The 104,979-nt window shown below is 37.6% G+C and overlaps 7 protein-coding genes, 1 long non-coding RNA gene and 1 pseudogene across 11 annotated transcripts; 4 read left to right on the top strand and 5 right to left on the bottom strand.

Moving 5' to 3' along the window:
- The first annotated feature begins 1,105 nt into the window (after positions 1 to 1,105).
- On the top strand, positions 1,106 to 1,813 carry LOC120426784 (elongation factor 1-alpha-like; annotated as a pseudogene).
- Positions 1,814 to 8,003: 6,190 nt separating this feature from the next.
- On the bottom strand, positions 8,004 to 15,424 carry LOC120426786 (eukaryotic translation initiation factor 3 subunit J). Its single transcript, XM_039591563.2, has 6 exons — positions 15,251 to 15,424; positions 14,898 to 14,989; positions 9,450 to 9,560; positions 9,075 to 9,378; positions 8,876 to 9,015; positions 8,004 to 8,807 (listed from the first exon to the last, which is right to left on the bottom strand). The coding sequence occupies exons 1-6, from the start codon at positions 15,264 to 15,266 to the stop codon at positions 8,745 to 8,747; spliced, it is 726 nt and encodes a 241-aa protein (XP_039447497.1). The 5' UTR covers positions 15,267 to 15,424; the 3' UTR covers positions 8,004 to 8,744.
- Positions 15,425 to 20,235: 4,811 nt separating this feature from the next.
- Positions 20,236 to 28,089, top strand: LOC120426781 (solute carrier family 12 member 8). The gene is made up of 5 exons (XM_039591555.2): positions 20,236 to 20,734; positions 20,799 to 22,269; positions 26,840 to 27,118; positions 27,178 to 27,356; positions 27,415 to 28,089. Exons 1-5 carry the CDS (start codon positions 20,694 to 20,696, stop codon positions 27,572 to 27,574), a joined length of 2,130 nt encoding a protein of 709 aa, XP_039447489.1. The 5' UTR covers positions 20,236 to 20,693; the 3' UTR covers positions 27,575 to 28,089.
- Positions 28,090 to 42,373: 14,284 nt separating this feature from the next.
- LOC120426775 (uncharacterized) lies at positions 42,374 to 42,929 on the bottom strand. The gene is made up of 2 exons (XR_005606751.2): positions 42,698 to 42,929; positions 42,374 to 42,631 (listed from the first exon to the last, which is right to left on the bottom strand). It is a non-coding gene; the product is annotated as an uncharacterized LOC120426775 (long non-coding RNA).
- Positions 42,930 to 50,319: 7,390 nt separating this feature from the next.
- LOC120426788 (protein PDF) lies at positions 50,320 to 55,442 on the bottom strand. The gene is made up of 2 exons (XM_039591565.2): positions 55,228 to 55,442; positions 50,320 to 50,840 (listed from the first exon to the last, which is right to left on the bottom strand). The coding sequence occupies exons 1-2, from the start codon at positions 55,333 to 55,335 to the stop codon at positions 50,604 to 50,606; spliced, it is 345 nt and encodes a 114-aa protein (XP_039447499.1). The 5' UTR covers positions 55,336 to 55,442; the 3' UTR covers positions 50,320 to 50,603.
- Positions 55,443 to 62,047: 6,605 nt separating this feature from the next.
- LOC120426785 (bax inhibitor 1) lies at positions 62,048 to 64,231 on the bottom strand. The gene is made up of 3 exons (XM_039591562.2): positions 63,951 to 64,231; positions 63,021 to 63,474; positions 62,048 to 62,839 (listed from the first exon to the last, which is right to left on the bottom strand). Exons 1-3 carry the CDS (start codon positions 64,010 to 64,012, stop codon positions 62,633 to 62,635), a joined length of 723 nt encoding a protein of 240 aa, XP_039447496.1. The 5' UTR covers positions 64,013 to 64,231; the 3' UTR covers positions 62,048 to 62,632.
- A 5,390-nt stretch (positions 64,232 to 69,621) lies between these two features.
- On the bottom strand, positions 69,622 to 82,126 carry LOC120426783 (cleavage and polyadenylation specificity factor subunit 6). Of its 3 annotated transcripts, none has more exons than XM_039591558.2 (7): positions 81,813 to 82,126; positions 81,039 to 81,752; positions 80,746 to 80,967; positions 80,555 to 80,615; positions 74,024 to 74,408; positions 73,660 to 73,968; positions 69,622 to 70,527 (listed from the first exon to the last, which is right to left on the bottom strand). In XM_039591558.2, the coding sequence occupies exons 1-7, from the start codon at positions 81,876 to 81,878 to the stop codon at positions 70,353 to 70,355; spliced, it is 1,932 nt and encodes a 643-aa protein (XP_039447492.1). In that variant the 5' UTR covers positions 81,879 to 82,126; the 3' UTR covers positions 69,622 to 70,352. The 3 variants fall into 3 exon arrangements, with proteins under 3 accessions (XP_039447492.1, XP_039447493.1, XP_039447494.1); XM_039591559.2 differs by having other exon boundaries at positions 80,800 to 80,967; XM_039591560.2 differs by lacking the exon at positions 80,746 to 80,967.
- Positions 82,127 to 88,689: 6,563 nt separating this feature from the next.
- On the top strand, positions 88,690 to 94,340 carry LOC120426782 (40S ribosomal protein S9). 2 transcript variants are annotated; one of them, XR_008212388.1, is made up of 5 exons: positions 88,690 to 88,838; positions 89,048 to 89,278; positions 89,478 to 89,664; positions 89,761 to 90,041; positions 94,068 to 94,190. XR_008212388.1 is itself a non-coding variant. In XM_039591556.2 (4 exons), exons 2-4 carry the CDS (start codon positions 89,056 to 89,058, stop codon positions 94,243 to 94,245), a joined length of 588 nt encoding a protein of 195 aa, XP_039447490.1. In that variant the 5' UTR covers positions 88,691 to 88,838; positions 89,048 to 89,055; the 3' UTR covers positions 94,246 to 94,340. The 2 variants fall into 2 exon arrangements, 1 of the variants encoding a protein (XP_039447490.1); XM_039591556.2 differs by lacking the exon at positions 89,761 to 90,041 and having other exon boundaries at positions 88,691 to 88,838; positions 94,068 to 94,340.
- Positions 94,341 to 97,073: 2,733 nt separating this feature from the next.
- Positions 97,074 to 104,329, top strand: LOC120426787 (transmembrane 7 superfamily member 3-like). Its single transcript, XM_039591564.2, has 3 exons — positions 97,074 to 97,326; positions 97,387 to 98,487; positions 103,637 to 104,329. The coding sequence occupies exons 1-3, from the start codon at positions 97,170 to 97,172 to the stop codon at positions 104,197 to 104,199; spliced, it is 1,821 nt and encodes a 606-aa protein (XP_039447498.1). The 5' UTR covers positions 97,074 to 97,169; the 3' UTR covers positions 104,200 to 104,329.
- The last annotated feature ends 650 nt before the right edge of the window (positions 104,330 to 104,979 follow it).

Genomic DNA, 104,979 nt, shown 5'->3' with positions numbered 1-104,979 from the left:
AAATGTTGGCGTCGAACTAGACCTGCTGCTCACCACCAGTGCGGAGAAAGTTTTACGTTTTGGACAAGTAAGCTTCCCGGGGCTGTCTCAGCACAACTTGATTTTTGCGTCGCTGGACTTTGATGTAGCAGAACCCCTTACCACTACAACCTACCGTGACTACGTCAACTTTGATGCGCAGAGTCTGAAGGACGCTGTTCTCTGCATTCCGTGGAACAGATTTTATTGCCGAATAAATGAAACGTGTCCAAAGGCTCCGTCGGTTTCTTCTCCGCGCAGCTCGAAAATCAAACCAAAAAATATTTCGTCACCAAAAATCTGCATGAAAACCTTAGGGGTTTGCAAAACAGCAACGAAAAACTGCATGAAATCTGCCTAACTGCCTGAAAATCAGCAGTTTTTCCTCACAGCTACTCGAAATCCTTGATGTTTTGTTTCAAAAACATTAGTTTTTAGGCTGGCGCGGAGAAGAACAAGATGCCCCGTCGCCGGCGAGATGGCCATTTTTCTTTGAATCGACAATACGAGTTTTCCGAACCAGAAGAGTCTGTGGACTTCTTCACGGATCAGCTCAAGACGGTACACGATGCTTACATTCCACTGAGAACCAGGTCAAATCGTAAAAAAGCCAACGCTTGGTTCACAGCGACTGTACAGCAATCCATGCTCGAACGGGATTTGGCGTACAAAGACTGGCAACACGCTACACCTGATTCCAAGGCACAGAAGCGACAACTTTACAACTTTTTGAGAAACAGAGCTAATCAAGGGGTAGGACACAGAGTAACTGAGTGACTCAATTTTACAAAATTACTCAATGTGGCTCAAAGTTACTCAATCTTCCTCATGATTTTTTTTTCACTGAGTTGCGGAATTTGTGAATAAACGTTGATCACGTTGACAGAAGAGCGTGTTTACAAATACATTAGAAATATTTTCACGCCACGATGCTGCTAAAGTTCAATCAGTCAACGAAACCGGGAACAAACTATTCCGCCCGACGACGACGTCGATTCCGCCTGTTACGGATTGTGCCGTGTTGATCGTCGCCGCCGGTACCGGTGAATTCGATACTGGTATTATCTAAATCCGGATGGCAAGGAACATGCTGGAACCGTCCACCAAGATGTACTTGTTTCAAGCAGAGGCCATCAAGCGCAAGAGAGCCAGGCTGACGGCAAGTGCAAAACGGACCCCACCGGAAAGCCCCTGCATCTGCCCCCCGGGAACGGAAACTGGTGTGAACAAGCCCGGTATCGCCATCGTCTTCGCCCCGGTCAACCTGGCCGCTGAAGTCAAGTCCGTCCGCACGAAGAAGCCCTGCTGGACAACGCCAAAAATGTGTCCGTCAAGGAACTGCGTCGTGGATACGTCGCCGGTGACTCGAAGAACTCACCGCCCAGGTCGTCGTGCTGAACCACCCCGGTCAGATCTCCAACGGATACACCCCAGTGCTGGATTGCCACACCGCTCACATTGCTTGCGAGTTCAGCGAGATCAAGGAGAAGGTCTTTCGTCTTTCCGGCAAGTCGAGATGGGCAGTGGCCCGAATCGCTGGCGGATCGGATCATGATCTTGCAGCAGGAGGTTTGAGCGGTTCCAAAAGCCAGCGAAGTGCCAGCACAAGGAAATCGTAGTCGTCACGAAAATCTCTAAGAGTTGCTGTATCATCCGGATGCATCCCTTCTAGATCTAGGAGAAGAAAATTGTCGTGGGACTGGAGGGAGGCATCTGAAGCAGTCGCTCCGATCTTTTCTGATTTTTTACCAGAGACTAAGCGAATGATGCGTTTTATATTGTGTGTTTATATATATTTATTTATTTTGCTCCAAAATCATACCTAGACCCCTGGCAGAGTGATGACATGAATCTTAGCGGTAACCTTCTGCACCTTGGCCTCGATGGCCTTCTTCTCACCCACGGTGCACTATGGGCCATCTCCATACAAACAGGCGGCCAAATTATTTTTTTTGCTTTTTAAATGTTTTTTCATACAAATTTGGGTAATTGTATGGTATTGAAATGATATACGTAGATTTTCATGAGTTTTCATGTTTTTCAATAGTTGATTGTTTATAATAAATAGTCTTTTCATACATTTGCAAGTGCAACAGAATTGCGTACCTATATATTCTATTGCAAGTTTATATTATTAAATTATGGATAAGCTAATACATCCCCACTTTAAGGACACAACCCCTCCCTTTCTTTCACCCCCCCCCCTCCCCTCCTCCCCTCCAACAAAATTTTGTTAAGCGTAATAAATTCATTTTTAGTCAAATATTTATTATTTACTGCTGTGTGTTTCTTTTTGTGAGTCCATGCCATATAACTTGAGACCCCCCCCCCAACCTTACGGGCATAAATTGCGAAAATTTTAATTGTTAAATCAAATAACAGAAAAATTGATTTTATTCTAAATATTAATTATTAAGTAGAACGATAAATTACAAACCATATTCTTACTAATCCTAATGTTCTTGTTCATGAAAATTCATTTGATTATAGAGTTTCTGACAGCTTCAGGATATGTTAAAGGTACTTTTTATGATGTTTTGTACTAACCAACATAGAACTTAAATTTGGATCAGTTTCATGGATTGATCGCAGAAATTCATCATGCTAAGTCAATATTTTGCTGAATACTTTTCTCGGTATCAAACTGAGATTCTCCAGTTTCGCTTGAGAAACTTCGGTACGAATACTTTATTTTGACTAAGGTACTCAATTTTAAATGTAGGCAACAGAAAATCGATTTTTGAAGCGACGATGCCCACGAAGTAGGTAGCAAAGCAAGTGAAATAAACGGGCGCATATGTAGATTGCAGCAAATTTTGATAAAACGTAAATGTTCAAAATGGCATATCTCCGAAAACGCAAAAAAACGCAGGCAGGAAATTTCAGCAATGTTAGATTATGATCCAATCTTTCAAGTGATCTTAGTTTCATGTTTAGCATCGGTTAGCAAAAAAAGTACTCGATTAACAAACACAAAAAAATAAGTTTTGTCAAAAAAATGCTCCAGTTATTTGATGAAAACTTCAGTTTTTGGTTTGGAAACAACATTTTATCTATTAATAGTTTCAAAGCTTTTCTTATTACCTTTCCAACGATGTATAATTGTCCTAATAAAATATTTAAAATGGCTGAGCTATGTTAAAATTAAACAATCAGCCTTTTTTACAAAAAACGCTAGATTTTTACTCCTTTTTTTGACTTTCAGCTTGCGTATCTCCGTAATGAACAAACTTAGAGCTTTGAAAATTTGGATTTTTCTTAGTTAGAATGTTTACTTTCGAGAAAAAAATACCAAACAATATTTGGAGAAGGTCACTTTTTTGAAACTTGGCCACCCAATGTACCATAGTGCGGTGGCGGCTACCTTTTTTGTGGCGTACTTTTTTGCGGCAGCCTATGTTGCTCCGGCAGTTCCCTTCTTCTTGTGGACAGCAGCACCAGTGTCACTGGCGGTTTCTTTTTCAGCACCTTGCTGACAATCTCCAGGTTGCGTTTCTTCTCGCCCGGCAGCGCGCTTTTGCTTCCTTCACGCCGATTTCGCGGTCCTTCGTTGGTTAGCTTCTCCTGGAACTCTCCGGTGGACGCCTTGGCGACGTTGGCAGCAGTCGCCAGCTCTCATCCGGGCGATTTCGTTCATGGCATACCTGTCAATGCCCAAATATCGCTTCGTCCTTGTTGGGTTCCGCATTCTGGGGCACCTCTACCACCCAATCCTTCTCCTTTTCGGCCTTGAACCGCTGGTAGCTGTAAGTGGGAACCGATTTGTCCAACACCCCGTCGTACCATCTCGTCGCGGGCTCTTTTTCTGCTTTTGCAAAACCTCGTTAACGATGTCCATTTTGCCACGTTTTGAACGAAATTACTTGGAACCATCGGCACCGGTGGCACTCTCTTTGGAAACGGCTTCTTGGCGGCGGCCTAAGTGTTCTTGGCCTTGGCGGTGGCAATAGCAGCCAATTTTAGCTAAAGCCGCCGTCGGAGCCTATTTGCCAGCAGCGGCACCGTTTCCGGTAGCAGCAGCATTCATCCCTTTTTGGCCGGTTCGGTATTTGGGGCAGTGGCCAAGCCTTCTTGCCTCCCTCAACACTTTTCTGGCAGCCGGAAAAATTTACGCTCCCGCTGTTTTTGTGTTTTAAAGTTGTCAGTGTCAGCGTTGAAATGTCAATGTCAAAATTTGTTACGTCGTTTGTGAAAATCATGGTGAAGATTGAGAAACTCTGAAAAACGTGCGTGGCTCAATGTTACTCAATTCTATTCAAATTTTCTCAAAATCACTCACTGTCCTACCCCTTGGAGCTAATGCTCTTGTGAAACGTGCTAAGGAGCAACATCTTAACGGCTTTCTGAGCAACACCAACTCGAACACTTTGTGGAAACGAGTACGTAGTCTTGGGATCGGAAAGGAGAAAGCACAGCATGTTTGCGAATTCGATCCTGACCAAATAAATCAAATGTTTCTATCCAACTTCACGGTAAACAGCACCGGCGATGGTTTCTCCAGACGAAGGCTACCCACACCGTTTAACTTCTCGTTCCGACCCGTGCAGTACTGGGAAGTGGTGAATGCCATTTACGACATTGGTTCGAATGCAGCCGGTTTAGACGGGCTACCCATAAACTTCCTGAAAATCGTTCTTCCTTTGGTTTTCCGCCACATCACCCACATGTTTAACATGCTGATCGAAAAATCAGTCTTTCCCACCCGTTGGAAACATGCAAAGATCTTGCCTTTGAAGAAGAAACAAAACCTGAACAACATCACGAACCTACGTCCAATCTCTATTCTGTGTGCGATCTCCAAGGCGTTTGAAAAGCTGCTTGTTCGACAAATGACCCAATTCATCGACGAAAACCGTTTGCTGTCCGAGCACCAAGCAGGTTTCCGGAAAGGCCAAAGCATCAAAACGGCAATACTTCGTGTCCACGACGATCTTAGCTCTACAGTAGACAAAAAAGGAGCTGCTATTCTGGTGCTACTGGATTTCTCGAAGGCGTTCGACACCATCCCCCACGACAAGCTCTGTGAAAAACTCCAAAACCAGTTCTTCTTTTCGGACCCCGCTCTGTTGCTGCTCAAGTCGTACCTGATTGACAGAAAACAAACGGTTTTCTGTGGCGACCAATCCTCTAGCTGTGGCGAGGTTACCTCAGGTGTCCCTCAAGGCTCTATTTTCGGACCCTTACTTTTTTGCTGTCATATAAATGACCTCCCAACCGAGCTCAAACACTGTTCCATCCAGATGTATGCCGACGATGTTCAACTGTATGCTAAAGGTTTTGGCCCATGCGTACGGGAGCTGTCCAGAATGGTGAACGCCGATCTCCAGCGAGTTTCCGAGTGGTCCCAACGAAATGGTCTTCTCGTAAACCCCACCAAAAGCAAAGCAGTGTTCGTCCGAAGACAAAATCGGAGAATTGCTGCTCAACCTTTGCAAGACATCGAGATGGATGGCATGCGAATCGAATGGGCTGATAAAGTTATCAATCTGGGTTTCGTGTTCCAAAACGACCTGAAATGGGATGGCCTGGTGGCGCAACAGTGCGGGAAGATATACGCTGGTTTGCGCTCCCTGTACAGCTGTGTGCCAACCGCGCCTGTTTCAACTAAACTAAAGCTGTTCAAGACATTAATCCTGTCCCACTTTTTATTCGGAGACTCGTTCCTGCTTAATCCAAGCGCAAGCTGCTTCAATCGTCTTCGAGTTGCTCTCAACTGTTGTGTACGCTATGTATACGACCTGAACCGCTACGCCCACGTGAGTCATCTGCAGAAGAACCTGATTGGATGCCCCATACAGAACTTGTACGCGTATCGTTGCTGCGTTTTCCTGAGAAGGCTGATGGCGTCCCAGTTTCCACCTGTACTGTATCAAAAGCTTATCCCGTGCCGAGGTCGCCGTCTGCAGAACCTTGTGATTCCAAGAAACAGCACGCAGACCTACGCAAATTCCCTTTTCGTGAGAGGTGTGGCTTACTGGAATTCATTACCCGTGGCAGTAAAATGTTCGACATCGGAAGTGATCTTTAAGAGAGGCTGCCTTGAATTTTTTAACCAGCTTTAACTTTGCCTGAGGAAACCGCAAAAAAGTCAAACCACTGTCGCGCCCGGAGGTCCCGGGGCCCCCCTAACCACAAGCCAAAGGAAGAGTGGAATAGGGACAACCCCCCGGCTCCTCCGGGGTGCCTGGAAGACACGACGCAAACTGGAGAATCCACTGAGGCGCTCGGGAGACCTGGGGCCCCCCTAACCACACGTTACAGGAATAGTGGAATAGGGAATACCCCCCGGGCTCCCGAGTGCCCCTGGAAGAGGTCGTATAAAGGGGCAAACCCCCTATCCCCTCGGACGAACCCTGGACGACGCTGAGAAATACAACCCATGACGACTACAAGGAAGATTACACGTGCCTGAGGACTAATCCGTCTAGTGAAATCTTAGTTTTGAAATTTTAGTTTTTAATGTAGTTTTTCATTTAGGTTATCAAATTTTATGTAAAGAACCAATGTAACATCGAAAGCAGTAATTTTAAAAGGTGGAAACCTTACACTGCTAGAAATAATAAACAAACAAACAAACAAACAAAAAAACCTTGAAAAATGGAAGCACTAATTATTTTGAATCAGATTAGAAACATAAACAATTAGTCTTTGAACAATAACCGAAAGTTTAAAAATATTAATAATTCAGTGTTTTTTGTAAATTGACAAAAGTATAGTTTTTGAAACTTCGTTTCAACTGGAAATGACAAAAAGTTAAAAATAACTGAATTTTAAATTTTATTCTTCATTTTAAAACATGATTACTGTTATTATTTTTTCAAAGAATTCAGAAAATATCTAGGAATACATAAAAAAATGTTTTTACTAAGTTTCCTTTTAAATTTTTATTGATTTTTTGAATGAATGTTGATTTATCTAGTTGTCAGTATTTAACTGCCTTAATTTTATTTTATTTTTTCAATGAAAAAAAAAACAGTTGGATAATATTTTATGTTTTTCCACTTATTTATGTTAAATGATTGGAAGAACAAATTCTTTAGACATATTTGGAATAACTTATACCAACGTTGGTTAGATTTATTTTTTTGCAAATTCAATATTTTTCAAATAAGTTCAAGGGAATTATGTGGATAGAAAAAATAAGTGGCATAATGAATTTAGTTTAACAATTAATAATATTTTCCACACAATCTTTTTGGAATCTTTTTTCAAATATTCAATCAATGTGATAAAATGAAACAGAATCATACGTTTATGCTAGCCATAATCGTTAAAATTAGGCTCAATTTTTATATTAGTTTTTCATTAACCTTGTTGTTGATTTAAGTTAGTTTAAAAACAAGAGGAAATGTTTGATAAACAAAAATTAAAAAAAAATTTGATTCATAAAAAATATAATGAAAATCTGTGTCAAATACATCCACTGTTTGTAGGATTTTTAATGTCTTAGAAAACCTTTTCATTCTCAAAAAGATTGAAATAGTGAAAGGAACCCTAAATTCAAAGTAAGTTACTAAAGAAGAATTGAGTGAAATTAATTTGAAAATTGTACAAAATATTACAAAATTATTCAAGAATAAGATTTTTTTTTCAAGCGGGTATGCTTGGGATTCCCGACTTTTCCCGACTTTTTGACAAAAAATCACAAATTCCCGACTTTTTCCCGATTTTTGGCGGATTTTGGCGAATTCCCAACTTTTTCCCGATTTCCCGACTTGAGTGGCCACTCTGCAGTTTGGCAAATTGACAGCTTTGCTTGTTTGCTTGCATTTGTTTGCAGAAACGTCAGCCTACATACATTTGGCTTTGTTTGCGAGTTTGTTTGCCATAGTCTAATAGCTTCTTCAGTTGCAAGCTTCCAAACATCCGCGATAGTTGGCCGTTTTGTTTCCTTCGCAATTTGCACACTTCACCTTCACCTAAGTGTGATTTTAAGAATCAATTTGAGGGTTTTTCTTTCTCCAGCGTAAAAACAAAAACACAAATTGCCTAGTTCCAGCGCGACGAACAGTACTTTTTATTTGTTACCTCCTATTTACAAGCATATCGTCATGCCATAATGAGTCGTCTCTCTTTCTCTCTCGAGCGCGCCAGGGTGGCGACACGCGCACTCAAATTCCGTCGCCGTCGTTTAATTTTGTTTTTTTTTTGTGTGTAATCTGTAACGCTTGATTTGTTGACTTCTCTATTTATCTTTTGAATTGTTTTTTATTCTTTTCGCTACTAAGTTGCGAACTTTTATTTCGCACCATTCTTTTCGTTTTTTTGCTAACCAAACTCAAACTAAACAAATAAAAAAAATTAACCGTTTATGATCTATTGCTGACAATTTGCTGCTCTTTTTTTCGCCGTTGGTAATCTTAGCTGGTGATCAGGCAGGACGCGGGTAGTTGGATTATGTTCAAACTTCACTGAATTATTATATATTTCTAGAAAATTGGATAAAAACACTGTGGCTGCTAACTAAGAACTATAAATCGTTGCGTATCAATTCAAGGAATATTAATAAGCATATTGGGAGACGCAAAAATGTGCACAAATTGAACGGATGATGATGACCTACCAATAATAACAACAGTCTACACGGGGTACTTTGCATTTTGATTGGTTATACGTAAAACAGTAAATTCCTGTGTTTTTTTTGTGTGTATGTTTCACAAAGTTCTTGCAAGTATCATTGGAACGGGACCTGGTTTCGTGTTCAACCCATTTGCAAACAACGAATGTTACATAAAATCGTCGTACTCGTCAAAGTCGTCATACTTGGGCTGGTATTCATCAAAGTTTTGCTGAAAAAGGAATAATCATAGGTTAGTCAACCATCAAAAAGAGAATAGTAATTGTTTAGCAAACTCACATTTTCACCGTCGAGCTTTAGCCGGGCCTTAACTTTACCGCCTTTACTCTTCTTGGGCTTGTCACCCTTTTCCAACTTTTGCTTCTCCAGATAGAGGTTGTCTAAAATTCCTTTCACTTTCCGAATGTTGTTGGACGGCACTGAAAAAAAAATCTTGGTCAACAAATAATCTCACTTCCTAAAAAGTCCCAAAACTCACAGCCGGCAAACAGTTTCGTGACCAGATCTTCCAGAAAGTCCGCATACTCGGGGTCGCTCTTGTAGCTGGACAGCTTCTTGACGATGGCGTCCGACAGCTCGACAAAGTCCTCCTTCGTGTTGGGCGTCATGCCGTCGATTCCGCCGGCCAGCGTCGTCACGCCGAACGTGTCCAGGGCGTTCTTCAGGTCGGACTCTTCCTGCAGCTTCTGTAGCCGCAGCTTCTCGGCCAGCTTCTGTTCGGGGGTCATGTTTTCCGCTTCCTTTTCGAGCCGCCTCCGTTCGGCTTCCTCATGTTTTTGTTTCTTGAAAATTAGTGTTGAACATTAATAAAATAAACATATGGAAAGCCTCAAACATATGGAAAGCCTCTTACCTCTTTTTCAACAATCTTTTGCTGCAACGTTTTCTTCGGCTTCGCCTTGGGAGTTTCCACCTTTTCCTCGTCTTTCTTTTCCTCTAGCTCGTCTTCATCCTCCCAGCTGTCCTGTTTTCGTCAGAGCAAAACGGGTTTCATAACAATTGTTTTAGTAAACGTTACAATTAAAAAAGTATAAGCATGTTATTCATCGGTTTCCCATGATCCCCTAAACGTTTTCCATCCCTCTTTCGCTCCACCAATTCACTTCAGAGAATCATCTATGCGGTTAACCTAACGCAGTAGGTCTGGCCTGGCTGAACAAAGCTTCCGGACGCAAACGCTTGACAACAATCATTAAACGGTAAACGGTAGATCGGGGTTCAAATCCCGGCTCGGATCAACACAACTGGTGATCGTATCTCTTCAGGATTCGATTGCTTAGTAAAGGGCAGGTAGTGTATCGCCACAAACTGGACCTTATCAAGACACCTTAGGAAGACAACCTATGGAATGTTAACATTACCCTAAACATGTTAACAATAAGTTGATCAATAAAACTGTCACTGAATCCGCAGTTTTAAATGCCGGCCCCGATACTCTTCACGGGTGTTCACCTCAGGAACAGAGAAAGAAAAAAACATCATTTTTCTGCCTGATGGGATCGAAAATTTAAAGATAGCCTGAGGACCGCTTCTGATTCTTGTCCATGTTTAGGCGGGGCCAGACAATGCCCAATGACCTTGGAATGTGACCGCCAGGCCTGCAAAAAGTTTCCAACCCAGCGTACACATGAAGCAAACCAAAATGTCTGTTCACTGCTAGCATGTGACTGCAAGCCTACTGTATCTATTCAACCACTGCCGCCTGACTTGTGCCGGTCGGCTGCTGGAGAATGAGAGACGTGAAAAATTGAGCTACACTCACTCAATTCGTGTCATATGACTGACTCGTAAAATCCTCTTTAAACACTATTTTGACTATTTTCAAACAATTGAATGGTTGTTAACTGTGCAAAACACTTAAAACAACCATAACTTATGTTCAAAATTACATTCCCACGCATAAATACAAACTTTTTGTGTAAAAATTTGTTTCTTTATGTGTGTGCGTGCAACTTCGAATGAGCGTTGGTCGACTACTGCCTCGCATTGCAGCTGCTCAATGAGCTAGGGCACTCACGACTGCGCCGGGTTTGTTTATGTCACGGTTTTGCGGTTCCGTGACTAGATCTGAAAAATTCGTGTCAGCGTCGCCGATTTTCGCGTCATGACCCCTGACATTTTCAGCACTAGTGACCGCCAATTTCTTTGCCGTTCTGAAATGGGTCATTGAAAGCAGCGCGAAGGCTACCGTAACCTTTTGTCCGGGACTGCGAGGAGCTGTAACAGCGTGAACCAAGCCTGGTGTATGTTATACTTTCTCATAATTTCGTTGCCGGCCTGCGAATATAAGATTTGTTTAACATTCACAAATCTCATATCTTTGGTAGGTAAATGATTCGGTCCTATTTGTATCCAACGTCAACATTAGCTGTACAATGGAATAACATGCCCTTACTCTTCAGAGCTTTTAGACTATGGCAAACAAACAAACAAACTCGCACTTTTTTGCCAAATTTGCACACTTGATTGCGGCAGACTTGCAAACAAAGGCAGGCTGACGTTTCTGCAAACAAATGCAGGCAAACTGCCAAACTGTCAAAAAAAATGGTTTGTTTGCGAGTTGGTTTGTTTGTTTGTCGTAGTATGATAACTCCTTTACTTTCAAATAAATTCAATACTAACAACTTTCCACTTGAGCAATCGCTTCCAAAACCGGAAATGGATATTTCTATTTATTTATTTTTTTATTTGGCTCAAACTTTGTGGGTGCCTTCCCTATGACCAAAGAAGCCATTTTGTGTCATTGCTTCACCCATACAATACTCCATACAATTTTTGCAGATGTCCAAACAAAAATGGTACGTAAATATTTGAAAATTTGTAACTTTTCAATGATTTTTTTTATTGATTTGGTGCCTTGGGCAAAGTTGTAGGTATTGCTGAGGACTGTTCAGAAGCAATAGGTACACAACAAAAAACTTTTTTCAGATTTATTATTAACTTTTTTTTTTACAAAAACTAAATTTTCCAAAATTGGTATTTTTTGATTTTTGAAATTTTTTGATATGTTTAGGGGAACAAAACCCGCAACTTTTGAGCCGTAGAGAAGTATGGTCAAAAGTTTTATCGATTGAAAAATGAGGTACTTTATTAAATAATCTGTAAAGTACTTTTCGATTGCCCATTTAAATTCGCAATTGAGCAACTCTCTACGAAATCGGCCGATTTCGACCATTTTTATTTTTTGTATTTTTTGATTTGGCTCAAACTTTATGAGGGCCTTCCCTATGACCAAATCTTGACTTTTTTTTGATAAGGTCCTATAAACAAATGTAAACATTGAGTGTATCCCTTTCACACCTAATGTCAAAGTCCATCGGAGTAAGCGGGAGACACTCAATGTTTACATTTGTTTATAGGACCTTATCAAAAAAAAGTCAAGAAATAAGCTATTTTGTGTCATTGGTTCATACATACAAGTCTCCATACAATTTTGGCTGCTGTCCATACAAAAATGGTACGTGAATATTCAAACAACTGTAACTTTAGAGTAAATTTTCTGATCAATTTGGTGTCTTCGGCAAAGTTGTAGGTATTGTCGAGGACTAAAAAAATAGGTACACGGAAAAAATATTTGCAGATTTTTTAATAAACTAGCATTTTAAATAGGCGTAATAATCAATGTTTTGCCCTTTTAAAATGTTAGTCTTGATTTAAAAATTTACAAAACATTTTTTTCGAAAAGATCGGAAAATTTTACGAATGTTTCATGTTTTAACATTGAAAATCGGACCATTAGTTGCTGAGATATCGACATTAGAAAATGGTGGGTTGTTTAGGTGAAACTTAGAAGACTTCAATTTTCGTTTTTCTTTTCCTTAAAGTGGCTGTTTCTCAGCAACCGGATGTCCAATCTTCAATGTCTCTTAGACAATTTTATAGCAAATTTTCTGAACTTCAAAAAAAAAAAATGTTTTTAGAAATGGTCACTCATGGTCACTATTTTAAAAAATAGAAAAACTGCAAATATTTAGCTAAAATCAAACTTTTGGTGGCTATATCTTGAAAACAGAGCCCTTTATCAAAAAATCTGTAAAGTACTTTTCGATTGTAAATTCAATTTTACATAAAAAAATTACGTCAAATTCGTTTTTGCATGAAATTTTGTTTTTTTTTTTCCAAAAATCACTATTTTTTCAAAAATTCATAACTCGGCGGCAGATTTTTTGACCATGTTTCAATCTCGAAAATAAAAAAATACGTATTTTGGGAAATTGAGTTTTTGTGAAAAAAAAGTTTATAAAAAAAACATTTTTTTTCCTTGTACCTATTTTTTTCTTAATAGTCCTCAACAATACCTACAACTTTGCCAGAAAATTCACTCAAAAGTTACAGCTGTTTGAATATTCACGTACCATTTTTGTATGGACAGCAGCCAAAATTGTATGGAGACTTGTATGGGTGAACCAATGACACAAAATAGCTTATTTGGTCATAGGGAAGGCCCCCACAAAGTTTGAGCAAAATAAAAAAATACAAATAAAATCCATTTCCGGTTTTGGTAGAGAATTGCTCAATTCGCAATTCGCAATTTTCAGTGTAAGAACGAGCCTTGACCGATCTTATGCACTAGCTTCCCGATGAACACGCACTGCCCTTATACCTACATCTCACCCTTGCTCTGAGTCAGTACGAGCAACGCGCTAGAACACGCTTTGAGTGTTCGTGCCAGGCATCCACTGGCATTTTTAGTTTGCCAGAACTACGGATGTAGTTAGTTGCGCTCCTTCCAGGATGTTCCTTACCTGGACGTCAACCGAAGAGCACGCAACAAGATCAGTGCCATTGCATGCCCTTAGGTATCAATCCTTGGCCTGCATCAATATTAAAAAAATAATAACAAAAGTGTTTTTCGTGTACCTATTTTTTCTGAACAGTCCTCATCAATGCCTACAACTTTGATAAGAAAATTCCTTCAAAAGTTACAGACTTTCGAATATTTACTTATCATTTTTGTATGGACAGCAGCCAAAGTTGTATGGAGATTTGTATGGGTGAACCAATGATACAAAATGGCTTGTTTGGTAAAGGGAAGGCCCTCACAAAGTTTGAGCCAATTAAAAAAACAAATACAAAAAAAATGAGAAATGAGATTTCCAAAAAAGTGTCCACATGGTTTATGGATGGTCCCCTACATCAAAACTGTTATTGAGCTTTGAAGTTTCCCAATTATTTAGACATGGAATAATAAATGTTATTCTGTCTCAGGTAAATAAATTTAGGGGTTTTTTTAATGTCCTATAAGTTATTGTGTTTTATATGTTTATAAGACCTTTTAAAAAAACTCTAGAAATGCAACTATATCGACAATTGGACGAGCCTGTTAATTTTTTTTTTTTTAGAATGAAAGTGTCCGTGTAGAAATGGTCAAAAACTGCCCAAAACCTCTGTTTTTTCAACTTCTTATTTCACAATAGCTATTGACCATTGGTGTGAAAAGAATAATGATGAATATAAAGAAAGACAAGAAGATAAACAAAAAGGCAGTAGGGGAACTAGACCCTTTCTCAGCCTATTTCTATTATCGGCCTATCAGCACTTTGATCATGAATTACAGCTTTAATAAAGTGTTTTTTGATTGTTCCAAAGTAATAAATAGCTCAAACAAAAGTGAGCAAGCAACTCTCCATTGTTGGTGTGCCTGAAAATGTTGATTAAATAGCGGAAAATTGCAAAAGTGATGAGAATTGGTCGAACGGCTTAGACTGATTAAAATGGGTATATTTCCCCTATGTCAATGCGGATGGATCGATTATACAGATGGTAGAAAGAACAAAAAAAAAAAAGAACAGAAAATCAGGAATAAGAAATAGTCAATGCGGATGAAGAGCAAATTAAGCTCAATATCTCATCAAAAAGACTACTTGAAAAATTGCTGAACATTATAGATGCGAGAAAGTCAATGCGGCAGGAGATAAAATTAGATCACCCATCACAAGGACATCAATGTAGAAAAATATTCAACACACCAGAGGAAATTCTCATATGTTTTGCAGGTTTAGGACTCGCTCCTGACTCCATCCAATTTGCTGGTTTTCAGAAAGTTTCGAGCTGAAACTTGCAATAGATCGCACAAAGGACCAGGGAGTTGTTAAGTGGATGGTATGATTTTTGAAAGTTGGCTGAATTTTAATTGATTGCATTTTCGCACCTTTCTAGCAACACTGCTTGGTTGCAACCAACAAACACAACAAAAACAACTTTAGCACGCTTGTGGTGGCTGTCACACGAAACCCCTCCAAAAAAGAAACGAAACGAATGGGAAGGGAACCGCCAGAAAACGCATGGACACTCCACGTACCTTGACCTCCTCCTCCTCGTCCTCGCCGTCCCATTTGTTGGCATCTGGTTTCTTGGCCGGAAGTGGAACCTCTTCCTTTTCGCCGTGTTGCTCTGAAAAGTGGCGAAACAAAAAAAGAAATCGTGACGTCAGAGTTTATTGTGAAACGGCGCGCGCGGCTCAGTGACCGTCATCGGGGCATTTTCGAGGACACGCATTGGGGCAAGTGACTGACGACAATCACTTTTGCTCTCCCTTCCCCCACTGCTTGGTCCTTGCCAGCTGGCAACTAAAAAGAAAGCCAAATTCGAGTGCTGATTCGAGTCAGATTTTTTCAGCGGCCGATTTGATGCCTCAAACCCGCTCGCACTTACCCCAATCCTCCTCCATCGTGGGCACAGGAACCTGCTGCACGGTTTAGCAACGAATTGGCCACGAATCGGGCGCGTTAATCCGCGGAATTTTCTCGATAATCACACGCGCGGCGCGGACACACACCGATGGCGAAAAAAGACGTCGTGGTAACCTTTTCTTCTTCAAGCATGCACTTCTCTTTTACCTGTCAAACGCGGTTGACATTCGCGCGTGCCGCTGTAAATATACACGGATATTGGAAAAGGGCATAAATTGATAAATTTTAAGTACGCTGGAACCCTGGTGGTTTGACAACTTCAAATTAAAAATTGATGTTCACGCAAAATCCATACAGGTAGGCAGTCTTCCCCGAACATGGTACAGTTCTGCACCCGAGCACAAGTTCTCAGTGCGCGTGAACCTCAAACACGCTTCGTCGCTATGTTCGAGTTCTCGCCGAACGCTGCACCAAACGCGCACCCGGTGTAAACTTGATGTACAAAACCTCAGGTTTAAACGGCGTTCAAACGTAGATGATCGGATAGTTTGAATGTAGTAGTGTTAGATGTTTCATACATACAGCAGTCGCTGCTATCTTGCTGTTGCTAAAGTAATCTTTAGATAGGGTCTACATTCTGATATGGATAAGTGTATTTATATTCTCTTAATATTTTAAAAAGAATACTTGAAGGACAATTTTCAGGCACTCCATATTTTTCCAACCATTGTCAAATGTTTTGATAAATAAAATTAGGGACTGTCACTAAATACCGTAGTATCGTTATGTCTTGCTATTTCCATATATACATGTTTATATATATTTAATGACACACATTCGATTTTCGGCAGGGGGAATATGGGCCATCTTAGTTAACATAAAATTGTATGGCCCAATCTCACCCCTCAGGCCCAATTTCTGCAGGGGTGACGGTATTCGTATATAATTTAATATGAAATATTGCCCACACGTAATTTGAATCCGACCCCTATTCTCAGCAGCCCGGGAACAAGTGAACATCTCCAATACAAACAGAGCGTACCTGTTTTGTGGGTGTGTGGGTCTAAGTTGGCGGCCTATAGGCCACCGACACCGACAGACGGCAATGAGGGCCTCGTCGAAGCTCGACCATTCAATACGTAACTCAAAATGCGTATGGGGAACTTTTTTTCGTGACGGCTTTCGCGGTACGCTCCCTCAAACTGTTCTGGGATAATATTTGAACATGGCGTATCTCTAAACAAGTTTTTCAAGAAAATGATTCTATAATGCTTATTTTGTCGTTTTAAGCCGAAACAAGGCAAAAACTATATTAATTGAAACAATTTGCCATTTTCAAATATTTGGCCAGATGATATTATATACGCGTATACGATATCATCTAGTCAAATATTTGAAAATGGCAAATTGTTTAAATTAATATAGTTTTTGGCTTGTTTCGGCTTAAAACGACAAAATAAGCATTATAGAATCATTTTCTTGAAAAACTTGTTTAGAGATACGCCATGTTCAAATACTATTCCAGAACAGTTGGAGGGAGCGTGCCGCGTAAGCCGTCACGAAAAAAAAGTTCCCCATACGAATTTTGAGTTACGCATTGAATGGTCGAGCTCCGACGAGGCCCTCATTGCCGTCTGTCGGTGTATACGTGCAACTTAGAGAAGGGCTGTGTATTGGTAACACCAATATTTTCGGCAACGACGAAGTTGAATTCTCGAAGTTTACACCCGGGGTTTAAACTCGAAGTGCATGCACGGCGTGTAAACCTGAGGTGCTGTTCAGACGTGTTCGTGTACATGGAGGCATGTTCGCGTGCGAGTTCATAGGTTCGAGTTTACACACGACGATGGTGTTCGTTTGTGTACAAAAACCGGGCGCACGCAGACTGAACGCGGTGCAGGGAACACTGCAGGTAGGTAACACAGATCTTTGTAATATTTGACACAGATCGCCCGAAACCGGAAGTACACAGAATCTGTGTAAAAGCAAAGAACGGAGATATACAGGAACAGTGTCAAGAAAGGTTGCGCATACTTTTCAAGAAAAGTTGACAGTTCGGTTTGAGCGTGTTGGACACACGTGCGCGCTTGAGATTCGTCGGAGAAAAAGATTAAAATGTTCGAAAATGCAGAATGCTTAGATGAAAAAATAATACCAGAATTCAAAAACCGAAGAGTTAAAAAAATTAAAAACTGAAAAAAGAATGAAAAAAATATATTTTTCTGAGTACACTCAACCCCCGGTGGTTGGTCACTTTTTCGTTTGACACTTTTTTAGTTTGTACCCCGTTGGTTGGTCAAAGTCAAACTAAAAAGTGACGAAATGTCACTTTTTACACGGCGCTCACGAACACTATCAAAACAAACGTTTGGTAGTGTGTGTGAACTCCGTGTAAAAGGGGTGTCAAACTAAAAAGTGACCCCGTTCGTTTGACAACAGTTGGTGTCAAACCATCGGGGTTTGAGTGTACAATAACTTTGCTCCCATCCAATGAACTTTGGCTATTGGGGGGAGAACCTGGTGGGTTCTGCTCCTGAAGGCTCTGTTCCCCTCTTCGAGGAGGCAGACCTTCGTTCTTCCGTCAGCCTTTTCGTCCAGTCCAACGGCTCGACGACACAACATGTCAGTGAGGTAATATCGGAAAGGTAAGAGACCCGCCTCGACACAGGCAGTGTCAGTAGGTGTAGAAGGCAGGAGACCACAAGCGGTTCGAATCGATTTGCTGTAGAGAAGCCCGAGGGCATCAATGGCGTTGTCTAGGTTGGTTTCAAAGAGTTCAAGTCCATATGTTAAATGACTCCAGGGATGCCAGGTCGGAATTTCAAAAGTCTGGACAACTGCGAGAAAAAAGTCTGTGCATGTCTGTGCACATACTTTGACCTAAACTCGAGCATCAACAATCGTCTCAAAAAAATTTGATGAGCGGGGGGGGGGAAGTATTGTCAAAACCATCGTGACTTTCAAAAATCGATTTTTCGCTCCGTTTATGGAAAATCTGTGTATATCTGTGTCAGATTTAAAAAGTCTGTGTTTGTCTGTGCATCACCAAATGTCTGGACACAACTTCAAAAGTCTGTGAAACACAGACAAATCTGTGTACCTGGCATCCCTGAATGACTCCAGACTATGGCAGCTGCTGCTTTGAGTAGTACATTTCTGTTGTTGGTTCGATGGGGTCCAGCCATCGCTTTGATCATATTGAGTCTAGTTTTGCAGTTTTCTTTGACGTCTTTGAAGTGGTCCCGGAAGCATAGACTACGGTCTACTCGTACCCCCAGAATTCTCACGGTCTGCTTGACGGGGATGCTACCCGAAGTAGTTACTACGGGATCAAAGTTAATTCGATGTTTGCTGTTGAAAAAATGGCAAATAATGCTTTTGGATGGGGACAGGTCAAAACCGATGTTTTTGATCCAGCTATCTACGGCAATAACTGCGGAACGCAGGCGGCGTCGTAGCCTTTTCTGGGTCGGTCCGGTTGCAACAAGGAGTATATCATCGGCGTAGCAAAAGTTGTTTTGTCATGCGACTTCTAGCTGTTTTTTTACTGACCGCTCGATATTCAGCCAACATATTTCACAGGGACAGTGTCAGCTCGAGTTAGCTCTAGCTCAGTCAACTCAATCGGATTTCTGAAACGGAATTCGATTGCGTGTACGTACCGGTTGTTGCGTTTGAAACGGAATACGTAAATGATTCGAATGGAGCATTTCCATTCGAGCAGTTTTTGCTTTTTTCTACAATGTATTCCTTATGGGAGGACTGTCATTTCTACCACTCGAATCGGGTATTTCATTGAATTCTATTGGGAGCGTTCTTTTATTACGTAACGCAAAAAAACGGATTTTTAGACCACCTCCCCCCCCCCCCTAAATCGTAACAAAATTTCTATACAAATTTTCAAAAAAAATTAACGGCCTCCTACCCGCCTCCCCCTCATCTGCGTTACGTAATAAAATAACGCTCCCATTTCAGAATTTCGATTGAGTTGACTGGGGGTACCAGATAAGTTTTTTAGATGGCCAAAGTCAGAAAAAGTAAATCAAAGGGGTGGTGCCAGAACAAAGTGACAGTAAGCTCGGCCGTCACCAAAACCTTACTAGCCCACGCAGTTGTATTCGTCAGTAGCACCTGTCTGAAATTAGTCCATGCGTTAGTGTTTGTGAGTAGCCCCTGTCGAAATTTTCTGGTGTTTAGTATTGTTGGTTATGGCTGCCTTAACATAACCTGAAGTAAACTGAACTTGAAACCACAGAGAACAGCATTGAAAAACGTGTGTAAAAATTCAAACCAAAATATGTTGAAAAGAGCTAGGGTGTGCACCATCCGCCTAGATAGCGCCACTTCCAAAATCATGATGGTCTACAGTAGCAGAACGTTGGACCATCTAATCACTGCATAAAACATTCCGTACGAACGACATCAGACCAATGTCTGACTGCCCTTCATCAGAGGGTTGCAATTTTACGCGCCAAAGAAGGTAAACAAAACGAAATCGGACATAACATGTGTAAAGGGACTATTTTAAGTTTTCGCTTGAAAAATCATTTTTGAATGAATTTTCTGTTATGTTTTCGTTAATGTTAATGCATTTTTGCATTATTTTTAGTCAACTGGAATTATACAGAAGTGAATTTTCTATTTAAACGAGGTTAACATTTATTTTCTTTCGAAATTATTGAGCCTTTTTCATAGTTAAGTCAAGTATTCTCAGTCGCGACGGTGGCGCCGCCAAGCGTATCCTGCACACTCTTATTTCTTTGATGCAAGATTGTATGCAACGCATTTTTTTAATGCAACAGTGTTTACACACAAGTTAGAGCCTAGATCTGTTCTCTGTGTTGAAACTGAACAATAATCTGTGTAATTTTTTTACACAGATCTGTGTTATCTGGATTTTGCGTGTAGAACCGATGTGGGTATCCGCTATAAACAAACCGCTTGGCTCACACTCTACCGTCAGCGCCCCAAACTCTGGTATATTTACCTTCACCGTTGCTTCGCTGTCGCTCCCATCTGTCACTCGGCGTAAAAAGTTTATCGTCAACGCATCAGCAAAATCGGTCCGTCGTCGGTTTCGTTGTTTTCCCAATCAATTTGCTGGCTCGTCGCCTTAAACCACGTAATCAAATCGAACCCCCTAATTAATCGCGAAATTGGCTTTTAGTGCGGCGGTGTGATAACGCGATTGATTGCGAAAAGGGTAGAAAACGGTGTTTTGTGGAGTTGGAAAAATAAGTAACATGACATCACATTCCTGATGCTGCTGATGATGATGACGATGACGGCGGGTGATGAATGATTGAAATCGGGAACAGAGTTTTCTCTTTTGTTTACGTTCTGCGTGAGATTTAAAAGTAGCTGCTGCTTAAAAGTGCGGAGTTGTAAATCGCGATTTAGTGACGTGTAACAATAACAGAAAAAAGCAAACAGGATTGGGGTGAAAGGAGTGCCAGCTGGCAAAGATGCCCGATAGTTTAAGCAGGAACAACCTGGACTGGTCCAGGTACGAAGAAGCACTTCTTCCTCGGGGAAGGTGACCCAATTAATCGAGAGTGTCTTTTTTGCAGGTACGGACTGGGCAGCGATGACTCATCGCCGACGGAACGAGCCCGGGCTCGTGGCAATTCCGGCGGTTTTGTGGATTTGGGCAACGAGTACGATTACGGTGCCGGAGGGCATCACGCGTCCGGAAGGGATGAGATATTCGCCGAAGACCAGGGCGACAAGCCTTGGTGGCGGAGTAACTTCTTTATATCGCAACCGGTGCTTTTCGGGACGTGGGACGGCGTGTTTACGTCCTGTTTGATCAACATCTTCGGTGTGATTGTGTTTCTGCGTTCTGGTTGGATTGTGGCCGAAGCTGGCATCATGCATGCCGTCCTGATCATCTTTTGTGCCGTATCGATCGCGCTCGTTTCCGTCCTGTCCGCGGTAGGGATCTGCGAACGGTGTCGGGTTGAGTCCGGTGGAGTTTACTTCCTAATTGCGCACACGCTGGGATCCCGGTTTGGCGGTTCCCTCGGGCTATTGTACTGCTTTGGCCAGGCCGTCGGATGTGCGTTGAACGTGCTCGGTTTCGGTGAATCGATGGCCGGCCTTGTGGGAATGGAAAACAACAAGTGGGCCATCCGACTGTTTGCCATCGCAGCGGTTCTCCTGCTCGGAGTCATCAACGTGGCTGGAGTAAAGTGGGTCGTCAAGCTGCAGTTTGCCCTGCTGATCATCCTGCTCATTTCCGCCCTCAACTTCATGGTGGGAAGCTTCACCGGCGAAGATCCCGAAAATGGCTTCGACGGCTGGGGACAAGGCAACATGGCACTAAACCTGTGGCCAAACTACAGTCCGGAAACCACCTGGTTCACCGTGTTCGGAGTGTTTTTCCCTACCATCACGGGAATCCTGTCCGGAATCAACATGAGCGGTGACCTGCGCGCCCCATCCACAGACATCCCGAACGGAACGCTCGCTGCCCTCAGCACCTCGACCTTTCTCTACATGGTGTTCATCCTGTTCCTTGGAGCGACCTGCCAGCGAACTCACCTCCTCACCGACTTCATGATCGCCGTCCGCGTTTCCGCCATCCCATTCCTGCTCCTCGCCGGCATCTACGTCTCCAGCATGTCCTCCTGCCTAGGCGCCATGTACGGAACTCCCCGCGTCCTCCAAAGCATCGCCAACGAAAACGTCATCCCCGGCATCGGCAAACTCGGCATGGGCCGCGGCCCCAACAAAGTCCCGCTGTACGCGATGGCCGTCGTCGCGACCGTAACCACAGCCTTCATCCTCGTCGGAGACATCAACAAACTGGCCCCGATCGTCACGATGCCGTTCCTGCTGACGTACGCATGCATAGATTACTCGTACTTTGCGCTGGCGCAAACCTTCGACATTCAAAATACCCGCGAGGAGCGCTTCCGGATACAGGCGCAGAGTCCGCTGTACGAGACGCGGAACTACGGCGCGGCCGGCGGAGACTACCACGACAACAACGATCTGGACCAGCTGTTTCCGGAGCGAACGCGCCACAAGAATCTGTCGGTGAGTGTTTAACAAAATTATTATTAATTATTATTTAAATATTTTTCTTGTGAGCGATGCCAAGTTCCAAGCTCCCTTAAACCACTGCAGTTGCATGAATTTTCACAATTCCATGTTTCTGTTTTCCTTCCACGGTGTATTTGTCCGAGAACATTAAGATAACAAATTCGGCAAGTCTGGTTTTTGGCATCATGGAAGAAGGGTTCTTTCCCAACATTTTGCGCGGTTCGGCGAAATATTCCGTCGGGGGGTCTAGAGCAACTTTATTTTTTTAAGATTTTTTTTTTTCGATTATATACGACGTCTTTAGAAAAGTTGCTGAAATCGATGGATACATGACTATAAATCATATATTTGATCAATGTTTGACCTCCAACTAAATTTGTCCAAAACAAATTTACCAGATTTCTAGCTTTCTTTGAAATAACCCTAAAATCCAAGCTTGAAACCCCAATACGACCGAACATGTTTTTTTTATTTGTGCGATTTATCATGAAAATACAGCAACATATTGCCCGGAAACAAATTTGAGCATAAAACTCTGCTTTTTCATTAAAAACTATATAAAACCCACCAGGTTCCCAAAATATGTTTTTCAATACTCTGTCAAATTGATATTTTGAAACATATTGGAATCAATCACATAGTAGAGAACAGTTTTCTGAATAATTTCCCTAAAAAAAGTATTTATTTTGGTTCAATATGAGCAGAAATATGCCCAATTCGGTGAGATAAAAAGCGACTTTCTCAAAAATTTCTGGATATTTCGAAATTATCTTGGCACCCGTAAAGCAACTCGTTTTTTAGAGAAAAACGCTCACAAAATTAGACAGTTCGGTTTGAGCTTAAATTGTCTCTTACTCAGTATAATCATAAAATATCTTCACGAAACTTTCAGCAGTGATTGAAAATCATCTTTTTAGTGGATTAAATACATTTTCTGTAATATGAAATTGTGTGATTTTCTATGTGTAGGTATGTTACCCCTTAACCTGCAAAACATCAAAATTACGCCGTATTTCCGTAAGCTTCCAAACAACAAGTAAAGTTATTGAGAAAATCTGATTAATATATTTTAATAAAAAATAATTCTCACAACAGTTTTTTTTTTCAGCATGAAAAGTTGAACCAATAGTTTCTGAGATATCGTGAGTTGAAAAATTAAGGCTAGTTAGAACACAGAAAAAACTATTTTTTCATAAAATTTAACCTTTAAAAAAGCCAAACCTGGGTGTAGGTTTTTTCCCCTAAAAGAGCACCTAGCTAGCAAAATCTAAACTTAGATATATGTACCTTAAGGCTTATTAATTGATCTCAGCTGAAAAGACCTCCAAATCTCTGAATTGCAAATGTGTAACATCCAAGAGCACACCTGTTTTAAGTTTTCTAATGAAACAAAAATTGAAAATTAAACTTTTGGGGCAATGACTGTCAATGATGGTTCTGAATTCAGGGTCCAGAAATAGTAAATTGAGATGAAAAAATAATCACTATATGTAAAATGCATCTTTAAACAACACAAAGAAAACCTTTTTTTGATTCAAACATTCTGAATCAAGATTTGAATGTTTTTCTAAAAAAAAACATGGCCGCCGAATGGCCGATTGGGGATGATGCCTTCCAGAGCCTTAAGAGCATGTATAGAGGGTGACGATTCTCGAGATTTTGAATTTCCCGGGAATCGAGATTTGAATTTGGCCATTTCCCGGGAATTCCCGGGACCCGGGAGTTTTTTTTAGTATGCCAATACAATTTAAAAAGGAAAGGTCATAAATTTGTTTCTTTTCAATGAATTCAGTTACAATTCATTCAGTTTATTTAAGTAGCCTCATTATTTCAAGGAACTATTTCAACCTTTAGATTTTTTTTTATTAATCTGCAAATACAAGATCGTTTTTTGCGGCTTTAGGGACTCAAAATTGTAGTTTAAAATGTTTACGAGTCTTAATTCGCACAGAAAGATTTTTCAAAAGTTGCACAAGCTTGTTGCATGAACTTGTTATAAGATTTTTGTGAAGTAAAAAAATAGCAAATATATTATTTCCCAGTATCGGGATTTTTGCAATATGACACATAACAACTCAAAACAATAATTTGAAATGGATTTTTTTTCTTTTTTAAGGTAAACTGAAAATATTCATTGAAAAATATTTACATTTATCAGGAAAACCCGAATGTTCACAATTGGTGAACCTCAACAAAGATTTAGGCAATCTTTACAAATTGCCAGAGAGTTTCTTCCAAAATATATTCTAATATTGAGGTTGATGCGAAACACCAAATGACTTATTGACATCAAAAATGAAATTGCTATGCTTGAGAGAGGATATGGAAATTGAACTTTTTGAAAAGGGCTTTCCCTATTACAAATAATTAAACAAAAACTTTAAAATTCATTTCTGGGATATACCTAACTGCTAAGTATGCTTTAAGGTAAATTTGAGGGTTTACATGTATTGGGCTTGTCTCAATTATAGTTATTGGAACATTCGACAAGTTAACATCGAATGTTTTAAACCATTTCGAATTTTTCGAATGTTTTTCTGATTAGTTTATAAAATTTTACTTCGATATTTTAATAAGTATAAAATTTCCCGGGACTCTCGTCCAAATTTCCCGGGAATCAAGAGCTCCAAAAATGGTCGATTTCCCGGGAATTCCCGCTCGTCACCCTCTAAGCATGTATCTCAGCACCCAGCAGTCCGATCAACAAAGCTGTTAATACATAGCTTTAAATTGGTGCATGCACTTTATTGAAAAGTTGAAGTCATTATCGATATTTTAAGAATTACATATTTTGCACCAACGAGTAATCGGCTCATCCACCAACCTTTAGATCTTGAAGATCCTCTGTAAATACTTTTAGCTCTCCTAAAAAAATCCACTTTTTCATATTTTAATTATAAATTTAGTCATTGTTAGGAAAACTAATGAATGAATGAATAATTTTCATACCCGCCGGCGGCTTGGTCTAGTACACAGGTGTTCGCTTGATCAAACAGTTCGTCATCTTATGTTCAGTAATCTATACACCCTCGTACTATTTCAAAACTTCCTATCAGAATTAAAACCCATTTTTGAAAAAGTACACTAGAAATAATAATTCTGCCGAAGAGACTTGCTTGTTCATTCCATGTTTAGCTATTTTCACTTGATTTGAGCAAAAAACGGATTATATACTATCTTAAGGTGGTTGCGACCTTCCTCTCATCGACGCCGTCGTGCTATCATGTCGTACGTTGCTTTCTGCAGTTCCGAGAAAAACGCGTTTTAATGTTTGACCTTGAATAAACAAAAACGAGAGCACGCAATCTAAACAATAACAAACACGTTTTGTTTGGTTGACCGTTCTGTGCATTGCCCCGAAGTTTGGTTGAATTTGGCTGTCGGAGATATAATTGAAAATGTTTACGCTAGTTGAGCATGTACGTGTGTCAAACGCGTTCTGACCTCAAAACCCTTTGGCCAGGTATCGCACTTGCAGCAATTTTCAGGGTGTGACAAGATAGCACGACAAGATTGAAACTTCTTCCATATGAAAAGTGACAAAAATGCACGGAGTGTTTTTAGTTTTTATTGAATATCTGAGGATTGAAATCGAATTTTGGGAATCTGTAAAAGTCGAAAGGTGAGGCATTGTGAGCTGCACAAAATGGCGTTCTTGACTCAACTTGGCCCAAAATGCACGTACGACAAGTTAGCACGACGGCGACGACATATAGTTTATTTTAAATAACAATGTCCACAAATGCTACAAAATTCATATACTGTTAACATTAGATAGAGTTGTCAAATCCTCAATTTATTGGAGTCCTTGGAAAAGTTTTTTGATTTCGCATCCATGGGTAGCATAATTTTATGATTCGAAGATCATTTTCATCAAAAAATATAACATCTGGGTACTTTTCAAAAATATACAACATTGTCCGTTTTGGTTTCATTCGAACCGTTTTGGGGTCCCATGGCAATTGAAAGCTATTAAATTTAGTTAAGTACTGCAACATTTTTGCTTGAAAAAGATTTTGGCGAAAGTCCCTATCAAATGTTAGATTTTGCTGAGGCCGGATCTCAGATATTTCGCTGAAAATTATATCCAAATCCGTCATGCATCACACACACATTTTTTCTCTTATTCCATGTAATAATTACACGCAGAAACATGTAGGTCATCTGTATGGAAAACCTACATTATCGAAAAGACGATGTTCTTATTTATTGATGTGAATCCTAACTGTCATTCAAAGGGGTCTGTTGACCAACGTAGATTTTATGTGTGCTTGGTTTGATTCCAGTAATTTTGCAATACTTTTTCGTGAGCACAAAAACTGCACATTCAGTTGTGTAAAATTCCCTTGTCTCACGAGGTGATGTGCATGCTTTTACATGCGATTTTACCTTCGGATTTTGTGATAGTCTCTCAAAGCAACAGTAATAATGTGCCAAAACAAAATGGATTTCTTTTTGTTTTGCATAGATGGTAGATTCTTATGGTAAGCATAAAAAGGTTCCGGTTGTAAATCTTGTTTGTAGTAATGTTTTAATATTTAATTTGTTTTTATTTTTTTTACAGACCCCCACCAACTCCCCACTGCACGTGCCTGCTACCGGGGGCGGTGCCCGCACCGCTGCCAATGGCGGTGTGACTCCCATGGCCAACGGCGGAATGTCCAACAGTACGTCCATCAACAGCGAGGTCGTGTTCCGGGACGGCACCAACAGCAACTCGCAACTGGACGATCCGGTCGCGGCCGCCGACGACGAGCCGATCGCGCCCATCCGGCCGCCGATCCACTCCAAGACCAAGAACTGGTACTCGGGCTTTTGCAACCGGTGGGCTTCGCTGATGGGGGTGAGATCTTTATGAGTCAGTTTGTTGAGATTTGAAGAAGTAAATTCGTTTGATTTTAGGCGGGGATTAAAATCTTCGTGATGCTGCTCGTGAACTGGGTGTTTGCGCTGATTTGTATGGGCACGGTGTTCGTCGTGTGGTTCTACGTCGGGACGGCCAATCCGGCCGTGAAACCGGGACTGGCGCACGAGTTTCGGTTTTTCGTATGGCTCAAGAATGCCGTTTTCCGGTGCTTTGGGTAAGTTCGGGTTTGGGGGAAGTTGCTTAAATTTATTTAAAACAATCTTAAATTTTAGAAAACGAGTCCACGACTACGAGCAGGTCGTGGTGACGCCGTCCTGCCCCAACGTTCCGCTGGCCTCGGCCCAGCTCAACGAGGAGAACGAAGACTTTGCCTCGCGGCGTCGCTACCATCAGTCGGCGGTCGTTCACGGTCACTACGTGGACGATGTGTAAACGGTGGCCAAACGAGAGGGAGAGAGAGAAATGGAGATACTTACACACACAAACACAACCAACAACACTCTGAGAACAATACTTCTTTTGTGGATTAGATAGAATTTGTAGTAGTGCGCGCGGCTCTAGGAAGAAACAATATTTGTAAATCTATACAAAGTCCGTTCGTCAGAAGAAGAAGAAGAAGAAGAAGAAGACCAGCACCACCCAAAACGTGAACTGATATAGTCTGAGCGACGTGGTCAAACCGTAACTATTTTGTATAATCAAAACCAACATTTAAGAAAAAGAAGAAACGCAGCATATAGTGACGAAAACCCATTTATAGGAAATTACGCGCAATCTTTAAGCAATAAGTGTGAGATGAATCGAGAAATTGGCGAAATCCTCAAAGTCAAGTCTTTAAAAAAACGTGTTTTTATTTTAATTCTGCTATTGTAAATAATATGTTCTAACTCTTATTTATAACACAAAAAAAAAAAAAACTAAAGACGTCGTTTATTTATATTCAACCAGTGTATGCAAGGAAATGAAACAAATGTACCGGAAGCAACTTCAAACAAGAGATTCGCTGCTAAATCGTATTTTTAATTCTTGTTCAAAGCTCGGACCTCGACCTCACGGGGAGCTCGAGGAGCTGCAATTGCATATCTGTGTCTAGTACTACTAGGTGTAGCAATTTAAGCTTAGTAAAAAAAAGATGTAACACACACACACAATGTCGCCTAGCATTTTATACTGATATGTTTTAAATTACTGTAAAGGAAAGCAATTTCGTCATTAGTTTGTTTTTCCTTATTTATAAACGAAAATGAACTTAGTTGTAATGTGCTTTTCTGTGACTGGAAAGAGTCATTCCTGTTTTTTTTGCGATAAAATCACTAATAAAATTACGTTCTTATACAATCAAACAAAGTGTTTTCTTTTTCCTTAACCCACAATCTTTTCCCTTAATCGAAAGATTCTCCTGATAACAGTCTTCTACCATTCTTTGAAAAAATAATAATATTTTTATTATTTTATTTTATTTTTGTTGTTGAGGTACGTTTTTGGCCAAAAATGACCTTTCGAAAAATCATTTTTCTAATATTTTTGTTGAAATTGCTCGAAAACTATCCAAATGTTTTAAAATCTCTACTTCAAACATTGTAGCATGTCAATACGATTCCCTCGAACAAGAAACACTGTTGGATGACTTGTTTTTACCATATCGTTGTATTTGAGCTTAATTTTACTATCATTTGACCCAATGTCACAACCTCTAAGGGGTGAGATTGGGTCAATTTTCAAACTTTTGGCATTTTAGGTAGTGTCCACCATATTTTGGGAAAATGTTAGTAAACTATCTAAGAACAAATCTACGTTGAAAGATTTTCGATGTTATTTAAATTGTTTTTGTTATTAAGAAATTACGAGAGGTGTATCGTTTTTTACCCATAGTCACCCCCACTGACGGTACATCGAAAAGAAAAACTAAATAAATATAAATTAAATTAATGGAAATTTGAGTACTTTCACAAATACGGTAATTTGTGAAAATTTTAATATTTCACTCAAAAAACAGTGAAAATGCAGGCAAAATTTCAAATAATTTGATACCCATATTGCAAATTATGAAAATTTGAGTACTTAAAAAATATGGTGTTTTGTGACAATTCTAGTATTTAACAAAAAAATAATAAAACTGAAACAGCATACCAAATTTCGTTTGGTACCCATGATGCAAATTATAAAAATATGATTATACAAAAAAAAAGCAATTTGGTGAAAACTTTAGTACTTTCGAAAAAATACTAGAACAGTGAAAAATCATACTAAATTTCGCTTCGTTTTATACCCATCCACAAACCACGTGGCACGTGGACATTTTTTTTGGAAATCTCAACGTGTCCACGTGGTTTATGAATGGTCCCTTTGAATCTTACCATATTTTAAAAACTAAAAAACTCGAAGAGAAGGAAATTCAATATAATTTGATTGGAATGTTTTGAGTTGATTTTTTTTTTATTTCTACGTTTAAAGATTGAGTTGATTTTTTTTTTAATTCCAAATCAGGGGTGACCAAAGTATGACCCGCGGGTCGAACGTGGCTCGCGAGGTGATTTTTTTTCTCGGAAATTATAATTTCGTTTAAATTTTTATCAAAAATTTCTGGAAATTATTTATAAAACGTCCAAATTTGATAAAAGTAGAAAACTGTAAAAACAGCAAAAACATAGATATTGCATACATTTAAGAGCACCATTTTCTTATTTTGCACTTAAAACCCTTGCACCTCGGGATTCAAACTCATGACATTTCGTCAGACCATTGTGAAATTTTTTATTAAAATTGGAGGAATAATGGTTGAAAATATCCATTTGTAACGATTTATCCATTTATTGTTGCACTTTAGGCCGTTGCAAATATTTTTTAAGTTTATGGAGCCCCCATAAACTAAAAAAAAAATTTTTTTTTCGTAAAGCAAAAATTTTATGTGGCAAATGGGCAGTATTCATGATTGCTGAGAGTCGCAGGACTCTCGCCCTTTGCTATTAGTAAGTATCCAGCAAAGCAAAGGGTATAGCATGCATTTGATACTGTCAACTCCCATTCGGCTGTGTTCTCGTCGCTGTCATGTTGTAAACTGGAGCCGAGGGAGGTCCTGTTGTGAATTCTAGGCAGAATTCGCCATCACCCAAGACACGAAGGCACGAAGGATAAACCATGTCTTGGGGGGTGAAAGGATGATAGGATTTAGTGATAATACCACAATTTTAATATTTGTCTTTCTCTCTTATTTCAGAGTTCTAAGTGTTGCAGAAGCCTTCCGCTCTACATAATGGAGCCTTCCTTCTATCATTTCCTGTATTTTGAAAAAGGTGATGCGCCGAATGTGGACATATAGTTTATCACATTTACTCCATACGGTGTGAACGTGACATGCTGTATGTTTGCTCTTGGTGCATTGGCTATTTTCAAAACAAGCTAGATTTTTCCTATTATTTTAAGATAAAATTTAGTAAAATCTATCCATCTATTTATTTTGCTATTGCTATAACTTGTCCCTTACCTCACAAACTTTAACTACTCTATTCTTCAATCTTGAAATCGCAATACATTATTGTAGAAATGTAACTGCTGAAAAAATTGGTAAGAAATTTGGGCATAACTGTTATTAATATGATTAAAGGTACGTTCAATCTGTTTTATTATATATATTAACTATTCTAGTTTGCTTGTCCTGTCCCATATTTCACAACTTCAGTTGTTTTCTTGTAAACTTCTCGTTACAAGTTGGTAGTTCTGTCTAGTTGCAAAATAAGGTTTCTGTATTCTTTCTTTCTGTGTTAGTCTGTTATTCAATGTTCGATTTTATTTTACATTGTACTTATCCCATTTTTTCTCTTTTTCTCTTTCATGCACCTTGCGAGCATACGATGACCGAAAAAGTCATTGTCGAGATGGATCTTCTACGGTCTTAGACGTCAACAGACAGAGCAAAAGAAAAAAAAAGTCATTGTATCAGCCAACACATGTGTATTTTTCACAAAGCCGCGAAACAGAACAAGTATTTTTATAAGTGCGTGAATAACAATCGGTCGTTGAAGCTCAAAAAATGTGAGAACAATATCGCGCCGTGGTTCAGTGATAATAAGGCGTAGAATGTAGACGACGATTCCGCATGAAGAATATAGCGGAAATTATGTGTTAATTGCACAATGGATGAAGGTTTGAAGTTGACACTATCAAAAAGGAATGGTAAGATGCAATAGTAATATTGCTAGGTTTGATAGTGTCAAAAGGTAAGATCAAGGAATGAGGATTATATGAAACGATATTGTCATAATTATTGTATTCACTGAAATATCTATCCGCTTTCTACCCCCAATGTGTCCTGCACTGGGGGTGCCTGGGGTAACTTCGAGTTGACCTGGGCCGCCCGAGGAATTATGTCGTAGGTGGCTCGTGTACCGGTTCACACACCTCTCCTCGCGGCAAGGTTTTCCGTAGGTCTACACTCGAACATGCAACATAGGACAGCATGAATCTTCAGCTGAAGCCGGACGAATGTATTCCGAAATTACAGAATTACAGAAATAAAATCTCAGAATCCTGTTAATTAACATCGTCCATTTTTTATATGTTATGTAAAATTGTCGGAGCAATCCATTAAAAATATTTTCAGTTATGGGATCTTTGCTCCAGACTAAAAAAAAAAAAATTTAATGGAAATAGACGAGCAATCGACTGAAAGCTATTTAAAATGCATTTCCTTTGTTGCAAACTATGTTTAGCCTGACTGTTGAAAAATATTTTGTTTTTAAATTCCGATGCACAGTATCGCAAAAAAAAATATCCAAAACAGGGATTTTTTTTTTAACTTACGATTGAAAATCAAGCGTACTGGTGTGTAATGCATTTTACAACACTTTTTTCATTGAAATGTTGAATCCGTGGCCTGCAATTTAAGTTTTTAATAATTTATAGAATTTCCCTTTTTTAGAATTTCTGATTTTTTTTTTTGGAGTTTATATTTTTATAGCTCAATTTTAAATTTTTAAATATTTTTTTAATCTCAAAATTTTTACAATCCTAAATATTGCAATATATGAATTTTAAAGTTTTAATATTATTATTTTTTGAATTTTGATTTTTAAATATTTGTAGCGTTGTAAAATAAGAAATAAAGTTGGCTTTAACGTGAACATGAGAATTTTTTGAAGTTGGTTTTTGCATTTTTGAATTGTAAAATTTTCAAGATTTGTAATTATAAATTTTGCTTTAACTTGAAAATTTTAGAATTTTGATTTTATTTTTATTTTTTTGAGCTCATTGTCCAACACATGATTACACAATTTTGGAAATTATAAACGCATAATGAAAATCGAAACCGTTTGGACCTGCAGCAACGAAAACGATCCCAGTTTTGAATTGGCCATCCACCAGTAAATCTCACCTTGCTCCGAGATCATCATGAAGCTTTCAATATTCGTTGCCTTCGCCGTCCTCGCCCTGATAGCAGGAGTATCGTCTTCCCAACCAAATTGTGAGTTTTGTTTAATTAATTTGATAGATTTTTTAAATTTATCATTCGGTTCTATCAAACTTTTCGGTCCGAGTACCATGGAGAATCTACCGTGTGGTATCTGCGACGCGGAGAAAACTTGTGCAACCAAAGATCGACTTTGCCCCATAATTGGCTACCCCTCGGGCTGTGGCTGTCCCTACGACAAGGTGCTGAACAGTGACAATGTGTGTGTTTATGATTCCGAGTGTTAGTGTATTTTTTTTTGTTTTACTTAACTACTAAATACCTAATAAAAATATTTATTTTCAAAAATCGTTGTCAAAATTATTTGTTATTATAGTAATAAAAACAAATGTAAATTTGAGCTCGCTCATGTTCTAAATTAAAAAAAAGGTTTTTTTTTGAAAATAAAATGGTGAGTATTTCTAAACTTTTTTTTATAAGGTCCTATAAACAAATGTAAACATTGAATTTAATCCTATCACATCTTATGCCAATGTCCATCGGAGTAAGCGGGATACACTCAATGTTTACATTTGTTTATAGGGTCTTATAAAAAAAAAGTGTAGACATATTATTTCAAAACCTACTACCTACTTTGTGGCAGTGCGTGGCATCAAAAGTTATGTGGTTTATTTTCTTTGTGAATATCATCCATTTATAGACGCAAACTATCTCTGGTCAATAACATCATCTTTCGTTATCTCCATCAAAATGCTTAATCAGTAGAGTCACTTCACAGTTTGAACTCATCGTTGTACCATAATGAAAGTGCAACTGGAATCGAATCTGCATAAAACGGACCTGCAGCAAAGGAATCAATGCCAGTTTGGAATTCTTTCTGCACCAGCTAATTACATATCGCTTCAAGATAATCATGAAGTTCTTCACATTTATTGCATTTGTCGTCATCGCATTGGTGGCTGGTGCATATTCGAAGCCTTCTCGAGATTGTAAGTTTTGATTAATGATATTACTTTCAAATATTTGCATTTTTTTCTTAAAAAAAAACAGGTCCCGCTGGCATGGTGTTTCAACCATGTGGTTATTGCCAAAAGGAGCGAACATGTGAAACCAAAGATCGTCGTTGCCCTATGATTTGTTTCCCGCGATGTGGCTGTACCAGCGGTCAAGTTCTAAATAGTAACAATGTCTGTGTTTTTGGTAACGAATGTTAATAAAAGACGGAAAAATGTTTTAACTCAACTAAAAAAAAAAACAATATTTCTTTCAAAAGCTTAGAGACCATCCATAAATTACGTGGACACTTTTTTTTTTGAAATCTCAACACCCCCCACACAAAAAATCCTTTATGTATGGAGCGTGGACAATCGCCAAACCACACCCCCCCTAAAGTGTCTACGTGGTTTATGGATGACCCCTTAGCAAGGATAATCATGATAGGCGATGTGTGATGAACGAGCAATCGTTAGGGCAACTTTTTAAATTCTTCACGGTACATCTGATCGAGGAGTGCATAATTGGCAAAGGGAGCGCGTGGTCGTAAAAATATTCGGAGTGAAAAGTGATTTTTTTTTTTGTGTGTGCCTTTTGTTTCGCATTTTTGTCGTGTATTGTGTGCTGCGAGGAGAAGATTGCCCTCTGAAAATGCAGCGTCATCAGTGCATAATTGGCAAAGGGAGCGTGTGGTCGTAAACATATTCGGAGTGAAAAGCGATTTTTTTTTTTTTTGTGTTTGCCTTTTGTTTTGCATTTTTGTCGTGTATTGTGTGCTGCGAGGAGAAGATTGCCCTCTGAAAATGCAGCGTTATCAGTGCATAATTGACAAAGGGAGCGCGTGGTCGTAAAAAAATATTCGGAGTGAAAAGTGATTTTTTTTTGGTGTTTGCCTTTTGTTTCGCATTTTTGTCGTGTATTGTGTGCTGCGAGGAGAAGATTGCCCTCTGAAAATGCAGCGTCATCAGTGCATAATTGGCAAAGGGAGCGCGTGGTCGTAAAAAATATTCGGAGTGAAAAGTGATTTCTTTTGTGCCCTTCTTTCTAAGCCCTTCCTATATCATCGTTGATCGGAAGGCACGGCGTCGGGTGGATTGTGTTTAAATTTTTCGAATAAGGTTTTATTTTTTGCCATTTCTATATAATGAATGAAAGACGCACTGACAATTTGGATCGTTGAGTTAATAGTGGAGCAAAATAACTGTGTGTGAGTGAGTTTTTGTGTTAACCAGAAAGACCTTCCCATAGCATCGTTGCTCGGAAGGCTCGCCGACGGGTCTGTTATGAAAGTCCTCCCCATAGCGTCGTAGCTCGGGAGGCATCGAAAAGCCAATACCTTATCCTACTAACCCAAAAAAATATTAATCACGTGATGCTTGAAGGTGATGCTGTGGATTCAACGGTCTCAAGCGGTATCAACAAGTATATAGCGAAAAACTATGTGCTTGATGAGTCTGCAACTTCAACTATCGGACTAACATTCCTCCCTTTCGTTGAACTGCAGGCTTCTTGGGAGGGCGCCGGTATTGACTAATAAAGTAGGGATCTTCAGAGGTTAAACAGTGAACGGATGGTTGGCTCCCACTGATCATTTTTGATTCATTGTTTAACTTCAGCTGATCTGTCAATAACGGAGTAGCAGCTCATTGGCAGTCAACCATGCTCATGCTCATGCTCTTCACGGTACATCTGATCGAGGACAAATTTGTTTCAGGAGCTCGGTTATGGCCTGGACTATGATGTTGAGAAGAAAATGTAGACTAATGGGTTGTTACCTTTTCTAAAGTTTTTTTTTTTTGCATACGGTTTATGTCTCTTGACTCCTTAAATCGAACCAAAGTGGGGGGGGGGGGGGGGGGGGCGATTTCATGAAAATTCAAAATATTTTGCAACTAAGCAGTTCTCTAGGATTTCGGTCATTCGATTTTTTTTGTATTTTTTAATCCGACTGAAACTTTTTTGGTGCCTTCGGTATGCCCAAAGAAGCCATTTTGCATCATTAGTTTGTCCATATAATTTTCCATACAAATTTGGCAGCTGTCCATACAAAAATGATGTATGAAAATTCAAAAATCTGTATCTTTTGAAGGAATTTTTTGATCGATTTGGTGTCTTCGGCAAAGTTGTAGGTATGGATACGGACTACACTGGAAAAAAATGATACACGGTAAAAAAAAAATTGGTGATTTTTTATTTAACTTTTTATCACTAAAACTCAATTTGCAAAAACACACTTTTTTTTTTATATATGTTTTAGAGGACATAAAATGCCAACTTTTCAGAAATTTCCAGGTTGTGCAAAAAATCATTGAGTGAGTTATGAATTTTTGAATCAATACTGATTTTTTCAAAAAATCGAAATATTGGTCGCAAAAATTTTTCAACTTCATTTTTCGATGTAAAATTAAATTTGCAATCAAAAAGTACTTTAGTGAAATTTTGATAAAGTGCACCGTTTTCAAGTTAAATCCATATTTAGGTGACTTTTTTGAAAATAGTCGCAGTTTTTCATTTTTTTTAATTAGTGCACATGTTTGCACACTTTTAGAAAAAATATTTTTGAAAAGCTGAGAAAATTTTCTATATTTTGCTTCTTGGGACTTTGTTGATACGACCTTTAGTTACTGAGATACTGCAATGCAAAGGTTTAAAAACTGGAAAATTGATGTTTTTCAAGTCTCATCCAAAAAAAAGTTAAATAAAAAATCACCAATTTTTTTTTACCGTGTATCATTTTTTTCCAGTGTAGTCCGTATCCATACCTACAACTTTGCCCAAGACACCAAATCGATCAAAAAATTCCTTCAAAAGATACAGATTTTTGAATTTTCAAACATCATTTTTGTATGGACAGCTGCCAAATTTGTATGGAAAATTATATGGACAAACTAATGATGCAAAATGGCTTCTTTGGGCATACCTAAGGCTACCAACTCTTGCTGAGCAAAAATCCGTACACTTTGCCGATATGAAAGCATGGTATAACAAAAACTGTCAAGGAATTATTTATATAAATTAAATTAAATAAATTTGAGAATTAAAAATATAAAACTGTGTCATTTTTACTGCTAACAAATTTCACAAAATGCTATCAGAGTGCTTATGACTTGCACGTTTAAAAGTATTCATAAAATAAACCGTGATTGGAATCAAAACATTGTGTCCTTAATTTTTTGTTAAAAGTTTAAAAGTTTACGAAATGTCAAGTTTGTTTTAACGAATAATATCGTTCTCAGTGTTTTTACGAACACATTTCCAAAAAAATCTATTGAAGAGGTCCTATAACATGTGAAACACAACAGTTTATAGGACCTTTAAAAAAACTCTAGATTTGTTAATTAAAATGTTCAAAGGTTTTCACAAGTTTTAGATGGCCTTTGGATCTTTTAATGGATAAATATATTAAGTGAGGAATTTCTAAAAGAACAATTCCAGATTTTTAAAGGTCCTATCAACATATAAAAGACAATAGTTTATAGGACCTTTTAAAAAGAACTCTAGACTTATTGATAATCATGTTTGAATTAAGGAAAACCCGGAAAACTCTCCCTTTTTTAATCAAACTCACAGTTAAATAAAAATAAAAATGTCTATCTAACAAAAGCTTTGACCAAATAAAAAAAGCAATTCAATGTTTAAAAAGTTGTTAAAATTCCGTACAAATCCGAATTATGCGAAAAATTCCCTACAAAAATTCCGGCATGTTAAAAATCCGCGAAGAGGGTCGAAAATCCGTATGACAAGGAAAAAATCCGTACAGTTGGTAGCCTTAGGCATACCGAAGGCACCAAAAAAGTTTCAGTCGGATTAAAAAATACAAAAATTAAAATTGAAGAAAATAGACCGATTTCGTAGAGAATCACTCAACTACCTCAAACATGACGCGAATGACCCATAGGGTTAAAGTTCCCCTAATAAAATCAACAACAACAACAACAACCTCAAACATGCCAAATATGGTTTAACCCTCTACAACCAATCCCCGCTTCTAGGCTGGGATCTAAATAAAACGGCAAAAAATATTTTTTCAACCAATTTTTTATGTTTAAAAAGCATTGGATAGAAGAACTCTTAAAATTTTAGGAAATTCTAAGGTTGGAACTGTGACTTATTTCATGTTTGCATTTCCTCTATAATATTTGAAAATAAGGATGCAGTAATTTTTGTAGTGTACCAGACTATGCATCTAACCATTTCTTTACAATTTCAATGTTGATGGTATCGTTCTATAGTAGAAAATGTGAAAAACAAGCAAAAAATGTATAAAGGGACTGTAAAAACACTAAAAAACGAGATAGGCAAAAGGTAATGTTATGAGGTGGTAGGGTAAGCCAAATACTATCAGAAAAAATCCTAAAAACAATATAAATGCGAATTAAAATAATAAAAATGAAACAAGAAAATATAAAACAAGAGAAGAAATGTTTTTTTTTTTTGCAGAGCAAAATTTGCTCAAAATTACCTTCTGAACACGGGAAAAATAAAAAATAAATTGGGCACTAGAGGGTTAGTTGATTAGACTTTTGTTTTCATTGAAATTTTAAAGTTTTTAAAAAAAAAATTTTTTGCCGCTTGATTTTTCGGACCAATTTCGAAGGGGGAACTTTAAAAAATATTTGGAACCAAACTTTCAGCATGGATGAAAATTTGGCAGGATGTAGGGCTCGACAAATGCATTTTTTTCGGATATTAACACAATTTGAAAATTTCCCCTTTTTAAAAAAACCGTCTTAGGGGCCATCCCTAAACCACGTGGGGGGTTCGGCGATTGTCCACGCTCCATATATAAAAGATTTTTTTTGTATGGACTTTTTTTTAAAAAGGTTCTATTAGCTATTTTCTTTCATATGTTTATAGGACTTATTCAAAAAAAAATTCTATTGTTCACGAGAGAGGGGTGAGTTAAATTTCCGAAAAAGTGTCCACGTGGTTTAGAAATAATTTTTTAATCTTTAAATATTTAAAATTTTATATTTTTAGACTCTTAAATATTTTAATCTGTGAATTTTTAAGTTTTAATTTTTTTGATGAATTTTGATTTTTCAATATTTGTAGCGTAGTAAAAGAAATGAGAAAAGAAAAATGAAGTTGGCTTTCACGTGAACATGTTGTTGATGATTTTATTTGGGGAACTTTAACCCTATGGGCCATTCGCTCCCGTTGGTAAAATTAACGTGAACATAATAATTTTAAAGTTTTTGAAGTTTGTTTTTGCATTTTTGAACTGTAAAATATTCATGATTTGTAATTATAAATTATGATTTGATTTGAAAATTTTAGAATTAAGATTTTTTTTTAATTTTATATTTTTTATTTGAACTCATTGTCCAACACATGATTACACAAACTTTGGAAATTATAAACGCATAATGAAAATCGAAACCGTTTGGACCTGCAGCAACGAAAACGATCCCAATTTTGAAATGGCCATCCATCAGTAAATCTCACCTTGCTCCGAGTTCATCATGAAGCTTTCAATATTCGTTGCCTTCGCCGTCCTCGCCCTGATAGCAGGAGTATCGTCTTCCCAACCAAATTGTGAGTTTTGTTTAATTAATTTGATAGATTTTTTAAATTTATCATTCGGTTCTATCAAACTTTTCGGTCCGAGTACCATGGAGAATCTACCGTGTGGTGTCTGCGACGCGGAGAGAACTTGTGGAACCAAAGATCGTCTTTGCCCCATAATTTGCTACCCCTCGCGCTGTGGTTGTCCCTACGACAAGGTGCTGAACAGTGACAATGTGTGTGTTTATGAATCTGAGTGTTAGTTTGAAAAATATTCTAAAACCGCTTGGAATCAATACAAAAACTGATTCGATCCGGTGAGTATTATCTTCAAACGATAGGTTTTTGTCCATAGATTAAGATGCACTATCAATATTGGACCAAAACCTAAGTTTTTGGACTCTCCCAGGCGGATTTATGTCGAAAAAATCGCATTATTTCGAAACTTTTTTCAGAAATGCTCATTTAATTTAGGGTAGCCTATTTTCCCCAGTAAAACCAGTACATGCAGCTTGTAGGAAATTTCATGGCGAACATTTTTCCCTCTGAGAAAATGCAATTTCGACACGAAGTGGAACGATAACCGAGAAAAGTATGACCGAACTTGCAAGCAATTTGAATTGCAGCGAATTAATCACGCAAATAACATTCCAAAAGGGTGTAACTAAAAAACATCACTGTTTACACGAAATTTGATTTCAGATTCAGATTCAGCGGCCAAAATTACTATAAGAAAGCATACCCTGACCTTTGAGATATATGCTTGCAACATCGTGTAATTGGTAGACCTTGCTTCTGAATTCTGAGAAATTTTGAAAATTGGGTACTAAAGCCCTATGTCAATTTTTATGTACAACGGTAAAAAACACGATTAAAAACCATTTCTGATCACTTTTTTTCATTTTAATGCAAAAAAAAATATTGACAAGACAACATTTTTTCGATGGATCAACTATGGTCCCCTTGGAACGAGCTGTCAAGTAGGAGCTTTTCTGTCAAGAAGGACCGCGAGGATAATTTTTCAAAATTGATTTAAAAATCAATTTTAAACTCTTTGTGGTCGTACAAAGGGTCATTGTACTCAGAAAAATAAGCTTTATCGCTGTAAACAATAATATCAGCAATCTAAGCTTCATTTTAGGACCCAATTGTCGCTTTTTTTCTCACTAAAACTCAAATATCTCGGCTTTGGAGTGTCGAAATTGCATTTTCTCAGAGGGAAAAATGTTCGCCATGAAATTTCCTACAAGCTGCATGTATTGGTTTTACTAGGAAAAACAGGCTACCCTAAATTAAATGAGCATTTCTGAAAAAAGTTTCGAAAAAATGCGATTTTTTCGACATAAATCCGCCTGGGAGAGTCCAAAAACTTAGGTTTTGGTCCAATATTGATAGTGCATCTTAATCGATGGACAAAAACCTATCGTTTGAAGATAATACTCACCAGATCGAATCAGTTTTTGTATTGATTCCAAGCGATTTTAGAAAATTTGTTCAAAAAAGTGACTTTTCCGTAAATCGACTAGTGGTGCGAGAAAGTATTTTATTATTTTTTCTTGTCTAAGAAAACATTGTTCCTAACATCATAATCTATCATTTAAGAAGTGAGCACCTGAAATTCCTCGACATGACCTCAAAATGGGACAGGCTAATGTCCAACTTACACGGACGCCCAAGCCTCCACTGAAATAAAAAAAAAGTACCAAATTCCTAAATGTTCCTGTTCATCAAAAGCAAATCTTTGGATGTTCATCAAGAGGAAAAAATCGATGGGAGCATGGTTCTCTTCTCTCACGCACGAAAGATCGGTAAGAGGAATCTAAAAAAAATCATCATCTTGATTATTCGGCGGAACATCTTTTTCAAATAAATAATTTTAAGTGGTGCTGACAAGTTAATTTACAAAAAAAAAAAAATCATCAGCAGATTGATTTCCTAGGAGAATTTCGGGAGCGATTTTCTTTTGCGTGATTCGCCTCCTCTCTCTTTCGATAATGAAGAAAGTCCGCAAGCGAAATTGATTGTTTTGCAAATTTCAAGTTTTTCAGGATATTTCAGGAATAAATTTAATTATTTTGTTGATTCCTGAAATATGTCAGCCAAAACTTGTTTCTTCTTTTACATTTTTGGGCCCTTCTAGACAGTTGTAGAGCTTGTCAAAATTAACATTTTTATTCTTGAAAAATGAATTTTGGTCAATTCTATCAAAAGTTATGGGCAAAAAACGATTTAAAAATGCTTATTTTCAATTTGAGATTGAATAAGTTAAACAAAAAAAAACCTCCGAGATATTTTCAGCAAATGTACTCTAGAATGTGTACTTTTAGATGCTTCTAAGAGCGAGGTCAAACTCCACCACCTTTTCGAGTTATTCACATTTCAAAATGGCGTCTTTTTCGTCGTGTTTTGGCTATAACTTTCGTTTAAAATGTCCGATTTTTGCTCTATTGAAAGATAAATGTGTGTTTTGATAAGCTCTACAAATATCTAGAAGACACCAACTCGCTACGACACAAGCCTGAGTTGATAAATTCAAAAAACTAATTTTTTCATAAACACTTCAACCTAAATTACAAAAATGGCTCTAGAAACTTCCCGTTTGAAGATAGAGCTTTGTGCTCTTCAGCAAAGTTGCTCAGAATGGTGTTGCCTACAACTTTTCTGAAGACACCAAAGCGCTATCCCGTCATCCCGCCAAAATAAAAATTATGAACCACCCTAAAATTTGGACCACCCTAATGTCCACCATACCAAAAAATGCCTCAATTTGTCCCGAAGACACCAAAGCTCTAAATCTTAACGTGTGGCCGCTATCAATTTTGTCACGCTAGATTTCGGTTTCGGACCACTGTGCAGTGATGGTTTACATAAAAACTAAATTTATGGGATTCGCTAGACCCTATTACTTACTTAAATACTTAACGGAAACAAAACGATCAAAAAGAACCCACACTACTCTTTAAATAAATGTTTATAAATCTTGAGATTCGAACTCACGACCATTGGTGTTGTGACGATTGAAATTTTCGCTGTAAAGTTTATGAATTTGATCTATGAATTCCAGTTTATAAAATAACTTTTGACCGAAAAATCGAGTGGCTTTTGCCTTAATTTGTACACAATATAATTTTTTTAATGGTTGATTTAATTGCGTTTAATTAGCTCGGCTGAATTATAAAAGACAACAAGCCTGACTGCTTTCTAACTTTAGAAACATAGGTTGAAATAGTGATATATTAATCCGGGTAAAATTTAATAATAGTGTTTTTATATGTGTCTTCGAATATTGAATTTCCGAATTTCTTCGTTATTAAAAAAAACTGTTCTGAGTGAATATCAATTTATTTCACAGTAATTAGAAATTTCTCAATTTTTCATTACGCTTGCAACGTTTAAACATTTTTCCGTTTTCTATTAACATTGGTCAATATAAACACATTCATTGTTTCTATTAAGAACTTTATCGTAGGGGCAACTGCAGCGTGCGGGAAAGCAAACTATAGGGCAAGGACGACCTTTGGTTTCACAAGTTCGCTCCTCTTGGCAAATACCACATGGATGATACTCCATGCCGGCTGGACCTGAATGTTTTTTTTTTAATTTAATTAATTGAATTTTACAAAATAATGACCATAATCAAAACTTACAATCTCGAGAAGGCTTCGAATATACACCAGCCACCAATGCGATGACGACAAATGCAATAAATATGAAGAACTTCATGATAATCTCGAGGCGATGTGCGATTTTCTGGTGCAGAAACAATTCCAAACTGGCATTGATTCCTTTGCTGCGGGTCCGTTTTATGCAGATTCGATTCCAGGTGCATTTTCATTATATAAAACGTTAACATAATACTGTGTACGACGATGAGTTCAAAACTCGGTTCAAACTGCAAAGTGATACTACTGATTAAGCATTTGGATAGAGATAACGAAAGATGATGTTATTGACCAGAGATAGTACACATCACTGCCGTTAAGAGGAAATAACTTTTTATGAAATTAATATTGCATGACATGTCGGCACACCTCTCCAAAAAGAAAAAAATAATAATAATTTTAGTAATTTTGCTCAAAGCAAGATATTGCCAAAAATGAGTCCATTCCTTAGCATCTCCGTTCGGGTGGCACGCGTTAGGTAAGTTTGTTTATTAAGTTCAGTCTAGTGGTTATAAAACCGACATTTGATTTGGCAGCTTGTTTATTATCGTCATTATCGTTATTATCGTGTGTCTCTGTTGAAAAGTATTCCTTAAAAGAGAACATAACATAACAAAAATAAAAAAACTAATTTTCCTTATTTAGTAATCGGGTTTTTTGGATTATTTAATAAGGAAAGGAGGCAAAATTCCTAGAATTTAGGAATTTGGTACTTTTTTTTTATTTCAGTGTCCCAAAAAAGTTGGAACGGTAACTTCAACTCGCTGGATCTCGGGCATAATTCAACCAATCGGGACGATTCTTGTTTCCAGAGATTTGTAAGAATGTCTAGATGATCCTAAAATTTTGCAGAACTTGATTTGAACAAATCTTTAATTTCTGCGACCGAATACATCGTTCCAACTTTTTCAAAACGACTGCCTCCGCGGAATTTTTGGCGATTTTTTTACACGCGAAAAAAAAAGTTGGAACGATGTTTTTGATCGCAAAAATTACAGATTTGATCAAATTGAGTTCTGCAAAATTCTAGAATCATCTAGACATCATAACAAATCACTGGAAAAAAGAGTCGTCTTGATTACAGTCCAGACTCGATTATCCGAAGGCCTCGGAAAAATTTCACTTCGGATAATCGAAACTTCGGATAATCGAATCACGGAAAAAAATTTTTTTGGCTGTCTTATTTTTGATTGTCGAGCTTAAGTATGACCCCTAAACTACGCTAAAGTGATTTACATTTTTTTTAATCGAAGATGGCGGCCAATATGGCGGTGACGAAATATTGAAAAAATGCATTTTATTATTTAAGAGCGTGTCCACGAGCAAAGCATACCCATCTCGCATCGACCTCACCAATCTGCCTAAAATTTCCAGGGGTTGTTTGTACATATAAAACTAGCATCTGGCCAAAATATGAGCACTCTAGGTCAACGGGAAGTCGGTCAAATCGGGACACAAAGTTTGAAGGTTCAAAAACGTCAAAAATCTTAAAAAGGCTATAACTTAGGCAAAATTCAATTTATTTTCAAAATTCAAAATGCATCTGAAAGGGCTTAAAAAATGCAACAAAATGCAGGGAGAAATGTGTCTATTTAATATGTTAAACTGCCTTACCCAAAGCGTTCTCTGTCTCAGATGGTAGTCCCGGATGTCCCCTACAAGCTGCAGGTCGAACCGAGTTGATATCTGGATGGAACACTTTTTCATTTGAGTTTGAAAATTATGCTATTTTTTCACTAAAATGCCAATTACTCCCTTTAGTTTTAACCAATTGGGATGCTCTATCCTGCATTTTGTTGCATTTTTTAAGCCCTTTCAGATGCATTTTGAATTTTGAAAATAAATTTAATTTTGCCTAAGTTATAGCCTTTTTAAGATTTTTGACGTTTTTGAACCTTCAAACTTTGTGTCCCGATTTGACCCACTTCCCGTTGACCTAGAGTGCTCATATTTTGGCCAGATGCTAGTTTTATATGTACAAACAACCCCTGAAAATTTTAGGCAGATTGGTGAGGTCCAAACGACGTCCCATACAAAGGGGTATGCCCTGTTCGTGGACTCGCTCTTAAAAAGCAATCAACTATTCAAATTTGACTAAAATGGGGTCGCAGAACTCGAATTTGATGTTTAAAACAAAAAAAAGAAAAAAACGAAAAAAAACATTTTTTTGTTCGTGATTCGATTATCCGAAGTCCTATACAAACCTTCGGACAATCGAACTTCAGATAATCGAAACTTCGGATAAACGAGGCTTCGGCTAATCGAGTCTACGGTTTTCAACAGATGTGCGGAGTGTATAGAGGAGAGAACTTGTGCAACTTCAAATCAAATTTGTATCTTCAAGTGCTATCCCCCGCGCTGTGGCTGTCTCCGCAACAAAATTCTAAACAGTGACAATGTTTGTGTTTCTAAGCGTTACCATTAAAAAAAACTTGAAATTTGCAAAACAATCAATTTCGCTTGCGGACTTTCTTCATTATCGAAAGAGAGAGGAGGCGAATCACGCAAAAGAAAATCGCTCCCGAAATTCTCCTAGGAAATCAGTCTGCTGATGATTTTTTTTTTATAAATTAACTTGTCAGCACCACTTAAAATTATTTATTTCACTTTGTTTACACACATTGCCCATCTACAAAATGTGACAGGTCATTTTTCGACGTGTAACGTTACACTTGTAGTGTAGTAGTGAAAAAGATGTTCCGCCGAATAATCAAGATAATGATTTTTTTAGATTCCTCTAACCGATCTTTCGTGCGCGAGAGAAGAGAACCATGCTCCCTTCGGATTTTTTCTCTTGATGAACATCCAAAGATTTGCTTTTGATGATGACTATTGCATCGAACAGAACACTTTTCACAAGCAGAGTTGTGTCTTTTATTACCTGTAGACGTCATGATAAGGCTCGACCACCATTGCAAACCTTGTTGTAAATTTGCTTAAAAAAGAAGATTGGACCAAATTTTTGCTGAGATATAATCTCGGATAGAAAAACAAGCAAAAAAAAGTTTATTTGAGTGTCAACTAATAGGGGAAATGTGCCCATATCCGTCACACTAAGCTTATCGATCTAAACTCGTCACATTTGCAGTTTGTTATTTGAGCTATTGATTACTTTGAATTAGTCAAAAACATTTTATGAGAGTTGTAATTCATGATGAAAGTTTTGATAAGCTGATAATAGGATTGTGCCGAGAAAGATTATATTTCCTCTAGCATCCAATATTCATTTAAGATATCTGGGATTTAACTAATGTTCCATTTTATGACTTTGAAGATCGTTGCTAAGATATTCTTACCTGAATATTGGACGAGTTATAAAAAACAAAGTAATATTTATAAAAAAAAAATCATCTGACCTCGTCTAACCGAATTCTATACATTTATTTTATTTATCTCTAATAAAATTACATTCCAATTAAAAAATTCTGGAAAAAAGCATGCTTGGGAAATAAAATACTTGGAACCAAGCTACTTCGCTTAAGATTGGTTCACCGTCAAAAAATGATGAATTTTAGAAAAAATTGTGATTTTTGAAAAAAATCGAAATTTACATAAAACTTATTTTTTTATGTAAAATTAAATTTGCAATCAAAAAGTACGAAAAGTACCTTTTTGATAAAGTACCCCGTTTCCAAGATATAGTATTGATTTTTTCTATCTTTTTTAAAGGTTGCGGACACAAACACTAAAAGAAGCAAACATTTTTTTAATCCTTCAGAAAAAAATAATTCCACTTTTAAAATGCTGAACCCGTCAGCAATATTTTTTTCATTTTTCTCTCAAGAAACTAAAACGAATGTTCATTGATTTTGAGTTCAGAACAATTGGGTACTACAATTAAGCTTAAATTTGTTATATTATTATTCACAACGATAAAGTTTTTTTTTCTGAGTACAGTGACCCTTTGTACAACAGCTATGGATTTAAAATGGATTTTTGAATCAATTTTAAAAAATTAACCTTGCGACCCTTCTTGAAAATTAACCTTGCGACCCTTCTTGAAAAGGTCCTACTTGACAGCTCGTTCCAAGGGGACCATAGTTGATCCATCGAAAAAATGTTGTCTTTTCAATTATTTTTTTTTGCATTAAAATGAAAAAAAGTATTCATAGATGATTTTTAATCGTGTTTTTACCGTTGTACATAAAACTTTACGTAGAGCTTTTTTAGAGAGAAATTTTGAATGTATTATCACTTGATAATGTTTTGCGTTACATCACCAAAATTTTCACAAAGTATCGCAATTTTTTAAGCTACTAAGATTTCCATAATTTGCAATATGGGTTTACAAAATTTGAATGTATGTTTGAAGTAGAGGTGGGCAAAACCGCTCTTTTTTAAGAGCCGCTCATTTTCGTTCGCGCATTAAAAAGAGCCGCTCTTTTGAAAGGCTCTTTCGCTCTTTTTCAAAATTTGGATGAAAAGGTTTTTTTTAAGAATCGTGTGATTTTATAAGTTTTTTCTCATTGGAATTTTATAAGTTATTTGGTAAAAAAAATAAAACTGAAAACGAAAAGATGCCCTTGAAAAACAAACTCGAACCTTAACATTCGAGTAATTGGATGGCATCTAAACTTAAATCTAGGATGCTGGAAAAAATGCTATTAATTTTAAAATTGGGTTTATTTCTGCAAGAATTGAACTAATGCTGAAAATATGCTGTGAACTCTTTTCTACATTCTGATTTAATCGATAAAGTCTATAAACGCTAAAGTTTAATCGGACCAAAGCACTTATTTTTTTTTTCAAAATTTCTTAACTATTCAGTAGATTTTTGGTAATATTTTGCAAATTATGCAATTTGAAATGCTCAAATTTCTATTCCGGTAATACTGTAATGTAGAATCAGTTGCACAATGAAAATTTTTTTTAAATTTTATTTAGAAAATCAGTTACTTTTGGGATTAATTTTAATAAGCATTGAAATATTTAAAATTACATTTTCAATTCTCAAAAACAAATGTAATACTATTTTTTTGTAAATTCAATAAATTATATTTATAACAAAAATCATGCCATCTTGAAACGGTTCTTTCAAAATACCGGAGTTTAAAAAAAGAACCGCGGTTCTTTTTTTTTGTGAGCCACGGTTCATTCGCTCTTTTCAGTGAACTGCTCTTTTTTGCCCACCTCTAGTTTGAAGCATGCAAATTTCGCTTTGTTTTATACCCATATTGCATATTTAGAAAATTTGAGAATTTCCGAAAAAATACTGTATTATGTGAAAATTGTAGTATTTTCCAAAAATACTCTAACAAGCTAAAAAAGGATACAAATTTTCGCTCCGTTTGGTACCCATATTGCAAATTATGCCAATTTGAGTACTTTCGAAAAAATACGGTATTTTGTGAACAATTTTGAGTATCTATTAGGATGTAACAAAAATGACTTTTTGGCGGGCATTCAAGGGTTTGTTCCGGTGGGCATACTAAGCCCAAATCCAAAATATGAGCTTGATTGGACGTAACAGGAGCTGGCGCTCCGCCATTCAATTTTAAATAAGATTTAACCCGTAAAAAAAGATTTTTTCAAAAATGTCACTTTTTGAGGCACTTTGGCCATTGAAGCGATTACCAAAAACATCACTGGCGTGTAGGCTAGGTCCTTGCGCATCTTTTGATATATATAACATTGAAATTTGGAGCAACCTGGAGCTCGGTACAGACCATCAAAGTTTGGCATTTTTTCGAAAAATCGGTCCCGGCAAAAAAGATATGCGTCGCGCCTCGCGAGGCCCTAGACGCCATTTGATTTTGCCGGGCCCGATTTTTCGAAAAAATGCCAAACTTTGATGGTCTGTACCGAGCTCCAGGTTGCTCCAAATTTCAATGTTATATATATCAAAAGATGCGCAAGGATCTGGCCTACACGCTAATGATGTTGAAAATAAACGCTTCAGTTGCCAAAATGCCTCAAAAAGTGACATTTTTGAAAAAATCTTTTTTTACGGGTTAAATCCCATTTAAAATTGAAGGGCGGAGCGCCAGCTCCTGTTACGTCCAATCGAGCTCATATTTTGGATTTGGGCTCAATACGCCCACCGGAAAAAACCCTTGAATGCCCGCCAAAAAGTCATTTTTGTTACACTCTAGTATCTATACTTTGAAACTAACTAAATTCTCAAAAAACTATATTCTAGTAAATGCATTGAAAAATTGAACATGATATGGTTGGATTAAGTCGATTTTAGAAAGATTTTAAAAATGATTTATCGTCCATTATCGTAGAATTATCGAAATAACGTTAACGATAGATTATCGTTAACAACCTTGGATGATACCAAACGTGCAATCTTCGAATATTTTTCATTTACCGAAGTCCCAGAGAGTTGGGTCCTAAAATGAAGCTTAGATTGCTGATATTATTTTTTTCATCGTTAAAGCTTATTTTTCTGAGTACGATGACCCTTTGTTCGACCACAGAGAGTTTAAAATGGCTTTTTAAATCAATTTTGAAAAATTAACCTCGCGGTCCTTCTTGACAGAAAATTCCTATACCTGACAGCTCGTTCCAAGGGGACCATAGTTGATCCATCGAAAAAATGTTGTTTTGTCAATTTTTTTTTTTTTGCAATAAAATGAAAAAAAAAAAAAGATCAGAAATGGTTTTTAATCGTGTTTTTTACCGTTGTACATAAAAATTTACATAGGGCTTTAGTACCCAATTGCTCAAATGAATTTCAGGACAGTAAAGAAGCAAACAAAAAGGTTTTAAGCCACAGAGGTTTTAGTGTGTAAAGTGCGATTACTTCAGTTATCGCCAACCCAAATGCTTAATCAGTGTTAATCACTTTACTGTTTATACTAACCGTCCTACGAAACTAGATCAGTTGTTGGATGACTTCGTTTACATAAACTTACGCACGTGTGACCAAAATTAGGGACGTATAAAATGAGTTTCCTGAGATGAAATCGTTGTCAGTGTTAAATAACCACCAGAAAGGAAATAGGTACCTCACTTGTTGCTTCTAAGTTCAAAATGAAGCACTTCATCTTCCTGGCATTAGTCGTCACCGTTGCCCTGATAGCTGATGTTTCTTCTAAACCTTCGCGGCCAAATTGTAAGTATTTAATTTTTATTAAGGCGACAAAGTAAAGGGTGGTTAAAATTTTCGACTTTAAATAAACTTGCAGGTCCCGACAGTCTGGTATTCTCACCGTGTGGTGTGTGCCAGGAGGAGCGAACGTGTGAAACCAAGCATACGATTTGCCCAATTATATGCTTTCCCGCACGCTGTGGCTGCCCCAATGGAAAGGTCCTGAACAGAGAACATATTTGCGTTGCTCATTCTGAGTGTTGAAATAAGCTATGATTAAAGATTTGGAGGTTTACTTATTTCGTGAAAAATAAATGAATTGAAAAAAAGCAAACGAAATAGTTTCTCGTAATTTCGTAGCCGGCCTGTGGAAAACTGTATTGGTTAAACATACACTTTAAAAAATATACGCACTTCCAGTACAGAAATAGCCAAAGTGATTTAAAATAAGCTGCAAAAGTATAAATAAAATCACAAGTTTATTTAGATGGCGCGTGGGCAGAGATGAACAACGTGATCGAAACAATAAAACCTAGAATCATTTGCCCACTCATAAACAAAAACAACACCATTATTCAACCAAAGTATCTTTATTTAAACATTCTTCATCTTTCTTAAACATCAATATGGATTTGCGTGCATCATTCTTTTCTTGACGTCACTCTTATCTAATGCAGAAGAACTAACGAACGAACGAACGAAAATTGTCAGTGGCATTCTCGGGCAGGGTGGTATTGTATTGGACACGTGGTTTTGCGCGAATTTGAGATCATAATTTGATTTTTATTTTTAATTTGAGAGCTTCAGTGCACTCCCTGCTGAAAATTCCTGCAGCAGCACAACCTATGAACCACCCTATTTGCCGGCGTTGTTCATGTCCTTGGGCAGACTGAGCAGTGAGTTGATCAGCTCGGAGTTCCGTTTGCTGTACGGATTGTGGGACATGGTGGCCGCGGGACCGCCGGCGCTTTCCGTCTGGTAGCTCGGGTAGAAGCACGGCCGACACGGCGGCAGGCTGTAGATGTCGTTGGACGCGACCAGCGACGAGGCCGATTGGTTCGCGAGCCATTCCGCGAGCTGCCGGATGTAGGCCTGGAAGAAGAAGTCGAACATGAATAAATGATTTTTTTCGTATTTAAAGAAATAATTCTAGTGTTTTTTTAAAAGCTTCAATAAACATATGAAACACAATAGCTTACAGGAAATCTTAAAAAACACTAAAATTACAGGTTAGTCAGATTATCACAAAAAAAAATCTAATTTCCAAGTCTCTTTGTCTCTTTGTGTTGTAAGATCTTCAAGCTATATAACTCATCGAACAGGCCTTTCAAATATCTTTCTAAAAAAAATATGTGAGTGGCTTTCTAACAGAAAACACCTTCCAAGATATTACTTATAACAGTTTTTTTTGCTTGTTTAAAACGTCAGCTGTCATTTTTTTATTGAGCTTTAAAAAAAATAGTGCAGACTACTGAATTTTACTAGATGTTGATGAGGCGCATGTAATTCATTTTTTGCAGGTTTTCATATGAATTCTATGCAATGAAATCCAGAAACAGGATTGACGTTTCGAAACAACAAATAGTTTTATTTTTTCTTTCAAAATCTCACACAAACATTTACAAATGACTATGACTCTCCGGGGTCCAGAAATAGTAAATTTAAATGAAAACTTAGCTGGGGTGGACGAAAAGTAGCGAGGGTCCACCGATGCATCATATTTTCTCAATAAAATGTAAAAAATAAAATTCCACAAATTTATTTCCAGAGCTTGCATTGCAACTTTCTTTTGTTTGCGTGAGTTGAAATTCAAAACAGGTTTTGTTAATTTATTGAAATTGATTTTTGCATCAGTTGACCCCTTGACCAATTCGGTTTGTCATTGTTGGGCTGCAGTCCTTTTAATGAACGCCCAGTTACCGAACAAGTACTGTACATCCAGTTTCAAATCGGGATAAATGTTAAGCAGGCATTACAATACGAAAAACAAACAAACAAACGAGGTTGCCAAACTTGTTTGCGCCAAACTCGCAAATAACTCAAAATGTATGAAGGCTGACGTTTCTGTAAACAAATGCAGGCAAACAAACAAAGCAGGCAAACTGACAAACTGTCAAAAAGTGCGAGTTTGTTTGTTTTTCATAGTCTAATACCTGCTTTATTAAAACCAGCAAATCGACGCCAACATTTCAAAAAGCATCATGTACAAACCATGCGTTTTGAGAAAAACGCATTTGAATGTTGAGCATCCATTTTCAATTCCCATTTTAATATAAAAGCAAAATAAGATGTTCTAATAATAACAAACGATGAAAAACGTTGCTTTTATTGATACTTGTTCATCCAAATTCAATAAAACATTATTTCCGTAATTTTATTTGAGTTAAACAAACATAACACCTTTTGAAATCACCAACGTCGATATCACCCTGCTGTCATTGAGGGGGGCGCTTTGTTATGATTCGTTTTTCTTCGCCGAATGTACATGGCGCTTTGTTCATGATGCTTTTTTTTCGTCACGAGGTTTATGCAGTCTTTTGTTTGACAGATTGATAGGGCTATATAAACAGGGACTGCTTATGGCAGAGATTTTGTTTATGTTACTTTATTTAAAATCATTATTAAACAGACTTAACTGAAGTAACTTTTGCTCATTTTTGGTGGAGAGGTAGCTTTTTAGGAGTACTTTCAGAATATGCAATAACCCAGAAAGTGTCAAAATGTACATGATGCCTTTTGAAATGTTACCGTCGAAATGTCTGAAGTTAACCTCTCAGCCTGCATAAAGTTCGTGTTAAAGGATTATTGTTATAAAAAAATGTAATCATATTTTTATGCAAATGTTTGTTGATAGTTTATTTATTAAAAAAAAAAATGGCAAAACTAAAAAAAATGACCTAAATAAAGTCCCTGCAATAATAGTTTAATTTAAATTAATGTAAAGATTCCATATTTATCAATATTTTACTAAATCATTAATTTTTACTGTAATTAAATGTTTAAAAGTAAAGTTGTTGAAGAAAAATTATAAAAGGAAACGAATTTAAATGCCAATTTAAATCATATTTTTTATGCATTTTAAACGAGAAGTATCACATAGTGCTCCAACATAAATTCAGCAATGCTGCTGTGTGTGTGTGGTCCAATCCAATACCCGCTGGCCGGCAGCGAAATTATGGGAAAGTATAATTTGTATCAGGCTTTGTTTATGCTGATACAGCTTATCTCAGTCCCGGGTATTAGGTGGTGATAGCCCTCGCGCTGCTTCCAATGACCCATTTCAGAATGACAGAGCTCCTTGCGGTCCAATTCCGAGGTCATTGGGCATTGTCTGGCCCCGCCTAAACATAGAAGCAAGAATCAGAAGGAATCTCGATCTATCTTTAAACTTCCAATCCCATAATGCAAAACAGGGATTAGCGCGTATTTAATAATGATCAGAAAGTATGCAACAATTGAAAGATTCAGTTTGGATAGATCTCACCAATTTTCTGAAACATCCTTTAGTGTCGTCGCTTTAGTCCTTTTTGCAGCGTCGGTCTTCCAGCTGCGGGTCCTCAATCACGAGCAGTTTGAGCTTTCTCATGCTGCTTCGGAATACATCCTGTCGTCCTAGTCATCTTGTGGTAAACAAGACCACGAACAAAAACTGGATCGACCACAAAACATACAATTTTTACCCTAAAACAAAATTATCGCGGCACGCGCAAACCGTTGGAAAAGTCTGTGACAAAACATAACCGATTGCTAAATCTGATTTACAGATTCCTCTATCGTTTATTTGGCAACCCGGCTCGAAAGCTCTCCTGCAACAACCGCCCGAGCCCGCGAGCTTTTTGACAGCTCCCGTGGGAACAAAAGAAAACGAACGTCGCTACGTGGGACCGCGCGAAAGCTCCCGTAGATGAAAAAAAAACAAAAACAAATCTTTGCGGGCCGGTACACAAAACTGTCTTTTTTCGACGAAATTCAAGGGAAATCCTTAGAACTCGATATTCTTCCACTACAACGCGTTGTTATTAATCATTATCATCACTTTTATACATATTTTATGGACCGAAACACGCAAAAAATACAAAAAGACGCGGAGTAAAAATAATGTCCGAACACTCACGAGCAGTGCTATCAGTGCTCCCAACATAAATTCAGCAATGCTGCTGCTTCCAAAATATTAAATTTCTAAAAAAACACTTTGTCACATTTAATGAGAAAGGTTCTTAATAGTCAGAACCCGATGCCTGCAGTTCTCGTTACAGTTTATATGGAATTCCAATAAGAATGTAACAGAAAAATTAGGCTTCGGGTCCAACCTGTTAATAGTTTAAATCGATAATACAATTTTTTAGTTGAAAATTTAGAAAAAAAATATCCCTTAATTTTTTGGAAAATTATAAGGAGGGGACAAAAACTAAAATAAAATTTCAGTGACCTAATTTAACAAAAACATGTTGAAAGACAAACAAATCGTTGCGATAAGAATATCAAAATCAAATAATTGAACATTTTGACATAGAAACATATAATTTTGAATTATGCAAAGGATTAAAATTGTCAAGAAATTTTTTGTTAGATTTTGTTAAAGAGTTAAAGAGACAAGACAACATTTTTTTCGATGGATCAACTATGGTCCCCTTGGAAAGAGCTGTCAAGAAGGACCTTTTCTGTCAAGAAGGACCGCGAGGTTAATTTTTCAAAATTTATTGAAAATCCATTTTAAACTCTTTGTGATCGTACAATGGGTCATTGTGCTCAGAAAAATAAGCTTTATCGCTGTAAACAATAACATCAGCAATCTAAGCTTCACTTCTGGACCCAATTGGGTACTAAAGCCCTATGTCAATTTTTATGTACAACGGTAAAAAACACGATTAAAACCCATTTCTAATCACTTTTTTTTATTTTAACGCAAAAAATTTGTTTTGACAAGACAACATTTTTTCGATGGATCAACTATGGTCCCCTTGGAACGAGCTGTCAAGTAGGACCGCGAGGTTAATTTTTCAAAATTGATTTAAAAATCCATTTTAAACTCTTTGTGGTCGTACAAAGGGTCATTGTACTCAGAAAAATAAGCTTTATCGCTGTAAACAATAATATCAGCAATCTAAGCTTCATTTTAGGACCCAATTGCTGAATTGTACGGATATACTTAGCCAAAATTTCCAAGCGGAGCTTTAAATTACAAAATAAGTTTTAATCCGTTAAGGTTATTGTTAACTGATTATTTCTGTGATTTTTTCTAACATGAGGAGCGTGTAGCAGGTTTTATCAGATATTCAGTTGAATGAAACACTTTTTTGACTAATTCGTCTAAATTATTAGTCATATGAAATATTATCCAATCGATTGTTTCATTTGGCTTGGCCTGAACCAAAATTTAACGAATATAACAGTCTTCACACGCAGGAAATAAAAAAAAATATTCCTAGAACTTCCAATATATTCATCACTCATTTACACACTGCACTACAAAACTCACTTCCTTATCCACTGCCAGCCTGTTTTCGTCGTCGTAGGATGGCATCGCGATGCTCACTCGCAGACACAGACAGAACAGCACGAAGCAGATTCCACTGACGTTGACCATTCTGTTTATTCTTTGCTGGAAGCAATAAAACTGAGAATAATCCTCGGTAGAGCTAGTCCTGTGAGTGTTGGTAATCCTTGGCGTGATGAAGCACTGATGAATTTCCTCCAACATTCGCGACATTTTATACCAAAAAGAGTGATACTCTATAGAAGAACCTGCCCCACACGGCTGGTGACCCCCCACGTGGCCATCGGGGCGCCGTTTACGACCGTTGTGCGTCGTCACATCCCTTCATCGCATTGTCAATTACAGGTGTACGACGAATGCAAACGGAGAAGGAATGGAGAAAAGAAATTAATTTAGTTTTGTGATTATCCCAGCAAACATTTAAGGGATCGAACGAAACCACGGTGCTGCTGCTCTAATTTAGAGAACTGATTGTTTGTTACGACGAGTGTATACCGAGCGGTAATATCGAACTTGATATCCGAGCAGAAAATGTGACCAACACGTTTCTAATTAAATGCAATGCCTGTGTAAGACAGGTTGTTTAACAAAACAAGAGTTTAGCGTTGCAGACGACATATCGCGCCCTTTAAAGAGTTTCATGTCCTTCATGGATCTTTCTGGAAGTATCTTGCTTTTGTAATAAAAGCATGGGAGGATGGATCAACCCAAATATCTGTTCAATACTTGAAGTTTATAGGAAGATGGAGTTGATGGATGTGTCAAAGGGGGGTCCCTCGTAAAAATAACATCGAAGCAGTCATAAAATTACGCAAACCAACTTCATTCATAAATTCCATTCATTGACGTAATTATGACAGTATTTTCAGCGATTTAACGATCATCCAGTTACGCATGTGTTTTATGCTAGATTTGTTCAGTGAAAACAAATTTCTGAGGATAATTGAATTAACTCTGTACAAATCTACACATTTTTTAAGGAATCTTGAAAAAAAATGTATAAAAATGATTGCATAATTGTAGTTCCAATAATGATTAATCTAAATACCGTAAACCGGGGTGACTTTGATAGGATTTCAATTTGATTTTGGAATATTTTCCAACAGGTAAGGGTTTTCTCAAGATTATTTCTTTTAAAACATGTACTGGGGTAGGCCACACAAAATCCATGCACTTTTTTGGTGAAAAAGATTTTTCAATATTGTTTAGAAAAATCGTTACTTTAAAAATTCTTAGTTTAAATTCCGGGGTGACTTTGATAGTCATAGTTTTTCTTGTTAAAATCATATTTAAGATGTTAAAACTTTATTTGTACGTTAAATGTACCATCACTAAAGAAGCTGATATAGTTTTTAAGAAAATAATCAATGCTTATATTTAGTTAACTAAGTTTATAATCTTTTTAACAAAATACAAATAAATTTTCAGGTAAAATGTTTAAAAGTCGGAATTTTGCCTGAAATTTGTTAAAACTAGTTTTGTTTACAAAATTATCGATTTATATTGCATTTTATACTGAATTCGAAGAACGAATCATGAGTTTTCACATTTTACGTGAAATTTGTTCAACTGAAATTGCCTATAAATTTGGAGATTTTTTTTATTGTGTTTCAAAAACACATATTATTTATTTTTTACAAACTTATTTAACCTTCTCCTAGTGGAAAATTGTCCAAAGAATCCGAAAATGCATTCCGTTTTCCGTTTCAAAATCATGTTCATTGAGAAAATCATTTCACTTAGAGAAGTTTGAAATAATGACTTTTTAAACTTTTCAAAATTTTATGAAAAGTTTTTCTTGGGGTACTTTGAACACTTCTCTACCACGGTCAGTTTGATTCTAAACCATTCCGTACGTTTTTTAATTGTACTCTTCATTTTGCGAAAAAATCGCAAACCTATCAAAGTCACCCCGGCTATCAAAGTCACCCCGTTTTACGGTACAACGTTATCAAGTCATAACCATCTCTAAGTACAATTTTCAAAAGCAGTCTTTACTTTTTTAAATTTTAAAATTATTGCTCATATTCGAAAAAATATTTTTAAAATATTTTTAAATAGCTGAAAGATTTTAAACAATTTTCTTTTTTCAACATTGTTGATCCGATCCGTTGATTTCGTTTTTGATCCGACCGTATATTGCTGAGTTAAGGCCTTTCAAAGAATGAAAATGAGGAATAATACATACAGTCGTGCATACAGTCCAGACTCGATTATTCAAAGTCCCCAGACGATAATCACTTCGGAGAATCGAATCTTCGGATAGTCGAATCACGAAAAAATGTTTTTTTTTCATTGTCTTATTTTGGGTCATTGAGCTCAAATATGTTTCTAAAAATGCTCTGAAGTGATTTGGAAATTCAAAATTCATGATGACAGTTACCGCCATGATTAAATATTGAGAAAATGCATTTTTCAATTGGGTCGCAGACCTCAAATTTTTTTTGTTGAAAATGAGAAAATAACACAATAAAAAGATGATTCGATTATCCGACATTCGATACAAACCTTCGGATAATCAGCATTTGCCTTTACGCCCAGCAAAACTTATCAGTGTTGCCAAGCTCAAAACATACGTTGCCAGATCGATTTAGCCAGCTTAGACCAGTCTCCCTATTTAGGGTCTCTAATTAGCCCTCATTTGATTTTGTTTTAAATCAACAATATCTTGAACACTTATGATCTAATTTTTAATGTAAAAAAAAAAACATTACTTAATCCACCGTAGGGTGGTTGATGCCTGCGTCACAATAACATAGTTTTGTTTTTAGCAAAAAAAAAATGTTCAACCTACAAATTATAGGGTTAGCAGATCTTCAATCTAATAGTATCATTTGAAAGGCCTTTCAATTATCCAATAAACGTTGGATCGCATTACAGTCCAGACTCGATTATCCGAAGGCCTCGCGAAAAATTCACTTCGGATAATCGAATCACGAAAAAAAATTTTCGTTGTCTTATTTTTTATTGTTGAGCTTAAGTATGACCCCTTAACTACTTTAAAGTGATTTAGAAATTTTAAATCCAAGATGGCGGCCAATATGGCGGTGATGAAAAATTGAAAAGGTGAATTTCAAGCAAAACAATGTAAATGGGCCAAAGCCGAAGTGTAAACAAACAGTATGTCCTGCTTACGTCAGTGGATGTTTACATTAGGAACGAGCAGGACAGACTCTTTGTTTACACTGCGGCTTTGGCCCATTTACATTGTTTTGCTTGATTTTGTAATTAAATAGGCATTAAACCATTCAAATTTGACTAAAATAGGGTCGCAAAATCCGAATTTGATGTTAAAAGTAAGAAAATTAAATTACACGAAAAAAAAATGTTTTGCCCATGATTCGATTACCCGAAGTCCCATACAAACCTTCGGATAATCGAACTTCGGAAAATCGAAACTTCGGATAATCGAGGCTTCGGTTAATCGAGTCTGGACTGTATCGATCAGGATATTGCTTTCATCGAAATATCTGAGATCCGGTCTCCAAAAAGTGTTTAAATAACGCTTAAGAGCTTTTTTTTTACATACCTTTTTTAAAAAGTTATAACATGACGGGTTTTCTTACAAAAACCACCCTTATTACGATCTTCCGGATTTTCTTCAAAATGTTTTTTTAGCATAACTTTTGAAGTATTTTACTAAACTTCATAATTTTCAATAGGGACTTATGGGACCCCAAGACGAATCGAATGATACCAAAACGGTCTAAATTGGTTCAGCCAGTGCTGAGATAATTGAGTGAGAATATTTCAGTGTACACATCCACATCCAAACACACACACAGACATTTGTTCAGTTTTTAATTCTGGGTCGATATGTATACGTGAAGGTGGGCCTAGGAGCTCGTATTAAGAAGTTCATTTTTCGAGTGATTTTATCGAGAAATTAAAAGTGAGAGTGTGTGCGTGCAACATGGAGTTAAACTTTTCGAATTGCCATGGAAAACTTCACAGCAACTACACAGAAAGTTTAACTCCAGAGTTGTTAGTTGTTACATGTTATAATTCTTTTAATTGAAAAATCCAGTTTGATAACACTCCATGTTTTAACACAAATTTTAGGCGAATTGTTTGAAGAGACAAAGAGACTTAAATAATAACTTAAACCTAAATTTCTAGAATCAAATTCTTTGCCGTTCAACTTTTTTTCTTCATATTTTCAATACGTAAAAAAAGTTTTTTCATTTTGGCTTTGTCATAATGAGTGTCATAGGTTTGATGCTTGTTTGGCAAGGAGTATGATTTGATCCGATGTGGAATTAAAATCGAAGTTTTCAGTATATTGCTGAAGCTTCCATTTTTACACATGGACACCACTTCATGCTACGAGAACCCACTTTGACGCAGTCTCAGGGCATAATCGATGGCCGGTAAGCTGTCATCGAGACAAGGAGGTTCTCCGATAGTGGAAATATCACATTTGTACAATGAACTGCTACATATGTGATTTTTTCCCTATCTTAATGTGGGTGTCAGGTTAGGATGCGGGTTTTTAAAAATTTAGTTTTTGTAGAATTTAGGATTTTAACTATAAATATCAACTTTTTATACTTTGCATTTAGTTATTAAGGGACAAAATTAGTAATAGTGAATTTAGTAATTCTATCAGAATCGGCGATTTTCTTTAAAGTAGCATAAAAATCATTCTGATTTATCAAAATCTCCATACAGTCTCGATCAATCAATAGTGAAATGATATCGGACTAAATTCGTTGATCTGTTGAACTAACGGTTGTCGGATTATGATTGTATCGACCATTGTTGCGAATCGAGGATCTACTGGAATTCTGACGATCAAATGGTCGTCTCTTTTTCAATTCACGACTTGTAAAATATGAACTGTTAATCTATTTTTTTTTGTTTTTTAAAAGAAGCCAGACAGGTTTTAAAAGAAACGTACTATATTTTTTGGCTATTAATAAAAATGTCGGGGATTTGAGATAAGAGTAGCTTTCGGATATGTTACTTTAAATCTTGTATTCAATTCAAGTTAGGTAGTTATCCGCAAATGAATATTTGGACTTATATGAATAATGGAACATTTTGGACTTATGAATAACACACAACTGTGCATTTATTCTATTTGGTCGAAGTGTACTAATTCATTGGCAGATCTGGTTCTAGTTGGAATGTACGACAAGACTACTGACGGACGTGACAGGACGATGACTCAGTAGGGTGGAATCAAAAATTGGTTTCTTCAGCAACACATTTTTTGGGTCCCTTTTAGGGTCCCAAACAATCTCTCAAAATTTGGGAGCGGTTGGTTAAGCCCACGATTGGCGCAAAGCGAATGAAAATTGTATGGAAATTCTGCCAACATTGCCGAAGGAACCATGAAATACAAAATAAACACGATTGTTCTTATATTTACGGAAAATCGTTATGAAGAAATGTTCAGAAGACATTATTTAGTTAAAATGCACCCCAATTCCTCAAATATATTATAGTTTACGAAAGTTTACACTTGACTTGGCAGTGTTAGTTTCAAAAAATAATAAAACATGAATTTTGTAAATTCAAAAATGTGAAAATTCAAGTTTCCCCGTAGTAATTTCCATACAAATTTCATTCGCTTTGCGCCAATCGTGGGCTTAATCAATCGCTCCCAAATTTTGGGAGGTTGTTTGGGACTCTCAAAGGGACCCAAAAAATGTGTTGCTGATTGGATTTTTGTCTTTTTAAATTTTTCCATATAACTGGATTCCACCCTAATGGCCCAGTTTAGAGGTTTCGACATCAACGATGTGCGGCTGGATCACCCTATAAAAAAAAAATCCATTTTTTTATTCAAAACGAATTATTCGATATATAAATTTTCAGATAACTGAAAATCAGAGTTTTATGTATTATTTACCCATACTTGCAAAACAGTTTAAGGGGATTAAAACATTTGGAATTTTTTTTAAATGAACTAATGAAATTAGTTTAACATTTAAAAATATTTATCACAAAAAATTACTGTCGAACCCAAATTGAATCGTTTTTCAAATATTCAAGCAATGTGACAAGATGAAACAGAATTTTAATTTTATGCAGGCCATAATCGTTGCAATTAAACTCTATTTACATATATTTGCTTTTGCATTAGCCTTGTTATTGTTTGTTAAGTTTAGGTGTTAGGTACCTTTTCTTTGATAAACTTAGTCAAAAATAAATAATAATCTTTTGATTCATTAAAAATATAGTGAAAATCTGTGTCAAATGCATGCCATTATAGTCATAAAATATTTATATAATTTATTTTCGTGCTCAAATCGGTTAAAATAGTAAAAAGAACCTGTAGTTTAAAGTCAGTTGCTGAACATTGAATTGAGTAATTAATTTAAAAATTGTACAAAATAGTTTAAAATTATTCAAGAGGTAAAAAATAATTGTCAAACAAGTTTGCTTGGGATTCCCGACTTTTTCCCGATTTTGTGCGGATTTTGGCGAATTTCCGACTTTCCCGATCTCCCGACTTGAGTGACCACCCTGGTGTAGAAGATTGCATTCTCGAAATAATGCTACGTAATTTGTGGATGGTGCCTTACCGAATACCAGAGAGTTGCTTTACTTTTTTTTTTAAATACGGATTATAATTTAACATTTTAGTGATAATAAAAATTGATTAATAATTGATATTTTTGAACGTGTTTTTTGTGTTTTCCTAATTAAATTAATTTATAAAATCGAGCGTAAGTCACCAAATCGATCAGAAATTCCTTTCCGATTCATAGGTATATAGATTTCGATATTTTTATGTTGAGAATTTCTCAATAGGGACTTTATTTCGGATTGATAAAAATAAAAGACGCATCAGTTTAATCCATAAATACTTCCTTTATTATTCGAACCTCTAAACAGTTGTGATTTGCATCAAAATATGAGCTTGATTTTTTTTTCTGACAAATGGTTTGCTGAAGTGGGGTGATATTCGTGTTATGAACTATCGCTAAGTAAAATATCCATACGAGCAACAACACAGTGGTAAATTTAACAAAGATAGATTTAGATTCCAAAGTTTCCAATTTATACAGATTAGTGGGCAACTGAGGCGCTGCTGCCGAGTCCATTCTGATTATATGCAATCATTTTTCTGGTAGGTATAAATTACAAACACACAGGATTATGGTTCACGTACTTCGAACCGCAATGCCCCGGTTAACGGGTAGTCCGATATCTAAATACACTAAAAGTGATTTTTTCTTTTTTCGAAAGAGGATTTCCAGCCACAACACCAACAACTATCGTTTAACCACTTTTCTCTCTAAGATTTGTTTTGCTTTATTTGAAAAAGGTCGCTCTGCCTCTAAAATGTGTGTGTTTATTTTGTTACAATTACCAATAGTAGCGCAATAGCAGTACAAAAGATCTCCCTCGCTCTCTCTCTTGCTGTCTAGATCGCTTAATCGTTTCTCTTCTTGCGCTGATTGTTCTGCTCCTTTTGTGTCAGGATCACCAGCAGACGGCGGAAGATTCCGATCACGTCGTAGAACAGATCCAGCGAGTGGGCGATGCAATCATTGCTTCCGAGGCGGTGCTTCTCCATGATCATCTGGGTGTCGAACAGGACGAATCCGCTCATGACGGCGAGGCCAACGTACAGGTTGAGCTGTGGAAGGAGGGGAAAGAGAAACATTGAGTTGATGGACTTTGACCAACACAAGCGCCTCGTATGACGTGGTTAGGCTTTATTAGTCTAGCCGTGACGTCACGACACGCTCGAGCTCAGCTGTTTAGCTTCCCACTGATGCAATAGCATGAGTCAATATTGAAATACTTGGTTTTCTTACCTCGTGCACAAAGTACGACCGGAACAGCAGATTTCCCAAGCTGATCAGGGCCATCGCGTTCAGCACGCTGAGCAGGATGCCGCCGAGGAACAGATAGCTGCCGCGCTTGGCCAAAACGGCGGCCGCGCTCAAGCTGGTGAAGATCGTGGTCGTTCCTACGAGCGCCGTTACGACGATGGCCGGGTTGATGTAGATGACCTGCTCCAGCAGCAGCCCGAGTGCGTGTCCGGTGAAGGCTCCGAAGCCGAGCAGCAGACCCAGACGCATGTTAAAGTTCTTGCCGTTGTCCGGGTTGAAGATCAGGCCCAGGACCAGTCCGAGGGCAATCAGTCCACTGAGCATTCCGGCCTCCCAGATGCCCTTGAGGTGGATGAGCGAACCGACGGTGGCCGCGGCGCATGTTGCCGTCAGACAGGCGTACACTTTGGACAGGTGGTAACGGACGCTGGGTTCCCTGGGGGATGGGAGAGGAGTTGGGAAGAGACTAACTGTTAGAACAGCTGGAAAACTTCGAGAAACTCGAGTGTTTGACGATCGTTGAAGAAGCTTTATTGCGAAGACCTTGAAGATGACGATGCAGCAATTGAATGTGGTCGGATGTTTTTCTCATCACATTTTAACAAGCTTGTAATTTTGTTTCTTTAAGTTTCTTTATAAAACAGTTTAAGTAGCATTATCTCAAAATAAGCTTTAATAATCAATCATGTATGTAAAATTACATGGATCTTATCGAATCTGTTATTGTTGTTATTTGCAAATGAGACACTTTTGCGATCAAGATAAATAAAAACACACACAAACAATAAGCATGTATTTTGATTGTCGCCACTATCACTCGTCTGATAATGAGGAAGTGTAATTTGCACCTCCATCGGACCACACAAAAAAAATCTCGTTCATTCCCGTAAAAGTCCATGGAAAAATACTTACAATTTCTGTCCCATATTTCGCATAAAGCGCTCGTACGAAAAGTTTGTGAATGACGTGGCCATTGTTGTGGCTGCTTTTTTTCGATCAAAACGTTAAACTTTCAACACCCCAAAAAAACGGGACCAACACGCACTTTTATGCTCGCAAATTAATCCTTTTCACCACCTGATGCACCGAATTACGACTTGAATTTGTAATATTTTTTTCGCTTAGTAAAAATCTCGCACGACTTGACTTGACACTCCCGTTTGCTGATTTTTCTCTTGCACGAATGACGTTTTGGGAAGGTGGGTGCACGCTATTTAAAAGCTGGCCTGGATTTGGGTTGTTGTGGAATTACTCGCTTTTGTGGGGAATTTCGTGGCAACGTGTAGGGCGGAGTGCACGAAGGGAAATTTTGTGGTAGTTTTCGTGTGGTTTGATTTGATTGAAGAATAATTAGATTTATTTTAGTTTTCTTAGGGACCATCCATAAACCACGTGGACACTTTTTTGAGAATCTCGAACCCCCCCCCCCTTCGTGGACAATTGTCCATACAAAAAAAATTTTTTTTTGTATGGAGCGTGGACAATCGCCGTACCCCCCCCCCCCCCCTAAACTGTCCACGTGGTTTATGGATGGTCCCTTAGGGACTATCCATAAACCCACGTGGACACTTTTTTTGGTAATTGGGTCCTAAAATGATGCTTAGATTGCTGATATTATTGTTTACAGCGATAAAGCTTATTTTTCTGAGTACAATGACCCTATGTACGACCACAAACAGTTTAAAATGGATTTTTAAATCAATTTGGAAAAATTAACCTCGCGTTCCTTCTTGACAGAAAAGTTCCTACTTGACAGCTCGTTCCAAGGGGACCTTAGTTGATCCATCGAAAAAATGTTGTCTTGTCAATATTTTTTTTGCATTAAAATGAAAAAAAGTGATCAGAAATGGTTTTTAATCGTGTTTTTTACCGTAGTACATAAAAATTGATATAGGGCTTTAGTACCCAATTTGTTACCCCATGTAGAAAATCACAAAATTTCATTTTACAGAAAATTTATTAAATCCACTTAAAAGATGAATTTTAATCACTCCTGAAAGTTTCATGAAGATATTATATTAATGATTTAATCGAGGATTTAATGATTTAACTGAGTTAGAGACGGGTGCCCGGTGCCACGATATCTCGAGATGGGACGGATCAAAATGGCTGAAATTTTGGGTGAAGAATCCCAAGACATATCCCGTGTGCATGACGAAGCCCGATTTATCCAGGTTTTTAAGCGAAGATGGCGTTCGAATGGTGAACGTCCGAAATGTCAAAATCGCGCAGTAGCACCAACATTAGAAAAAAAAAATGTGGCTGTCATGCCATGGCACACTTTTTTCGTAATGTTGGTACCACTGCGTGATTTTGACATTTCGGGCGTTCACCTTTCGAACGCCATTTTCGCTTAAAAACCTGGATACAAAAATCAAAAACTGGTGACTTTTTATATTGAAAACAGAAAAATATTTTTATCTTTTTTTTAAATAAACTTTTTTTAAATTGGCCTTCGTCATGCACACAGGACCGGTCTAAAGAGTCTTCAAATAGCTATATCTCGGCAATGATACAACCAAATGTCTTCAAATTTGTTTTGTTAATAGATGAAAATGTATATTTGAATGCCCTGAAAACAGATTTTGAAAAAGTTTAAGTGTGTACTCAAACCAACCTCTGACATCTTTGCCGATTTACATGTATGTAACCCGGCCTTAATGTTGCACTTTTAACATTTCGATTGAGAAATTCAGGGTGGTAAAAAATCTTCGCGATTTTCGCGGCACGGATTTCGCGAATTTCTGTTGGATGTTCCTGTGAGTCTATCTTCAAGAATACAACGCAGATTTCGATGACTAGTGAAAATGTTTGTCTAAATCTAGTATTTCCAGAAGAAAGAACGCAAATTTATCTTAATCCTGCTCGGTGAGAGCGATTTAGATTTCCGCGAAATTCGCGAAAATCACGAAGATTTAACCACCCTGGAAATTAATAAGACAAATGTGAGCCGGTAACATATGGCGTGAAACTTCCACAGCTGTCATGGTAAACTGCACTTCCCCGAAAGGGCTCGGTTCGGCATTAGATTAGAAAAACTTAAGTACAGATACAAGGGATACAATAAATCACCGCTATTTTGTTAAAACGGTAAAAATTAAGTTTGTTTTTAAATAAATCCCAACGACATAGTAGTTTTAATACAGTTTTGGTATGGCAGTGATATCTTCTCTCGTTCCCGCCCTTGTGGATCAATCGGACCGCGCACTGGACTCACAATCCAGAGGTCGGCGGTTCGAATCCCGCGGCGGGCGCTCTAAAATTCTTTGTGTAAATATGGGTATTCGGCGCCGTCGCTCCGTGCCATACTTTCATACACTTAGGAGCCCAGGGCGGCGAAGTCCTTGTAGATAAAAAGGAAGACACTAGTGGTTGGTACTAGCAATGGTGGCCGACAGCTATAAAGTCAACTTCGTTCGTTTTTTTTTTCGTGATATCTTCTAGCGTTATGCGTTTATTACTTGTAGATTTGTGATATTTGCTGACCTGAGATGTTTTTTTTTAAATTTAAATAAATAAATATAAAAGTGTATAAATAGTTACTGAGTATAAAACTTTTGAGCTAAAGGAACAAGATCTATGGTATAATTAGTACATTAAAGCATAAAATAATTAAATAACAATTGACAAATTTTCTTTTACGCTTCGTAATTGATCATTTGAAATAATAAGATATTATAAAAAGCACCAACTCATCATTGGATTTATTATTAATATTATCCATCCCTACCTTAAGACGGGCTTCATTAAAAATAGTTTTTATTGCTATTGCGTTGGGAAACTATAGTTAGGTATAGTATAGGTAGAGAATACGCACCAGCCAATTTGATACTTAATTTTTACCTAAAACGCTAATATTCGGGTTCCATTTTTTTAGGGCAAACTTTTAGTTTTTACAAAAATAAATTTAAAAAATGAAGTTTGTGTAAAGTAAACGGACATTTTGATCTACCATTTGAAGTTTACAAAACTTCAGGTTTTTTTTAAAGAGAAACGTCTGGTATCAAAAGAGTGAACATATTCAGATAAATTTAAACAGCCATGCATTTTTAAAATTATTTCAAAAACTGGATTTTTATTTGTACAACATGAAAATTCATGAGTGCAAAACAACTGAACTAGTTTAAAATCCATTTTAAAACACTTTTCCATGCAAATGCTGAAACTATGGCTTGTTATTTCAATATTTATATTTTTTATATCTCTTTCTCTTGTTTTTAAATTTTAAGATTTGTAAATGCATTTAAAAATCTTTACTATTTTAATTCAAGCTAGGTACTTTAACCCTCTACAACCCAACCCCGCCACTTGGCCAAAAATCTTACATTTTTCTATATTTTATGTAAAAATAAGTATGCAGTGATTTTTGTATTGTCCCAGACTATGCATATAAACATTTCTAGAGTTTTTTTTTTTTTTTTTTTTGATTAGGTCCTATAAACATATGAAAGACAATAGTTTATTGGTCCTTTTCAAAAAAAAAAATAAAACTCTGGTTTTGTTTTACAATTTAAAAATAATATTGGTATTATTCTATAGTAGAAAATGTGAAAAACAAGCAAAAAATAAATAAATAAAAAGTTGCTGTAAAAACATAAAAGAACTAAAAATGTAAAAGCTAATGATAGGAACTTGTAGAATAAGCCCAATACTATCAGAAACAAACATAAATCAAATAAAAATACTACACTCAAACTCCGATGGTTTGACACCCCTTTTACACGGAGTTCACACACACTACCAAACGTTTGTTTTGATAGTGTGCGTGAGCACCGTGTAAAAAGTGACAGTTCGTCTCGGTTTTAGTTTGACTTTGACCAACCAACAAACTAAAAAAGTGTCAAAATGAAACAAGAAAAACATAAAACAAAAGAAGTAAAGTTTTTCACAGAACAAAAGTTGCTAAAAATGACCTCCTGTACACGAGAAAAATTACCATTTAACGGTATGTAGAATAACGCCAAAATGAATTATAATTAATAAGTCTGGTACCTCGGCTGGTACACATTTTATTTGAAGTTTTTATGGTTATGGCTTGTTATTTATTTTTTGTATATACAGCAGTTCCATATGAAAGTTAAAGAGTTCTTTAGCCGAAATAGTTAGACCCGTATTTTTTTTGTTTGACCATTATGGTGGCCTTCGCCGTGTTAGGGTGGTTCAAAAAATGGCAATTTTCGCCGATTTTCATAAAAAAAACATTTTTTTTTCAAAAAATCATAACTTCGCTCCTTTTTAACCGATTTTAGCTGTCTTATGCGCAAATGAAAGATGATAAGTTTGACTTCCAAAAATAATTTGGAGTTTCAAAAATCTAGCCAAACAATTGAAAAAGGCTTATGAAAACTTCAAATGCCGTTTGACGTTGTCTGGAGCAAAGATCCCATAACTGAACATATTTTTAATGGATTGCTCCGACAATTTTACATAACATATAAAAAAAATGGACGATGTTAATTAACAGGATTCTGAGATTTTATTTTTTGAAAATAAAATCTGGGTTTTCGAGAACTTTTTTGAATGATTTTTTTTTTCAACAGCGAGGAAGAAACGTGAATCAAAATGTGACTTGTATCTTTTGTAACACGTATGTTGAAATCACAAATTGAAAATAGACGGTTGCCCAAACATCATGAGAAAACGTTTTAATTTTGGGCAGTAGGTGTCCATAATCAACGGGTATGTTATTGATTGAAATTACAGAAATATCATGACAGAAGACAGAAGTTGTTGTCTCTAAATCCATTATTTGAGCCGAAAATCTCGACTTCACCGAACTATCTTACCATTGTAACGTCCAAATTAACATTTCGTTTCATGCAACGTTACATTTTTCGTTTATTCTTAAAAAAGAAAGCCCAACATAGTCAGGCCCAAAAGTAGTATTGTACATCAGAAAAAAATAGTATAAAACCAGTACTTACAATTACAAAAATCACAGGATCAAACTAAAAACATGTTTGAGCTACATTCTACTCCTCGTTTACAACAACACACCACTCAAAAACAACAAACCACAAGAGCGGCACCACTGAGACGCCATTCACAAATGACTTTCGACGGCATTTTGATTAAATTTGACTGAAAAAATCGTCATTTGTGCATGGTGTCTTACAATTTTAGTTGTCGTTTTTTTTTTGCTCTAAACTTTCTCCTACACCGGAAAGCAAGCCGGATCACTCACAAAACAGTTGATTAAAGTAAAGTGTCATCGCACACTATAGCCAAAACGTGCTCCAGCCATACTTTCGCGCTAAGTTCTACACAATTACAGTCTAACTATCACAGATTTTCTCTTTTTTTTCGGGGATTATCCCCGTTAGAAATATAACGAGTGGGTGTGTGTGTGTGTGTTTGTGTACAAGATTTCGGTTTCAGTCTTTTTTGGTATTTACAAAGAAGCGCATATTTTTCTTTGTTTTACAAAGTGTGTTTAGTGGGAAGATTGCGCTTTGTAAGAGGGAGGTACAATATAGTTTGTGGTGAACAAAATTTGAATACACAATATGTTTTTTTGTTGTACAAATTTGAACAGAGTCTAGAGCGAAATTAAAAATAAACAGAAAAATAAACTTTTGTCGTGTTTTGTGACTTTATAATAAATTAGGGTTATAAAATAAAGCTTCTAATTGAAAGGTGTGTATAAATTACAGCTTAGCCTAGTAGAAAAATACACAATACAAAGGGTTTTGCTTTCTTTTTTTTTTTGGTTATCAATGTAATTAGTTTAATCAATAAATCGAATACAATCTTCATTTATTTGCTGGTGCTGGTGCCGCTGCTGCTGCTGCAATCGCTGAACTGCCTCATCCCACGGCGGTCGCGGACAGGTTCCCGCTGCTGCTGCTCAACGATGCCATCCGCGCGCGCGCACGCCTCGCATTTGTTAGTTGGAGAATTTTACTTTATACTTTCCAGTGGAAATTTGCAACATCTACTTTTGAGTGATATTCATTCATGTTTATGAAGTGAGAGGGGGTTATTATGAAGGGTATTTTTGCTTAATCCTGCTGCTGCTGCTGCTTCCAACTCTACAATTGACCGCTCCGATACCCAGTCGCTGTTGGGTACAAAACCTCCCTCGCGGACACTGCGGAATTAGTAGTTGAGAGTACTCTCAGTAGAAGTCAGTACTGTTTCCGAATTCAAATTTGGGTAGAAGAATCATCATCATCTCTCATTACGCTAACATTTTCCCTAGTTGCTACAGATACGACGAGCGGTTGCTTGGTCCACCTCCTCCGATTCCTCCTCCCCCATCAGCTCCAAACCCGGAGGACGATGGACCGCGTAAAAAGTCAAGTCAGGGTCAATTTAGTGGCGCGAGCGGTGCTCCTCGCGGCGTTCCCGGTCGCGGTCACGCTCGCGCTCGCGGTCCGACGATCTGTAGCGATCGTCGTTGTAGTAGCTTCGCTTCGAGTTGTCCGCCGAGGTGTCGGCCGCGGCCTGGTGTTCAGGGGTCTTGTTGCGGGGGCGGGATCGGCGGGAGCTGGGGAAAATGAGTTTTGTTTAGATTAAGGATCAATTTAGATGAAAACAATATTCCAAATAGTTATCTCAAGTTTATGTAACCCTTCCTATAGCATCTTTGCTTGGATGGCACGACGACGAGCAACAAAAATTGGTTATTTGGCATATTTGAATCAACAAAACGTTTTGTTGATTTAAAAATCAAGATTTTTGTTGAATCAACGCTAAACGTCAAAGCAACTTTTTCAAAACAACAAAAGATTTTTGTGGAATTGAGAAAATCAAGGTTTGTTTCAACGCAAAATCGGCGTTGATTATATTCAACAAAAATTTTGTTGAATCAAACCTCGTACAGGCTGATTCTACAATTTTTTTTCTGAGTGATGTTAAGGTAATACAATGAAGCAAGCAAAATTGCACATAATCGAAGACTTCTGTTGTTTTACTCCGTCGACGTGCCTTCCGAGGTGCAATGCTAAGAGAAAAAAGGATAAATAATCAAAAATTCAAGATGTAAAACATAAAAAAAAATTAAAAACTTATATTCAAGAATTCAAACATTTCAAAACCATAAAAAAACATTTAAAAATGACTGAAAATTGGATAAAATTTAAAAATGACTGAAAATTTGATAAATTTTCTGAAAAATAAAATTTCCCCGATTTTTAGAATTATAAAATTTGTAAATTTCGAATATCTGACCGTGATTTTTATTAATCTTTAAATATTTTGAATTTAGAATTTTTAAATTTTGCATTCTGCATCTTTAAATTTTTAAATTCATTAATTATAGATTTTCTTTATGCTCAGATTTATGAATTTTTTGTTTCAGAATTTTCGATTTTGGATTTCTGAATATGATATTTTATTTATATTTGGATTTCTGAAGATGATTTTTATTAATCTTCAATTTTTAATTTTAAAATTTTGGATTCCGCGTCATTGAATTTAGAAATTCTTAAATTTTAAGGTTTTCTTATTTCTCAGATTTTGAAATTATTAATTTATGAATTGTCGTTTTTTATATATATTAATTTTTTTTTTATTTCTGAATATCATTTTTTAAATTTGTAATTATTCAGAATTTATAATTTACAAACTTTGCATTCTGCATCTTCGAATTTTTAAATTCATGAATTTTGGGTTTTCTTAAATCTTAGATTTTAGAATTATCAATTTCAGAATTTTTTATTTTTTTATTTTATATTTAATTTATTGATATTTTTAATTTTGGATTTCAAAAAATAAATAATTAAGAATCTATAAATTTAAAATTTTGCGTTCTGCATCCTTCAATTTTAAAATTTAATGAATTTTGAGTGTTCTTAATTCTCAGATTCTGGATTTTTTATATATAATTTATAGATGTTTTTAATTATAGAATGTTTTAGAATGCATTTTTTTAATTTTTAATTATATTTTGAATTCGTAATTTTTAAATTTTGCATTATGCATCTTTGAGTTTTAAAATTCATGAATTTTAGGTTTTCTTTTTAAGCCTTTGATTTGAAAATTTAAAAATTTCTGAATTTTCGTTCTTTAAATATATTTTTTTATTTTAGAATTTTTAAATATATTTTTTTGATTAATAATTATTTTAAATTTAAAAATTCTTCATTCAGCATTTTTGGGTATTCTTTATTATCACATTTTGGAGTTTGTAATTTCTGAATTCCAATTTTTTTGAGCTTTAATTTAGATTTTTAATTTTAAAATTTACAAAAAACTGAGATTTTTTTTAAATTTGATTTTTTTAACTTTTTTTAATTTCTGATTTTGAAACTATGCATTCTGCATCTTTGAAGCATCTTAAGTTTTCTTAATTCTCAAATTTTAGAATTTAAAATTTCTGTATTTTCGAATTTATTTAAAACAAATATTTTTAAGTTTTCTAAGGAATTCTAAATTAAAATTTGTGTTTTTTAAACTCCGAGTTTTTGAATTTTTATTTTTTTGAATTATTGGATAATTAATTTTAAATGTTCTAAATTCCCAGATTTTTGAATTTTAATTTCTATGTTAGTTTATTTTTAAATTTTTAATTACAGTACTTGTTCGGTAACTGGCTGAGAAAGTAGCCCAGTCACCGAATGCTGCTCGCTAACTGCATAATATTTTCCTGATGAAATATAAAAGTAAAAGTTAGTCAAATGTATTTACAATGCTTACTTTTCATATTTCTTTAATTGTGACTTAAAAGTAATCAAAAGTTTGAAAAAAGTTGTTTTATTTATTGAATATGATTTTTGCATCCATTAACCCCTTGGTAATTCGGTTTGTTTTGGTTTTTTGACGTTTGACTGCTTTTTAACTGGGCTACGGCCCAGTTATCGAGCGGTCAGTTAAAAAGCAGCCCAATTACCGAACAACTACTGTATTAATATTTTAAAATGTTTCATTTTCTATAATTCTGCATTTTCGTTTTTTTGTCAGAAATTTGATATGGCTTAAACAAATTTGAGCGAAAAAAAACCGTCCGTTTTTTTTTTGCATTTTTCATCAAAACAGCGACGTGTCTTTCCAGGAAATGTTTTTTGAAATTTTGAAAATATATTTTTTTTTTTTGGAAAAATATAATTGGAAAGTAAAAAAGTGTTTCCCAATTTTAATTCTTGGCAATGCCTTATCCAAGCAATTGTTTGTCCGAATTTAAAAATGAAAAAAAGTAACCTTTACAGAACTTACTCTGAAATGGTTTTAAATTAAAAACGGTACGTTTTACCAGAAAAAAAATTAAAGAACTTTTAGCTTGAAAGCAGAATTGTGACTTTTAAAATATTTTTTGGAATTTTTAAGACTATTTTTTATATTATTAAAAAAAACATTTAAAAACCCATTAACAAATTTAACAAGCTTCAGAATGCATGACACTTTCCCAAAGTATTCTCGCTCGGATGGCACGTAAACGGACTATAAATAATAGGTATGTTTAGTTTTCTGCTATTTTTCGAGATTAAAAAAATTAAAAAAAAGTTAGAATGGCATGTCTAATAACAGAATATAGTTAGGATTAATAAATAAGTTAGGAAATGGAACCTTAATTCAATTAATTCAACATCAATTCACAAAGCAGAAATCGAAATTATTTCTTTTATCCGTCGACATGCCACCCAAGCTACATTTCTATAAAACAAACAATAACACAACTCACCCGTCCCTCTCGCGATCGCGCTCTCTATCTCCGCGATCTCTCTCCCTCGAACGCTCACGATATCCGCGCGAGCTGGATCTCTCCCGTCTCGATCTGGACCGCGGATGCGATGACCTATCCCGCGACCTGGACCGCTCCCGACGACTATAGCTCTTCGTCTCAATGCCGTGCAACGTGTCCTGCAGCGAACTGATCAGAATCTTGCACCGCTCGTCGTGCGCCACCTTGGACTGCTTGATCAACGAAATGGCCGTCGCAAGCGTTTCAATCGCACTCGCGTACTCCCCAGCCGCGGCATCCGAGACGGCTCTGAAAGAACCGCAATTAGTCATGCGAACCTAGATGGTCATCAAAATAATCTTACCTTGCAATAGCGGAACTGCTAACGGTGCGGTTCCTCGTCATAATCTCCTCGAACTCGGCCTCGCTCAGCTGGGGTGTTATGCTGTGCTCGGGGAACGGACCACCCGGAGGTTTCCCACCCGGTCCGGGCCACGGTCCACGGGGTGCCGCTCCGCCCTGGGGGTTAAAGTGCGGCGGTGGGCCCTGGCCGGACGATGGGCCATGCGGGCCCGGGGGTCCACCGTTCGGGTGACTGCCGGGGTTGCCGCCCTGGTTGAAGAAGGCCGGATTCACGTGCGGAGCCGGACCCTGTCCGGGGCCACCCATGGGTGGGCCGCGGTTCGGGCCGCCCTGCATGTGTCCGGGTGGTCCCTGTCTCGGTCCGGGCGGTCCCGGCGGGAAGCCACCTGGAGAATGAAAAAAAAATATGTTAAAGCTTACATATTACATAGAAAGAATTCGATGGCGGCCCGAAAAATTACGATCAAAATGTTTTAATAGCATTTCGATGCCTCTGTGCTCTCTTGTACTAAGCTTGCTGGTTTTCCTATCTAGTTAGTATAAGAAAGCACAGAGGCATCGATTTGTTGCCTTAAAATCCACAAAAAAAAATTTATTTCTTGATTTTTTTTAATGTTTGAGTGTTTAGGTAAATGAACTCTAAATTTTTGAAACTTCTTTTTGAAACTTTGTTTTTTAATCTTAAGGCTCTGGAAGGCATCATTCCCGATCGGCCATTGGGCGGCCATGTTTGTTTTAGAAAAACATTCAAATCTTGATTCCGAAGTTTTCAATCAAAAAATGGTTTTCTTTGTGTTGTTTGTAGAAGCATTTTACATAATAGTGATTATTTATTCATTTCAATTTACTATTTCTGGACCCTGAATTCAGAACCATCATTGACAGTCATTGTCCCAAAAGGGAAAGACACCATCTACCACCTTAAGGTGAAACGGGAAGCCAGCGCCATGTTGACACAACGACTCGAGTTGTTCTGGAAATCTTGTATTTCCAGAAGAAAGCACGAAAAATTATGTAAATCCTGCTCTGTGAGAGTAATTTAAATTTCCGCGAAAATCGTCGCTATTTTTAGAGCACATTTTCCACTTTTTCTCCATCGAAAGCGAACCGACTACTTTATCTATTTTTAGACGATGACTCAGCACTTTTGCACTTCAAAAAACCAGATGGCAGCACAATGTAACGCCACGTCCCTATTCGCGAGCGAACACGACACAGTCTGCCAGCGGCTTGCTCAATCGCTTCACGCTGCAGCGAGTCAATCCGAGTCACACACGAATACGCTCAGAGAGGAGAGAGCCTGAAAAAAACACTAGCGCGGCACTCACTTGGCTTGCACTACAACATTTTTCCGTCAATTAGAATTTGGCATTGTGGAAATTGCTGTCAAATGTGTCTTTGATGTTGTGTAAACAGCAAAGTATTATTGATTTTAAGCAATTTCTTAAATAATCAAAGCAAAACCGATCGCAAACTTTTTTCAGTCGGCTTTGAGCGACTTAACGAAACCGGTCGCTCTGAACCATTCGCTGTACTACCCGATTGGAGTGAGAGGGAGAGCAAAGAGAGAGTGTTCAGTAGCGATTGGTGTGGAAGTGACAAACCGAATACATCAGAGCAGTTTTTCCTCGCGCTAGGTTTGTGCTCGCTAGTGACTGAGTCTTTTTGGAGCAATGAGGACCCCTGCTTAAAATAACTCAAATTATAAAATTTAAGGTTTTAACAATTTAAGAATTGATTGATTTACAAATAAATCCGAGAAACAAAAATTTTAAAATTCTAACTCATAAAACCTAAAATACAAAAATCCTGGAATTCAACGTTTAAAAAAGGTAAAAATTTTAAATTTAAGGGTCCTTAAGTTCCTAAATCCTAAAGTTTCTAAATTGGTATCTCCCGTGATGGATTATTGTTCCAGATGAGGGTCTAATATAGCCACACAAACCAGTGGGAAAAGCGTTGTGGAGCCTTCCGGTGGTGGGGCGTCTCCAAATGCTTATGCTAAATCCTAAAGTTCCTAAATTCTAAAAAAATGTAAAATTAAAAAATCGTTTAATTCTAAAATTCCCAAATTCCCATTTTTTTTACTTTTGAATGCCGCAATTTAGAATTACAAAAAATATAAGACTTTTTTGGAGTCATATTTCAGGTTAGAAACACAAATTCTAGGAAGGATACAAATTTCTTGATTGAAAAAAATTAATAGAACTTCAAACAATAGAGTACAAACTGTTTTTATTTTTTTCAAATTCGAACAAAAAAAATCGTATTTTTCATTTTGTTACTGAAAAAAAGTTGAAGGTTATTCTTGTTGAGTACGCAAGCATGTTTACCAGCGTTTTCATCAAAATTATTGCTAAAATAGCTAAAAAATAATTCATGTCAAATTTGAACCGGTAACATGAATTCAAGAGCAAGAATTCAGGAGTTATGAAAATCCACCCTTAACATCAGATTCAATTTCTGCGACCCCATTTGAGTCAAGTTTGAATGGTGCCTGTAAAATAAAGAATGCATTTTTTCAACATTTCTTCGCCGCCATCTTGGGTTATAAAATTCTAAATCACTTTAAAGTAGTTGAAGGGTCATACTGAAGCTCAACAATCAAAATTAAGATAACCGAAAATAGTTTTTTTTCGTTATTCGATTATCCGAAGTGAAATTTTGCCAAGTCTTCGGAAAATCGAGTCTGGACTGTACTAAATATTTAGAATTTTCAATAGCTATATATTTTTTAATTTTCAAATTTTAAATTTGTCAACTGAATAATTTGATTATTAAACGTTTGAATTTTTAAACTTTTATTTTTGTATACCGTCCAGACTTGATTATCCGAAGGCCTTGGCGAAATTTCACTCCGAATAATGGAAACTTCGGATAATCGAATCACAAAAAAATATTTTTTTTCGTTGTCTCATTATTAAATGTTGAGCTTAAGTATGACTGCTAAACTACTCTTAAGTGATTTAGAATTTTTGAATCCAAGATGGCGGCCATAATGGCGGCGATGAAATCGACGGTAACATTTCAAAAGGCTTCATGTACATTTTGACACTTTCTGGGTTATTGCATATTCTGAAAGTACTCCTAATTAGCTACCTCTCCACCAAAAATGAGCAAAAGTTACTTCAGTAAAGTCTGTTTAATCATGATTTTAAATAAAGTAACATAAACAAAATCTCTGCCATCAGCAGTCCCTGTTTATATAGCCCTGTCAACCTGTCAAACAAAAGACTACATGAACCTCGTGACGAAAAAAAAGCAACATGAACAAAGCGCCATGTACATTCGGTGAAGAAAAACAAATCATAACAAAGCGCCCCCCTCAATGACAGCAGGGTGATATCGACGTTGGTGATTTCAAAAGGAGTTATTTTTGTTTTACTCAAATAAAATTACGGAAATGATGTTTTATTGAATTTGGATGATCAAGTATCAATAAAAGCAACGTTTTTCATCGTTTGTTATTATTAGAACATCAGCTTATTTTGCTTTTATATTAAAATGGGAATTGAAAATGGGTGCTCAACATTCAAATGCGTTTTTCTCAAAACGCATGGTTTGTACATGATGCTTTTTGAAATGTTGGCGTCGAGTTTTTGCTCCGATGGACATTGACATAAGGGTTACACGCTTACCAGGCGATCGCAATTTTTGAGATCGATGTCGCAAAAAGGAGTTCACTTATGTCATCTCAATTTTGAGATCAATTTCTTTTGTTTACATTCGCAATTTTGAGTTGGAGAATGTGAACTATTTTTTGCGATGACACTTAACTGTTTTTCGATATTCTTGCGGTGTGCGGGAAAGTTTGGACTTAGTGAAAATTTTTATTTCTGTTTTGACAGCTGAGTTCGAGCAAACAACAAAGAAGTCCCCGGGTAAGATCAAATCGGGAAGAGAACCGTGGATGTATTGAAAAGGGTGGATCGAGTGGACAAAGAATTTAACAGGTTCTCCAATCGACCTATCCTTCTCATCCACGGTCCTCTTTCCGTTGCGATATTCTCCGGTGAAAAACGGGGAAAACTAAATGGTCATAATTGTTTTGTTTTCCTTTTTTCAGTTCAGTGACGGAGGGCAGCTCTTCCCCACCACAAGCGTAAACTTCCTCCCGGGCCCAGGCCAGTCAAACGGCTTCCGCTACAAGGCAGCTTTCCTCCGCCGGTTTACCCGCCTTTTCCGGAACCGATTTCCTGCTTTCCCGGCGATTTTCCCGGTACCGAAAGCATCTCAATTTTGAGATCGAGATGCCCATCTCAATTTTGAGATCAAGTTGCTCATCTCAACGTTGAGTGGTTTCACTTTTAGCCGGTTTGCGACGTTCATCTCAAAATTGAGATCAACTGGTTAGCGTGTACAGCAGCGTTGCCACATGTACAGATTTATCTGTCATGGTACAGATTTTCAGCAAAGATCTGAGTACAGAATCTGTACGTACAGATGACAGATATTTGGGTCACCGTACTGATTTGTAAAGATTTTCAGATAAACAAGATTCTTACTCAAAATGATATTATTGAATAGTTAAGTTATTGCAATTATCTCAACATTTAAGAACTTTTCATTGATTAAATCTAGTTTAACTTTTGAAACATTTAGAAATGGATCATGCTTATATTTTTTAACGATCTTAGATCCATTTATGCTAGAATATTTTGAACTAGGAGTCTCTCTTAATACTAACCCCCAGTACGCCGCGGGTAATTGGCTCCCTCCCACTAACATTTACAAACAAGATCCTCTGTAGTTTTAGGTTTTTCTTAGGTTTAAGCAGACTCATTGCTAACCAGGTTTCAGTACCGACAAGGACCTAATAAAAATAATTTATAGCATTTCGTTCTAATAAAGTTATAACATAATTTCCAGCATTTCCCATTCTTCTCAAAAATGATTTTGAAATGAAGGAGAACACAGGTAAAATAAAATCTAAAATACTTCAAAAATTTAATAAAAGTTGTACTGAATCATACAGAAAATAATGAGTCATAAAGTTTATTGTATTTTTTTTTATTAATTTGAATATATTTTTAAATTATGTTAACGCCTTGTAGTTGCCTGAATATTAAAAAAATTAATCCTCGTTTTTCAAAACATTATTATTTGTTTCTTGAAAGGTAACGCCATTATGTCACATTAAACTATTTAATAAATGGAATCTGGTCAAAGTAAATTTTATTGAAAGTTTTCTATAAATTATGTTTTGTACCGTCAACTGGGTCAATCGGGACTGCAGTCTGTATGAATATGGATTACAGTCTAACTTAAATTATTAAATTCCTAAATTCTTTAATTCTGAAATTCTGAAGTTCTTAAATTCTTAAATTCTTAAGTTCTTAAATTCTTAAATTCTTAAATTCCTAAATTCTTAAATTCTTAAATTCTTAAATTCTTAAATTCTTAAATTCTTAAATTCTTAAATTCTTAAATTCTTAAATTCTTAAATTCTTAAATTCTTAAATTCTTAAATTCTTAAATTCTTAAATTCTTAAATTCTTAAATTCTTAAATCAGTCTAACTTAAATTATTAAATTCCTAAATTCTTTAATTCTGAAGTTCTTAAATTTTTAAATTTTTAAATTCTTAAATTCTTAATTTCCTAAATTCTTTGATATTTTTTAAATTTTAGATCTGGGTATGATTTTAAATTCTAGATTTTTATTTAGAATTTTATTTTTTTTGGATTATAATTTTTTATTTGAAGGATTTTGAATATATGAATTATTAAATTATATTATTTTAATTTCATTAATTTTTAATTATTAGAATTTTCAAGCTTTGAATTTGTTATTTTTTTTTGTATACATATTTCTTTTTATTTTTTTAATCTTAGATTTTTTATTTTTAATATTTGTATTTTTAAATCTGTGTGTTTATGGATTTTCCCTTTGGTTTACTTCTTTTCAAGCAAAATACAAAATCCTTCCTTTTAATTTCAAGATTCTGCTTTTAGAGATTCGTCATCATAAGGCAATTCGGAATTTTCAATATTATAATATCGATTACAAAATTATTGATACATTTATAACTTTCAGTTGCAATAAAATAAACAAATTCTGAATATTTAAGTTTTTTCACTAGAACATTTTGCAAACAAACATCGCGCGAAGGAACGTCACGCGAAGAAACGTCTTTCCTTGGGCGTTTCTTGGGTGTTTTTTATATGGAGTTTTGCGTTCCTTCCGAGCTGCATATCAGCATTTAGTGTTGTCATAAGATTGTTCAAAATGCATGTTAAAAAAAGTGTTTTACAAAAAATATACCGTACAGATAATGGTACAGATATTCGCCATGCTTGGTGCAGATAAGACAGATTTTTGGACCCTCTGATACAGACGAGCATGTGGTAACACTGAGGGAGAGTTTCGCGTGAACAGATCGTGGATCAATCTTTGATTTCAAGGGGTACCCGTTTTCGGATCACCCTAATAGATTAGTTTTTTGTTAACTGTTTTCGTACGGAATTGCTGAACAATGATTTGTTGGGCATAGATCAAACTAAGCTGATCTTTTCCTTGTAACAGAAACTCACCTGGTCCTCTGTGCATCGGCGGTCCATTCCAGTCGGGTCGTGGTCCTCCGGACGGCGGATACTAGAATTAAACGTTTTACAAAAGAAACATAGAAATAGCTCATTAATGACCCGTCCAACGCGGGGTTGCGAATTTAAAGTTAAGATGATACTGTTAATGTGAAACAATTAAAAGGAAAGTCTATATTTACATCCATGAACCTGTGACCTTGTGATCTCTGATGTGATGGGTGGTGACTATTTACCATTTGCGGTCTGTGAGGCATACCGGGCCCCGGGCCACCCGGTCCTCCCCCGGGCCGTCCAGGCGGACCGTTCATACGCGGCGGTCCGTTCCACTGGCCTTGCCCACCCTGGAAGGGACGGGGAGGACCTTGCTGTGGGGGCCCATTTCCGTGATGCATCGGAGGGCCCTGAAAACGGAGAAAACGGAACAGATGAAGCAAGCACACGGATTTAAGGTGGAATTGTGCGGTGGACTCACCTGTGGTCGTGGAGGGCCTCCCGGTCCCGGTGGTCCTTGCATGTGCATCGGTCCGGGCATCGGATGATTGTGCGGGGGTCGCATTCCCGGTGGCATTCCGCCGGGGCCACCCATCAACATACGGGGTGGTCCCGGAGGTCCGTTCGGGCCACCTGGTCCGCCGTGGGGTCCACCCGGGCCCGGTCCCATTCCGCCCATGCCCGGTGCCGGAGGTCGTGGTCCGTTCGATTGGCCGCCACTTTGGGCCGGTGGAGTCGGTCTCGTTTTCTGCTGACTTTCAAACTGGTTCAACGCTTGTTTCGTGGGCAGCGTCACGACCGGATTTTGGCCGTGAAGTTCCTTCTTCGGAAGTCGCTCCATCACGTAGCGCATGCTATTCTCCGAGCCCAGCGAAACAACGCAAAAACCCTTGGACTGTCCGTTGGCACGGTTCTCGAAGAACTTGACCTCCTGGAAGTCATTCACGCCCACGTCACCAATCACGTCCGCAATGTCCTGATCCGTCGTCCACCAGGACAGATTCCCGATGTAAAGCTGGTGCCTCCGGGCGATGTGGTTCATCGACCCAGACCCATGATGATGATAGTCCCCATTCCGGTCCGACCCGTCCAGCCGATCCATCGACGGTCCTCTTCCGGAATTGTTCCGGCCATGGTCGCCGGACGGCGTAATCACATCGTCGTACAAATCTCCACCCTCGCCACCAAATTCATCCTGCAAAATAAACCCAATTAATCGTCACAGCTTAAACCTCCCAGGCCATCAAACACCTACGTTAGTTTGTGCAAAATCCTGCTCTAAATCGTCCGCATACAAATCAATATCCACGCCATCGGCCATTTTTCTTCTCCGCCAGCATCCAACAGAAAAAGGCAGAAACCAAACTTTCACCTCTCCCCGCGTCAAAAACCGGCCAAGTTCACCCCAAATCAGGCCCAATCGATGCGCGCAACGTCCGCCGAACGAACTAAACCACTTTAGCCGCACTAAATCACTTTATTTCAACTATTTTTAGCGAAAATTGACGAGCAAAATCGCGGTTTTCTGGAAAAGCGAAATGCCGCAAACCAGAGAGTGGAATAACAAGAGTCGGAGCGGCGGCGAAAGCGAAGAAGAAGACCAGGCCAAAACTGTCAAAGCAACTGTAAATTCTAGTACTGCAGCAGGGCAGAAGGGGTGAGAAACGTCAGAAAAGCTGTGATCGTGCTCCAGGTGGGGGTTCGACGATGGGATTTTACGAGCGGATGTAATCGCGAGGCGGCGCGTTGGGAGGTTTTTTCAAGGGGGGAAATAGGGTGGTATTAGCGAATATTTATTTGTTTACATTTAAAGATTCAATGGAATACACTCAAACCCCGATGGTTTGACACCAACTGTTGTCAAACGAACGGGTCTCTTCAGTTTGAGACTCCTTTACGCGAAGTTCACACACTACTAAACGTTTGGTTTGATTTGATATTAAACTTTTCTTTTCTTGATTTGTGTGCACCTGCGTCAAAGACCAAGAGTGTTTACTTTTTACTCTTTGGACTGACAGTCTTGGTCTGAAAGCTTTATCATGGATATAGAGCATTATGACGTTTCGCGTACGCACACTAGCGCACCATTTGATTTTGCTGGCTGACAAAATTTAACCTCACTTTATTTTCGTGTACGTACACGCAATACATACGCACGTAGAATGCTCTATTGATCTGGTCTAGGCGAGGGATAGGACACAGCACCCTATTGGTATTTACCAATCGATCAAAAGCTATTGTTTTTTGCTCGATTGGTGCCTCCGTTTGACCGTTCTCGTTTGGTTCTCGTGCTTCAATTTGTACTTTTTTGTTTGAGATGGTCGTCCTCTAATAACACCATGCAGTGAGAATTTTGGCTCGAACTTCGAGTCGATTCAGGCTCGATCTCAAGCCAAATCGAGCCACAAAATTTGGTTTGTTCACATCAGAATTGATTCTTCTGTTTCTCGCGAAAGTTGTTTATAATGCGACTTATGGCTGACTGCCAAATATTAACGAGCACGAGCATATTTCACAAGGACATAGTTTTTCCACTGGGTCTAGAAAGCCACATTGAAACAGCCAAAAGACAAACCTAAAAAGAAATGATTCATTGGACCTTGAAAAAAAAACATCTAGAGAAAAAAAAATATTTTTTTGGGAATAAAAGTATTATAAGTTAAATTTGTGGGTCTCGTGGCGCAGGGGTAGCGGCTTCGGCTGCCGATCCCGATGATGCTATGAGACGCGGGTTCGATTCCCGCCTTATCCACTGAGCTTCTATCGGATGGTGAAGTAAAACGTCGGTCCCGGTTTCTCCTGTCTCGTCAGAGGCGCTGGAGCAGAAATCCCACGTTAGAGGAAGGCCATGCCCCGGGTGGCGTAGTGCCAATAGTTTCGTTTTTTTTTTTTTTTCAAGTTAAATTTGAATTTGTAAACTTTTGTATATTTAATTTTTTTTGTAATATTGAATCTTAAAATTTGTAGTTTTTTCATTCACTCTGAAATTGGGTCCTAAAATGAAGCTTAGATAGCTGATATTATTGTTTACAGCGATAAAGCTTATTTTTCTGAGTACAATGACCCTTTGTACGACCACTAAGAGTTTGAAATGGATTTTTAAATCAATTTTGGAAAATTAACGTCGCGGTCCTTCTTGACAGAAAAGCTCCTACTTGACAGCTCGCTCCAAGGGGACCATAGTTGATCCATCGAAAAAATGTTGTCTTGTCAAAAAAATTGCATTAAAATGAAAAAAAGTGATCAAAAATGGTTTTTAACCGTGTTTTTTACCGTTGTACATAAAAATTGAAATAGGGCTTTAGTACCCAATTCTGAAATTTAAAACTTCAAATGCTAAAAATCCAGCTTTCAAGAATATAAAAAATAGAAAATCCAGAAATTAATTTTTTTTATAAAGTTTAAATAACAACGAATCTTAATTCCATAATTTAAAAAATTACAAACATGCAAAACTACTAAAATACAGAAATATTGACATTCAAAAACATAAATATTATATTCAAACAAATTCAAATTCAGACATACAAAAAATCGAAAATTCATAAACTAAAAAACAACTCTGAAATTCATAATGTTGAAAATTCAAAATTTTTAAAAATTTCAGCGTGAATATCATACGCGCATAATACTCGCGCAGTATTCCTAGGTTGCATACCGTATTGACTCCAATATTGGCTTCATATTGGTGCAGTATCAGAAGTGAATTGCCCTTTGGTCCACAACGAGGTTCACAACGATATTTTTCTGAGTACAATGACCCTTTGTACGACCGCAAAGGATTTAAAATGGATTTTTAAATCAATTTTGAAAAATTAACTTCGCGGCCCTTCTTGACAGAAAAGGTCATACTTGACAGCTCGTTCCAAGGGGGCCATAGTTGATTCATTGAAAAAATGTTGTCTTGTCATTTTTTTGCATTAAAATGAAAAAAAGTGATCAATAATGGTTTTCAATCGTGTTTTACCGTTGTACATAAAAATTGGCATAGGGCTTCAGGACCCTATTTAAAAATCCAAAATATCCAAAATTCAAAAATTAAAAAAAAATTAAATACTTAATACTTACCTCGATACTTACTTTCAGTCAAAAGTATTAATTTCAGAGAATTTTACATTTTGCGATTAAAAAAATATATATATTTTTTTAATTAAAAAAATGCATAAATTAAAAAATTTCAAAATATTTGTTTTAAATTTTTTTAAGGGTTTCACAGCTTCTTTTACTCAAAATTCAAAAGATTCTGATATTAAAAATTCGAAAGATTATTTCTTTTATTTATGAATTATTTAAAACTTTTTATTATGCATAAAAAATGTCATGTCAATTTTTATTTTTTTTTGCGTTAAAATGAAAAAAAATGTGATTTGCAATCGCGTTTTTACCATTGTACATAAAAATTGACATATGGCTTCAGGACCATAATTAAACAAAACTTGAACATTTAAAAATGGGAATCCGAATTATAAAAAAAAGGATATAAATACGAAAACTAAAAAAATAAGCATAAAAATGTCTGTTGCCTGTCCGTTGCTCAAAAAAATTAACGTTAAGAAAACAAAATATCAGAAATTCAAAATAAAATTATTTTGTATATCTTATACACTTAAACCCCGATGGTTTGACACTCGGGGCAAGACAGTGAAAAAACCAGAACAAACGAGAGTTACTCGAGAGTGGTCCGGAATCCCGCGCCTTGGATAATCTCCGTCAACAGAATCGGCGCAATCGATCGCAAGGAGCACGAAATCATCCTGTTGGTCGAGATGGTTGATTTGCGGCTTTCAAGGTTATAGTTCTGGGAGACGCTAACCGGAAGGACATTCTTAAAAATGCACTGCTGCGTCTCGATCGTTTCAATAAACAACCCTTCGTGCCAGATCGGACCTTGGGGGGTCGCGTAGTATTTTCATCTGCTCTATTTATACGACTTGTTACGGAAGATGACGGTGTAGACGCCGGATTTCTACCCACGACCTTAATAACCCGCCATCATAAATCAATCTGTTACTGGAAACTTTGGCAGGTGCAAGCCAATTTTGATTAACACTTAGCTGGAAATTCTATTCCGGGTGGTTCCTCGAGCACTCGGTTGTACTTATTAAGGTCTGAATCATCCCCCGCGGAAAAGGCCTCAGATATGCGCAGTGCTTTACCACAGACAAACAGACGTGCAACTCTTTTTCAAACCATCGCCAACTAAAACCGTCATTTCAAATTCAAATCAGTCAAAAAATGGATGCCGTAGTACCGCAACAAGACACGAACGTCGTCGGTGGCGCCACCGTATCCCTTGGCCCTTTGACGTTTCAGTGCATCACCGTGTGTGTGTGCAATGTTTTCTTTATAGCCAACACGTGGGGAGAAAATCCAATGTTGCATTGTTAATTTGATTTGGTTAACTGCGGTAGATTTTCTTGAAATAATTCGATATGGTAGAAGCACAGTCTGTGGTAGAAGTGTGACTTTCGGTCGATGACATCGTGACCAACGATCTGTTGTTTGGTAAAGAGACTTGGAGGAGGAGACAAAGACACGACACTGGAGTTCAAGCCAGTCCAGAGTAGATTAACTGAACATTTTGAAAACAGGATATGTAAAAGAATAAATCAGTTTAACACAATTTAATTGATGGACTTCCACTCCCCTTCACCTCTAGCAGCTGCATTGTTTTTTTCGTTTGACCGACATCAGTTAAACATGCTCATAATTTGGTGAAATCCGCCAGTATAAATGCTATTTCCTAGGTTGTTCCCCTTGAAGACCTTGAATCTGAAGCATTCGCCTTGGCACCGTGGCTATTTTTTTCACTTTAACATGAACTAATGATATTGCCACTCCGCTAAAACTAAATCGGAACCTCCAACCCTTTTACATGCCCACACCCGGCACAGCCAGTTAGATTAGCTTGGAAGATAACAATCACGCAGCCTGCGATCAGTTTTATTCAATCTTACGCGACTTGCCCATCACACCGGTTCTCATCTTATTTCCTAAACAAAACTGCAGGTCACAGGGCAGAACATGCTGCGGAATACTAGGTGGAATGTTATTATGATGGGAGTTTAGCAGGATTATTCAACTTTCCAGCCCATCTTTTGCGAATTTTCTGGGCATAGAATGAGAAAACAAAATCGACAGCAAACATAAACAAACACCTGTCAGTTTTCATTCGTACACGCTTAGAGGGAAAAATGGGTACACGCTTAATTTGGTTTATCGAAATGATGATGTTTTCGCAACAGGACTGCAGATAGCGCTAGTGTGCAGCCCAATTTCGAACTTTCTTTGGTAAACGATGGATTTTTTGATAAAATCAATGATGATTCACGTCTGTTTGTCTGTGCTGTAAATGTCGTCAAACGACCATCCACTGCAAATTTACAAACCAGACTGAAGAGTGAAGACCCCGAGTCGCGAACACACACACGGCTCTCTCGTGTGCATCGCAGCAATCGATGATTTTGTCTTGTCGCTCTCTCTTTTTTCGACGCTTCGCGTTGCGCAGCAGCAAGCGCGAGGCACTCACACTCATACGGTCACTCGCGCGTTGCTGGCTTATTTCACTCAGCAATCAAAACCGTTCGAGTTTCGACTCTAACATTTCAAATGGCCAGACTTACATGTAGCATTTATTTTGCATTGAATATTTCAATCGATTAAGTTGTTTTGCTTAACATTGAGTATCCTCGTCTTGTTCTCTACAGAGTTGAGTTTCGTTTTTCCTCCTCAGTTCTCATATCAATCCCGGCTCAGCACTAACGATGGAATCGTCCAACCGGAAACTGGACCACCCGACGACGAGAAACTAATGGCCGAATTCGACAACTTAGTCGTCAACACCACCGCCGGATGTGCCATACTTTTGGGCATCTTCGAGAGGTGGTTGATAAATTCGTCCACCAATTAGTAAAAGTTCCGCTAGATGTGTTGCTTTGCGGGGACGCGGTTCACTTTCTTGGGTTGAGTGGTGGGACCACAGGATGCAAACGAGGACGATGCAGCTGTTGCTTCCACTCCGAGCAAAACTTGGAAATCGAGCCAGTCAATCAACCTGGCGGAAAAAAGCAAAAATTCGCACAAACAATCACACAAAAAATCTTTTCTTTTGGCAAAAAGAATCTTACCTTGGCGCCTGTTCCACGCGAACAATCTATCCCCATTTTGGGCCTGAACGGATCGCAAACCTCCAGCTTGTAAAAAAACACCACAAACAATTATTTTGTCGCCCCTTTTAAAAAAAATCTGCTTATTTTCTAAAAATTTCTTTGTGCAGCTCTATCCAAGCTTTATCAGTCAAATGTAAATAAACAAAACGTCATTTTAGCTCTTCTCTCATTTTTTCTCTTTCGTCTCTCAGAGAAATCTAGAGCAAATGGGAGCAAACGGGAGGAATCGGGAGGAATTCAGTGAAACCGAGAACAATGAGTTGAAAAACCGTCAAAAGCAAATTTTCAGAGCAAACGGGAGCAAAGTAGAGAAAATGGGAGGAACTTGGAGTAATAAGAGTAACTCCCTTGCTCACTGTCTTGCCCCGAGGTTTGACACCAACTGTTGTCAAACGAACGGGGTCACTTTTTAGTTTGACACCCCTTTTACACGGAGTTCACACATACTACCAAACGTTTGTTTTGATAGTACGCGTGAGCGCCGTGTAAAAAGTGACAGTTCGTCACTTTTTAGTTTGACTTTGACCAACCAACGGGGTACAAACTAAAAAAGTGTCAAACGAAAAAGTGACCAACCACCGGGGGTTGAGTGTAAAAATAACTGTTATTTTATCTTAAGAATTTAAAAAAAGAAATTAAAATAAAAAATATTAGAAATACAAAAATTCATTGAAATGTTTAAATTTAAAACGAAATAAAGAAAAAATCAAAACTATAAAAACAAAAAAATTAAAAGAAAAAAACAAAAATCCACAACAATTAAAAAATAATGCTCAAAATTTCAAACACAAGTTAAATTTTGAGGGTTTAAAAATTCAAAATGTAATATAAACACTATAAATTTCTAAAATTTTCAAAATTTAAAACTGAAAAACCGAAAACTCACAAAACCCAAAATTGAAAACATAAAAAAAAAGAAATTACTCATCTCTTCTCTCCCCTATCGCATCGCCCGACCCCTCGTCACCCCTTGATTTCAACTTTGCAGCGCCGCTTCATTTTGCTTCACGCGAGTTCGTGCCGCGCTGTCAAGCTCACTTCCGCCGTCGGCTTCGACGATCTCTTTTCTTGTCTGGTTTCGACAAAGCAACACGCACCAGCGGACTGCTCAGGTAAGATTCGGCGGATTTTGTGTTGGGAATTGTTTAAGTTTGAGGAATTTTCGATTTTAATTAGCTTTGATTAGTTGTGCGCAAGTTTAATGCAGTGAATGTAGCGAGATATAATAAGAATTTGTTAGTTATTTTCGAATTCAAAGTTTTCGCCACGTTTCTTCTAACTCCATCTTGTTTCTTCTCTTCCGGCTCTTTTTTTTTTGCAGGCTAAACCATGGTAAACCACCGCATTCCGTCGGTCTTCTCCAAGACCTACGTGACGCCCCGTCGTCCGTTCGAAAAGCCGCGCCTCGATGCGGAGTTGAAGATCATCGGCCAGTACGGTCTGCGCAACAAGCGCGAGGTCTGGCGCGTCAAGTACACGCTGGCCAAGATCCGGAAGGCGGCCCGTGAGCTGCTGACCCTCGAGGAGAAGGACGAGAAGCGTCTGTTCCAGGGTGAGTTGTCGGAACATGGTTCCGCTGGAAGTTAATTGTGATTGTGATGAAATTTCTTTAGTTACCACCTTATTCTGACACCTCTTGGCAGAACTGTTCTTGTTGAAAAGTAACTTTTATCAACTGACTTCAGTTTACTACGGAGTAGATTCTTGATGGTCAAGACCAGATTAATGACCGCGTCTTCTCCCCCTCGTAGGTAACGCCCTGCTGCGTCGTCTGGTCCGCATCGGAGTGCTGGACGAGTCCCGCATGAAGCTCGATTACGTGCTCGGCCTGAAGATCGACGACTTCCTGGAGCGTCGCCTGCAGACCCAGGTGTTCAAGCTGGGACTGGCCAAGTCCTACCATCACGCCCGCGTTCTGATCCGCCAGCGTCACATCCGGTAATTATGAGTTCCCGTTTCCCCTTCCCACCAAAACAGCCCCCTTTCAGCTTTTCCAAGTTCCAAGAAGCTCACCGCCTTTCTCCTCTTACTCAGTTCTCTAGAGAGATTTTGCCAAGGCCTCGTGCCGAAGCAAATGATCGTGAGTGCCACTTAGGTGCCGGGTCATTCCTGACCGGGTACTTAACGCCTCACACCGTGATTGTGACCACTCTACCAAGAGTGTGCCCGTCCAATCGCAAAGAACTTGAACGTTCTGCTCCATCAAACTCTCTCTCGAGTATGAGAACGGACTTGCGAGGATAAGCTGCGTGTCCCCGTCCCAACGGAGGGAGCTTCGACGAAGAACTTGGATCGTGGATCGACGTTCGAAAGAGGTAACAAACTCACTTAAATAATCTTGATTACTGGAGATTTGAGAAGTTTCTGTTTTGGGGTGCTAAATCCGTAATTGAAGTCAACACTTCCCTAACACCGACGTGAATGTCAAGTACTTAGAACACGGAATTTCGATTCAACCATATTTTACCGCTTCATCACTAAAATTCTTGTTGAATCGGCAACACTGCATAAACTCTTTCATTACCTACCACAAATTCGGTTATTTTCTTCAAAACTGGTCATTTCTAAGTCACAGTGGACTGTTCCGTTTGCTTGTTCGTTGTATAAATCTGGCTCACACATTCACTGTTTTCTCAATGACGTCATCAGATTCATTTCCTTCTAAGCGGTGGAAAGACAATTTTTAAATGAGCTTTCTCCAGCATCTGCTCCAACCATTAAAACTTAGCAAATCTTCGGATCCTTCAGTACATGGCATTCAACGTCTTCTCATTATGGCTTCGGCTTTGATTCTTCTTATCCTTTTCAATCTCGACTACTCTACATTTTGAAAGTCTTTTTTTCTGTTGATATCAAATTCTGTAAGAACTGGTTTCCCAAAACACGGTGTTCCGGAATTCAAATTCTTATAGAATTTGATATCCACTGAAATAATTGACTTTCGAAATGTTGCATTGTGTAGTAACTAGGTACTTGAAGTTTACGTCCGTGTTTGGGAAATGCATTTTGAATGATATATTTCTCGGGTTAGCTTTCAAAACGTTGTAAGAGCTGAACCCCTTAAGTGGAGAAAAACGATGAACAAGTTTTCGACCATTATTTTAATTCTTATTAATATGTAACAGGGTTTCAAGGGCATATTTTAAGTCAAAATCATTGCTTTGACTATAAGCTATGGTAGCCATGTCAAGTGAATTAAAATTTTTAGCATTTTTTACATGTTTAAAATTATCAGTACTTACGACCTTGCATCACTAAGGACGTATGTGACTTCTAAATTTAAATTAATTTAAATTTATTTTTTTGAAAATTCTGCCCGAGTAGATTGTTAGTAGTGCATTGCAACCATGTCGAAAACTCAATTTTAGACAACTGGCGCTTACGACCTTTTGAAAACAAACCCGAGATATGTTCAATTAATTGTTCCCTTCAAAAAATTTTTTTTTTAAATGGGAGGTAAAACATATTTTCTTATTTAACTAAGATTTATTCATTGCTATAAAATAGTAGTTTATTAATGGAATTATGAGCCAAATGTCCATGTATTTAGTCAATCCACCGTTTAAGTCAAAACAATGCTGAAAAGTATTTATTTTCAAAACAAGTGCTAGAACTTTTGAGCATTTGTTTTGTAAAGTGTTTTTATTCGATTCTGTTATTTTGGTAGAAAAAAAAGACTGTTAGGTCGTTCGAGAATGACAGGAAAAGTTAGTAGTTTCACGACGGAATTGCAAAAATGTTTTTTTTATGGACTACAATTCAGACTCGACTTCGGATAATCGAATAATGAAAAAATCATTTTTTTTTATTTTATTTAACAACAAATTCGAGTTCTGCGACCCCATTTCAGCCAAATTTGAATAGTTGATTGCCTATTAAATTGTAAAATACTTATTTTTTCACTGTTTTATCACGCCAACTTAATAATTTTAAATCACTTTAGAGTAACTAACGGTATGTCCACGCATCCTTCCTCCCTTGTAGATTCTGTGAAATGTGACAGAATCCTCTCTGCGGTAAACACAACGCAGTAGGGCTGGCCGCTTTAAAACGTTTGACAAGAAAAGTGTTTGGGCCGTAATCTAATCACAAGAATTTCCAATATGCTTTCATCGGACTGGCTGCGTTTGTGTTAGATTAGATTAAATCACTTTAGAGTAACTAAAGGGTCATACTTAAGACAACATTTTTTTTATTCGATTTTCCAAGCTGAATTTTTGTCCATGTCCTTCGGACAATTTGGTCCGGACAGTACATGAATTTTGGTTATTGAACATTGATTTTTGGAATTTAATTTCAAAATCCACTAAAAAGGGAAAACTGATAATAACAAATAATTCATTAAATTTTTAAACATCTGGAAAGAATTACGCTGTCCTGATGTTAATCCTTTCTTAAAAAAAGTTAAGAATAAGAAATTTAACTCAACAAATAGAACTAAAATTTGGATTGGTAATTTTAAAAATGAAACGTAATATTTTGTTTTTTTTTTTAGGTTTTATTGTTTTTATTAAATTTATTTTGATTTTATTATTGTTGATGTTAACTTTTTATGAACAATTGTCGTGTTGCAATCAATTTTGGGTTAGAAATTCATATTTGAGGTTTTGGAAAAGTCGGAAATTTGAAAATGGGATTTAGGGTGTCAAGACAAATTGTGCTTGCCATTTCATTAGGGCACATAACTTTTGTAAACAAGAGTGTGTCCTTTTCACACCTTATGTTAATTGTAATTTTAATGAAAGGGATACACTATTGTTTACGAAAGTTATGTGCCCTTTTGAAATGTTAGGCTCCAAATGAAGGGAAATTTTGAAAATTCGTAGGTTCTAGGACACCCTCTGACTCGATTCCTTAAGCAAAATTCAGCATCTGTGCCAATTTTGAGACAAATCGGTTAATGTTTAGGGGTTAAAAACTGAAGATTTGTTTGTGAATTTAAAAAAAAAAATTGTGGAGGAAGGCAAAATTTGATATTTGATTATGATTTTTCTCGGAAGATGGTGGAAATTTGGTCAAGAGTGAGATGTACTAATGTGAAATTTAACGCTGTAAAATTTTGTTCAAGAGTGTAAAGCGATCCGAGTTGATCCTAAAAAGCTGTATGTGATATAAACCTTTACCGATTTGGCTCTAAATTGGCGCGGATTCGTAACGGAAGTATTAGACTACGAAAAAAAAACAAACTTTTTGACAGTTTACCTGCATTTGTTTGCAGAAACGTCAGCCTGTATAAATTTGGCTTTGTTTGCGAGTATGCCGCAAACAAGTTTGCGCATTTGACAAACTGTCGAACACAAACAAGTTCGAGTTTGTTTGTTTGCCATAGTCTAATAGCTCCTTAAGTTTGCCTAAGGAATCTAAACCAAACATTATTTTTTTTCTAACCCCACGGCCACGCTTGGTTCGACGTACCACCCTGTCGAATCCGAGTGCCAGAAGAGCAATGGTAACTGCTCGCGTAATTCAAACGTTGGGGAACAGTAAACTGTAAAGAATCGCATTAGGAACCTTTCTACCTCTAACAAAGATGAGGAGAAACGGGCCGAAAAATGTGATACAAAAAAAACTTTTTGACAAAACTTGGTAATTCTACTCCTGGAAAGGTGCTTCCACACGTAATAACCCCACGGCCACGCCCGGATCCGTCCACAACCCTTCGGCGTTCCGGGTGCCAATAGAGCAATGGTAACTGCTCACGTTTATTCAAAACGTTGGGGAAGAGTAAAGCGCTTCGCATTAGGAACCTTTCTGCTTCTAACCAGATGGAGAGAAACGGGCCGAAAAATGTGAAACATTTTGACAAACGGAAAACAAACGGGAAGCCCCTTTCCACGAGTGGATTACGTATTTTGAGACCCCCGCGGCCACGCTCGGAGTCGGCACAACCATTCTTGCCGGCATCGGGTGCCAATAGAGCAATGGTAACTGCTCACGTTCTAACAAAACGTCGGGGAAGAGTAAACTCTGTTCGTATTAGGAACCTTTCTGCTTCTAACCAGATGAAGAGAAATGGGCCGAAAAATATCGAAACATTTAATTGCAAAATTTAAGGAACAAACTGTGTTTTTTGTTAACCCCTGGGCCACGCTCTTACCGGTTCCACCGTACCGATCAAGGGTGCCAGAAGAGCAATGGTAACTGCTCGTAAACCACATAACGAAGGGGAATAGTAAATTGTCTTTATTAGGAACCTTTCCTCGCTTGTCCAAGTAGCAGGAAACGGGCCGAAAAATAAAGAACAATCTTTGTTATTCACACTATCAAAATTTGTTCGCAAATCCTAACAAATTGAGTTTTTACTAATCTTTTGTTTTTTCTTTCTTTCTATTCCACAACAGTGTCCGCAAGCAGGTCGTGAACATTCCGTCGTTCATCGTCCGTCTGGACTCGCAGAAGCACATCGACTTCTCGCTCAAGTCGCCCTTCGGCGGTGGCCGTCCGGGACGCGTCAAGAGGAAGAACATGAAGAAGGGCTCGAGCGGCGGCGGCGCTGCCGAGGAGGAGGAGGAAGATTAAGCTTCTCGCCCCCCCTTCCGCGGTTCGGACCGGGTTGGTCTTTAATGGATAAGAGATGAAAAAGGAATAAAAAATGCTGTGCAAAGTATAAGAAATGTTATTTTTTTCTTCGAAAGTTTCGAAAGATGTCTGAAATTCCCTTGGCAAATTGCTCCACATCAATGAAGACAAACCAGGCAAATCTTAATATATACGCGGTAGGGTGTTCCCTTGTTCGTTTGCTGTGTGTTGTGGATTGCCTGCTTCTCTTTTGATGGTTCGACTGAGGGGGCATGCTTATTAATTTCTCGTCGCTCCATACCTTTAGTGACGTGATGGGAGCAAGAGCGTCTATGCGAAGTGTCCCTACATCCGCTACAAATTCCGGTACTTGGGGAGGGAATAGAGGATTATTTTAATTCTTAGCGCCGGTATTTGTAACACTAAAATTCGTGCAAAAAAACTAATCAACGTGGGTGTATAAATTACAGAGTAAAAGATGATCGATTCGTTCACCTAGCGCTCACAATCGATTCCAGGACCAAGAAATGGATATCATTATCGATTATCAACAAAAGGAGTTCAATTTTATTTCTGCTGGTCTAACTTAACGAGCGTTGCCTGCCTCAACATTCCCCTGCTGACTCCCTTCTCCTGAGCTTTTCGACCCACTCGCGCTTCTGCCGTTCAATCTCGGGCATTTGTTCCCGCAATTTGTTCAACTTCCCGCGCAGTTCGTTCATCTCGCGTTTTGATCTGTTCGACGGCAACTTCGGCCACGTTGCATTCATTGCCATTCTTGTCCTCGTCAAAGTCCTCCGACTCGCTGCATTCGACGACCTTTTTGCGGTATTTCTTGATGGCCGAACTAACTCGTCGCCTCACTAAATATGGCATAACCTTCCTTTCGGTGAAAATTTCCGTCAGATTCTGACAAGGATTCTGAGCTGTGGAGATTGTAGTGATCAAATAGTCGATCAATGATGTTTCTCTGAGTTGCAGCAAGCTACACACTGCGTGCACCACATCCTTGGCCACCGTTTCTGCGTTTTTTGCAAAACAAACATTTATGATCATGAGGAATGAGCGTAGCACTCTCAGTAGGCATCTTCTCAGGACGCGGCCTTGTTCTGCAAAGTTACTCATGGTTAAAAACGGCGTCCAGATCTTCAACAAGTTGATTTCGACTAATTTCCTGGTCGATTCGAGGAAGTTGTAATCCGGGATTTCCGAACGAGAACGTGGTTTAAACACTTGTTGATTCGACGATGATCGCCTGTCCGTCGTATACAGAAGAGTTTTTGATGAAGTCGTATTTCCCGTCATCATATTTTGTCGACTTTTTGGGCTTCAAAAATATGTCGGGATTGGCTTGTTGAAGCCTTTGGGCCACCTTGTTGCACAAAGTAGATTTCTTATGTTTGCGTAAAGATTCGATGAGAGTGTCGATAGACATTTATCACACACCACACTTTCTAACGCCGGCAGAAAAGTTCCCATTCTTCGCCAATGCGAGTTGCTCTTATCCGGAATAGTTTGTTCAACACGCATCTTCGCCATTTGGTTATTTAAGCAGCGTGAGAGTGGTGTTTGGTCGAGTATTTCCCATTCCGAATTCGACCCCCTCACCAAGTGAAAAATCCCTTCTCCATCTTGATATCTTATGCCAGCAGTTGCTGTGCTGACCTGTAGGCTGCGTGGAACATTCAGATCAGCACGGTACTTCCTAGTAAACGGAAGTCTGAAATGCACTCCGTGGTTTGCAATAAAGTAACAATCGCAAATCAGTGTCATAAACGACGTCGATGGATCCTGACATAATACCGCAAGGCGTTGGGACAACGTCGTTGGAAGCGGACGCGTCTGGTTGCGCTGGCATTGGGTAGATGTCCATCACGATGACATCACGTTGGTTGTCGTTGAAGACATCGCGAAATCTTTCTTTCACCTCTGTTTCGTTTTCATCGTGTTGGTATAGCAGGTCTTTCTTCAATTTGTGTCAAAAAAGAACTGCTGGAGCCTCTGGTTCGAGCTTGCTTCTCTTTACAATTTTTTGTGGTTTTGTCCGAGATCAATTTTCCCGACAATCTTCTTTGGAAACCTCGTTGTTGTTCGTCGGGCGTATTTGCTCCCACAGCACAACAGGACACTTCTTCGCAATCCGACTTCTTTCCGACGACTCGTCGACGAGGTCAGTTTGTCGGGCGGATTTTCTCCCACAGCACTTCTTACTAATTTTTCCGACTATCTCTCTAGAGCACCTCTGTCGCGGATCTCATGGCCGCCCTCGGCCATTTCCGGACGGAATGAAACGCGCTTCTGTTCTAGTAGAGATTAAGCAATCGACTGACTCGTTTATTGAAACTCTCTTATTTGTTTTCTCTTGCTCTCGAAATCTCTCTCTCACCTCTTTAAATTTTTTCACAAACTGTTCCGTCGACAAATAGAACTTGTGCAAAAGAAACGAAAGTCAGTTTGACAGGAGATTATTTTAAAATGTTGTTCGGGCAGCCCGGCAGATTTATCTTTATATTAATCAGACAAGAATGGTTTTTACTTATTGCTGCTGGGAGCGACTCGTTTTGAGTGCGACAGGTTGTTCGATTTGCACTTCTGCTTTGAATTCAACAACCAAACTTCCGTCCAGAGATTCGCAAGCCGGATTCGTTGAGTTTCCGGATCAACTGTGCAACTGGCATGCAGTTTCTTGTTAGGATAGGATTCATGAACGACCCCCACTTTGCAGTGGTGTCAGTTACTGACACTGTTCAGAGAGGAAAAAGAGGCAGTACTAGATTGACCCAACAGTCTCGGTGGGTGCAACTCTTTGTTTTTGTGGTATTTCTGAATGTTTTGTTTTTATTCCGGTTGGTTGACGGATTGTTTAGATTTTGGCCAGGGTTTTAATCCGTTTGTGTGGTCCAGATCCTCACCAGTTCTAACCGATGAAGTTTAAATTTGTGCACCGCAAGTTCGTCTGTTTAATTTTTATTCTTTACCTTGGTTTCGGTCGAGCAAACGATATTCCCAAAATCGATGAAGATACGAATTCGTCTCTTCCGGCGGCGTCGACGACGCCGGATGACGATCTCTACAGCTACCGTAAGTCCAGCGCGTCAAGTTACCACAAACAGCGAGATGGTTAATTGCTTCCAATTACAGGCTACGACGTACTCGAGCTGATCGTCCCAAAGCACATCAAAATGAACGACATCAACGACTATCACGAGATTGTCCTTCCGGCGTACTCCAACACGGCCATCCAACTGCGCCAGATGGACCACCACGGCCGGGACGTGGGCTTTGCGCTGATCCAGATCAACGCGTACGAGTACAACATAACGCTCAGTTACAACGCCACGATCATCGACGGAAGTCACCTAACCGGGCGGAACGTCGGACTGGTTCTGTACGGGGACGGCACCTTGTACGCGATCAACACGAACGTCCACGAGGACGTGATGGTTTCGCTGGTGCTGATGCTGTACAATAAGACGGCTCCCCTCCCGGGCGGATGCAATCTGGAGTTCCCCGTTGAAATCTCACCCGTAATGAATCTAACCCTGAAAGATTCCACCATCGAGGTGGACACTCCACCGGCCTCCCTCGCCAAGCAAATCCCCCCGCCGGAGAACCAGTGCGGCAAGTCCAACCTGCGCTACGAGTCGTACTACCTGTCGATGCCCTCGTACGACTTTTCCCAGCGCACCTACTTCACCTACATCCGGAAGTTGATCAGCTACGCCAACGCGAAGGCTTCCGGCCAGATAAACAACCTCACCTCCCCCCTCCTCACCGGCATCAAGCGGGTCTACGACCGGCAGGTCGGTCGCGGAATGGTCTTCGTCACGGTCGCCTTCGACCCCGTTAACCACGGCTTTTCCGCGTACGTCCCGGTCCACACGTACGCCTGCCAGCCCTTCCTGAACATCGTTGGCTGCTACGAGTTCAACATTCCAACCCGGGTGCTCGGATTCATCATCACGGTGGTGATGGCGGCCGAAATCGTGATCGGATTCTGTCCGTCCGTCGTGAAGGCGTTCATCTGTGGTGGCATCGTGGGGGCGTTTGGGACGATCAAGGCGGCCACCAGCTGGAACCTGGTCGTCACGGAGAAGGAGTTTATTGCGATGCTGGTGGCGGGGGCGATCGTGTGTGCGATTCTGTTTACCGTGCTGGCGGTGATCTGCCCCATTGCGATGATTATCGTGTGCAACGTGGTGATCGGGTTTCTGCTGTGCAGCGTGTTTTACTTTGGATTTTGTGAGTAGCATTTTTAGATATTTTTTCCTTTCCTTTTCTTTCTTAGGCAACTTTTGTTCTACAAAAAAAATCTGGCGGCATAAACTTAGGCTTATTCTACAAACTCCAAAGATTATCTTTCGCCGCTTTGATATTTTCATTATTTTGCAGCAACTTTTACGATTTTTTCAGCGTTTTATTTAATTTAAACTTACATTAATAGCTGTTAACTGGCAACAAAATGTGTCAAAGCATGTTGTTCTTTTCATGAAAGGTATTAACACTCAAACGCTCGGGTAGTCATTTGACCCCTATTTTTTTTTCTTTAAAATCTCATAACTTTTGGTAAAATTGACCAATTTGGATGCTTCCGGTTGCAAAAGATCCAGATTTGTCTATATTTTGAACTGTCAGATGGGGGACAAATATTGTCCACTTCTACCGGAGATATTCCGGATTCCGATTTGGGGTTCGGGTCAATATAATAATAAATTTTTCACAGAACAATGCCGGAAATGATGCAAAGGCTTCATCCTAATACATCATTCTGCAAAAAAAAATTGACATGGTTAAGTCCAACGGGTCGAGGTACCCCAACGGAATCCGGAATATCTCCGGTAAAAGTGGACCATATTTGTCCTCCATCTGACAGTTCAAAATATAGACAAATCTGGATCTTTTGCAACCGGAAGCATCCAAATTGGTCAATTTTACCAAAAGTTATGAGATTTTAAAGAAAAAAAAATAAAGGTCAAATGACTACCCGAGCTTTTGAGTATTAATAAACATGACCAAAGATGACCCCTGATAAATATTTAAAAAAGCTAAGCGTTCCAAAAAGTATAGATTTATTTGTATTTTTTTTATTTGGCTCAAACTTCCATATGACCAAAGAAGCTATTTTGTGTCATTAGTTCACACATACAATTTTTACAGCTGTTCATTAGGGTGCCCAGAAAAAATGACCCCCTGCTCCACAAGCGGAAAACGGTTTTTTGGGTTATTTTAAGCATCTGTGTAAATTTTGAGCGAAATTGGATGAGATTAACCCATTGATACCCGAGCCTAAAGTTGGCGAAAAAAATGTTTTTCATACAAAAATGACTTTTTTAAATCGCTAATAACTTTTCAGGATCAAGTTTTACAGTTTTGGTATGTTCTACAAAGTTGTAGAGCATTAAATTTTCAATAAGAATCTCACTTTTGTGAATATTTGGATGCAAGTAGCGCACCGTGCAGACCAAACCGTAAGAAACTTGGGTTTTCCATACATTTTTTCGGTTTTTCCCATACAAACTTCACCTCCGAGTATCAATGGGTAAACGATAACCGATTTTGCTCATATTTGGCCCAGAGTCCTAAAATAGGTCAAGGAACAATATTCAGCTTGTGGAGCGAGGTTTTGAAAAAAAGTTCCACATTCTGGGCACCCTACTGTTCATACACAAATGATACGTAAATATTCGAAAATCTGTATCCTTTGAAAGAATTTTCTCATCGATTTTGTGTCTGCGGCAATGTTGTAGGTATTGTTGATATTCAGAAAAAAAAGGTTTACGAAAAAAAATTGCCGATTTTTACATTAACTTTTTTTACACAAAAACTCAATTTCCCAAAATATGTACGTATTTTTTTTTCAAAAATTCTGCCGCCGAGTTATGACTTTTTGAGAAATAGTGATTTCTATACATTTTTTTTGACATCTTTTTTAAATGTAAAATTGAATTTTTAAGAAATAGCCCTCGAAAGATTGATTTCCGCAAAATATTTGCAGTTTTTCGATTTTTAAAAGTAGTGACCATGAGTGACCATTTCTGAAACCATAACCGGAATGGCTTTGAATAACGTAGTTCATATTAGTTTTGTTCATCGAGAGTCTCTAGAAATTCTAGAAATAGAAATTCGAATGTGGGTTTGTAAAACACAAGATTTTCTTCAACATTGTAGGCATTCTAGGAACTTGACCTTCCCGGTATTTTTTTTCTAAATATTTTCAGTTTTTTTTGCAATTTTTATTAAAAATCAGCACTCCAAAATATTTTCGAAAAGCTGGGATAATTTTCTGCAATTTTCTTTTTTGACTGCTAGTTGCTGAGATATAATTTCAATGAAAAAATAATATAAAAATCTACTTGCCCAACACATGAAAATGGTTTTGTGTTTTTAGACCTTTCAAAATATTAATCTTGATTAAAACAAACAAAGTCATTTAAAAAAAAGGAGCAGAAAATTTCACAAAAGTTTCATTCTTTGACATTGAAAATTGTTTCTCAGGTATCGCGAGTTGTAAAATGAGGGCTATTTCGATGACATTAAGAAAAATCGTCAATCATCGTCATTTCTGACAGTTTGAACTGTATAGCTAATTCGCAGGCTAATTTTAACTTTTTCATGAAACTAAAAGTGTTAAACAATAGCTGGCGTCTTCAGCTACCTTCCAACACTGCTAGTTTGGCCTGTTGTCTCGGAATTTGCAAAATAGTTCCGGCTGTCAAAATGCTTATGTGCCCTTTTCAAATGTTGCTCGAGGGAGGAACAAAAAATTCAAGCTCGTTTCTCATAATTTTGAAGTTATGCTACTACCAAAAATTTGCAAAATATCAAAAAACTTATGAAAATATTTTTTTTAAATTTTATGTCTTTTTCCGATCAGTATTTTTTTTTTAGGTCTAAAAATGCCCTATTTGTTTAAAATGCGAACATAAACGTTATCAGCGATGGAATAATCATCATCAAAAGAAAATCATTGGACGTTTATCAAGAGAAAACATCCGAAGGGAGCATGGCTCTCCTCTCTCGCGCACGAAAGATCGGTAAAAGGAATCTAAAAAAATCATCATCTTGATTAGAGGTGGGCTCTTTTTTAGGAGCCGCTCATTTTCGTTCGCTCATTAAAAAGAGCCGCTCTTTTGAACGGCTCTTTCGCTCTTTTCAAAATTTGATAAAAAGGTTATGTTTAAGAATGGTGTGGTTTTCAAAGTTATTTTACATTGGACTTTTATAAAGATTTCTACTCGAACCTAAACTTTGAAATAATTGAATGGCATCCAAACTTGAATCCTTGATTTTGGAGAAATTGCTATCAATTTTAAAATTGCGTTTATTTTTGCTAAAGTTGAACTAATGCTGACATTTTATTTGGAGAAAATATTCTGTGAACTCGTTTCTACATTCTGATTTAATCGATAAAGTAGGTAAACGCTGAAGTTTAATTTTTATTTATTTTTTCAAAATCTCTCAGCTATTTAGTAGATTTTAGGTAATATTTTACAAGCTAAGCAATTTTAAATGCTAATTTTTTTTTTCGTGTAATACTTTAATGTACGATCAGTTGTACAATGCAAAGTTTTTTCATTTTGTTAAGAAATTCATTTTACTTTTGGAAGAAAAGTAGGAAACTTAAAATGAGTTTGAAAACTTTTAAGTGGTGTTTGGCGGCAGTGCTATATTGTGATTAATTTTTATCAGCAATTATTTTTCAATTTGGAATTGCATTGCTACAATTTGTTCGAAATTCAATAAATTGTATTTATAACAAGTTTAAAAATCAATCCATCTCGGAACGGTTTTTTTTTTTCAAAAGACGGAGTTCAAAAAAGAACCGTGGTTCTTTTTTTGAGGGCCATGGTTCGTTCGCTCTTTTTAGTGAACCGGCTTTTTGAGCAGCTCGCTCTTTTTTTGCCCACCTCTAATCTTGATTATTCGGCGGAAAATATTTTCACCACTACACTTGCAAGTGTAACCTGTCACATTTTGTAGATGGGCAATGTGTGTAAACAAAGTGAAATAAATATTTTTAAGTGGTGCTGACAAGGAAATTCACAAAAAGTCATCAGCAGATTGATTTTCTTGGAGAAGTTCGGGAGCGATTTTCTTTTGCGTGATTTGCCTACTCTCTCTTTTGTGGGTGAAGAAAGTTCGCAAGCGAAATTGATTTTTTTTGCGATTATTTCATCCCTGAACGTTATACAATGTATTTTAAATAGTTTCAGATCAATTGTACATGTTCTTTTGATGAAAATTTCAACTTTCAGTCATACCATTTTTTTGCTCCCTATTTTTTTGTGGAGTTTTTAAAGGAAGACAAAAACTTGAAATAAAATTTTCAATGGCCTTACCAGCAACCAGCAGTCTGATCAACAATGTCATAAAGAGATAATTATAGGAAGTTTTCCCAGTTTTTCGAACATATTTTTTGCCGGGTGCTTATCATTCATGACTTAAATTGCAAAAAAAAAAAAAAAAAAACTGAAAATTCACCTTGACATGTTTATGATTTGGAAACGGTGCACTTCATCAGAAAATGTGTAAAGTCATTATCAATGACTAATATGATTTGCATCTTAATATTGAGTGATTCGACAGAAACGTGCACGCATGCTGGTGGCGAGTAGAAGCACTACGCGACGATGTTCGGAATGACAGCGTGCTTGGAAATATTCTTTTTTTTGCAGTTTTTGATTTTTATTTTATTCAAATATTTTTAAACATCGATGAAAGTTATTGTAAAGTGTGGCAATTGTAAAAACGAATCGAATGATGTATAAATCTTAGGGGCTGAGTTAATTTTTCATGCTTTTTCCTCGAATTTACCAAAAAGCTCTTTTGAAAAATTGATTTAAATAAGATTTAATTGATTGATAATGCTCCTTATGTGTGTATCATTGATAGAACAAACTATTAGAGTCATATTACAGCATAATTACAATAATTTTCTCAAAAAATTGCTAGTTATTCGAATTTTTCAAAAAAATCACCAAAATGCTTTTTTAAAATCAATATTTTGGTCAAACTGGAAGAAAAGTAATGTTGAAACACTTTTACATTACATTTGATAATTACTTTCAACTTTTGCAACATATAACTCAAGTTATCCAAAATATCGATCATCTCTTTTGGAAAATCGTCTAAATAAAATACCAGCCAAAATTAATCGCTACAATTCATCACGCATTATGATCGTTAGCGAAATTGCCACACTTTGCAGTACCCCACTTTTCTGAAAATGTTTGATTTTTCATTATAAACGCATTTTTTCTCTTAAAACTGCTCAAAATGTATGGGGGCTGTCATTCCGAACACCGCTGGAACAACAGCGAACCTGACGGAAAAAATGTCGTCGAATTCTTCAATTATAAAAAAAAATTCTACTAATTTGCAATCTTTCCAGTCGGCAACATGTTCACCCACCCCTACCTGGTCACGGCGCTGCTCATCAGCTCCACCCTCGTGGGCTTCCTGCTCAGCTCGATCAAGATGTTCCTGTTCGCGAACGGGTTCCTGTTTGGTGCCGCCGGCCTCTTCTACGGCGTCAACGCGGTCTTTAGCGCGCGCCTCCACTACTCCCTCCGGAACCTAGCCCACGGAATGATGAACGGTGGCTCCGGCTACGGTGCCGTGCTTTCCGACTCGACGCTGGACGTGAACGAGCTGATGGCAGGGGCCAGTTTTGGCATTATTCTGACGATTTGCGTGTATTTGCGAGTGCGCTGTCAGCTGGCCGAGAACCAGCGCGTTCCGCCGGGACTGATTCGGCTGCCGTGTGGCGGTGATCGGCGTGGTTCGCGCACTAGCGAAGCCTTCCTGGCGGACGACAGCTTTGCGTACGAGAACGTTTCCGGCGGGCAGACGACGATTACGCGCTGGACCGAGGGCGACGACGACGTGTTTGAGTCGCCCGAGTCGAACTCGAGATTTTGGGCGAGACTTCGCAGCAGCCTCAGGCGGCAGTAGAGAAGAGATCTGAACAAGAATCCCAAAACAAACAAATTGGACTGAATTTAGACATTTTTTGTAAGCTTCCAGCATTCTCCTGTAGAAGATAGTATACTATATATTCGAATAAAATATACGCATTAGCTTACCCATTCGAGAGATATACAACAAAATATACCAATTCCCAAAACTACCAACTCAAACGTGTTCTAAAAGAAAAGAAATGTGAATGAAATTCCCCAGCTTTTTACAGTTATTCTTAAGCGTGACTCGTAATTAATACCTTTCCCGACTGTCGAAATCCAGAATTTGAATACACCACCACACCGAGAACGATTTGCGCCAAAACACCCTACAATTACGCACGCCGTATTAATCCCTTCGGCCGAAAGAGAGAACGCATCCGGTGCTGCTGTAATCACCCCGTAATCAGTGTCGCAATTAACCAACGGCGTCCATTGGGAGGAGCATCTTCGGCCGTGACATTGTCTCAGCGCCAGAAATGGTACTCATTACGCCGATAAACGGGTTTCGCCCTGGAAAAGGTGCGGTGCAAATCCCTTGCAAACTTCGGTTAAGAATATGTCACAATAGGGTGTAATATTGTTGTATGGAAAAAAATAAAGTTGTTCAAAATCAACGAGCACAGCAATTTTTCAATTTTTTTTGGGGTCCTAAACAACTCCCCAAAGTTTGGGAACGATTGGTTAAGTCCTCACATTGCGCAAAGCGATTCAATTTTCCATATAAATTTGTATGGGAAAACCCTTTTTTTTAATTTTGATATTTAAAAAATCC

Source organism: Culex pipiens, chromosome 3 (genome assembly GCF_016801865.2).
Source record: "Culex pipiens pallens isolate TS chromosome 3, TS_CPP_V2, whole genome shotgun sequence".
NCBI classification, from domain to species: Eukaryota; Metazoa; Arthropoda; class Insecta; order Diptera; family Culicidae; genus Culex; species Culex pipiens.
This window is presented reverse-complemented; position numbering and strand designations above follow the sequence as displayed.

Bases quoted from the DNA above. Each gene is read 5' to 3' on its own strand.
- LOC120426786 (XM_039591563.2), bottom strand. The intron at 9,561-14,897 runs GTACGTGGAGTG...TGACGAAAACAG, and splicing joins ACGAGGAGGAGGAGGTCAAG to GACAGCTGGGAGGATGAAGA. The intron at 9,379-9,449 runs GTAAGAGGCTTT...CTAATTTTCAAG, and splicing joins AAAAGATTGTTGAAAAAGAG to AAACAAAAACATGAGGAAGC.
- LOC120426781 (XM_039591555.2), top strand. From the start codon at position 20,694: ATGCCCGATAGTTTAAGCAGGAACAACCTGGACTGGTCCAG. The intron at 20,735-20,798 runs GTACGAAGAAGC...TCTTTTTTGCAG, and splicing joins AACAACCTGGACTGGTCCAG to GTACGGACTGGGCAGCGATG. The intron at 27,357-27,414 runs GTAAGTTCGGGT...CTTAAATTTTAG, and splicing joins GCCGTTTTCCGGTGCTTTGG to AAAACGAGTCCACGACTACG.
- LOC120426788 (XM_039591565.2), bottom strand. From the start codon at position 55,335: ATGGTCAACGTCAGTGGAATCTGCTTCGTGCTGTTCTGTCTGTGTCTG. The intron at 50,841-55,227 runs GTGAGTTTTGTA...TTCTTCTTCCAG, and splicing joins GGCTGGCAGTGGATAAGGAA to GCCTACATCCGGCAGCTCGC.
- LOC120426785 (XM_039591562.2), bottom strand. From the start codon at position 64,012: ATGGCCACGTCATTCACAAACTTTTCGTACGAGCGCTTTATGCGAAAT. The intron at 63,475-63,950 runs GTAAGTATTTTT...CCCATCCCCCAG, and splicing joins CGAAATATGGGACAGAAATT to GGAACCCAGCGTCCGTTACC. The intron at 62,840-63,020 runs GTAAGAAAACCA...CTCCTTCCACAG, and splicing joins GGTCGTACTTTGTGCACGAG to CTCAACCTGTACGTTGGCCT.
- LOC120426783 (XM_039591558.2), bottom strand. From the start codon at position 81,878: ATGGCCGATGGCGTGGATATTGATTTGTATGCGGACGATTTAGAGCAG. The intron at 80,968-81,038 runs GTGAGTCCACCG...CTCCGTTTTCAG, and splicing joins GAGGCCCTCCACGACCACAG to GGCCCTCCGATGCATCACGG. The intron at 74,409-80,554 runs GTGAGTTTCTGT...TTCATTCTCCAG, and splicing joins GCCGATGCACAGAGGACCAG to GTGGCTTCCCGCCGGGACCG.
- LOC120426782 (XM_039591556.2), top strand. From the start codon at position 89,056: ATGGTAAACCACCGCATTCCGTCGGTCTTCTCCAAGACCTACGTGACG. The intron at 89,279-89,477 runs GTGAGTTGTCGG...TCCCCCTCGTAG, and splicing joins CGAGAAGCGTCTGTTCCAGG to GTAACGCCCTGCTGCGTCGT. The intron at 89,665-94,067 runs GTAATTATGAGT...ATTCCACAACAG, and splicing joins ATCCGCCAGCGTCACATCCG to TGTCCGCAAGCAGGTCGTGA.
- LOC120426787 (XM_039591564.2), top strand. From the start codon at position 97,170: ATGAAGTTTAAATTTGTGCACCGCAAGTTCGTCTGTTTAATTTTTATT. The intron at 97,327-97,386 runs GTAAGTCCAGCG...TTCCAATTACAG, and splicing joins TGACGATCTCTACAGCTACC to GCTACGACGTACTCGAGCTG. The intron at 98,488-103,636 runs GTGAGTAGCATT...CAATCTTTCCAG, and splicing joins CGTGTTTTACTTTGGATTTT to TCGGCAACATGTTCACCCAC.